Source organism: Amblyomma maculatum, chromosome 1, assembly GCF_055883805.1.
Source record: "Amblyomma maculatum isolate TAMU_Amacu chromosome 1, ASM5588380v1, whole genome shotgun sequence".
NCBI lineage: Eukaryota > Metazoa > Arthropoda > Arachnida > Ixodida > Ixodidae > Amblyomma > Amblyomma maculatum.
This window is the reverse complement of record NC_139344.1, coordinates 468,405,855-468,550,033: the sequence shown is the minus strand read 5'-3', so window position 1 is coordinate 468,550,033 and position 144,179 is coordinate 468,405,855. Positions and strand designations below refer to the sequence as shown.

Sequence of the window (144,179 nt, the reverse complement as noted above, 5' to 3'; positions counted from 1 at the left end):
AAAATAAGGGCAGTAATTTCCAGCGGCCGGGCCTACAAGTCAATTCGTATTGCTAGTCTGGCCCTACCCAGGGCCCCACTATATGAACTGTACATCAAAAACAAATACAGTAGCACTTTCTACGGTAAGGTATAGAACCCTCTCCTATCGGGAGGCTGTCTTCCCACTTGCCTCTTGCACCCTGTTGCCCCATAGACACACGTGTTGCTAGTCAAATTCAATTCCAATTTTATTTCCCAGAATGTTCTGGTCGGCTACCTGGGCTAAAAGCTGGGAGTAAACAGCTTGACGAGACTCACGCAGCCGTTATAAAGCAGGCCAGCATACAATAAAAGAATATACATACAAATACAAGAAGCAAATACATTTTTTTATGTTTTAAATGCAGCTAACCGGATCACTAATGTAAGTAATGCAATGGAAACATAGGTATATCACAACAGCATTTTAATATCAGTTCTGCAAGCAAAACAAACTAGCAGGATATACTCACAGAATCACTGAAAAAAAAAAATGACCGCAGATAGTGCATACTTTAACAACACTATAAGTGTGAAATTATAACAGATGCCATGAATGAAAATAACAGAGGTCTTTATAACTGTGGAAGATACCATTGGGTTACATAACTACAAACACTCATGCAGTGTAGCTTTAGTTGACTGATTTACGTCTTTTAATTTATTTAAAATTTACGGAAGAGTATATTCTAATGTCTGCAGCCTATAGTCCGTGCAAAAAAATGGTACCAGCCACTTGTCTGTGTTACGTGGTTCACTAGATGTCTATTTTCTTTCAACAGGGTGGTTAATCATAGTTCTGAAGCTGGAAGGAAAATAATATAACAACAGAACTCGAAATTCATACATATTTTGAATCCTTACTACATTATACTATGTCTGGAGAGCTTGTCGAGTATGGGCGAAGTAACCAAGATTTGCTATATGACGAATGGCTTTCTTTTGAAGGAGATAAATTTTCTCCATGTTTATTTTAGTAGTTGTGAGCCAAACTAAAGAACAATAATTCATACACGAGACGAATAATGCATTATATATCTGAAGTTTTATTTTAGAAGGAAGAAAAGTACGGCAACTAGAAATTGCACATGTCACTGATGATAGCCTTATTAACACCTGAACATACGAATCTCAGGTCTACTGATTCTTTCCACTGATGTGCTTCCACCTGCCATTTATGATCGTATTCTGCCAAGAACAACATAAAAAGGGCTGCAAAGCCGCTATGCCCAAGGCGATTGATGGCTCGGAGCAGGAGAGGATAGGAGATTCTAGTTCCCATGCTTTGTACTATGCCAGAGTGATGCTTCAGCTGCTTCCTCAGGCACTCTGTCGCCTCATCAAAGAAGGTAAGGAGAATGCGCATTTCTCATGCCACACGGTTGTATTGTTACAAAGTGCTGTTACATATCCCTGAATGGCACCCATGATAGTCCATGCAGCGGCATGGGTGGCTGAACGCCTTTCCAAAATTGAGGGGAGGGGGATTTGCCCATAGTAGAGGAAGTTGCCTAGGCGGGTAATGGAGGCGTGCATCTGTATGTGAGTGCAGACCTGCAGAATCACTACTGCACAACAATAACATAATAACTGGAAATATATTATTGCAGTCACCAAAGTATTGTTTTACAAATGAACACCAATCTCCATCAGCAGTAGCCATGCGATAAGTTTGTGGGGTTTAATGTCCCAAAGCGACTATAAGGCTATGAGAGATGCCGAAGCAGAGGACTCCGGAAATTTCGACCACCTGGGGTTCTTTAACATGCACTGACATCGCACAGCACAAGGACACCACTCTGTTTCGCATAGCCATGCGACACTTTTGAAAACACAAGCACAAAGAAATGTCAAGAGGACGAACTACAGTGTAAGAACTTCAATCAAGCGAACCTTTGCTGGGCTTATCAAAGCCAACAACAGAAGGTTTGAAGGAATTGAGCTAATTATCTGAACGATACATGAAATGCAGAAGAGGTTGGCCATAAACTGATGGGATTGTAAAAAGACGCATGAAGCCTGCTCGTCTTCATAATCATTTTTAAGTTAAGAAACCAAGCTTAAGACCATAAGCTTGAATGTGTGGGGTACGTGAGGTACCAGAAAATGTTTAATTGAAACATTTTCACTGGGAAATTAAGACCGGGGGAAGAAGAAGAAGTATCTTCCTGCTAAGGTGGCTTCATCGCTCCTCTGAAAATTCTTGCCGTTCCTGTAAGCACCTGTCCTGTCTCCAAAGAAGTAGATCTTCTATTTCCGAGGAAGCTCCAGACGTCCTCTCCGCGTCAGGTTGCGAGACCTCCGGCGCATGCTACTCATGCATGATTGCAGCTCAGGTCGGCACGGAGGCTAGGCCTAGTGCTGCCGCTGCCACGCTGGCAGAGGCAGCTTCGCCGGAGTTGCTCGCTGCAACTCCTGCCCTGCCGTCGACACCTCAACCTGACCATCGGCCTCAGGTCCAGCTTGGTGCTCCCGGTTCTTCAGCACCAGCGTCCATTCAGCCTTCCCAAAATGGACAACAGCCCGTAAGTGAACTGTTCTCTGGGCGGAGCACGGCTATGGCCACTCAGCTAACACGACGAGATGCACATCCAACAGTGCGTCCTGAGGAGACAAGCTCTTCAATGGACCTATCGGCTCCACCATCCCTATCAACGAGCACCCGTGCGCCTCACAAGCGTCCTTCGGAAGATAATCAACCGAATTCGTCCTCGGCAAGTGGTGGCTATCAAGGAAAGCGCTCCTGTTTAACTATCGAAAACCAGGTTGCACCTACACCGGGATCGTCATCTTATAAAGTGGCGATTAAATCTCTTGCCAACAAAAGCCTCACCGATATACCAAACAGGATCATCCAGGCCAACTTGGACGCGTGTCTCGGAACCAGAGGTTTTCGGGGCTTCACGGCAAGGAAGAAGTCAAACACTATAGCTGTGTGGCTCCCGACACTTACTGCGGTGGAACGTGTCCAAACGCTTAGTTACATTTCAGTCACAAGTGAGATCTCAGTGCCTGTGCAAGTGTATCTAGTTGAAGGCTCCGACTTGCAGCGTTGCGTTGTTTACAACGTCGACATAAACGAAGATCAAACCACCCTTCAACGTGAGCTGTACTGCCCAACGCACCGAGTCATACAGGCCCGACACATAGGAAAGGGGCGTTCCTGCATGATCACCTTGCAAGGCCCTCCGACACTCCCAGCTTGTCTGTACTACTACGGCTGCATATTAAGGCCACGGCCGTATAAACCGAGTGTGGTTTACTGTTATAACTGTTTTCGGGCAGGGCACATGCGCAAATCTTGCCCCTTTGCTACTGCCGATGAAGGTGCGTCTGAAGGAAAAGTTACGTACCGATGCGGCCTCTGCAAATCGGACGACCACGAGATAACATCTCCAAGTTGTCCGACAAAGCAAAAGGCAACGCAGAAGGCTCGTCTTCGGAACACTAAGCGTTGGCCAATAGAGGACATGACGCCGGTGCAGACATCCAATCGCTTTGCAGCTCTTCAGTGGAATGATGACGAGTGGCCAGAGCTTCCTGAGCCCGCTTCGAATGCACCTCCAGCTAAGACAAAGTCTAATGATACGGTGCTCAAGAAACGCCGTCGACAACAGCCAATACAGCAGTGTACTGATCTACCAGACGACGATATGGCTGTAGTGGATGAGCAAATCAATCGTCTCTTAGCAGAGGTCTCTAAGCTCCGACAACACCGCGAAATGCTTGCTCGACGTCGGCGAGTTGCAGAAGTAACCGCCAAATCTAGTAATTGCCCAACACAACCGCCTTCATTCCGCGCAACAGGGCCATTTGCTGCCTCTTCCCAGTGTAGCACAACGCCCAATGATAACTCTGCAACATCGCTGCTCCGCTATATGGTCAACCAGTTATCCAACCTGACATCTGTGATACTACAGCGCTTGGACTAGCACACAAAAATGGCGAAATCCGGTCGTCCTGGTGTACTACAGTGGAACTGTAGAGGCATTTCCACGAAGGTTGCCGAGCTCAGGACCCGACTGCGATTTAACAAGCTTCGGGTGTGGGCTATGTTACTTCAGGAAACGAACGCCTTGCCATCTATTCCTGGCTTCAGCGGCTACGTGTCCCCTTCAATGACCGACCGTCGCGTGCAGACTGCTTCTCCCCCGGGAAAGGCGGCGATATATGTCGAAACGAGTATTCCTCATGTACGCCTTTCTCTCGAAAACTGGTGCACATCATACCAAGAGGTAGTAGCAGTTGCTGCGAAATTTCTGAAAGGAACAGTTGTTCTTGTTTCTTACTACGTTCGACCAGCTGGAGGCGCCTCTTCCCGTATTAATCTTGGCTGGTTATTAAGTGTTCGTCAGCAATACCCCGGGTGTCCAATTTTAGTCGGAGGCGACTTTAACGACCCTCACCCAGATTGGGGGTATCCGACTGCAAGCCCTCGTGGTAGGCGTGTGCGGGACGCCTTCACTGATGCCCTGTTTGTTCTGCTTAATCACCCTGGGACAGCAACACGGCCTGTGCGTCACATACATAGTGCTGCTTATGCTCCAGACTTGACGTGGTGGTTGGGCGCAGGAACTCCCTCATGGCACATGGAGCCGGACTGCTGGGGAAGTGATCACCACCCTATCCTCATCGGTCTCCATCCCTCCCGCCTCCGCCCTTTACGCCGCAAATGTTCTGTGATAAACTGGGACAGCTTTCGCTCATGTCTCGACAGTATGTCTTCAGATTCGCCGTCACTCCTTGTTGACCGTATACAAAGAGCACTAAACAGCGCTACGACTACTACCTGGATTGATGTAGGTCGACCGGCACCAGATCTCGGCCTGCTTAACCTGTGGGCAGCCCGCCGTCAAGCTGAGCTGGCTGCTACACGAGACCCTACTTCGGGGCAGGCACGTACACGACTGAATTATCTCACCGCGAAGGCTCGGAGATATGAACGCGATCTATCGCGACGCCTGTGGCATGCATGGTGTGAACAATTTTCTGATAAATCATCGAATGCCTCACTATGGCGAACGTTTCGTGCAATGGAACATGGTCGTCGTTCTACTGACGCAGCAGCAACAGCATGCTTTGCGGCTAATCTGTCGCCGGGTGATTTCGCCAAAGAAGCTGCTCGAAAATTTTTCCCAAAATACGATATACTGCCTCCTTCAGCTGTAAACCTTAATTTGGCAGGTATCCCTGCAGACGCATGGAAATTATCATCTGCTGCCGACGCAGATGGAATTGCGAGCCCCTTTTCGATGTGCGAGCTGCTGGCTGCAATTGACGATGCGAAACGGAAAACAGCGCCCGGCCTGGACAAAATTCAGTATGAGGTTTACAAGAACCTCAGTACTGCTGCACTTCCTCAACTACTAGACACCATAAACAAAGTGTGGCTTGATGGTGTCGTACCCGAGAGCTGGAAAACCGCTGTCGTGATCCCTATTCCCAAACCTGGGAAGCCTCCAACGGACCTCGCCAACTTGCGACCAATCTCCTTAACATCAACGCTTTGCAAGCTTGCAGAGAAAATGCTAGCCACACGACTTTCTTGGTGGCTTGAACAGCACGGTTTTTATCACCCTGCTCAAATTGGATTTCGTCCATACATAGGTACAGAGGACGGGTTGGCTGTCTTGGCCTCAGCAGTTCTGTCATCTACCCGCAGCCGCGATGTACGTACCATATTAGCAATGGATGTTGAAAAGGCATATGACAACATCAGTCATGCTGCAATCCTGAATGCCATTGACATGCTCCATCTCCCTCCGAGAGTACGCACTTTTGTCGCATCATTTTTGGATGGACGAAAATTTGCAATACGTCTCAGCGGTGACACTGTTGGTTCATTCGTTTCACTAAGTGGCGTGCCCCAGGGATCAGTATTGTCTCCGACGTTATTCAATATTACTTTCATCCCATTGGCGTGGCGCTTACATGATATCCCTGAAATCAAGTTTTTGCAGTACGCAGATGATATCACGGTATGGAGCACTCACCATGATCTTCTCACTCAAGAGGCCGCCCTTCAGTCAGCATTAGACGTAACCTCTGATTACGCCTCCTCCATTGGCCTTCAACTTTCTGTGTGTAAAACGTCATACACGTCAGTCGCCAACCGCTGGGGACGCCGTAAACTTGCCTCAAATCCAATTCGTCTCTCTCTATCAGGCACCCCAATACAAGAAAGTTCGAGCCTGAAAATTCTGGGCTTAACAATTCACCAATCAGGATCAGCGACTGCTTGGCTCTCTCAGGCAAAAAAGCAAGCACTTCAAACTATAAGTTTAATAAGAAGAATTGCACCTAAAACGGGTGGCGCTGGCTCGTCTGTTGCACGCCAGTTAGTGAGGGCGGTTCTGCAGCCCCGTATTGTTTATCAGGCCCAGTTCCAGCATCTTACAAGGGCACAATGGGATCGCCTTGAAGCCTTAAATCGAGAAGCTATGAGGACCATAACATGCCTTCCACGAATCACACCGGTCGTAGCGTTACAGGAGAATGCGCAGCTCAACACCATCGATGAATTGGTGCAGCAGCGCCGAGATGCTCGCAGACTCAAGGCCACTTTGTCACATTCCACGCAAGCACTGAGGGCGTATGCAACGTCACACATTATTCTTCAGCCACCTACGCCAGTTCTCCCTCCCTGGAAATTTATACAGTTAGGAGACAACAAGCCAACTGACATCCGCAGACCGACGTCTGCCAACTCTGCATCGTTGCTACGCCAGAGATTTGAAGAGCAAGATGCTAACCTGCCTCAGGATTCCGTAGTAGTGTACGTAGATGGAAGCCTGCAAGGCTGTGAAGCCAAAACGGCAATCCACTGTCCACGGAGGCCTAGCCTGAATCAGACAACTACGTTTCAGCTTTCGGAACCACTTACATCTTTCTGCGTTGAGCTTGTGGCAGTTCAAGAGGCACTCTGCTCCGTGACTTCTATAACCATGCTCCCTACAGCCCACATTGTAATCCGCACTGACGCACTTCAAGCAGTACGTCTGCTCCGACGTGTCAGCCGCTGCCCTAAAATTTGCCAGGACATCCACCAGCTTGCGGCGCGCATCCCACAGTCAATACGCATTGAGTGGGTCCCACGGGATCTGCTGCCTTCCCAAAGTCAAGCTGATTTTGCAACCCGCCTCGTGAACCAAGACGCATCAATCCCACAGCTTCTCGAAGTCGACGACGCTACCCTCCTTTTGTCAAGAAAGGAGCACCTCCGGCGCCGCACACGTGCACTTATCCCTCCGTGTGCGATATCCCTTCCCCGCGGTCTCACCCGTGCAGAGGAGGTTGCGCTTAGGAGGATCCGGGTCGGTGTTGCCCTTACACCAGCTGTAACTAGGACGTGGTCATACTTCCAACACTTATATCCTCGCCCAGGATGCCCGATCTGTAACAACGAAGATGTCGAGGCCGACATCCACCACTTGCTGTGGGACTGCCCAGCACTCAAGCCAACACGATTCCGGCACCTGAGAATAGCTGGCCTTTCAGCAACCAATCCTGCCTCATACGTCACTTGGACGCAGGGACCTCATCATCGCTCACTTCTGGACTTCATAAAATCAGCCAACCTTTTTCCATTCATTTAATCATTTATTCATCCTTCATCTCATAACCTACTGATGCCCTGAGGCAATAAATATCGACTTAAAAAAAAAAGACATTTTCACTGTATATCCTAGTGATTTAAACTTTATGTGAAGTGGGGCTTTAATTTACAAAGTTGTGAAGTATTTGCAATTATGGATAAGCACACTACTGAGCTCCAGAGAGACAAGTTTGGCAGTCTAACAGTTGTGAACTACCTTACTGAAGATCCGGTGCCCAAATAAATATTTTCACCTCTTCCCAGCGTTGACTAGGGATGCTCGACAGCCTTTGTGAAAGAACTGTGATGAATTTGCTTAGTACTCTTTTACAAACAAGGCTTTAGGTGCCTAGAATGCAGCACCATCATAGCATAGACTCACAATATACAATAATCATCACTGGAAAAGACTAAGTCGACTATTTTAGAAGGCGTTCAGGCGAGTTGTGTCTCCCACCTACCATTCAAGTGCTCCATAATTGAATTTAATTTACCAGCTTCATGGGCACAACGCGCCCAGTAATAGGAAACTGGAGTGACGTGATGGCTATCTTGTGTATCACAACTCAGACAACTCAGTGCGTACTACAAAATTTTTATTTGGCATTCAAGCAATCGTGGCTAGAGTACAGACAGGTTTGCTTTTAAGATTCGAGTAAGCAATGGACAAATGTTTGAGGAGAATTTCACATGGAATGTGTTTGCACAGACTGCAGATGCATAGTTAGTAAAAATTGACGAAGCATCAAATTTTATTTCTTAGTCATGCAATACAGCACTATGGTACCTTCCATCTCTAAACTTCTACAAAGTAAAGAGCACCCTTTTCCTCAAATTATAAGGTGTTCTAGTCCTTGGGGGTGTTATTTGGCATACACTAAGTGGCTCAGAAGCAAGCCTTGTTGCCTGGTAAACATGGTATGTGCGATAATTGCAGTGATACAATTCTTTTAATATCTGAGTCAAGAGAATTTTCAGTGTCATTGACTCGACTTTTCTTGTCGCCCTCTGCGCCGCATGTTCCACACACAGGCATCCGCCGGTCCTCTTCAGCACAATAGGTTGATGTGGATGGCAGGCCTTTTCAGCTGCATTGTTAAAAACCACAATTAGAATAATGAAAAATACTAGCAGTAAATGAAACGAGCACTATTGTTCATAGAAATTGTATAAACATAAAAATATGGTAAAGAAAGCCTCTGCAAACTGAATACAAATAAAATAACTTCACAAAGGAGTCGGCAACTAAAATTGGAGAAAACAATGCTCAATTCCTTTGCCAAAGATATGTAACATCTTAAGAAACATGTTTAAAACAACAGATTAAAATAACAATCATATGCTGTTTCACAGTCTAGTAAAAAGGTCTACCTTATTAAAAGAAGGGCAAGTCGCTCTTCTTATACCATGCTCGAGTTATTAGCCCCGAAAATGCGTAGAAGCATATTCTTCCTCAAGCAGAACCTTTTTCTCTCCTGAAATATCTTCCTAGTAGTACTTGCAGCCTATAGAGAACCGGTTATATATCATGTAATCAGAAAAGTTCCAAGCTCAGGAGCTGGTGTTATATATAAAAAAAAAAAAAAACTCTTGCTATCCATCCTACACAAGCGGTGCCATGCTCCCTTAACCTTCAACCAGGCCAGTGGCAAAGTAATAGGTGAGATACCATGTAAAACATGTTTGGTCCGAATGATTTAGGCCCACCGCTTTAGGCATCCGAATGAGAAAGGCACACACATCCAGGGCGTGTGCCTTGCAACAACTGGTAACTACTGTGTAGAGTGCACAGTAGGGGAGCCAAAGTTGCCATAAGAATTTCACTTTCACTTCAATTGTCGAATCACTTTACTGGTTAAAGCATCAAAGGAGCAAGACGAAATTTAGGGTGACTTACCATGCAGGCCAACAGAAAGCACAGTTTTATGGTTTGCTTTCCTGTCTGCCCTTTTAACAACTTTCTTAGCAACTATTTTTTTAACCCTGTAACTGGGTTGGAAGTACATCATCGACAGGTAGACACAAGCCAGGCGGGCCGAGCAGTGTGTGAATACGACACAATACGGAATTTATACTAACAAGTTTCTTGATCACGTGCCTGAGGGAGCGAAAATTTCCGAGGGCCTCGCTAGAGAACGAGTTTATAATATCCGGTAGCCACGCGAAATACACAAGCGAAAGAGGCGATGCAGCACGCACTCTTTTCGAAGGCATCACTTATCACGCTCGCACTCTCGAGGAAAGCAAATGCACACGTGCACGCCACACAGACAATCGGCGTAGCGACATAACACGCAAACGCAAGACACCTGCGTCCTCAAATTGACACCTAGCAATGCAAGCGGCACCATCAATCACGAAAGAATTGTTGCACTAGTTCAGTGAAATGCGCTGTTAATTTAAACTGCACTATCGTGCACAAGCTAAATCTCATCAAAAACGAAATTCGTTTAAAATCATGATGAACCTTATTGTCACTAATAGCTTCATATATTATTCTTGGAAACGAAAACATACCGCTGACTGGGAAAAAAACCAGCGGCAACAAGCTTGACGGCCGTAGGCTCGTAAGATGAGCGTGGCGCCTTTCCATTAACGCTGAATAATTGCGAAATCGTAGAGGTAGTAATATGTAAACACAGTGCAGTGCCAACGTGCTTCCGTAGAAGCATCGGCGATGCAGTAACATGTCGCTTTTTTCCACGGCAGATTTCTTAAACACGTTCATCAGCTGATCACAATTTCCTGAGGATCTCTAGCGACGCCGGCGCCTGAACTTTGGGGGCAGTTGGGGCATGTCAGAATGAAGCGTGAACCGTCACAAACGACACCAATCTTCTCAAAACACCTCAAATTTCGCCAAAAGCGAGGAACAGCAATACATTTTAAAGGGACGAGTTGCGCGCAGACCTCAATACAGCCGCCATCTTGCCCAGTGGGGCCAGACTTCACAGCGCCCCCTGTCGTTCATTAGAGTTGCGAATAGTGAGGCAGTTTTTTAACTTGAAGGAAGTCATTCAAGCTATTTTCTTCAAGGAACCGGAGCTTAATATTGTTCATTAGCCACAAGTGTAAAGGTTCCTCCTTTGTAGCCGACAGTCCAACTTCTTGCAGTCATCTTATTCTTTACAGCTGCATTTCTGGGCAGGTCCATAAAAGGTGGCGAAGATCCACCTCGGAGCTGGCTTTGGACACCTAGGGCACGTGCTCTGCACTGTATCCTCTAAAGAGCCCCGTCGCTCGTCACCAACGGAGGGAGGGCACGCCCAAACACTCATCCTTGTAAGGGACACCTCCTCCATTCTCGTTAGGTTATGAGTGAGGGGGTAAGTGCACGGGGGCATAAGCACGTGCACATTTCCTTACAACAGATATCAAGATAGCGAAAGTGGAGCGGAGATCAAATGGGAGACTTGTGGGTGAGGCACTCAGGTTAGGGGCTTGGTGTGTAAGCTTATCTGTATTTTTTTAATGATATATGTCATTGCCGTCTTGTATCCAATCTACCTGAACGCGTTTTGTTGTTTTCTTATTAAAAGCATGTATCGCCTGAATAACGCTTAGTGATTTCGTAACTCCCTTGAGCTGTATAATAGCCGCTAGGGAGCCGATATAAATGTAAGTTACGAAGTGCTTGGGACTGGGCTAGTTGGAACATCTTCTCATAAATCGCTGCGCTGCTTAGTTGGACACGGACAAAGGAATTAGACAAACGAGATGGCGCTTCACCTCAGCGTTTGTCCAGTTCCTTTGTGAGTGTCCAAATAAGCAGCGCAGCCTTTATGAGTAAATGTAAGCTTCGATTATAGACATTTATAGCCTCAATCGATTCGCAGATAGCATACAGCGTCATTACAAGTGAGTCCGGGTGGTCCGTTACGTACTCCCTATGTGTGAATAACTCTGAATATGTGGGGCTGGTAGTTGCCGTTCTTCCACCACTTTGAATAACTGATGCGTCTGTATAAGCTATACATATTCCGGGACTTATGTCAACCAATGGGCGTGTTGTCGGCTGTGCTGTATACGATGGAACTTCGTAGTCTGGTTAGTCGTAATTGTTGTGTAGGCCCAGGGAGCGGGGGAGGGGGGGGGTCTATTATTTTTGGTGTCTGTGCTGTCATCTCATTGTATACAGCTGCAACAGGCTCAATATACTTTCTCTTTAAATTTCTTGTTTCTTCTCTCTGTTGAATAATTTTCGCCAGAGTGTTCAACTGTGCATATTACTGAAGTATAGGGATGGGTGTAAGTTAAAAAAAAAACTCGTAATGGTGCTCATTGTATTTATATCTATCGTTTCTAGCTCCGCCCACTATCGTTTCGTTAGTCTATAAAGCTGCGCTTGGAACACTAGACGTTTTGTATCGAACGTACAAGACGTCTAGCTATATCAGTTCGGGCCCCTCCTTCTCCAGACGCGATTTGATCAAATGTAGCTTAGTCGCTGCTGCCTTTTTGTATCATGGAGCCATTGAGTTCCTTTGCCCGACTTATATATGTCCAGCCAAAGGAACCTAATCTCGTCCACTTTCTGTAATTTGTGGTTACACATCTTCAATGTGAAGTTATCTTGCAATTTCTTCTGTTCTTGTGCCCCACATGAATGTAACTGGATTTCTGAGGCGAAATTTTCAGTCCTGCTTCCCGTACGTACCTGTCCAAAGTGTTTAACGCTTCTTGTAATTGAAGGTTCTGCGTCTGTAGATGTTTATGTGTTGACTATATTGTGACGTCATCAGCATAAATCAGGAACTCTATGTTTGGTATTTCGCCTAGTTTCCAAGCCAATGGTATGAAAGCTATATTAAACAGGCTATATTAAAGGGGCTAAGACTCAACCTTGTGGTACTGCTCTGATTTGTAATTTCCATCTTGTTCTCCACTCAGCCTAACAGAGAATGTCCTATCTTGAAGCAAGTTGTATATAATTTTTGTAACCTGCAAATGAATTCTCAAATCTTCTATGTTCTTAATTATCTTAGAATGCGACACGTTGTCATGTGTCTTTTCGCGTCTGTAGCCACCACCGTGCGCAGAATATGGCTAGGGGGAGACACCTGCTGAACATTTTAACCAATATTACCAATCCTGTTTCTGTGCCAAAGATTGATCTAAATCTAATTTGTCGTGAATATTAGTTTTTCCTCTTTCAAGCCACCACAATAAGCGTGTGGCGACCATCTTTTCATACAGTTTTCAAATTGTAGACGTTAATGATATAGGACGCAATGACTGCATGCTGGTTGGAGGTTTTCCGGTCATCTTAATAGGTACGACGACCGAATATTTCCATTCTTTTGGAATTGTTCCGCTTCCCTATACGTCGTTTATCACAACCAAAACGCCCCCCCCCGCCCCCCCCCCCCCCCGCCCCCCTAACAAGAGCTTCTCCTACTAAATTCTTGAACGCTTCGTATGGGATGCCGTCATGTGCCGACGTTTTTTTTTGTTCCTTGAATCGTCTATGGCAGACATCAGCTCCAATGTAGTAAACGGTGATGTCAATCCTGAAATATCTACGGAGTTCTTTGCCGACGTTAGGGCGGCCGGCTGTGCATCATATGGATAAAGAGGGCTGCCGCCTGATCGGCAAACTCCTTCGGAATTATCTGTAGGGCGAGTCGGATACTTTCGGCATAATATTTAATCTGTCTCCCTTCTTCCATTGCTCTGAAATTCCTTTAGAGCGTTTTGCTGTCCTTCTTTGCGGCCAAATTACTGCACCAGTCAGTCCATCTGTGGTGGGTGAGTTGCTTTTCATAGCGACGTGCCTGAGCTCTCAGTCGATTGACAGCCATTTTTCTTTGACCATCCTCAGGGTGCCAGTTAGCCTCTATCTCCGCTCGTTTTTTACGTGCCCATAACTGGAGAAGATGAGGATCGGGAGTTGGCTCATCCTCGTTTACAGTTGTAGTGATGGTGTGCTCCTTAAGAACAGCTTGCAGTACTGATACCAATGTATCTGGGGTGACAGCATTGATTCGATCATCCTGTAGTTAAGGATACATTTCTTTTGATTTTTTTTATTCTTGACCGAATAAAAGATATGTCTATTGGCGTGTGGTCGCTGCCTCATCCATCTAATTCGGCCTCCAATTGCAGTGTACCAGGGCCCTCCCTCCACGTCAAATCTGGAGAATATGTTCGGGTTGCTGGCAGCGTTACGACAGCGGTGTAATTAAGCAGGGTGAATTTTGAATCATGCTCGTATCCCACAACTCGTGTCGTGGCGCAGCACACGACACGGGCCCACATAGCGACAAACAAGCTTTTCTAAGAGTCCAATACGGGAGAATGCACCCACAATAAAACAAAGGACACAGGTAAGAAGGAGCTGTCGAGATGGGGGCTGTTGTAATGCTTTTGCTGAGAAGCTTGGGAGGCTTGTAAGCGGGAACAGTTAACTTGGCGAGCATGGTCGGCGCGGGCAATGGCTTTACGGGCGTATTCAGAATGGGGTACACAAGATGTTCGGAACAATGTGTCAAACGGCAATTGAGGCTTACGGCTGTTCGACGCCCCTGTGACGGTGATCAGATGAAACGTACATGGCGAGCATGCTAGTAAGAGTGCAATTGAGCTGCTCACTGAGGCCGTTTGTTTGTGGGTGTTAAACGGTGGTCAACTTGTGTTTAGCTGAGCATGCTCGAAGAATGTCGTCCACAACTGCTGAAAGGAAAGTGCAGCCACGATCAGTAAGTAGTTGGCTCCACGATGAAGGATGAGGTCGTGAAGAAAGTGGGCGACATCAGCGGCTTGTAGGGAGCGCGTGCGTTATCGTGTACCGGGTGGCATGATCTGTGGCTACTGCAATCCATCTATTGCCAGAAGTGGACTCGATAAAAGGGCCGAGAAGGTCCAAACCGACACGGTAGAACGGCTCCGCAGGGACGTCGATGAGCTGAAGAAAGCCAGCGGCAGCAAATGCAGGCCGCTTGCGACGCTGACACTCATTGCAAGCACCAACGTAACGGCGCACTGAGCGGTAGAGGCCAGGCCAGAAGAAGCGACGACGGACGCGGTCGTACGTGCGAGTAGCGCCTAGATGGCCAGCAGTTGGGATATCATGTAGTTTGTGAAGAACAACTGTTCGTAAGTGCTTGGTGACGACTAGGAGAAGGTCAAGGCCAGTGGGCTGAAGATTCCGGCGGCATAAAACGCCATCAACGAGAGCAAAGCGGTTCAGTGAAGGGTCGGTTTGGGCGGACGTTAGGTGATTAATGATGGAGAGAAGGTCCGCATACCGACGATGTTCTTAGCCAATAGTTGTAAAAGGTGACAGAGTGTGTCAGTCTCGGCAAAAGGGTAACGAGAGAGGCAGTCGGCATCTTTGTGCAACCGGCGGGACACAGTGTAGTCATATTTTTAGAGTCGTAGCGTCCAACGCACGAGGCGACATAGCCAGAAGCCATAGAAGAAAGCCAGCATAGTGCGTGATGATCTTTGACAAATGTGAATGGCCTGCCTTATGGTTCAATAATGGCTGCGTTTGGGCTAGCTAGTTGGTTAGCCATGTTGATTCAGGAAAGCGCATAAAAAGCACGCGGATAACACCAAAAGACGGACACACGAGCCGCGTACTTCCAACTGATTTTATTTCATGCGAGAAGCAGAGCATTTGTACTCTTAAAGTCACATGCGCATGCAAACACTCAGAGTGAAAGGAAAAACATTATCGAGCTGCACATGTAAAAGATGCAATATATGCCATCTCTTCCTCAGACATAATCGACGGACCACTTACGCAATCATCGCCAGTTCGTGCTATCTCTAAAGCCTTAACGGTTTCCCGCGTTATTTTACGTTTGCGCCTATAAAGAACTTCACATTGAGGAAAAAGCGGACGACAATCCTCTTGCTTTTGCACTCATGGGCCCCCATTTTTCGTTGTCCACAACCTAATTATGCCCACCTAATCTCTCATTTAGGCATTTTCCACATGTCAAAGGCGCCTTTTACACAACCCCTACTGTGCATTTTGCAAATGGCTTTTGATACTTGATCTTGCAACCAGACTTGATCCGGTTTTCTGCAGTGCTTTGCTTACACAGTAGGCTCAGCGTACCTAAATTGTTGAGGCTTTAGAGATAACACGAACCGACGATGATTGTCTAAGTGGTCCGTCGATCATGTTGCCTGAGAAAGAGGTGGCATATATTCCATCTTTTACGTGTGCACTTCGATAATGTTTTTCCTTTTCACTCAGAGTTTTTGCTTTGCATACGCATACTACTTTAAGAGAGTATAAATATTCTACTTCTCGCTTGAAATAAAATCAGTTGAAAGTAAGCTGCTCGTGTGTCCTTCTTTTGCTGTTGTCCCTGTGTTTTTATGCGCTTTTCAGGATAAACTGTCTTATAGGTAAGGTTGAAATTTCCAACACCCCAGACGAGAGCCAAGCAGTCCCGTTCGGTAATGGAGTAGTTCTTCTCAGAAGCCGACAGAAGGCGGTTGGCATAGGAAATTATACGATGACTCCAGGATTGGCGCAGGGAAAGGATGGTCTGATGCCATGCCCACTGGTATCAGACGGACTTCTGTAGGAGCTGACATATCAGAATGTACCGAAACCGGTGCTGTTGTAAGATTTCTTATAAACTGGACAAATTCTCGACCTTGGGAGGACCCCAAGAAAACACAGCCTTTTAAGAATATCTGGAAGTAGCTCAGCAATGTCGGCAAAATTTTGAATGAACCTACGAAAGTAAGAACAAAGACCCCCAACAAACCTTCGGACGTCATTGCTCGAACAGGGTACCGGGAAGTCCTTCGCTGCTCGGATCTTGTTTGGATCTGGACGCATCCCTGCAGCATCGGCGACATGGCCTAGTATATTCAGCTGACGACGGGCGAAATGGAATTTTAAAGGTTTGCCCTGTAGCCCGGCATGGCGGAAGAGTGACAGAACTTTGAGAAGTCTATCATATGAGATGAAAACGTGGGTCTGTCATGTGAGATGAAAACATGGGTGAAAACATAATGACATCGTCTGTGTAGCACAAGCAAGTGGCTCATTTAAATTCTTGCAGCAAGGAGTTTATTATGCGTTCGAAAATGGCTGGGGCGTTAAAAATGCCGAAAGGCAAGACCGTAAACTGATATAGTCCATCCGGAATGACAAGCCCAGTCTTCTCACGGTCCTAGTCATCCACTGCAATTTTTCAATAGCCAGATCGTAGGTCAATGAAGAGGAATTTGGCTCCGTAGAGGCATTTTAAGGCATCGTCGATTCGAGGGAGCGGATAGACTTCTTTTTTAGTGATCTTATTCAGGTGACGGTAGTTCACACAAGCGCCACGAGCCACCTTCCGTCTTGACCAGGACGACGGGCGATGCCCAAGTTCTTTGAGAGGGCTCAATAATGTTCTTCTCCAGCATTTTTGCCACTTCCATCTGGATTACCTGCCTTTCTGAATGGGAGACTAGGTATGGTTGGCAGCGGATACGAGGAGCGTTGCTGGTGTCGCTTTGGTACGTGACCCTAAGTTGACAGTTGACAGCCGTGTAGTGCGGACGCGTGTTCCATCGCTCCTCCGATTGCACGTGGCTACCGGAAACAGACAGACTGGCGACAGCGGGAGCTTCCGAAGCGTCAAATAGATGAGTTCTTTCTTTTATTAACTTTATTTCTTTTTCAGCTAGTTAGGTTAGGTGCAGCCTAAAGAATAGATTTTAGCTCTTGGTCCTAGCGGCCTGGTTTTTCGTGCTGGCAGCTAGGTTTTCTTGGCGTTCATTGTTTAGCTATCTTGTTTAGATAAATATTTTTCTTTCTAGACTATTGGCATTCGCAGATTTGGTTTTTAACGCGTGTTTGCTAGTCGTTTCTTGTGTCTTCTTTTGGCAATTTGTATATTCTAAGAATTCGTAACAGTTATAGTTCAGTCGATGAGCGCTTAAGATGTGCAATCAAAAGAAGGTAAAGTGTACTCAGTGTGAGGCGCAGGTTAATCTCAAAGAAACGCGCTTTGATTCTGTTGGTAAAGTGGAAGGCAGCGATTTTTTGTGTCGGTGTTGCGTACTGAATGCACGTCTAGATAGATTTAATCAAGGAAGGGGCAGTTTAGTGTCTCGTGTGGAGGATTTAGAAAATGAAGTACGTTTGCTAAGGACGGAAAATCAGAAACTGATTGGACAGCTTACTCAGATTGAAAAGAAAGGGGCCGACTTTGTCCTTGGAACCAACAAGGACGAACATTCCAATGCGGGCCACGTGGCTGGGGCCAGCACTGGCATGGAAGGCATAAGCAAAGTAGGTCAGGCGGATCCGAACCGTTAGAGTTATTTAGAAGCAGCTAAGACGCCAGAAAAAAAGGAAGAATTAAGGAAGAATGAAAATCCCAGAGATAAGGACACAGATAACCGAAAGCAGGAGCCAACAGTTGGGAGAGGGAGAGAGAAGGCCCAGGTGCTTATCGCCGGAGATTCTAACATAAACAGGTGCAAGCGAGATATCTTGGAACGTGTAAGGGGTGATAAGAGAGTGTTGGTTGGAGCCTTCCCAGGGAGAACAATGAGGGCTGTACTAAAAGAGAGTAAAAATAGGCTGTTGAAGGATTCCGCAGAGCGCAGTATGGTAATAGTAGCCGCGGGTCTAAACGATGTCCTAAATGGTGACGCTGCAGGAGTGGTGGAAAGTTTAGCTAATGGAGTTGACGAGATAAGGGAAATAGCACAGCAGACGCAGATTGTATGCACAGTACCAGAGGTGCTAGGATTGAACGGAAAGATGGAAAAGGACGTGGTGACAGTTAATCAGGACATAAGAAAGTTAAGCCTGGAGAAGCGTTTCGAAGTGGTTGAGGTAAACAGGGAGGTGCATAAAGCAGGTTTTGGTAGGGCCTTTCAGCGAGATGGCATTCATTTTAACAGAAGGGTCGGAGCAGAGATCGGCTGGCGCTTGGCAGGCAGGGCTGTAGCTTTTTTAGGGGGTCGTCGAGGACTCCGTGCACAGAGGTAGTTAGAAGTGAAGCAGAAGAAAGTGTAATAATGGAGGCTGAGCCCCCCAAAATAGCAAAGAGTAGGTCGAGAAAGAAAAGTACAAAAAAGAAATTTAACACTAGGATCAGCTACATAAACATGCAAGGAGGTAGAAAAAGAGCGAAATGGCTAGAGATAGAACAGCAGTTGAAGGATGACAAAATAGGTGTGCACGCTCTTTGCGAGATTCATCTCAGGGATCTAGAAGATCCGCCGTTTATAGAAGGCTACGTCTGGGAAGGGTGCAACAGAACGAGAACGGAAGGAAAGGGTGGAGGGGTAGGTATGTTGATACACGAGGGAACAAATTGGCAAAGAATTAAATCATCTTGTAAAGAACATATCTGGGTTTCAGGAACCATTGCCGGCATAAAGACATGGCTAGGGGTAGTTTATTTAGGAACAGGACATCAATGCAGGCAAGAAAACAGGGATCTTGTTGAATGTCTCAGTGACGATATAAGCCAGTTTGGAAACGGGGCCAATATTATTCTACTGGGGGACATGAACGGCCACATCGATGATCTGGATGGATACACGGATTGTAACGGAAAGCTAATGCTAGATTTCTGCGAGCGACACGATCTAGTTATAGTAAATAGAGAAACAAAATGTGAAGGCCAAATCACGTGGGAATTCCGCAACAGGCAGACGACCATTGACTATTGTCTAATGTCGCAGGAAATTTATAGCAAGGTCATAAAAATGGAAATAGACGAAGAAGGGGAGTGTAGTCTGGGAAGTGATCATAAACGTATTAGTCTGCAGATGGGGCCCTTGATGAAAAGAGAAATGGAACTTAGACAAAACGTAAACGCAAAATTAAACGACGATCAAATAGCGCAGATAGCAGCAGACATAGAGGAAGCAATAGAGAAAAGCCCCATGGAAGACTGGGATTATGAACAGGTAGAACTACTCATAAGGAGTAAAATTCAGGAGGTTAAAGTAGCAAACCGCTGGAATGGAAAGAGGAAGCCACGGAGGTGGTGGAATAATGAAATCAGGGAAGCTATTGAACAACGACGGGCTGCTTAAAGGGAACACCGAATTGCAAAGAAAGCACAGGCTTCTCAGGAGGAAATCAACCAAAAATGGGAATTATATCGACAAAAGAAACTTCAAGTGCAGGCCCTCGTCCAAAGTAAAATAAGACAGTCCACCGATCGCTGGATGGCTGATATACACGATGCATCTAGAGGCGGAGCAAGAAAATTCTGGAACCATATAAGCTGGCTAGGGAAGAAGAATCAAAGAAAGCAAGATCGGAATAAAGATAACGAAGGAAATTGTTTAAAGGGAGACAACGCAGTGAACTACATTACATCAGTTATAGCCGAGTCATTTATGAACGACGATAGGGTAATCTCCTCAAATCAGGAAGCAACGCAAGGTAGCAGAATACAAAGCACCTTAGAACTGACCAATCTAAACTGGAAAAAGGCAGAAAAAAATATTCCTAAAAACACATCTACAGGAATAGATGGAATTCCGATCAAGCTGATTAATGAACTCTGTCCAAAAAGTAAGGAAACGTTGTTAAAAGCTTTGGAAACAGTCATAGCGAATAAGCAAATTCCGGACAGCTGGCGGCAGAGTAAAATTAATTTGATTTATAAAGGGAAAGGAGAAAGGATGCACATAAAATCCTACAGGCCGATTACCATAACATCTGTAATGTACAGGTTAGCCATGCAGGCGGTGAAATTAAAGGTGCAAGCATGGGTTGAAAGTAACAAGATACTCGGAGAACTTCAGAATGGCCTTAGAAACGGTTGGCGCTTAGATGATAGCCTGTTCGTGCTTACCCAATGCATCGAAATATCTAGAGTGGAAAATAGACCTTTGTATTTGACCTTCCTGGACATAAACGGGGCGTACGACAACGTAAGCAGGGAACTCCTGTGGAACATATTAAAATAAGAAGGTATCGGTTATGAGATAATAGAGTTCCTACAGGAAATATACCGGGATAACAAAGTAGAAATTACGTGGGAAGGGATAAGAAGTACGGAGGATGTCAAAGTATGCAAAGGATTAAGACAAGGCTGTCCTCTGTCACCGGTGCTGTTCATGCTTTATATGATAAACCTGGAACGGAGGATACAAGACAGTAACCTAGGTTTTAACCTGTCATACAGATTAGGTGGAAAGGCGGTAGAGCAGCGCCTCCCCGGTTTGATGTATGCAGACGATATTGTGCTGCTAGCTGAGAGTCTCGAAGAATTGCAAACTCTAGTTAAGTATTGCGGAGACGAAGGGGACATCCTAGGCTTCAGTTTCAGCGCAGTTAAGTCGGGTCTGATGATTTTCAACGGTTCAACGGTTCAACTGATCAGGGTCTTAAAATTCAAGGCCTTGAAATACCTAGAGTAGCAGAATATAAATATTTGGGGGTATGGGTGAACGAAGGATTGGCATACGTTGGAAAGCATGAGCAATCACTTAAGGCCAAAGGGCGAAGGAATGCCGGGATAATGAAGCATAAGGCATTGTGGGGATACAATAGGTACGAGGTATTGAGGGGTATTTGGAAAGGAATTATGGTGCCCGGACTTACTTTCGGAAATGCGGTTTTGTGCCTAAAATCAGAGGTACAGTCGACATTAGAAACAAATCAGAGATCCGTTGGACGATTAGCACTAGGTGCCCACGGCAAAACTACAAATGAGGCCGTACAGGGAAATGTGGGCTGGGCATCTTTCGAAGTGCGGGAAGCTCAGAGTAAAATATTATATGAGGAACGCCTGAGGAAATTGGACAGTAACAGATGGGCAGCTAAGGTATTTAAATACCTGTACCTAAAAAGCGTTGACTCACAATGGAGGAAAAGAACTAGGAAACTAACTAGTAAGTATGTTAGTAACAATGACGGAGAAATAAAGAGCATTAAGCAACATGTGAAAAACACAGAAGGTAAAAATTGGATAAATTCGATGAAAAAAAAAAAAAACAGAGTGTGGAATTATACCGAAAGTGGAAAATGCAGATCAGGAAGGAAGATTTCTTTGATAACTCAAAAGGCAGTGCCCTACTTTTTGAAGATAGATCAGGGTGCCTTAGAACACGCAGCTACAAAAAGAAATTTAACAATGGAGATGACGCATGTGCTGTATGTGGAAACTCCAGTGAAACAATTGACCATATTATACTCGAATGCAATGGTATCCATCCGAAAGTTGATGCAGGCGCAATCACTGTTCCTGAAGCTCTGGGGTTTGGAGATAACAGTGGCCGGGTGAATAAACCGGCGGTGGAAACTAGCAAAAAACGTCTGGAAGATTGGTGGCTTAAAAGCAGAGAAGTGACATATTGTTAGTGATGTAGGAGCAAAATTTAATAAATAGAATGATGGTTTAGTTAACCATTCTAAATGAATAATTAAGATATATGGAGAAAAATGAGCATGATAGCTACTGCTACCACCCCGTTTCAACGGGGACGCTCCTATATTCCATCCATCCATCCTAAGAGCTTGACCGAGGGCGCCGTTATGGAGGTCGACGATGTTGGAATAGGGCTCGAGAAGCGCACGCAGCTGGCAAGATTGGGCAGAGAACAGATCGAAGGGCATCATTCTCACGATCGCGTCAGTCGGAGTAGGATCGTGGGCAGGGTCTGCAGAAGTTGGGGCATGGTCAGTGTCCAACAGGGCAACTTGACAGGAGCCAAAAGGTTAGAATGTTGCCAGGGCAACTTGACAGGAGCCAAAAGGTTAGAATGTTGCCAAGCATATGCCAGGTGGAAGCATTTAAGCCAAATAGCTGAAGGTAATGAGCGGCAGTGTCACAATGTTCCCTTTGACTATAGCGACCGTATGGGACAGTGCAGCGTTGCGGTGCAGCAAGAGATCATAATTAGGCTCAACTAAGTAGTCGCCATTGGGGATGGACGAGTTAGGATGCAAGGTAACGAATGGTATGTGGGTGATGAGGGCAGATAAACTTAATCGGGCGAATACAATCGAGGAATAGAGTGCAAGGTTTCAGGATTGATGATTGGGAGATCTAGGTGCAGGACGCCTTGCGAGCAGTTGATCTGGGCGGAGTGTTCTGAAAGGAAATTGCGGCCGAGGATGAGGTCATGGGTACAAGGGTTCAAAACAGTTAACTGCATCGGGAAGTGCTGGCCAGAAACACTAACGAAAGCGCTGCAGTCCGTCAACACCAACCGTTCTACCGTCCGCAACACGCACTCGAGGCCGAGACAGCGTGAGAACGTCATGCACACGACGATGAAGATTTGCACTCATGACGGAGATATGCGCTCCAGTGGCCAGAGGCGCACGCACGAAAACACCATGAACGCAAATGTCTAGCTGGTTCAAACGGGAGGTCTGTAGAGGACTTTGGGCTTGGTCGTGGATGCAGCGTCATCTCCGGGAGCTGCATCAACTAATTTTTCAAGTCAGATAGGCAGTATGAATGATCGATCCGTGTATCGAGGGGGCTGCGGGGATTCGAAAACGACGGGCTCGTGATGAAGGAGAGCGGGAAGAGCGACGTGGTCGAGAGCTGTCGAAATCGTTGGCCGAATCTGACTGGTCAGACTGTGGTCGCGGCGGAAAACGGCAGGGCATTTCTGGATGATAGGGATAGGAAACCTCGGTGCGAGGAGTCGGAGACCGTGTATTGCGGCAATGCTGGGATATGTGGCCGACACAGGAACAGTTGAAGTATGTCGGGCAATAATCAGGCGTCCGCCTACTCTGTTGGATTTCGGTAGGGACGAAATTACGAAGCCTGGAGACGGAAAACATTCGTGCGTTGTGGCCGGATGCTGAAAATGGAACAGACAGCAGTCGAAAGGTCCAAGTTCGCAAGTTCTTGAAGCACAACGGCCTGAATAAGAAATTGGGCATTCGGGCATGGGGGAGGGGGGAGGGGGGGGGGAGGCGGTGGGCTGAGGTGGCGCAAGTGCACCGGTCTTCATTTCGCGGCGAACGATCCGGGTGACAGCGTTAGTGATGTAAAGGGCGAAGTGGAAGGTGTGCTAGTTGGTGGCTGCTGCGCAACACACGAAGATGCGGAGGCCGCATGGGGAAGTCGTTGAAATTGATGAAATATGCTCCAGCTTTACTTACTCGAAGAGACGGCACTCTTTGATGAGATCATTCACGGTATCAGAGCCCTTGCAGAGGAACAAATGAAAAGCGTTGTCCACAATGTCTTTTAAGATTTGGCCCACCTCTTCAGATTCCGACATGGCGGCGTCGCCATAAGAATAGCACGTCTTTTGTTAGGGTGACGTAGCTTTCAGTGGAAGACTTCGTACGCGACTGAAGGCGTGTTCTGGCTACAAGCTTCAAAGCATCTGTTGGTCCGAAGAGAGCGTGAAGCTTTTCATGGATGATCTCCCAACTCGTTAATTCGTACTCGAGGGTGTCGTACCATTACTTCGCTGTGCCAAACAAATAGAAAATTGCGTTTGCCACCTTTACGGTGGGGTTTCACCAGTTATGGGTGCTGACACGTTCGTACTCTAGATCCATTTGTCGATGTTAGCATCTGAGACACCAAAAACGATGTCGGGGTCACGCGGATGAGCCATGACCATGAACGTAGGGGCAGTGGAGCTGCGGGAGCCCCGGGTTGAGGCATGGTGGCGATGCCGGTGTAGCGACCGCTGCGAAGCTCCGTGGTGCAATAAGCCAGGACGCGGAGGATGGGAAAGTCCGCACTTCAACCAAGATGTTGCGTGGCAGGGGGCGTTCACACCGCATAAAACACTGATATACTCACACCGGGAGAGACACAAGCACAGGGCGCACCAGACGTCAAAACATAGACCGCTGAGTAGGATTCGGGCCCCGAGTTGTTGTTGTTGTCCAAATAACTTATGGCACATACCCACAGAGGGGGATCGGCCAAGAATGGGGTAGCAAAGAAAATTTTTGAAGTGTACTTGCATGAAAAAAGAAAGTGATTTGAGGGGTAGAGGAAAGGAAACAAAACGGGAAATAAGTGAAATATAAAATGAAAAGTGGTAACACTCACGGAAGATTGACACTGCAATTGTAGAACAAGTGATGTTTAAATGTTTAGCATGGCAAACGATTTGATTCCAGGAAAAAAATTTACATAGCGGTGAAAAAAGACCTGTGACTGTGCCCGAAGACGGTGGCGCCAAATGACAACAATGTCGGGCTGCTTAAACTATGGCCAAGCTGTTGCAATGGCCTTTCCATCAACTGTCTTCTCAACGTAGTGAAGCGGCGGCAAAACCATAAAAAGTGATCTAATGATTCCTGTTCACCGCAAAATGCGCAGACTGGAGAAAGTGCTAAACCAGACCTGTAAAGATAGAAATTTCAAGGTGGGATACGGCATCGCATCCTTGTTAGAGAAATCTGAAGTTGCCGTGAATGACATAATTTTCTTTTCCAAGAATAATTTAGATGCAGGTAGTCAACTGATCTTAAAAGATGTCCATTTTTCATATTTAATAGAACGTTTCTCCGAAACCTTGCTACGGTGATGTACGCTGTCGCCGGAAGGATAGATAATACGGGGCCATTGAGGGACTCTTTTGCCAAACTATCAGCATATTCATTTAAAGTCACATTGCTGTGGCCTGGTACTCATACCGTATGTACAATTTTCAAATGTCTAGGGATCAGGGAGAGAAAGGGTTTCACTATTGCAGGCCCCGAGTACGCGCCATACGCACACGCACTTCGTCTCTCTCCTCAACGATAACTTGACCGTAGCAATAAACAAATATTTTTCAAGGGCAGCACATCAGGATATAAAAATACTCTTATGAAAAAAGAGAAAAAAATTACCTGGTCTAAAAGACATATAAAGCAAAAAACGTTATCAATAAAAAACACAACTTCACAATGCAGTACACATCGCGTAAATGACACAGTTCTACCACGGCCGCTAAATGGAGGCGCACTTGGTGCGGCCCGTCGCGTCGCGCCTCAGTGGCTGGGGAAGTGCGTATTGGGAGAAGTTACAGTTTCCGCCGTCATTCTCCGCGAGGGCGCCACCACTCCAGGACAAGACGCCGCCGGCACGGACAAGCAGACGACGCGGAAGGAGCGCGCTGGCTGGGTTGGCGCGTGTTATCGTTTTGACTGCTCAGCATAATGGCGTCCTAAGCGTATGCAGCACCACGCCAGGCCACTGCTGTGTGCCGCTGTGCTCCGCGAAAGCAAGAAAAGATCGGTTACCATGAGTTCCCGTGCGATTCACAACGTCGAGCAGCATGGCTGAAAAACATATCTCGGGAGGGCTAGGATGGAAAAGGAAGCCGGTGGGAGCCGAGTGACAAGTCACTGGTATACTCACTACACTTTACAGATGACGATTACAGGAAGAACATAAAACTGAAGATCCTGCTTCCTTCAGCTGTCCCCTCCGTGTTCTCGAACTGCCCACATTACAAGTTACTCACGCGGGCTCATGTTGAGCCAAACAACCTTGAAAAAATTAATGTGCGCAGGTCAATAGCTTTATTTTCCCCACTTGTTATAGCTAAACTTCATTTTCTTCTGGACAACCCCCCGTGCCATCCTGAAGCATGTGTGTTTCAAGATAGCTGCGCCACGATCACTTTTATGACAGTGATATTAAAATGGTATGCTTGCCCAACATCTCATAAGTGAAGCCATGGAGACACCATGAGGAGCCGCTCTATTTGTCAGATGACGAGCGACTATCTTGGTTAGAGTTGGACTTTGCCATATCGAATACATTCAGGTCCAAGGAGGCACGTGAAAGAAAAGGCTAACCAAGCAAACGTACGAAGCAACAATCATGACAATCAGATCCACAGTGGCGCAAATTAAGTACCTTCTTGATCACATCAAGTATCTTACAACAATGTCTTCTGTGTGCCTTACTAGTGCATTGCATTTAACCGAATCTTATTTTCAGCTTCCGATACGCCCTAAAGCAGGCTCTGAAAGCGGTTCTATAGAATCGCTTTTTAGCAGTCTAAGACAATTCAAAGGCGGGAACGACAAAGTTGACGCAAGGGCTGCAGTTTTCACCTCGGAGAAAATACTGAAGGTACCACTAGCGAAAAAAAAAAATATATCGACTGATGTTATACACATTTTGCCATGCTTTGTGCAGGTTGGCATCTTGCAAGCATCGGTCTGCAAATGCACCCATCAACAATAGGCAGCTATAAAACTTGGAATTCGTGATTATGAAAGTTGTACCTTGCCAACTGCCATGTCACGTCTGCTGCGAGAGAGTTTTCGAGTCAGCTTGGATTCATTCATGGGGGGTGTGAACCAGCAGCTGACATAGAGTTAGCACCGATTGCATTCTTGGCTGGTTACCTTGCACGTCCATTTGAAGAGAAAGTATGAATAGTTTTACAGAATCTTATGAAACATTTTTATTTATTCTGTTTTCAGTGCCTGCCCGTGTTTTCATTATTTATATATTACCAAAGTTGAAATAACTTCTAGTGTTTACTTTAGAGTGTCAGTAATTTTATTTTATTAGTCCCCATCCATTTATGAACTTTGTGCCTTGTGATTCCTGCAAAACCCTCGACTTATCAAAATTCTTGATGACGGACGCCTAAGGTATCTGAAAATCACCATGCACCTTTGTTAGCAAGGTGGTGAAGTGCCCGGAGGTCAGAAGAAGCAGCAAGCTATGCAACATGTTAGTTTCATCCCTTCTTCCCTATTTTGTGCAATTTCCGGAGTTGATTTGCGAGAGAGAAGACCGCAGTCACACTAAGGACCTAACCAAACTAATGCGACCACTACTGACCAACTGGACAGGCAACATCAATCTGACAATGGAAAATATCACGCTTGCACATAAACCTTTTTCGAGGAAAGTTCTTCGCTTGTAAAATAAGCTTGCGTGCTTTCTGTGCATCACGCGACTTCATAATCAAACGAAAAAAAAAATTGCCTGAGCTTGCGGGCGTGTTGATGAACTGGCTGTCTTGTGTTGTTTCTTTTGCAACAGTTTGTGTTAGCTAGTATGTTTAGGTGGTGGTACCCACTTGAATATCATTTCCAGTGAAAACGGAGGAACTGGCTGAACAATAATGTTGAACGCTACGTCCTCAATTGTAAGTTTCCAGAAAAGTGGGCGCTGAATAAATAACCCCAAACCTTGTCCCGATTTCAAGATTGTAATATCTAATACGTTATTACAGTGGTTGAAACGCAACTAAATGGGTGCCTACTCAGCGAAGCACACGACTGCCTCGATTCTCGTTGTAAACGGAAGACCACGAATGACTTGGAAAAGCCCAGTGATGATGACATTCCGCTATCACCTTATCAATAGCAAACTTGCACGTAGCATCACATAATGTGTGAAACGCCGCTCATAAATCCTAAATTGAGCAAGCGCCGACCACGCGGACGCCGAAACGAAAGCACAGCTACGGCCGCTGCGCGCAGCTCTCCGCCCGGACTCGTCCCGGAGTGGTGGCGCCGCAGCGGTGGCGATGAGAACTAGGCGCAATACGGCTCTTCTGGGCGACGCGACGGGCCGCACCCAAGTGCGCCTCCATTGAGCGGCCGTGGTTCTACACGTGACAGTTTTCCCATCAATAAGTAGCTGGTATGGCTCTTACACATGAATTTATTAAATGCTCTACTTCTGATAGAAATGACAATAGAGACTGTACGCTAGTAACGCGATGATCCAAGCAATTCCATTCACAGATGACAAGGTGAAAGAAAGAATGCTCGAATATGTCGTTGTGGCAGATGTACTCGGTTAGTGTGCACGAGTGTTGTGCCGAGATGGTCGAGATTGTGAGGAGGCTACGGAATTACTGTGAGTGGTTAGTTGTGAGTGGTTACGCAATAACTGACACAGAACCTTCAGGCGCGCTTGTTTTGTCCTCGATTATAAAGTAGGAAGGCCGCATCACAAAGCTGCAAAGTGGGAGAATCGGTACCTCCCTCTTTTATTTGTTATATTTTAGTCGTAATGGCAAGAGGCCACAGTCAGAACGGGGCATGGTCTTACTGATTGGTCTCCGATTGAGAAAGGAGTGAGACAAGGCTGCATACTGTCTCCCTGCCTATTTAACTTATATGCTGAGTGCATCATGAGGAAGGCCGGTCTGGACGAGTCTTCAGCTGGAGTGAAGATTGCTGGAAAACGTATCAACAACGTATGCGGATGATACCACTTTAATGGCAGAAAGTGAAGTGGAACTCAAGGAACTTCTGATGCGTGTCCAAGAAGAGAGTGAGAAGCTTAGGCTTAAATTGAACATTAAAAAGATAAAGATCATGGCGTCTTGCCCTATCAAGTCCTGGAGCATCAAGGGACAAGAAGTGGAAGCTATGACAGATTTTCTCTTTTTGGGCTCCAAGATTACCCCAGAAGGAGACTGCAGCCATGAAATTAGGAGACGCCTGCTTCTGGGAAAGAGAGCCATGGCTAGCCTTGACCGCCTAGTAAAGAGTAGATGCATTAGACTGTCTACCAAGGTCCGTATAACTCGTGCTATGGTCTTCCCAGTTGTGATGTATGGATGCGAGAGTTGGACTGTGAGGAAGGCTGACCGCCGAAGAATTGACGCGTTTGAATTGTGGTGCTGGCGGAGACTCTTGAGAGTTCCTTGGACTGCCAGAAGTTCCAATCAGCCGATATTGTCGACCATAAACCCTGACTGCTCATTGCAGGGTCAAATTCTAAAGTTAAAGCTTAGCTACTTTGGTCATTTGATGAGAAGAGAGGAGTCGTCGGAGAAATGATTATGATGATGATGATGAACTGATTTTTTTTGGCGCAAGGGCATCTTAGGCCAAAGAGCGACAAATACAAGGTGAGGTGTCGATAATAAAATAATAAGGGTAATAAAATGTCCTAGGTGTGGTGTTTCCCCGCCGGGGTGGCGCAGTGGTTACGGCGCTCGACTACTGTTCCCAAGAACGCGGGATCGAATCCGGGCCTCGGCGGCCACTTTTCGATGGAGGCGAAAAGCAAGGCGCCCGTGTGCTGTGCGATGTCAGTGCACGTTAAAGAACCCCAGGTGGTCGAAATTTCCGGAGTCCTCCACTACGGCGTCTCTCATAGCCTGAGTTGCTTTGGGACGTTAAACCCCACAAACCAACCAGGTGTGGTGTTTAATGATGTACTTAAAAACGGTGGTGTATAGAGCCTAAACGTTCTTTTGGAGTGTATAGTCTAAAAACAGTGGTATATAGGGCCTAAGACATTGAATTGCGGTGTATAGTGGTCTGAGTAAGAAGAAAAAAAAACCTATCTAAGTAAAAGAAAGGGGCTTACGCCTATGTTGATGAATAATTCAATAAAAAGTCTACTTTTAATAAATATTTAAAAACTCTATCTAAAGGAAGCATTGAATCATCACCAAGGAAGATGGACGGATGTGTGGGTATATGTTGCTTGTGTAATTCGGAAAAATGATGTCTCCTTTGCTGTTGAAGTCTCGGACATTCAATTAAAACATGGATCACTGTTAGTTGGTCACCGCATCCCAGAACAATGTGGTGCAGGAGAGTTTGTTAAGAGGTATGAATGTGTTGCATATGTGTGACCTGCACAAAGCTACTTCTTTGAATCTGTTTCGTTTTTCTGTAGTGTACTTGCCTATCCTTGGTTTTATTGTGTGTAGTTTATTCTCATTTGCTGTATCCCACTTCTCTTGCCATTGTTGTCGAATCATGTTTTTGATGTGCGGCTTGAGGTCCTGATATGATATGCTGTCAATCTCTGTAGTGTTTCGAAGGGCAGCTAATGCTGCAAGCCTATCAGCTGCTTCGTTCCCTGGTATACAGCGGTGGCCTGGCACTCAACACAGTGTAATTTTAAGTTCTAGTTTACGGGCAGACGTAAGGGTGTTATAAGGAGAACTCAGGACTGGGTTCTTATTATGCCGCTTCCAAAAGGATAGGGACGTTAAAACACTGAGGGAGTCTGTGTAGATGATCGATGTCTGTATTTTATTTTCTATAATGTGTCTACAGCTGAAAGGATACCATGGCATTCAGCGGTAAAAATACTTGTATGTCTGTTCAGTGTTTTTGACTGAAATTTGTGGTCCATGTGCTGCACAAGAGACTTAAGCAGACTTTGAAGCATCAGTGTAATACTCATTGCATATGTACTTTGCCTGAAGTGACATGAAGTGCTGCAGTATGGCAATAGGAGACGCATGTTTCCCGACTTCAAGGATTGATAGATCACAATTAACAGCGTGCATTTCCCAAGGAGGAAATAGATTTTTCATGGAAGTTGTATGAAGACTGGTAACCGGAATGTCCAGATGTTCAATATGCGTGGCAACTCTGATTGGGCATGGTGGCGTTAGTGACGGTTTTCTTGGGAAAAGTTCTGTACTAGTTGTGTCAAGCAGGAGCCGGCGACATGGAGGATCCAGTTGACATAATACCTTCGTGACATAAGTTACACAAGAAAATTCTCTTCTTCGTTGCAGTGACCATCGGTTTGCCTCAACATAAAGGCTAGCAATTGGGCTAGTTCGAAAAGTGCCCGTGGCGAGGCGAAGGCCGAGGTGGCGCACGGGATCGTGCAATTTTAGAGCAGAGGATGATGCTGACCCGTAGACCATCGAGCCATAGTCAATGCGTGATAGAACTACACTATTCAGAAGACTCAGAAGTCAGTCGCGGTCTGTGCCCCATGACCGGTGAGAGAGAATTTGTAGCAGATTCATTGCTTTGAGACACTTCAGTCGCAACTGTTTTATGCGGGCAATGAAGGAAAGTTTTTCGTCAACAACTACGCAGAGAAAATTTTGTTCCTTTTTAAAGGCAAGGTTCTAACCATTCAATGTAATGTTAGGGTCAGGTCTGATGCCACGCTGCTTAGAGAAAATTACACAAACACTCTTTTCAGAGTTAAATTTAAACCCGTTGTCATCAGGCCACCTGGACAGTTTGTTAACACCTAGCTGAATCTGTCGTTCACAGATGGCCAAGTTGCAAGATTTGAAGCTTATCTGGACGTCATCAACATAAACAGAACAAGAAACGGTTTTTGGCAACACGCTGTTTAGCGAGTTCATTTTGACTATGAAAAGTGTGCAGCTGAGAACACCACCTTGAGGGACACCATTTTCCTGTATATACTGCTTTGAGTATGCATTGCCAGCACGAACTATGGAGGTCCGTTTAGACAAGTAACTTCGTATTGTATTCAACATGTTCCCTGTGATGCCAAGAGAGAAGAGGTCGCGGCTAGATAATACCACAGCTCTAAGTGGTATCCTATGCTTTTTCAAGATCGAAAAAGACAGATAAACAATGTTGTTTGTGTACAAAAGCATCCCTTGCATACGACTAAAATGCAAGAGCTGATCAGCTGTTCACCGCCCAGCTCTAAAACCAGCTTGGTTTTGATAAAGAAGACCATTGTATTCAAGGAAATGTAGAAGGCGACGATTTACCATTTTTTCAAAAAGCTTGCATAAACAGCTGGTTAGAGCAATAGGCCGATAACTGTCAGCAAGAGTGGATTCTTTTCCGGGTTTTAATATTGGGATAATGATCGCTTCCTTCCATGCTTTAGGAAAGCGTCCTGTGGCCCATATTTTATAATAGAGGCAAAGTAGGGTTTCAAGCATGTCCATATGCAGGTGCCTGAGAATTCCATATGCGATCCTGTTAGGACCTGGTGCTGTGTTCTCACATGTGCCTAGTGCAATCTTCAGCTCCTGCATGGTGAAATGGCTATTGTACCCTCCTGTGCACGGTCTTTTATCACATGTAGGCTTCCTCTCCTCAGTTACCTTGTGCCGCAAAAAGGAATCTGTATAGTGCGCTGAGCTGAATGTGCATTCAAAGTGTTGCCCTAGTGTGTCTGCTTGATGTTCAAGAGAGTCACCACTAGTGCTGACAAGGGGTGTTGTGATTGTGCTATATCCTTTGAGTGCTCTTATCCTGTTGTATACTTTGTGTGCATCAGAATAAGAGTTCACGGAAGAAAGGAATGATGACCAGCTTTCTCGCTTGGAGATGTGTCGAACACGCCTGCCATTTGCCTTTGCGCGCTTAAATCCTAATACGTTTTCGGCCGTGGGGTATCGGCGTAACTTCGACCATGCCCTGTTTTGTGTTTCACGGGCAGTCTTACATTCTGCATTCCACCAGTGCCTTCGTTTGTTTCGTGGCTTACTTGATGTTTGTGGAATGTATTTTTCTGCAGCATCTATAATGTGCAGCGTGATCAAGAGTTGAGATTCGTCTACGCCTAAGGCAGTAACTGATAAACAGGGCAGAGCTGAGTGTTCCCTGAACATCTCCCAATTAGCTGCATATTCTTTAAATATCCTGGGACTAGACACATTTACATTTTTATTGCCTGTGTACTTCACAGAGATGGGAAAATGGCCGGTGCCATATAGATTGTCAATAACAACCCACTCTGTAGCTGCCAAGAGCATCGGAGAGCCAATGGTTGTGTACGTATTATGAGCTGAGCTGTAGTATGTTGGCTGTTTTGTGTTGAGCAAACATGATCCTGAGGACAACAATAACTTTTCAATTAGTGCACCTCGGAAGTCTGTTCTTGTACATCCCCATAATCGGTGGTGGGCATTAAAGTCTCCAACCAGCAGCCATGGTTCTGGAAGTTGGTCAATCAGCTTTTCAAAATTTCTGTTACATAGTCTATGATCTGGCGGAATACACAGCGAGCATACTGTTGTTATCTTACCGAATATTAAGGCTTGTATTGCCACTGCCTCTAAGTCTGTGTTAAGCGAGATGTTTCGACAAGCAATTGACTTTTGAGTTACAATGGCAACACCACCGGAGGGGTGAGTACTGCCTTGCCTATCTTTGCTGAATACATGATACTGCTTGAGAAAACTTGTGTCTGTTGGTTTAAAATTACGTTTCTTGCAGACAAGCTATGTTTGGTTGGTGTTCGGTGAGGGTTTCATATACGTCATCCAGATTTTTTAGGAGTCTTCGACAGTTCCAATAAATGATGCTCTCGGTAGCCATTTTTGTAAGTGGGGAAAGAATATAGAGTAGGATTAAGACTCGCCGCCCTTATCGGGTGGTTTAACTGGCGTATGTTTTTTTATTTGAAGCAGTCCCGCCTCTCGTTGGCGGACACCCTAGGCGCCACTGACGCTGCTGAGTCCATGCTCACCTCCATCGCCTCTGGTGAAGGCATGGAGGCAGGAGATTTTTCAAGATGTTTCTGGTGTCCCGGATGTCTGGGAGAAAGTGACCTCCGGGATGGCAAAGATTGGTGTAGCCGGTGGCTGCTTAGTGAGAAGCCGTGGTGGGAGCACGTCAGCAGCATTGCACTGCGTGCTCACCGTTACTAGACGCAGTCTGACCCCTCTGCGGGCTGAGTCAGCATAGGGAGCGGTGGAAAGCATTCTGTGATTTTTTTCGCGCCTCTCCGTATGTTATCTTCTTCGTTACCTTTATATTGATCACTTCCTTTTCCGCCGGAAAAGCCGCACAGGACCGTGAGTATGCAGGGTGGGTGCCCTCACAGTTCACACATTTGTAGTCAGTTGCACTGCAGTTATCTGTTGTGTGGTCGTGTGCGCTGCATTTTGCACAGGTAAGGCGTCCTCGGCATGTTCTGGCTACCATGCCCGTACCGCTGACACGGGCTAACTTTGCATCGGATGAATTCCACATTGATGAATTCAGGAAGTGTGCTCCGGTTGAAAGTGAGAACAATATGTTTCGTTTTTATTTCTTCATTCTTTCGCCTGATTGTTATTCTTCGTAGTGCTGTTACACCTTGGTTCTGCAGGCCCTCAAGGAGATCTGATTCTGTTTCGTTTAAGAGGTCTCGCTCAGAGACCACTCCCTGGTAGCTGTTAAGACTGCGATGGGGCGATACCTGAACGTCAGGGTGAGCAAATGTCTTTGTTATGAGGAGCTTGTATGACTGGCTTTTGTCTGATACCTCTATTAGTAGGTCACCAGATCCTAGTTTTTTGGCTTTATAGTTTGCCCCAATGATGGCCTTCAGCGAGTGGCAACCAGGAAAACTGATAGCTGGTTTATAGGCTTAGACTCTGTTTAGAGCGCAGAACAAGAAACTTCGGGAAGTTATCAGTTGGTGCCATGATTTGTTGCGTAACTTCGGTGCGACTCCTTTTCGGAGATCGATCGTGTTTTTTTAAGATAGTTTTTTCATACAGTATGGATAGTCTAAGGGGCCCTAATATATGTCGCCTAAGGTTCACCCTTATACGCAGAGGAAGGTCCCGGATCCCCTCACCTGGTCGACAGGCGAGGAGCCCATCGGCCGAGACTTGACCACGGCCTCGACTGCCACCGTTCATGGTTTCCTCCCTCCACCTATCAACCTTTCGGCACGGTACAGATGACAGCTTCGGTATGGGGGCTCAGGATCCGTGGTGGCGCCAAGCACCAACACCTCGTTACACAAGGTGCCCCTGCGGATGAGTCGCTGGAAAAAGATTTGATGTTGGGAAAGGTTGAGGGTCAGTGGAGAAGGGTTAGGCAGCGAACGCGAGGGTTAGATGGCATCCTCGAGGCGCTGCAGATGAAGTTATGTGATGTTAGGAAGATAGTGGGAGACCGGAAAGCGTGGCGTGATATGGTCCATAGGGTCACGAAGAGTCGGATATGACTGAACGACTGAACTGAGCTGAGTCGTAATGGCTCAGGCTGAACAGCTTCCAGTTTCTTTTTAATGCGAGTGCATTACTTCGCTATGTTCACAGATTACTGTCCACGGACCGCGTCCGCAGACCGCGTCCGCAGACCGCGTCCGCAGACCGCGTCCGCAGACCGCGTCCGCAGGCTGCGTCTGCAGGCCGCGTCTGCAGATTGCATCTGCAAAATCGTGTCCGCAACAGTTGTGAGTATTTGAAAAGCGGTAGAGGTTGATGTGTGGTTTCAACCGATAGAGGTGACGTGATGTTGTTACTGGAAAAATAATTAGACCAAAAAGTTAATTAGGTAATTCATTACAGGCAAAAATTGTTAGTTGTCCGCAGCAGTTGTAATTGAGAAGTGGTAGATATTAAGGAGTGGGTGACGATAGGGGGTGACAATGTTGTGGCCGAAAAAATAATTAGACCAGTAAGTTAATTAGGCAATTAAATAGAGGCACAAAATGTAAAAGTAAAAGCGAAAAGGTCTCATTAGCCAATGACTTGGCGCCACATTTGAATGCATCAAATACTAAAATAGTTAATTAAAACAGTTCATTATGGTGACGTCAGGATGTGACATCACGCAACCTGAAGTCGAGCCAAAAAGGGCATAGGAAAGGGATTGGCGTGCAATTTGCAAGTGCCAAAGAAAAAAGTAGGTAATTAAGGTAGTTAATTAAGGTGACGTCAAGGAAGCGACTTCATACAACCGGAAGTAGAGCCGAAAAAAGGCATAGGAAGGGATTGGCACGCACTTTTGGAAGTACCGAAGGCTAAAAGGGGTAAACAAGAAGCAACTTAATGGGACGTCAAGGATGTGATGTCACGCAACCGGAAGTAGAGCCGAAAAAGGGGATAGGAAGGGATTGGCGCGCAATTTGAAATTACGTACCGAAGACTAAAAGGGGTAAACTAGAAGTGAATTAATGGGACGTCAAGGATGTGACGCGACACAACCGGAAGTAGAGCCGAAAAAGGGCATAGGAAGGGATTGGCGCGCAATTTGAAAGTAGCAAAGACTAAAATAGGTAAACAAGAAGTAAATTAAGCAACTAGAAGCAACCAGAAGCAACCAAGAGCAAAATCCGCGCTTTCGCATTGCTCCAATGCAGATTCTGTAGTTGTCTTTAATTTTTGTGTTTGGTATTGATTGAGGAAACCAGACTGTATTCACGCATTCTAAAATTGGCCTCATAAAAATTGTGCATGCTAGGAGTTTACCGGCTACTGGTGTCAATCTTGGGCGTCTTCTATAGTACAAGGAGGCGATAAAAGGTTACTGATGGACCAAATCCATTTTCGCCGGCGTCCAAGTTTAAAGTTCGTTGGCTCGTTTGAGTGAACATTCAGCATAGAAAGCTGGTTCGCATGGATAGGAGACGCGACAAAAGTGGGCCAATTCCAGCGATGGAGTCTACGTGTTTTCGCACGCTGCGCTCACGTTGTGCGCGCGCGATGGAGAGCTTACGTCGTTGCTGGACGTCGCCCGTCACATGGGCCTGACCTAAGTGCGAGGAAGGCGGAATCGCCGCTATATTCGGTGCCCTGCCGGTCTTATCAACATGTTCTGCCAGCTGCAGGAGGGCAGTGGTTAGGGAGCTCGACTCCTGTACCCAAGGATGCGGGGTGAAATGCCGGCCGTGGCAGCCACTGTTCGATGGAGGCGAAAAACAAGGCGTCCATGTGCTGTACGATGTCAGTACGTGTTAGAACCCCACGAGTAGAAGTTTCTGAAGCACTACCGTCTTACATAGCCTGAGCCGTTTTCGGACGCTAAACTCTAAAGCGAACAAACAAACAATAAACGCGCTATGCTGTGAAATTGTGATGACGTTGTTGCACACAGTGGCAGCGTCGTATGCTCTAACGAAGCGAATCGGCTGAGCTTACTCGGAACGATCGCTATGGCCAATGGTCTAAATAATCGTTCAGGGCACTTAACCATCACGGACACTATTTTATACAAAAGAAAATTGGTACTAGTAAAGGCTAGCGTCGTCTCTCCACTTTTATCGACGACTGTACATTGATAATGACTTTCGCTAAGCGGGTTCTTCAGTCGAAGCGCATTTCACTGTGACAATATCGCGACGGGAGAGAGTGGTGACATGCCAAGTTTCAAACCACGCGACTTTAGTCTTTAAAAATGGAACCTAAAATGGACGTCTGTAGAAGGTATAATCGTGGCATTTGAGCAAAATACCTGGCGCTAATGTGGAGGCCTGGTCAAGACGACTGCCTTGGAACCGCTCAATCTTCGCGAAGCGCGTTTTTATTTTATCAACCGTCACACAAGTTAGGCGGAATACCGTTATTATACTGCTATGTTTCTGATTGCCGGGTTCCTGCTATAAAACGTTTAAGAGGCTGCTCCAGGTAGGATTTTCCAAAATCGTGATTTTAGTCATATTGCGCATGCAGACAACGACGTGCCCGTGTACGCACGCACGCGCTCACACACACACGCACACACACACACACACACACACACACACACACACACACACACACACACACACACACACACACACACACACACACACACACACACACACACACACACACACACACACACACACACACACACACACACACACACACACACACACACACACACACACACACACACACACACACACACACACACACACACACACACACACACACACACACACACACACACACACACACACACACACACACACACACACACACACACACACACGCGCGCGCGCGCGTGTGTGCGACGTACGATTTGCGAAAGGAAAAAAAGCGGAAACAACACGAACGTTGCTGCTCAAAAGTCTGAGAACAAACCTGGGCAGCCACAACTGCGCACCAAAACCTTGCACTTGATGGCACTGCACTGCCAGATATGCTGAAAGAATACACCAGCCCGCATGGAACGGCAATGCCAGCACTTGAACACCTCCCATAGGTCAGCTTCATCCTACCAGGCTTTTAAAATTACACCGACTTCGGAGACCACAAAGCTGCCGCACTAAATATGATACATGGATGTACGGCGCGTGTATGGACAGCATGGTTAATCGAAATCGCCGACAAGCTGGTTCCAACAACTAAAGTAAAACCCTCTGCATATACTTCGGTCCTCCATTTTCAGACCCCATTCACTAGTTGGCCGGCGATGTCTTTTTAAATTAACTTGGGCAGCCTGCAGCATTTATTCACCGATTTCGCAGATGTCCGTATGAATCCAAGAAGTTAGCAGCAGCTGCAAAATTGGGCACCAGGTTCGAGATTGCGATCGAACTCTTCGGGACAGCCTTTAATTTCGCCGATGTCTGTCCTCCAGCCAGGAAACTGGCAGGAGCAGCAAACTTGTGCAGCAAGTTTGATATCGAAATCGAATACAACGGGAAGGAGGAGGAGAAAAAAATATTTATTTATTAAAATTATGTAGACACTCCCAGGAGGACCCCTTAGTCCAGGAGCCCTCTGGCTGTTCCTTGTTGATTAGCCCGCTCGACCAGCTGTGACTGATCTGCGGGTTGCGTGGCTAGAAGGGCGGCCTCTCAGAAGGAGGGGGTAGGGTTTCTGATGAAAGGAACGCAGATGGGATGTGGGCATTCCCATAAGTAATGGTAGAGGCTGGGGGGGGGGGGGGCGTTGCATGTGGTGCAGCATGGTGGGAAATCCGTGGGTGAAAGATGTGGGCAAACTGAGAAGATGGGAATGAATGTGTCTGGAGTTGTCCTCAGTACGTGCTGTCGATGTGAGAGAGCGTATGATGTGATGGCGGGTACGTGACACGGCAACGACAATAGTGGAGAACATTTGTACTGTAGTCAAGAGGTTCGGTGATGGTGTATGATGAAGGTTTGGGCAGGCCATCCACCGGCACCCAGAAGCTTAGTTCTCGGACAAACGCATGAGCGCGCTCATTTCCGAGGATGTTCTCGTGCCAATGTACCCATGTGATGGTGATGGGATCGGGAGGGGTAGCTAGAGTCGAAAATATTCTTGTGGATGAGTGGGGGAGGGTTCCTCGCAGGCGATATCGGTATGCTGTTTGGGAGCCTGTGCATATCGTGGTGTGCGAGTCTGCAACTGACTGATGTGTGCAATAGCGAGTGTAATGGCAGGCATTCGGCTCCGGCGGTGCTAGTGCATTGAATAAAGGCGGCACAAAGGCGCGGGCTGCGCGACGGCCTTTGTGGTGTTCGAGATGCATATTTCGAGGGAGGGGTTTGAGCTCGAGGAGGCTCCGCATATTCGTGGGATGGCTATATGAGTATGAGGTAAGGGATCAGGGATACTGTAGCCCATTGAGCGCCGGAGATGAATGCCTGCAGGTGTTGTGTGGAGTCGACGTTATTGGCTGGAGAGGTGCGCCTCTATGATCTCCTCAACATTGTTCAGTTCAGCCGTGTCCGAATCTTCGTGACCCTATGGACCCTATCACGCCACGCTTTCCGGTCTCTCACTATCTTCCTAACATCACATAACTTCATCTGCATTGCCTCGAGGATACCATCTAATCATCGCGTTCGCTGTCTACTTCTTCTCCGGTGACCCTCAACCTTTCCCAACATCAAGGCTTTCTTCAGCGACTCCTCTCTTCTCATCAGATGACCAAAATAGCTAAGCTTTAACTTTAGAATTTGACCCTCCAATGAGCAGTCAGGGTTCATGGTCGAAAATATCGACTGACTTGATCTTCTGGCAGTCCAAGGTACTTTCAAGATTCTCAGCACCCCTATTCAAACGCGTCCATTCTTCGGCGGTCAGCCTTCTTCACAGTCCAACTCTCGCATCCATACATTACAACTGGAAAGACCATAGCACGTAGTTATACGGATCTTGGTGGGCAGACTAATGTCTCTGCTCTTTATTAGGTGGTCAAGGCTAACTATGGCTCTCATTCTCAGAAGCAGGCGTCTCCTAATTTCAAATCTGTCACAGCTTCCACCTCTTGTCCCTTGATGCTCCAGGACTTGATAGGGAAAGATGTCATGATCTTTGTCTTTTTAGTTAATGTTCAGTTTAAACCCGAACTTCTCACTCTCGTCTTGTACGCGCATCAGAAGTCTCTTGAGGTCCACTTCACTTTCTGCCATTAAAGTGGTATCATCCGCATATCTAAGGTTGTTGATACGTTTTCCAGCAGTATTTACTCCAGCTGAAGACTCGTCCAGACCGGCCTTCCTCATGATGCACTCTGCATATAGGTTAAATAGGCGGGGCGACCATATGCAGCCTTGTCTCACTCCTTTCTCAATCGGAAGCCAATCAGTAAGACCATGCCCAGTTCTGACTGTGGCCTCTTGCCCTTCCTACAGGTTCCTGAGGACACTGATGAGGTGAATTGGAACTCCCATCTTTGGAGAGCTTGCAACAATCTGCTGTGATCTACGCAGTCAAACGCTTTCGCATCATCAATAAAGCAGAAGTAGATGGGTTTCTGGAACTCTCTAGCTTTTTCCATGATCCAACGAAGGTTGGCAATCTGGTCTCTAGTTCCTCTGCCCTTGTGAAACCCAGCTTGCACATCCGGAAGCTCCCGATCCACATACTGCTGCAGCCTACCTTGGAGGATTTTCAACATCACCTTGCTAGCATACGAAATAAGCGCGATCGTGCGGTAGTTGGAACAATCTTTGGCACTGCCTTTCTTTGGAATGTGGATGTAAACTGACCTCCTCCAATCCTGTGGCCACTGTATTGTTGTCCAAATGTTCTGACATAATGTATGCAGAATGTTGACAGCGTCATGGTTGTGGTTTTGAAGCAACTCAGCTGGAATGCCATTGATTCCGCCAGCTTTCTTCTTAGCAATGCTAGCTAAAGCCCATTCAACTTCACTCTTCAGGATGGCTGGCTCGAGATCAGTAATCAACCGTCTTATGTTGGGTTTGCACATCCGGGTCCTTCTTGTACAGTTCTTCGGTGTATTCCTGCCACCTCTTTTTTATATCTTAGGCTTCAGTGAGGTTCCTGACTCGTTTGTCCTTTATCACGCCCAGCTTAGCACAGAAGCTTCCTTTGATATCTTTGATTGTCTTATACAGAGCTCTTGTGTTCCTCAATTGGCTGTTGTCCTCAACTGCTTGGCACTGTATGTTCAGTAAGGCATTCTGATCCCTGCTTGCTATTTTCTGAAAATCCACATCGAGAACCTTGTATCTTTCTCTTTCCCCATTGTTACGTATGCCTAATTGAAGAAGCCTAATCGTACTGGTATGACGACATAAATTGAGGGCAGCTTTAACGACTGAGCGATGTAGGACGTCAATGTTATTGAGTTGGGTTTTGGTGAGGTGGTACACCGGCACCATTGGGCGCCGCGTCGAGCACGCAGGCATGGCTTGGTCATACATATGGACATATAATATGTTGAGGCAACCAAAAAGAGAATAAAATAATATGCCTCTGCCCGTACCACACTAGGTATAACAGGCTCAATCCAATCGAATATAAAAGATTTGGTCCCGAAGGACAAGCTTGGTCTGTGTTTTTGCACCCGTAGGCGAAAGAACCCGAAGGTTCCAAAAAAATGCGGGAATCTCTACACAGCGGCCCACAGCCGGGAGCGGGCCCGGGGAGATCCCCCGTGATCTCCCCTGGGACATAGAGGGATGGGATGGGACAAGGGAAAGGGAAATGGGATATAGGGAAAGGGTTATGGGACTATAGGAGGGAACGGGGCAGCTTGGGGAATTTCTCTAATGATCCTGATTCGATTCGAGCTCCAATTTCTTGGCCTCAGTTGAGGGCGAGCACTCGCTTTAGCCAATGCACGGCCCTCGGCCTTCAAGCGCATTCACATCCACATCACGTTCGCCGGGTCTCCGCCACATGAGACAGGCTGCTGGGCCACTTTGGGGTTCCCCGTTCCCCAAGTCAGGTTGCCTCGCCCCGACTGTACTAGGGCTACTGGAGGGGCGCATTTCGCCGTACTAGGATTCCTTCAGCCCTACTCCAAGGTACTAAGAGAGGTGCCCAGAGTCACCTTATGTGGAAAACTCTCCATTCACCGTTTTCTCTCCAACATAGTATGTTGACGGCTAGTTTCTGGTTGGCAAATCCAGGTTCACCGTCTGATAGTGTCCGCAAAGATACTCGTGCACGCACCTACAGAGGTACGGCACTGAGGGGTCGCCACTCCCCTTTTGGCCCTGAGTCAGCGAGCCGCGGTTCCCTTAGTACTTCGCGAGCAGCGCCACCGGGGCCTTGGCAGCGGGCTGGGCTTTCCCTCGGCCAGCACTACCGCCCAGGACCAAGGGTCTCGAACCCCCCGCTTCTTCCGCGGTTAGCAAGCCGCGGTTCCTTGCATACTACGCGGGCAGAGCCACCTTTAGGTGGCCGGCTGGGCTTATCCTACTACTGGGCCTGCCTACTAACCTCGGTTCTGCGGGGCGTTGCCCCTGGAGGAGGTCCAAGTCAGCGAGCCGCGGTTCCTCTCGTACTACGCGAGCAGCGCCATTGTTCCCTTGATGGCCGGCTGAGCTTTCCCTCGGTCAGCCGTACCGACTCGGTTCCTCGCAAGGGGTCTATGCTTCCCCTTGAATGCAAGCATATGAACCAGCCAGCCGCGGTTCCTCTCGTACTACGCGGCTGAGCTGTTGTTCCCTGAACAGCCGGCTGGGCTTTCCCTCGGCCAGCCAACTGACTCATATCATTGCGGGGTCTGACTCCCCTGAGTAGTTCTGCGTGTTCGTTGAAGATACTGACAGTGAAGGACACATGTGCTTTAGCACAATGTGCGACCACCTTCTTTTCCCGAGTTTCTGGCTTACTCGAAACCATGTAGGCTACTTTGACACCGTCTTTTTCGCCTTTTCGAGCCTAAAGGCAAGTTCCCCAGAACCTGGACTTGGTTCGCCCCAGCCGCGGCCCCGCGAGGACCCGCTCCCCCTGGCAGCGGAAACCAACGGTCTGCGGCTGGGAGATGCGCTCTCTCGCACCGAGGGGTAATTTTGATCCAATATACGGAGTCAGCTAACTGCATTTCCATTAGTACTCTGCAGCTACGCCACCGTTCCCTAGGCGGCGGGTGGGGCTTTCCCTCGGCCTACCGACCGCCCCGTACATTGTAAATTTTGTTGCTTTTAAAACATACGGAGTCAGCTAACTGCATTTCCATTAGTACTCTGCAGCTACGCCACCGTTCCCTAGGCGGCGGGTGGGGCTTTCCCTCGGCCTACCGACCGCTCCGTACATTTGAAATTTTGTTCTGCTTTTAACCGGATTCCACGTGCCCAGTCCGAACCCCTTCAGACTTGCCCCCGTGTTAGGCATCGGGCTACGTGGGCGCGGCACGCTCACAATGCCGCAGGGAGTAAGCTGACAACCTCCCCGGGGATTCGCAACCCCTCAGTATGGGTTCCGGCTGCACCCATACTGACCGCTGGCCGTTGCAACTGGACAAAGCCTAGCAGCCTTAACCGCTCTGGCCCATCCAGCTGGCGGGGGGGACCACGTGCAGGTCGCCAGATCGCTGCATTTTCTGCTGTCGCGTGCTAGTGAAAAGGTCGTATTTGACTTACTTACGCCTGAAAAGAAATGAGCAATTTATCGGCGGCGATAACAGCAAGAGTGCTCGGTGGTCGTGGGACTACGAATCCTTGCTGCGCTGCTCAGCGTTCAATAGGTTCTTAGCTCTGGACTAGAGCTCGCAGACGATTATGTATGTATACGCCCTGCGTTCCAAGAAGAGCCTTCTGCCCTTTCAGTCGACCCACTCAAAATTAGTGAAGCGCGGAATAGCGAAAAGTTATATGAAAGTCGCTCTATACAGGCCTTGTGTACATAAAACCTAAGCCAGATTCGATGCTTAGTTCACTAGGCTTTCGTCAGCAGGATATGCGATGAATATTCTATCCAGCGTGACCGATTCAATGCTAGGCCAAAACAGAATTTGGAAGGTTGCTGGGGTACCAAAATGATAATAACTTTGCGTGTATACCCCTATGTTCACAATTTCGCACATCCCGAAAAAAGAATGTGAGAAAAGCCCGCGTGGAGCTAGTTTTTACTGCCAAGTTCGGATGTCTGTGTAGGAGTGTTAACCAGGAGTTAGAAACGCCTGCCAGAAGAAGCATCGTGAGCAACTTGTGAACAGTTGTTACGGTATTGTTTACACGATTTCTCTGTCATGCGGCCGGTACTACATCGGGGATACCGGACGCTGCGTTAATGAGCGACTGCGGGAACACGCGAAAGACGTAGATCATTCACGCCGGAACAGTATAGTGAATCATTCCGGCGTTTCTTAATAACACAACAATGACCGCCAAGTGTAGAGATCAGACCTCACGCTTGATATTCGAAGCCTTTCACATTCACCAATTTTGTGACACATGGATCAGTGAACAATCGGTGGCTTTATTCCCGCAGGAGCTGGCATTCCTAAGTCGATGGCTGATTTTTTTTTTTTTGCTAGCCTGAAATATATGTCGCGTACATAATCGTGTCGTCAATGTCGTTTTTCTGCGTCGTTTTTCAATTCACCATTTGGTTTCTGGTCGGCGCATGTGTTTGTTTGCTCTGTAGGGTTTAACGTCCCAAAACGACTCAGGCTATGAGAGACGCCGTAGTGGAGGGCTCCAGGAACTTCGACCACCTGGGGTTCTTTAACCTGCACTGGCATCGCACAGCACACGGGCGCCTAGCTTTTCACCTCCATCGAAAAGCCACCGCCGCGGTCGGGATTCAATCCCGCATCCGTCGGTACAGTAGTCGAGCGCCACTGCACCACCACGGCGGAGCCAGCGCATGTGTTTCGTTATGCTATGCTGCCGGTATGTAAGCGCTGCTTTCGTTGTTTCCGTCCAAACATACTAACTTTGACATCTCTGTTATGTGCTGTATTGTTTATGTGTTAGGAGAAAACAAGAGGGGCTTGAATAGATCTCTCGGCTGCTCTAGAGAAAACGTCGACACACTTCGAGGATTTAAATTTGGGGTGGGAAAATTGATGATCATGAAATATAACTGTATCCAGTAAATAGCGCTAGTTTCTTGATAGTTATTTAGTTTATAGAGTAGTTTCGCATGACATACGCAGTCACACGCTTAGATAGGTCGACAAATGTTGCCAGCTTGTGAGTGCTTGTCGGAAATTGTTATTACGCCATGGATGCTTTATAATAGTTGTATGGGGGCATACAACTATTATATACAGCGCATTTGGCAAGCACTCGCAGATTATGACTAGCAGCTTACAGGTATCGCTCAAGAGTTGAATCTTGCCTGTACTCACCTACATGGCTAAAACGTGGAGGCTAACCAAGAGAGTTCTACTTAAGTTGAAGACAACCCGAGGGCTATGGAACGAAAAATGGTAGGGGTAACATTAGATAGGAAGCGTGCAGAGTGGGTCAGAGAAATAACTCAAGTTACCCACATTCTAGTGGAAATTAAGAAGAAATGGGCATGGGAAGGACATGTAGTGCAAAGAGAGGATAACTGATGGTCGCTGAGGGTAACAAACTGGATTCCAAGGGAAGGAAAGCGTAGCAGGGGGCGGCAGAAAGTTAGGTGGGCGGATGAGGTTAAGAAGTTCGCAGGGGTCAAGTGGATGCAGCTAGCACACAACCGGGTTAAGTAGAGAAATATGGGGGAGGCCTTCGCCCTGCAGTGGGTATAATCAGTCTGATGATGGTGATGATGATGAGATAGACCCTTCTTGAAGCAGTGTGGGTTATGGCTGAGGTGCGGGTCAGACACTGAAAATGGTTTCCAATAACGGTCTTCCGAGTAGTCGTTATAAAAGCTGTCGCGACAAAAATTTGCAAAGCCTTCTAAATTAATGACTTTTCATCAGAGGTTACATTAGCCCGAAATTTTGTTTATTATTACTTTGTATGTATTGAATTTATCTTCTTTTCCTAATATATACTTTAAACAGTCTTGAAATTTGGTTTAAGCAGAAACACTTCTACTGCACAACCACGGCTTGAATATGCACATTAAGCAAAACCTGGATTTCTTGTTTTTGTTTTCTCTCTAGGCGTTCTAAAATGTCCGTTCACGAAGGTTTATTCTAGTAATAATTACAAAGTGACTGAAATCTGGCGAAAATTGTTTTGAAGGCGACAGATGTAGTTCGGCAAACAGCCATTTTTCCGCCAGTGGACCCCGCGTTAGGCGAACTGAGACGGAGAATCTCAGCGCGTGACGAAATCTGTGGAGTGCAAAGAACGCGCCATGCAACAGGAAAAAGCGAGCAACGAGGGACGAAGAAAAGCTCGTCCCCAGAGCGAGTTAGTCCAACAATTATGCAAGGCCTCGAACGCGTTTCACGCAGCGGTGCACGAAACTATCGCACCCGGAGCTCACGCGAGTCGCTGCCCGACAGCAGCAGCTCGTTCTTCTCCCCTTCTCTTTCTCTCCACCTTTCGTTCTCGCCCCGCCGTCTCGAAGCAGCAACGGAGAAGGGTTCCCGCGCTCGGGCCAAGTTCGGCGAACAAGACGCGCGCCTCCGATTTTCGGGGCTCCCTCGACGGTTCCTCGCCCTGTCATCGGCGAAGCCAGCGGCAGTCGAAGGCGCCCACAAAAACGCTTCGTCTCGTACATTGTGAGTGCATCACAAATCTTTGTTATACGGACGGTGGATTCGTACATGCTAGCTAGTCGTGCTTGCCGAGGGATGCTTAAACTCCCAATTAAGTTCTTGTCGATACCTTTTCAATAGGCGTTTTGCACTGAAGCTACTGTTGTAGGCGCATATTCTATTTAACTAAGCGTTTCGTGACTGCATATACGCAGTTCGTCGTTCATAAAAAACACACTCTGTCAGGATATAAGCTTGAAAAGGGCTCGGATGTTCCTGAACAGTGGTTGCGCGTATCTTTAAGGTATAGTGCTCGCTCGGCGTCTCAATCTTTCTTTTCATGTATCTGCTCCTTGCGTAAGCGGCGTTGTAGCTCTTGCGAATCGAAATGTGGTCGGCTCGGCTTCCGGTTTTAGCGCAGTGGGCTTATTTTCAATGTTTAGGCCTCAAATCTCAACTCCTCGCATTTCACAGATGCGAGAGGAGGCACGCACAACGGGATCCGCCGACCACGGCAGGGCGCGTGTCGACACGCTAAACACATGCTGACAGGCTGCGCGACGCTGCTTAGATGCAACCGGAAAACCAGTGATAACAGATCATTGCAATGCACAAGCTTCACGGTGGGCTTGAGGTTGTGACTGAAAGCGGCGAGCCAGTCAAAGATCCCGGGCTCCATAAAACGAATATCCCTGTATTTGGACCGAAACCGGTGCAGCTGCAAAGTGTATGTCACGTGATAAGCTCACGGTGGAGGCCGCCGATGCTGAGGCGAAGTGGCGACATGAGAGTCGGGACACTCCAGTTCACGCCAAAAAACTCAAAGCCAAAGGCCGTTGGAGGCAACGTGACAAGAAACAAAGGGTTTTCTTAAATCGTTCCAGAACAACTAGTTCGCTTAAAACCACTCTGTGCTTGGTCATCTGCAGTTCCGAGACCACTTCATGACATCATCATTGGCCTGTCACTGTACGCTGCAAAATGCGTTTCCAGCTTCATTGTCACATTGTGGTTGTGTGGCAGCTGCTACTGTATTTCACATTGATCTTATGGCATGTTTACTTTTACCATATCAGCTGAATACCGGTCACGCACCATACCGCTCGAGCTTTGTGCCAGACAGTGGGTATTATTGAACGCCAGCCTGAATGGAACGTTCTCAGTTCCTCAGGAATGGTCGCAACTATGCCCTTGGCGTCGACAATAGCTTCGTGCGTCGGAGATATCGAATGCGAATCGTGCTGGTTTTAACTGTTTTAAAACCGAACGGATAACACGTCTAAATATTGAACAGGCGAAAGACACAGAAACAGAAAAAAAATTAGAGGGCCTCTTAGATATTTCTTAACAGGAGAACGGCGAAAGCCTAAACGTCCTCTCTTATCATTTGCCCCTCATCGTTTGCCACCTATCGGCGTTCGTTTCAGTGCTACATATAATTATAATTGGTTTACAGGAAAGGAAAGGCGCAGTATCTGTCACATACCATTGCTCCTGTCGAGTGGCGTTGCTTGCCGTGCGTTCGTGTGGCATTGTATATAGCCGGAACCCTAGGAAAGAACTAATCTAGTGGCATCTTGCGGAAAATGACAGATCTCGCATACAGATCTCGCGCACGGGATTTCGTTATCCGTAAGCCTAGAAAGGCTTTCGCCTCAAAAGTACACTGGAGAGCGCTGGACTAACAACTGTGCTTTACTTGAAAAAACGGTCGGCCAAGAAACCAAATGAATATGCGAATCAAATTATTTCGAGAAAACCAGTAAGTGTTGAGCCAACACACTATTACAGGACGCCGACAATTATATAGGCACGCAAGACCACTTATGTCGCCCCCTATATCTATCTACATGCGCACACTGTTGCTTAATAATGTAATCTTTTTATTGGTGAGTAATAGTAACAGTGTAGTAATGCACATTTCACTCTCTTCATCCTAATGTGATAAGCCTCCACAAGCTTTCTTTCCTGCCTGCTCTTTCTTTTTCCGATATTGAAACACTGTCAAAGCCAGGAACACGGTTTTCACATTCTCTGCAGTGACAAGGGATCTCATTTTGATATGACACATTTTTCAGTGAGCTCACGTGTCCACGTGCACGGTCATTTACGCATCTGCCGGTTTGACCCATGTATGCACTAACACAAGAGCGGTGAATCATATATGACACGTGTGGCACAAGGGGCGAACTTGTGGGTATGCATGACAGAGCACGCATTGCATTCGTTTTCGCTCTTGGATATTCTTGAACACAGGTGAGAAAGCCTAGGGTGCCGTAAAGACCACTTTCACCCCATGCCGTTCTGCTACCTTTTTTAGGTTATGGGAAATGCCGTGAAGATAGGGCACTCCTTGGACTTTTTCTTTCTCCAGCTTAGTACCTTCTCGGTTTTCATTTTCTGCAGCAGCGACTCGACAAGTGCTTGCACCAAGTGATCCACATAGCCTGCCTCACCCAGAACAAAAAAGCCCCTTTGCCGTATGCCTCCTCACTCTAAACTGATCAAAAGAGGTATAGCCAGCCTTTGCATGAGCAATTCCATGCAGAAGAGCTGCCCACGTAGAGTGAAAGACTGCTTTCGCCAACAAGCCGTTCGTCTAAGTGAGGCAGGCTATCCGGAGCAAGAACTCTACAGAACAGGCACGGAGGGCCCACTTCATACGGGACCCTCCTTTGCCCAGTTCATACTGGGCCCTTCGTTACAGCCCCCTCGTGAGCTGGAAAGAAATGGCGGATCTCGAGACTGGTTCCGAAAATTGAACAGATCATCTCCTTCCTGATTTTCCTTAGAGCTATGTATAGGAATCTAGAATGCTTGAATGGTGTTCTTCGCATCGTATGCTTAATCCTAAAGCCAGCCTTACACTTCGCCACTCAAAGCACAAAACTTTGTACTCGCCCAAAGAGGTGAAAAAAAAAAAAATCTCTAAATGGTTTTAGGTAGTTCTGACCGATTTAGGTTGGTTTCAGCTGGTTCCAGCTTGTACTCAAGCGACATATAACTGGTTCCAGGTGCCTACCAGTTGGAATTCATTGCGTCCCAGTTGCAATGATGGTGAAGTGGAAACCAGTTGACATTTGTCAATTATGGTGTTGAGTTCAGTTGTGCCTTTAATGTGAGCCTAAGCAGTGAATACTATGACAAAAACAATAAATTGTTAGTTGGAGATTAGGACCGCGCATAGCGGACAGCCGTCTGAGCAATTTGTCGCTGCTGAGTGTGGAGACGCAGATTCTCAGGTGGGTACACGTTAGAAGTCTCATTTCTAAATTCTCCCAGCAAAGGCTAGAAAGCGCTTATAAAAATGCAAATACCTTTCTTCACTTGCTTAAAAGTGGAATGAAAAAAAAAGAAAAGCAGACATGTTATACGAATACGTGGCCCTTTTAAGGTGAATTGCTATGAAATATTTGAAGTGATATTTTCTTCTTTGTGTAAAAGAGTAATGTTTCTGTAAAATATTAGGATGACATTTAAGCTTCGCTTTAGGAACAGACGCGTGAGTGCGGCTTAAGCATATTCACCGTATTTCAACGCGATAGCATTAGAGAGCCCGTTCGCCGGCGCTGGCGTTGCGAGCGAACAGTAACGAGCATGGCGCTCACAGGCTGACATGTCCTAAAGTCCGGTTACTTTAACATGGCCGAACACTAACTGGACGCAGGGTTGCCGGACATTACGTTTGGCAGGAGCTGCCAACTCAGGCCTCTACTTTCATATGGGAGCGTGATGTCAGAATCAGCCTGCTAGGACCCTTGTATTCACATTACCTCTATGCAACGCGGGCACGTTTACACGATTTATATATGGGCTGGTAGCCTACACTATCGCGTTGTACCCTTTAAGGCGAAACTCAAGTACCTCCCATTCAAAGGAAAGCGCACGTGCACGAAGGAGCAGCCGCAAGGGGATTTAGCGCTGTCCCATATAATACCCTTAGAAGTGGAGCTTAAGCATCATATTCTTCTCGAATGCCGTCAACGACTGCTCCGGCTTCTCGGCGGAACGAGCTGCATACGCGACCTTGTAAAACGGAATATTATTCCGTAAATTGAAAGCAGGAATTTCGTGTGATACGTGGGAAAATTGTGTGCAAAATATGTCTTTCTAAATGCATACCATCTGTATATTATGTAAATGTGGATCACTGACTATTTGAGCATGTTAAAACTAGTTTCGTGCCAGTTCACTGATGATGTGATTTTCCACAGTCCTTAACATTTCGAAAAAGATTAAGTTCCACGCAGGATGACAAAGTCTCGAGTAATAAACATTATTTGCTGTACTTTAAGTCAGCATATTGAACATATATTATCGCATTTTCTGTACAACGCTGACGACCTTCAATTCATCTTACTGGGTGAATTCGCAAAGGTATTAGACGATTGGTAGCGTGTTTACGGTAAGAATTCTCGAACAGCTAACGAACAACAGCAACATCCCTACTGCATCTGTGCTCATATACACCCGATTGCCTTGAGCTACAGAATTACCCAAAACAGCTGTTCAATAAAATATTTTGCACGATTGCGCGTTTTGATTTTCGAGGCAGCAGGTCCTGTTTCTAGTCTCTTAGGTTTGTCCCCCACCCCAAAACTGCTTCTAAGAAATAAAGTTCAAAAGAGATCGTGTGTCACGTGGGAAGCTGGACGGGTCAAGCGTTTTCGTGGCCACTCCTTTCTCGAAACTACTGTATGATTGTTTTATAGACTTTTTCGCGTTAAACTTCTTACTCAGGCTAGGCTGCAGCCATGTCCTTGTTCCTTGCTCTACGCATTCTCGCTACCTGTGTGTCACTCTATACTCGATAGGCTGTCAAGCTGGTCTCCCGAGACGATGCTATCGGTGTTGCAGATGTCTGCTATCCACTGTTTTTGCACTCTTTCGTCTCACAAGCCCTCATATTGTTTGTTATTCGTGAGGAAATCACTGTGGACACAGGCGTTCGTTTTTTTTTGTTTGTTGGGTCGCTCATACGATTAGGGGCGTTGCATTCGCGCATCGAAGCGAGTCTGTGGCCGAATAGCAATGGCGTAATCAGATCGTCAGCTCCATGGTCAATGCCCTGTGGGGCGCCGTCATGCACTGCGCATCCTGGAAAGCTTAACTCGCCGAGCCATTCGTAGGTACTCAAAGGTTCCTAATAAAATAGCCAGAACGGAATTTCGGCATCACTTCTTCCTTTTTTCTACAGCTCATTAAGCTTAGCTTATTTGCGATTAAAATAATCAGATACAAAGGAAATGAAAGGCCGCTTCATCCATTAAATTGTATTACTTTACGAAGTAAATAAATTAAAAACGTTAGGTTTCGCGCGGCATTCGCACCCACGACCGTTGGGTTCCGAGAAAAACGGTCTACCCACTAGGCCACGCAACGCTTACTTGTAAGACTCAGAAATAGGCCGGGGTTTGCATGTATGCCGTGCAGTTATTGCAATTCACACAAAACTCACGATGAGACATTAGGTTGGGTGACTCATATAATTTAATGTCCGAAAGCGAGGAAGGGGGGGGGGGGGGGGTGCTGCTGAAATGTCGACTACCAGGGACTCTTTCTCTTTAATGTGAACAGACACCGCACAGTACACGGGCTGCTTACATCTCGTTTTCGCCTCCTTTTAAAAGCGGTGGGCGCTGCCAGGATTGAAACCAAGTAATTTATTCTCTGGCTTTCACAGCATGTCAGTAGTTATTCAATTGAATTCAGTTTATTTCCGTCAAAGCGGCAGAGGCTTGAACAAAAGTGAAAAACACTTCAGTTGACGAGGTTCAAGCCCCTGTGTACAAGGCATACAGCGGTCGTACAATATACAGCATGCAGCGGTCGTAAATGTTTACACAAGCAGTGCATATTCTGCAGGACAATTTTTATAGAAAAAATAAATGTGCAAGGACATTGCATGAACTGAAGCAAACATAATAAAATAAGAACGCTACATTTGCAGGTTAAAAAATTGCTTAATCAGTGTAATGAACACAACACATATATACAGGATGGACAAAAAGAAAGGAAAGAGAAATCATCATCATTATACAATTCTTAACGAAGGTACCATCTTTCTTATGATGCAAAAAAAGGCTTCAACTTTGGCATACTAACATTTTCTATATTTATATTGTGAGTGTGGAGATAATTAAGTAACGATGCAAGTGGAAATTCCATCATTTGACGGCTAAAGGTAGTGCGTAAAAAAGGAACTTTCCAAATTTCTGGTGACTGGGATGTATACCTACCCTCCCTTAAACTCAAATTCGCAATGGATGTGATAAAGGCCTCATTGTTATGTAGACCTTGCTTGTACCTTCTGGCCAAGGTGAAAGAGTAAAGATTATGTATGGGAAGTATTTTAAACTCCGTGAAAAGGCTTCTGGTGTGTGTATTTGGTTCTGCACCTGCAATGAGTCGAACGGCTTTCTTTTGTAGAATGAAAATTTGATTTAAATTTGTGAAAATAGTGTTACCCCAAAGAAGAAAACAGTAATTTACATTGGACATAAATAACGAATTAAACAAATGAAGTTTACCAGCAGGCGGTAAGAAATGTTTGAATTTAGCTAGTATACCCACGGTACCTTCTGTAATTTTGATGCACAAGACATCCATATATGTTATTGGGTCGTGTGTTGTGTAAGTGGTTTTCTCGCATTTCTTGCTTTTTTTATTCGTTATATTGAACGTCAATGCGGGTTTGGTAGCTAAGGCATCTGAAGATTCACGTGAGTGCCTGGCTATGTTTCGTCCTTTTATTTTTCTACGCACCTGATTGTAGGAGGCATTAACATCCTTTATTGAGCTGTATCTTTGGTGCCTCGTGATACAATGAGTGGGTAGAAACGTGCATCAGACACAGCTCTATTAGCACGTGAGACGTTCAGCCGTGGCCCTGTTACCTCCGTTATGCCATTGCGGTAATGCACTGTGAAGGGCTAGTTGGTTCATAATAATTGAACGAGTAAAACTGCGCGAAAAAGACGGGACGTAAGAAACACACAGGCACAAACAAGGCACAGACTTCCAACTAGTTTTATTCACGAAACAGCTGGCTTATATAGCCTCTCAACAAAACAAAAACATTATCGAGAAAAAAAAAAACGCTGGACGGTTACAACAGCACATGAATCAAAGCGACTGTGGAACCCGAACATGTCCTTCCAGATACTCTATCTTCTGTCTTGATAGTGATAGCGACGGTGAACTGATGCAGTCGTCACCATTTTTGGCGATTAGGAAGGCCTCGATGGCCTCCCTTTCAGATTTGTCCCTTGCCCTACCGAAGAAGGCGGTTCTATCCAGACAGGGGTCACATCCACAGCTCTTGCAATGCAGATGTAAATTGCTACCTGTGCCGGTGCGCATAGACCTATTGTGTTCAAGGGCCCCCGCTCATTGAAACACCGGCCTGTTTGGCCGATGTATAGCCGGCCGCAAGATAGAGGTATCTGGTAGATAACCCCGGAGGCATACCTGGTGAACTTGGTCTGATGGTTCATCCTGCACGTGCTGTGCTCTCGAGAGAAAAGGAACGAAGAGACACGGAGCACAGCACGTGCAGGATAAACTATCAGTCCAAGTTCACCAGGTGTGCCTCCGGGGTTATCTACAAGATACCTCTATCTTGCGGCCGGGTATACACCGGCCTAACAGGCCGGTGCTTCAATGAGCGGGGGCCCTTGAACACAATAGGTCTATGCGCACCGGCACAGGTAGCAATTTACCTCTGCATTGCGAGAGCTGTGGATGTGACCCCTGTCTGGATAGAACCGCCTTCTTCGGTAGGGCAAGGGACAAATCTGAAAGGGAGGCCATCGAGGCCTTCCTAATCGCCAAAAATTGTGACGACTGCATCAGTTCACCGTCACTTTCACTATCAAGACAGAAGATAGAGTATCTGGAAGGACATGTTCAGGTTCCACAGTCGCTTTGATTCTGCTATAATGTGCTGTTGTAACCGTCCAGCGTTTTTTTTTTTTCTCGATAATGTTTTTGTTTTGTTGAGAGGCTATATAAGCCAGCTGTTTCGTGAATAAAACTAGTTGGAAGTCTGTGCCTTGCTTGTGCCTGTGTGTTTCTTACGTCCCGTCTTTTTCGCGCAGTTTTACTCGTTCAGCCATTGCGGTGTTGAGCGAGACGGTGGTGTGTCCTGCGGTTGCCCGCGACCACCGAGTGGTGACGGATAGCACGGCTGGCTCCCAAGCGACTCGTTCGGTGAGCCTGCGTCAAGCGCTATTTTGCGCCGCGTGCCCTGCGCTCGCAGCATCCTCTTCTTGTAGTTCTGTTGGTACCATGCACAGTCGCAGCTAATCCGTCATCTCCGACTATTTGTGGCATTACTCAACTACAGTCGTATTTGCGGCAGCCGTTCCGTTGCGCACGAGACCGGACACTAAGCGCATGTTTTGCTTTGTTCGGAGCTCGCTTTTACGTCAGTGCAAGCCTTAGGTACATGGAAGCGACACCGCCACTTTCCATTCTTCGTAGAGGCAAAGGGTGCGTAGCTTGCCGGAAGTGCTATGGTGACGGGACGCCTTTGTCAACAGGCTTCCAAAAAGTCATTGTGAAAAGTGGTGGATTGGAGCCGCGCATAATTCAGTCCTCTTTTAGAAGTTCCCAACTTCCATGTATACAGACGAGCGTCAGCCCGTACGTCAGCGGAGATGCGGCAGCGCTGGCGACAGCAGTGAATTCCGTGGCGTAGGCAAAAGCCCGAGCCGTCCGCATGGATGCGCGGCGCTTGTTGTGTTTTCGGGCATAATTTCCGATATTTCTGCAAGCTATGGTGCGGTTGATTGCGCCACGAGGCACAAAAAACAAAATGGCTCTTGTTTTAACATGTTTCTTGCGGTCGGATAAAGATGAGAGCGAAGGGCGCTGAGCGAGACAAGTAAACAATTTTCGGTGACGGATTGCCTTCACGGCTAACGTGCGTTGCACCTCTGCACTGCAACTAGATGAATTTGTTTGTAACCCTTAATTGTCGTGATTGCTTTTCAGCCACACGACGAATAGCGCGAGAACAAACGCCTGCAGCTCGTGCCCGTTTTGATATACAAGTCATAAGAAGTTTAGTTGTGATACATTCCGTGTGCGTATGATCACGCAGGGAAGCTGCACTGTGAGTTCATTCATCTGCAGTATTGCCCATGCATATGTTCACTCAGAAAAGGATGAAAAACCTGTCGCGAAGGTAACTGCAATTACCTTCAGTGATCACTCCAGCGCGATATTGCCGAAATAACAGGCCACCGGACTTCAGTAGCTTTTCTCTGCTTTTATTTTCGCGAGTTTCAACGAGTGACTCAACATTGGTTCTGTATTAAAATCGCTATGATCCGCGCAGTCGCGCAGCGTTATTTTTCATATTCTTAAATTTGCTATTTGGAGGTCATTAAGATCCTGACGAACGATTTAAATATCCGCGTACAACCTAGCTCTGATCGAGAACGATATTTAAGTATATATGGTACATGAAGTTCAATGTCCCAAAGTGGAATCGGCTAGGAGGGGTGTAAAATAAGCATAATAAGATGACGAGCATTCGAAGAAAAAAATTTAAGTATATTCAAAAACAGCAGATCGAGCAAATTTCTCTGCAAGCGATCGTAGAGAACGTTAATTTCAATCTGCACTCATACGTTTCTCCTGGAGAGCAAAGAGAACAAAATGAGAGCATTGTTACGGGCCTTCATGTGCAAATTAACCTGTGAATCACCTTGGCCACGTCTGTGATATGAGACAGACGTCAAACATCTTTTTTATCGAGCAGGCGAAAACAAGTTGGCAGCGCACTAGGCGAACATGTTACACAGAACTGAACGATTGAGTTCTTAATAAATATGAAATTCTATTACATAAGTTGCCGGTAAAGATAGCTATAGAAATGTATTTTTTACTTCATTATATATAGTTGCTCATAATATTGTTCCTTAAAGTGGAAGTGCTTGAAGCAGTAGAAAGGCAGTCAAAAGAGTCGTCATATGAAAAACACACTTCCAGTCATTCATATCGACTTCCTCCTCGCATGAGCTAGGAATAGGCCCGGGAGGTGAGCAGTGTTGACTATAAGTCTTCCTTCTAGATTGTGCTTTCTCGTTTTTGTTTAACTTAATCACTCACTGCAGTCGCCTACGTACCGTAGCCGCGCGCTGTTGAGCTCATGGAGAAGGAAGCCAATTCAGCGCTCTTCGCCAGGTAATTCTAGCAGTAATCGGCTGATAACGAGTTAGGTGGGCGGATAAGATTAAGAAGTTCGCAGGGGTCAAGTGGATGCAGCTAGCACAGAACCGGGTTAAGTGGATAAATATGAGAGAGGCCTTCGCCCTGCAGTGTGTATAATCAGGCTGATGATGATGATGATGATGATGATGAACGAGCTGAAATACCCTTTAGGCATAAACCAAACTACTTCTACGCACACGCGAAGCTTACGCTTTACAATATTTGCACGCGCGAACTGATTTCGAAGGCAGCGTCGCTTGGCGCACTGTAGGCACACTGCACTTTTGCCTACACCCCAAGTTGGATGGATGGAACATAGGAGCGTTCCCTTTGAAACGAGGTGGTAGCAGTAGCTATCATGCTCATTTTTCTCCCTATATCTTAATTATTGATTTAGAATGGTTAACTAAACCATCATGCTATTTATTAAATTTTTGTTCATACATTACTAACATTATGTCACTTCTCTTCTTTTAAGCCACCAATCTTCCAGTCGTTTTTTGCTAGTTTCCACCGCCGGTTTATTCACCCGGCCACTGTTATCTTTAAACCCCAGAGCTTCAGGAACAGTGATTGCGCCTGCATCAACTTCCGGATGGATACCATTACATTCGAGTATAATATGGTCAATTGTTTCACTAGAGTTTCCACATACAGCACATGCGTCATCTCCATTGTTAAATTTCTTTTTGTAGCTGAGTGTTCTAAGGCACCCTGACCTAGCTTCAAAAAGTAGGGCACTGCCTCTTGAGTTATCAAAGAAATCTTCCTTCCTGATCTGCATTTTCCACTTTCGGTATAATTCCACACTCTGTTTCTTTTCCATCGAATTTATCCAATTTTTACCTTCTGTGTTTTTCACCTGTTGCTTAATGCTCTTTATTTCTCCGTCTTTGTGACTAGCATACTTACTAGTGAGTTTCCTAGTTCTTTTCTTCCATTGTGAGTCAACGCTTTTTAAGTACAGGTATTTAAATACTTTAGCTGCCCATCTGTTACTGTCCAATTTCCTCAAGCGTTCCTCATATAATATTTTACTCTGAGTTTCCCGTACTTCGAAAGATGCCCAGCCCATATCTCCCTGTACCGCCTCATTTGTAGTTTTGCCGTGGGCACCTAGTGCTAATCGTCCAACGGATCTCTGATTTGTTTCTAATGTCGACTGTACCCCTGATTTTAGGCACAAAACCGCATTTCCGAAAGTAAGTCCGGGCACCATAATTCCTTTCCAAGTACCCCTCAAAACCTCGTACCTATTGTATCCCCACAATGCCTTATGCTTCATTATCCCGGCATTCCTTCGCCCTTTGGCCTTAAGTGATTGCTCATGCTTTCCAATGTTTGCAAATCCTTCGTTTACCCATACCCCCAGATACTTATATTCTGCTACTCTAGGTATTTCATGGCCTTGTATTTTAAGACCCTGATCAGTTGAGCCGTTGAGATTCACCAAACCCGACTTAACTGCGTTGAAACTGAAGCCTAGAGCGTCCCCTTCGTCTCCGCAATACTTAACCAGAGTTTGCAATTCTGCCAGACTCTCAGCTAGCAGCACAATATTGTCTGCATACATCAAACCGCGGAGGCGCTGCTCTACCGCCTTTCCACCTAATCTATATGACAGGTTAAAACCTAGGTTACTGTCTTGTATCCTCTGTTCCGGGTTTATCATATAAAGCATGAACAGCACCGGTGATAGAGGACAGCTTTGTCTTAATCCTTTGCATACTTTGACATCCCCCGTACTTCTTATCCCTTCCCACGTAGTTTCTACTTTGTTATCCCGGTATATTTCCTGTAGGAACTCTATTATCTCATAACCGATACCTTCTTCTTTTAATATGTTCCACAGGAGTTCCCTGCTTACGTTGTCGTACGCCCCGTTTATGTCCAGGAAGCCAAATACAAAGGCCTGCCGCTGCCGATCGCAGCGCCAGCTTTGTTTACAAACATGACTCTTGTGTATAGGCACTGCGCTGACACCACAAAATATAGCCTGCTCTGCTTAAATGTCTCCTCATTGGAATTTGGGAAAATGTGTTTTCTCAAGACCTACACGAAATGTGACCTAACTACCAGTCTTCAAGAACAAAATGTATTTATTCCGCCGCTTTACCCTCCGCTATTGCCCGTGAAGTTGCCCTGTACTTGCATGGCCTTCGAGATCACCTCTGATCAGCTGCTGAGTGACCGAGGACGCGTCTCCCTTTCTAACGTCGTTGAAGCTCTACTGGCCGAATGTTGCATCATAGATCGGACCACCACAGCCAGTCTAGGCCTCCACAAGCGAGCTCGAGCAGCGCAGCGGCATTTCGCGTTCTTATCCTCGTCTTTGTGATATTCTCGCCTAGTTCACCCTCGTCTTCGTAATATCCTCGCATAATTCACTCCAATATATACAACATTAACAAGCTTAGCCCTTACTAAGTATCTACATCTGCCCTCAGTTTTGAAAAGAGCTCCTTTCTAAGTTAAGGACAGCTAGACAGACTGATTATCTGGAAGCGCGTGACGAAATATATTTTCTTTCGTTTCCACGGAGCGCACTCACCGGAAAAATGAGCACGCTGTCTTTAGCATTCATACTTGCAACTGTAGTCCAAAAGAATTTACTGCTGGGCTAGTTGGTTTTCATTCATTGTACTAACATCATTTAGCGCAAAACACACACCAGACAAAAGAAAGAAACACACAGAACAAAACACGGGCGCCCGTGTTTTGTCATGCGTGTTTCTCTTACGTCTGGACTCTGATGTGTATTTTGAGCAAAATAGTATTATTACAAAGTGTCGCTGCAACTTTCTGTCACAACAAAACCTTGCTGCAAGCACAATTTCCTGCATTGTTTCTTTCGTGGTCTTTCTTCTCGGAAAATGTTTTAACAAGACACTGCGGAATATTTTCTCTAGTGAAAAAATAAAAATCGCGCGATTTATGTCTGTGACGTTAACTATGTAGCAACGTTATGTTGTCACTGGTTTATCTATTTATTTGTTGCTATAGCAGGAGACATATTGAAGGAGTATTACATGAATGAGTGGGTTGCAGTGTGTGACATTGCTTCAATTGATGATGAATAGTTTACTATGAAGCGCTACGTAGCCGGGAAAGTCATTTCAGTCTTTTGGAATGTAAAAAAAGGTAAAGATTTCTGATGTTCAGAAGCGGGTGTGGGCGCAAGAGGCGTGGTCGTTTAATCGTTCCTGTGGTTGGAGGTGCGGTAGATCTTAGTGATAATAGTTTGGTGCGCGACATGATAACATAATTTGTGATATACAAATGGTCCTGCGATCTAACATCGGTCATTCCGTTTGCGAGATGAGCATTACATTTCAGTTTGATGACGTTTTTATTATTTTGATTAGGGTTTCATATAGCACACACATATTATATTTGGCGCTGTGCAACTGTTACATAAGCTAATGCTTTCAGTGATGATTATACTAGACACATAGTGCACCGAATATATTCGAGAACGCTATTTGCTTATTTCGTGGTAAGTGTTACGCGGTTTCGTTACTATTTAAGATCATGCATTATATGAAGGTCGAGATAGGTATACGCGTTACAGCGGCGCTTTTAAGTTAGCAATTCCGCACTTTAGAATGAAGCCTGTGAAAGTAACGCAGCGAGGTTTTCCCACGTCATTGCGCCATTTATTTCACCAGGATGCAATACGTCAGATTGAGGAAGCTGGTGACCACTGTCAACAATTACAAGGTGATAATCAGCACAACAGCAAATTGGCGCATAAAACGTCGGTTATATAACTAAAAAAAGGTGGGACCACAGGACTATGATCTGATGTACATAACAAATAACAGGCAAGTGGAAAACTGTGCATTTGTTAGAGAGAACACACTGCTGACCTTTAGGTAGAAAACTTCGGAGCCAGCCAGGAACCAAGCAACAGAGATGAAATCGCGATAGTTAAAAAAAAATGGCAGTGGCTTAGCTCGACTATGCCAGGATATACATAGCGTTAGGCTACTACGCCACGGAGGCGCACAGCTGGGCACGCGCCGGCGCCAGTGCGTCTGCCGCGGCTAAGACGTCACGCCTCTGGAATGCACAGACTGAGGGTATACTATCCTCTAGCTGCTTAGTTCTTCTACTCGCGTCTTTTGCCTTCACGTCGAAAGCAAAATAAAGTTCAGCATGTATGCTGACGATATTAACATCTGGATGAACAATGGAAGTGATGCAGAAATTGAGTGGAGCCTGCAGAGAGCTGCAGACGCCGTGGTGAAGTATGCAGCCGACAGAGGACTAGCATGCTCACCGCAGAAGTTGAAGGTCTTTAGGTACAACACCAACAGCAGAGACAAAAAGCCAATAAACATCAAAGTAATAGTAGAGGGCCTAGAGGCGCCGAAGGTCGAGGAGATGAGGGTCCTGGGTATGGTTATCAATCATAAAGGCAACAATACCAATACCATAAAGAAATTAGCAACATATGCGGATCAAGTGCAAGGCATATTCAGAAGGATAGCAGTAAAAGGGAGAGGCTTAAAAGAGAGAAGCCTCCTATGAATATCACAGGCGTACATAACAAGCAGAGTCTGATATGCAATGCCGTACTTAAATATGAACAAAGAGAACATAGATAAACTAGACAGGATATTGAGGAAATGTGCCAAGAGGGCCCTCTTCCCATATCCACATCAACGGAACGTCTTGAGAAAATGGGTATCCAGAACAGATGGGCCGAGCTAGCTGAGGGAGTTAGAATAGCTCAGCTGGAGCGACTTAGCCAATCTGAAACAGGAAGAAAAATACTAGAGTGGATAGACATAACACCGGCAAACACTGCTCATAAGACAGTGGATATCCCGGAATAGATAAGAGCCATGATACGCGTCCCGCCTATGCCAAAAAATATGCACCCCGAATATAACAAAGAGAGGCGCGGGCATAGAGCCAGAGCCTACGAGAAAAGAATGGGAGAACAACCAGCAGAACAAGTGGCCTACGTAGATGCTGCATGTGGACGGCAAGGAGCAGCCGTATTCGCAGTAGTCGACGGAACAGGAGCACCTGTATTATCGGCTTCAAGCCGCGCGAGAGACGCCAACGCAGCGGAGGAATTGGCAGTAGCGCTCGTTTGTGTCGGCACCAAGGCTAAATTCATACTATGCGATAGCAAAAATGCGGTCAGAAATTTTGGGAAGGGAAGAATATCAGAAGAAGCTAAACGAGTCCTCGAATCGAGACCGCTTGAGCGCAACGTGGAAATTATATGGATACCAGCACATGAATCCATCGCAGGGAATGAGGCTGCTCACGAGTTTGCCCGAGCTCTCTATCACCGGGCGGCTGCCGAGCAGCCCTCTTGCATGGATATAAAAGATAGCCTAATCTCGTATAAAGAGGTTACAGAGCACTATAAACTAAGCAGAAGGGTCTATCCGCCGCCAGACCGTTCCCTCGGAAACGGGGAGGCAATTGCATGGAGGAGGCTACAAGGGGGCAATCATATCAGTCCCTTTTGGGTATATGCAAGAATTTCAAAAGATGAAAAGGATCTACATTGCATAACATGTGGGAGATGGGGCACTCTAGATCATATTATTTGGGAATGTAACAACAGCCCAGGAGCTAAAGAAAATATAGATAGAGACGCCTGGGAGACCCTGCTGCGAAGCGAGGACCCCGCTCAGCAGCAGCAAGCCATCCGCCTGCCGACTGAGGCCGTGAAGCAACAATGTATATTCACCAGACCTTAGTTCGCGAGGCTCCTGAGTAAGGCTCCATCAGGCCTGCGTGCCGGGGAGTCCGAAACGGAGCTTCTTCTCGGTGGAAATAAAGGTTTTCAACAACAACAACACAGACTGAGGGGCTTTAGCACAGACCGGCGAGGCGCGCGCGCAGCGCCGGCGTGCCAGCTGCGTGCCGTGTGACGTCACTGCTCCTCGCGCTTGCGCAGCACGGCTCTCCAGGAGCCACGCGAAACTTCTCAACCTGGGCCAGTGTAGATAACGTTACAAAAAAGCCGTTTGTGTGAAACTGTCAAAGGCGTTTACGAAAGCTAAAGAGAGGGCATCCACAAAATGGTGGCATCAAGGTTGGAGCTTAGGCCAATAATAAAATAGAGTTGAATATCACAAGAAAAACTTTGTATAAAGCTGTGTTCAGGGGCGTGAAGGAATTTAACAAATACTTGATATTTCGTGATATGAGGGATTACATATTCCATTAGGTTTGATGGTACGCCAGGAATGGATATCGTACTTCAGACTAATTACAGGGTATTCAGCGCAATACACACAAGAAAGAGGACACCATGGGCGCTTTTTTAGCGAGTTTGGAAGATGTTGCAAAGTATAGGGGCTATGCGATAACCAATGCAGATGCCTTTCTTTTGCAAGTAAGGTTGTTCGTTAAAAGATATGAAAGTGCTGCAAAGATAAAATTCTAAAAGGGCTAAAAAAGTCATCTACCGAAATACCAGCGGCGTTTCGGAAAGGCACACCGTCACTTGCGTCAATGCATTTTTCAACAGACACAGATAGTTCTATTTGGGGCACTGAATAGAACAGGTCTTCCACGTCAACAGAGAAGGCATAATGTAATCAATGTGTTTAAAAAAAAAAAACTGTTCTGAATCACCCGAACGTTTGTTTATTTATACATGTATTTATTTATACAGGTACCTGCAGCACGTCAAGGGCATTAATACAGGGCGGGACAATTGGAAGAAAACATGTCTTAAATTAACATCTAAAAAAAGCTCAAAACAGCTAACCACAGTTGCTAAAAGCCAGAAAGTAATAGAACATGTAACATCGACAAGTAATCTCGATGGGCGACGCGGTGCAAAATTCACATCTCAGTAAATGGAAAGGGTACGCTATCACATGAAGCGCAATGCTAGCCAAAAGAAACGAAATGGTATGAATCTACGGCAGACTATGTGACAATAAAGACAAACTCTGAACACGGTTTACATTCATCTATGCTCTTCGGAAGCCTATTTCAATGTGCGGAAGCATGCGAAAAAAAAAAAAAAAGAATTGCGGTAGATATTAGTTCCACATCGCATCTCCAGAACTTTCAACTCGTGATAATATTGTCTAGAGATGAAGTGGGGAAGGAAAATGTTCAAATTGTTATTTATTCCTGTGAGACCAGAAATAATTCGGAAAAAAGTCCTAATTGTGCAGTTACTCGGCGGTGGGCTGGTGTTTTCCAACCAAGGTTCTCTTCAATTAATGTAATACTGCAACGGCAGCTATAATTACCAGAAAAAAATCTTGCAGCGCGGTTTTGGACGCGTTCAATCTCTTCTATAAGATTAGAGCTTTGAGGGTCCCATACCGCGCAAGCGTATTCGTGTACCGGACAAACATTGGTTACGTAAAGCAGTTCTTTGACATTCTGGGGGGGCTTTATGAACAATTACGTCTAACGAGGTTTAGCATACGAGACATTAGGTTAAGTATTCAATATTTCTGTTGCATGTTAATTAAGAAAGTGTTTCGAACGCGAAGTGTTTCGAACGCATTCGACTGAAATGTATGTATGCATGCATGTATGCATGCATGCATGCATACATACATACATTTCAGTCGAATGCGTTCGAAACACTTCGCGTAGCAGCGCAGGTTCGGCATTCGAGTCGAATGACATTTCAGTCGAATGCGTTCGAAACGCCGATGTAGCCGGGGTATAAATTGTATACTCTACTACAGGGTGGACGTGTATTGAGTTATCGAGATTTACCGGAGAAACGAGAACTAGGAGTAGGGCTTCTTGTGAGTAGCATATAGCTGATAATGTAGATGACTTCTACTGGCCTCGATGGATGAATGGATGGAATATAGGAGCGTCGTTTTTGAAACGGGGTGGTAGCAGTTGCTATATCATGCTCATTTTTCCCTCTATATCATGAATATTGATTTAGATTGGTCAACTGTACCATCATTTCATTTACTGAATTTTTATTTCTATCGGGTCTTGAATATTTGTAGGCTGGGATTTAAACAATTCCTATGCAAAATCTACTACCCCATTCGAGCTGAAATAACGTTCACAAAGTAGCAAAAGATAGTCTACGTTATCTGATAAGTGATTCAACATCGGTACTTGCCTAGAAAAAACTGCTCTCCGTGGCGTGCACAATTTTCGCAGAAGACAGTCGAAAAGCTATTTTAACATGATGCGCCATCTGTCGAGCAGTGAGACAAGCTCCATCCCGGCCGTTGGCGCGCTTGCCGCGCTGCCCGATAGATGACGCACCATTTTAAAATAGCTTTTCGACTCTCTTCTGCGAAAATTGTGCACGCCGCCGAGAGCAGTTTTTTCTCGATTTCGGAATATCTAGGCAAGTACCGATGTTGAATCACTTATCAGATAACGTAGACGATATTTTGATACTTTGTGAACGTTATTTCAGCTCGAATGGTGTAGTAGATTTTGCATAGGAATGTTTTAAATCGCAGCCCCCAAATATTCAAAACCCTGTACATTACTAACATAATGCCACTTTTCTGCTTTTAAGCCACCAATCTTCCAATCCTTTTTTGCTAGCTTCTACCACAGGTTCATTCACCCGGCCATTGGTATATATAAACCCTAGGGCCTCACGAAGAGTGACTGTACCAGCATCCACTTTCGGATGGATACCATCACATTCGAGTATTAGATGGTTAATTGTTTCGGTGGATTTACCACATACTGCGCATGTGTCATTTTTATTGTTAAATTTCTTTTTGTAGCAGCGTGTTCTAAGGCACCCTGATCTAGCTTCAAAAAGTAGGGAACTGCCTCTTGAGTTATCAAAGAAAGCTTCCTTCCTGACCTGCATTTTCCACTTTCTGTATAGCTCCACACTGTTTCTTTTCCATAGAATGTATCTAACTTTTACATTCTGTGTTTTTCACCTGTTGCTTAACGTTCTTCATTTCTTCATCCTTGTGACCAGCATACTTACTGTTAGTTTCCTAGTTCTTTTCCTCGTTTGGGAGGTAACGCTTTTTAGGTATAGGTATTTAAATACTTTAGCTGCCCCCCTGTTACTGTCCAATTTCCTCAGGCGTTTCTCATATAATATTTTAGTCTGAGTTTCCCGTACTTCGAAAGATGCCCAGCCCAGATCTCCCTGTACCGCACCCAATGTCAACCGTCTGACGGCTCTCTGATTTCTGTGTTGACTGTACCTCTGTATTTAGGCATACAACCGCATTTCTGAAAGTAAGCCCGGGCATACATAATTTCTTTCGAAATATATCTCAGCATCTGATATTTGTTGTATTCCCACAATTCTCCATGCTTCATTATCCCGGAAGTTTTTCGTCTTTTTGCCTTAAGTGATTGCTCATGCTTTTCAATTTATGCCAATCCTTCGTTTACGGTTACCCCGAGATATTTATATTCTGCCACTCTGGGTATTTGTTCTTGTGGCCTGCGTATATTATGGCCTTTTCTGGCCTGGGTATTTCGTGTACTGGGTATGGCCTGGGTATTTCATTGCCTCGAGATCGAGCAGAGTCGCCACCTTGCGGCGCAGCGGCGAACCCTACCCGGTGTGGATGCGTGTTCGCATCGTGTGCCAGCCAGCAGTGTTTTGCGTGCGTGCGTGCTGCGTGTACAAGCGTGTTTTTTGTTTCGCAGTTCTGGTGCGCTTTTACTTACCTATCTGCCTCCTGCAATAAAAAAAATGTGAGCAGGCTATTATCCCATGCTAAAAATAAAAATACCTACCATATCGAGTATGTCATGCTGGATAACATCATCAGTTCGCCTTCCGCCTTTGGCGCATGATATTCTTTGACGCGCGGCGTCTCAAACGAAGCGATGCTGTTGTTAGGTGCCACCACGTCTATCTTACGCCGTGGGTGCCACGTCAAAAGAAAACAGGTCGCTGCCCTGAATACAACTTAATGCAAACGCTTAGAAATCGGCTATTACATTACTTATTATTATTTTTTGTTTGGAATATCACAGCTACTGAACTATGCGACCGCTATTGTGCCCTGCCGAAGCCGCCCAATTCAGCCGGACGCCAAACTTCTCCGGCGAACGCCTCCTTCACAAAATTTGGATACTGCTCTGCAAGACGTCGGTGTATTGGAGGCGAGCCTGCCAAGGGGAGAGAAGCGATGTGTTTAAACATGAGCTGAGCATCCAGACAGCTCGGCGCCGTGGCCCTGGCGGTGGAACCCTTCTCGCTTCGCGGCATATTTGAAGCAAGAGCGCAGCAAGCTCTCCCATTGGCCCTGCGAAAGTTCTGCCGTCGGATTGGACCATTTGACCATTGGACAATCACTTTTGTTAAAGGGACACTGCAGCACGTATTGCAGAAATCGAGATTTTATTGCCTTATAACAGTTTCTCACGCCGCGAACTCGACTATCTAATTAAATTTAGGCAGGAACAAGCTCCAACTGTCTTTTTTTTTTTACTTAAAATATGCGACCGGCACTGCCGGCACCTCGAGACATGCCGCCGCCTACGATTGGTCGAGCTGTCGTGACGCTGTCGTGAGGACCCGAGACACTGCCGATAAGCATTCTGCGCTGCGCTGCACGTATATCGCTGCCGTCACAGCTTTCTGCGACATTATAAAAGTTGCAGCAGGCTAAAGTGACTATCTGGGTCTCGTCGTATGTATACGCACCAGATACGGCCGCAAACGACGCAGCATCGACGAAGCGAAGACCAGCCATCAGCGTCTACTGGCATCGAAATGTGGCTCTGGCATGTAGAACGGCATTTTGCAAAGCTGCATATGTTTTTATTGGCCGAAATTAGATGGTATGTGTGGGAGCGTTCAACGACAAAGCGCTTCTAACATTACTTTCCGACTCGGAGGCAGATTCAGGCGTCCCTAACGCTCTGCCTAGTAGAGAAGTGACGAAACCCAATGAGGTGTTTGCTTGTTGCCTGGCTAGCTGCGCACGAACTGAGTGCTCGGTGTAATCTTGATTGTGGTGTAGAGTGTTTTCGATTCTCTCGAGACATGGTGAGACCGATTATTCAAACCTTCATATCCCAGCCGCATATTTTGAACATCACATCGCTTCCCGAAATGTTTATATACAAATAAGATTCAGTTACCAGCAAAATAGTGTCGTCGCTGCTGCGCTTGCCGGTTTTGAAGCTTTGTCGCACTTTATTTCTTGAAGGTTGGTGCTACAGCTCCGTGGTCAGCGAAAATTACGCTCAAGGTAGCAGAGCACCACCGAATAGCCGGCGCTGGTAAATTTGTCAGCGATGCCAAACTCGACATGTTAAAATGACTCCAGTGCAAAAAATAGTGCGCGTAGTCATCCAGAACATTAGGTGCAAGTCGTGAGAGCAGGCAGCAAGCTCCAATGGTCAAGAATTTGTAATTGTTAGAAGGGCAGCAATGGCCTGTACACATCAAAACATCAAGTCCCAACCTTATGAACGCGATCATAACATAACAGGCAAAAATGTTTGAAACGCTCCCTGTTTTCACCATGGCCTAGTGATTAGCGTACAAAGCTTTGGAGAAGAGGTAACGAGTTCGAAGCGTACTAGTCCTGCAGTTTTTTTTCGCTATTTTTTAACTTTTTTTTTAATGTAGCTGAGCTGCTTCTTTACTTTTCACTTTTCATCCGAGGCGTTTTTTTCTCCGGCCGACCAGTGCCACCAGCGCGGCGCGTGCCATTATGCCGCCCCCAGTGCGCACAGTCTCCAGCGTCATACAGGGCCCATTAGCAGGTATGGCACTGGGGCGCTGGGACCAAGTGGCACTGGTTTTTGGAATAGTGATGCGGCAGTGGAATATGCTGTTTTAGCTTTCACATGTGCGTTGATCCAAGCAGTATATTCTGCGATATTGCTTTGTATGGTTATGCTCGAATGGTGAATATATGGAAAGCTTGACGCAACAGAAAGTCAAGGCTCGCAGCCGCTGGTTGAAACCCTCCTTCCGAAACGGAACTGCCCAAATTCGCTTATAGTCAATAAAAAAAAAAAAAAAAAATCGGGTACATGCCCGCTGCTCGTCTGGGATTTTTTTTCGCGCGAATAATCGTGTTTTCGCGTAGGACATTATATTATTTCACAATATGTGTTTATATATTGCTAGAAAATAGCTCTGCCAGGTGCATTGCAGCTGCTCTTAGAATACAACATACTGAATTCAGCACTTATTGCAGTTTCCATTGCCCAGTAATATGGTCGGCGTAAACTTGTCCCTTTTCACAGATGCGACCCACTGCGCTCTGAGCTTTTTGTTTTTCGGGAACTTGTGGAAACTGACATCGTCGCGGCCGAAGGTGCTCGTGCACCTGAAGGCACAACAATACCGCATGTTGGGACGGGTGTTAAACTGAAGCGAGACGTTGAACTTCTGCAATCTCGAAACACGAGAAACAACACAGGCTAAAAACGCACTCGGGCTGCTGGGAGCGCCTGGCATATCCTCATAGTGACGTCACGCACGCCGGCGCGGGTGAGGTTTCTCTCTTCACTCTCCTCCTCTCTTGCGCCGTAGCGGGCCGCGGGAACTTTGAACGATGCGCTTTCAATCGGCGATTGCTCTGGTGTTTTCGCAATAATCGTAAAAATAACTTCACAGACCTTACCAACAATGAGTCTACTTCAGTACAGTGGAAGGTGAGCAAGTTTGAAAACCAGTGCAAATTCCCTTTAAAGATTACGAGCGGGCTGATGACATTTCTGTTTTAGCTCATCTGGAATGTTGTTACCCAGCGTTTGAGGCACTGAACGACGTATGTGCAGAGTGGTTCAAATTAAGGAAAGTATTCACTTCTGCGAAAAACAGTACATTCCTGTGAGAAGAAAATGCGTCAACCGAGAATATCCGTGGAAAACGCGACACATTATCCATCTGAAAAGAAAATTAAGCGGCGTTGCAAGCGCTGTGTATCAGGCGATCTTGTACGCCTTGTCAGTACGCTCAAATATAAAATTCGCGCCGCGAAAACATGTTTCTTCTCGGAGACGTTACCGTCCTTTATGAAACATCACCCGCGAAAGTTTTGGCGCTATTTAGCAAGTGAGAAATCGACAGTTTGTGAAATAAAAACTTCGAGTGGAATCATAACTAACCCTGACGCTATTGCTAAAACATTTAACTCGTTCTTTCAGTCTGTTTTCTTGCGCTCGGTTTCAGGTGCTTGCCTTGACTCATACCCCATCACTCATCCCATGTTTGAAATGAACATTAGTGAAGATGGCATTTTGTGCCTGCTCCGCAAACCAGACGTAAAGAAATCTCCAGGGCCTGATGACATCTCAGATAATTTCCTGAATAGATACGCTTTCTGAGTTTCCAAATGCTTTGCTGACCAGGGTCGATGACACAAATATAGAGTCGGTGATTGCACTAAAGAATCTCTTTATTGGGCTCACTTGCGCCCGCAAAAGAACTAAGTAACTCAACGGCGGCGATAGCAACAAACTTGCTCGTCGATCATTGAACGAAGAATGCCCGTCACACTCGTCAACGCTAAATTTAAATGCTGCTCAGTACAATCTAGATAACGTCGCGAACTGCTACTAGCACAACCTGGAACATTGTAGAAACATACGCAAGTGATCGGAATCTTCGAGACAAATGACAAAGAAAATGATAACGCGTCGTATCGCGACAACGAGCATGAAAGAACACGGAATACAGAATTGATACGCGTGCCAGAATCACAGTGATAAGGCCGCATGCCAGCGGCCGTTAAAAAACAACAAATATAGTTTTGAAAGTTTCGCGGCAATATTCACCCTGTCATTGCGAACACTAACAATCCCGGGTCACTGGAATGGGGCTAAAATAATTCCAGTTTATAAGGGTGGTCCCAAACATGAAATAAACAACTACAGACTGGTTTCGCTAACTAGCTCTTCTTGTAAATTACTCGAACATATTATTTATAAAGCAGTTATTAATCACCTAGAAGTTAACCTTCTCTACAGTCGACAACATGGCTTTAGATCGCGATTGCCAACAACCACACAGCTAGCAAAAATAGCGCACGATATTGCAAATGCCCTTAATACACGGGCCTGTTAGACGCCATTTTTTTAGATCTCTCTAAGGCATTTGACTTAGTTCCTCACCAAGACTTCCTCACGAAACTGCGTGCTATAGGTAAAAAATATCATTACATGGATTGACTGCTTTTTGAAAAACCGTAAACAGTGTGTCAAACTGAAAAATGTCTACTCAGGAGTACCACAAGGTTCTGTCCTCGCCCCCTTATTGTTTTTAATTTATATTAATGATATCCATGCATGCATTCACTCTTGGGTACAAATTCGACTCGTCGCGGATGACCGTAGTATATAGGGTAATAATTTCTATAGAAGATCAAATTAAACTAACTGAATCTCTATCGGCTATTCATTCTTGGTGTACCAGATGGAGAACGAGACTCAATGCCACTAAAACAAAAAGCATAATTTTAGCAACAAGAAAAACCACTAGATTTATAATAAATTATAGCCACTGTCCCAATCAAGAAAACTAATTATATAAAATACCTAGGAGTGACACTATCAAGCAGTCTAAGCTGGGAACAGCACATTAAAAACATATGTCGTAAGGCCCAAGGAAAGGTGTATTTCCTCAGAAGAAGATTACGCAACGCTCCTTTTATTGTAAAACTTATTGCATAGAAAACGCTCGTCAGACCAATATTAGAATATGCTGACATTATTGGGAGTCCACACTAGCAATATTTGGTAGGCAAACTAGAACACATTCAAAACTTAGCTGTACGCTATGTATACTGAAGCTTTTCCAGGCATTCCGGCTCATCTAACCTACTTCACAAAGCAGATCTTCGCAGCTTGGCACAGCATAGAACAACATCAAGGCTAAAATTTCTGTACTTACTTTATCACGGTAATTGGAATATATCAAGAGAAACATACCTTCAGGGACCATTTCGCCACTCTTCAAGAGCTAACCGTGCGAAAGCACTTCATCGACCCATAAGCCAGATTATTGCTCATAAATATTCTTTGTTTCCACCGGCTATATCTAACTGCAACAAACTGCCCTCGGCTGCTGTAAACTGCAATTCAGTTGAATCATTCACAGATCATGACAATAGCATTGGCTCATCAGTAATGCCACCGCGATAAAACTATGATGCTGACTTACATTTTGTGTTTTTTGTAACTATACTTGTTTCCGTGCTGAACCCGCTATTTTCTTTTCCTTTAATTGGCATCATTAGCACCACGATGCCGCTATGATGATGAATTCTTATTTTGTATTATATATGTGCCCAACTTGTTTCCAGTCTCCTTTGTATCCACTCGTGCATGGGCTCGAGAAGGGCCTGCAGTGTTAGTAAATAAATAAATAAATAAATAAATAAATAAATAAATAAATAAAAAACAAATAAAAAATAAAAAATAAATAAAAAAATAAAAAAAAAATAAATAAAAAAATTAAAAAATAAATAAAAAATAAAAAAAAAATAAAATAAATAAATAAATAAATAAAAATTTGGCTGAAGGCTTAGCTTGGTTAAGCCTGGTGATTGCGAAAGCAATACCGTAGCTACGATTAGTTCAGCTGGTAGTGTTGCTGGTGGTGGTGCTTGTGATTGGACTTGTGGTTAGGCAGTGATATTACCTGTGTTACATTTGGGGTGTGCACCCCTCGGTGGCGTTGGCCTGGCGGCTCCGTGGACGGCGGACGGCATCAAAGGTGCCAGCAAAGACGAGGCGTCTTTTAACGAAACAACCTTTACTGCAACATCATGAAAAAACGGGCAGTGAAGCTGACCCGGAGAGATTACAGACACTCTCACACAGCTGGTGTCTAGCGTCGTGCCAACGGCGCGTCAAAGTAGTCTCTGTCTCAGCGGAGTCGGCCGCTGCTTTTTATAGTTTTTCCAGTTCACAGGGAAAGGGTAAACCCTCACAGGAAAGGGAGAGACAAACATGTTGGTTCACGACGAATGACTCAATCGCAGGTGTTCCGACCTCATCTCCTCCACCTCCTGCAGACAGGAGAGGGCGACGCACTTTCCCTCGAGCTCCAGGCTTGGCCACCTTTTGCACACACACGCACGCACACACATTTGGCGCGTGGCAGGAACACGCTGAGACTTGTCGGCGGGAGGAAGCGTTGCGCGGCCGATGAACGGCGTCGAAATGGCCGATCCGCTCGCGGTTCTGCCTGTTGCTATGCGGTGGCCGCGTCCGCTGTCCCACTTGTAGGTGGAGAAACGTAACAGACTGCCCCGCCGGGGGAGGGAGATCCCGAAGGGCAGGGGACTGCATCCGCTGTCCGGAGGGATCGGGATGTTGCTGCTAGTCGGGGTCGTCCGACTCAGCTTCTCTTGAGCCAGTCAGCCTGAAGAAGTCCTTGGCAAGTCCGGGTTTCCAAGGCACTCTGCAACTTGTCTTCAGGAGAGATTTCTGACAACCTACAGCATCACAACCACGCTAAAAACTCAACCGGTCAGCCAGCAAGCACGGCACAAACTTCACCAAGTTTAGCCAGACTATTTCCCTCCTATGCCCCCATCTACATTAAAGGGCAGCTTAGCAGCACTTGGAACGCGTCCACAAATTTGAAAATTGCGCTTTCAAAAACATCACTTCAAACAAAAATAATGCAATGCAATCTGTTCAAAATCCTATGTCAGGAAGAAAAACACCGACTAGTGAATACAGGCTTCTCACGTCATGGGCTCCGACTTAAGCCATCGGTGTTACCGTTGAGATCACCCTTTTCACTAAAGCTACGGCTGTCCGTTTCGCGGAACAACCTTACCTTCCTGTTTCTGTGCAAAGAAACACATGAGCATGAGTCGCTCACTTTTCTGAACAATCTATCCCTCTCCTTACGGGTTGCGCACCAGTCACGCATTTTCTGGGCACGGGCGAATTTGTGCCTTTGGGATAGTTTCTTTCTTTTTCGCGATAACTTCAACTTGTTCCATTCTTTCTCGCGCCTGCCTTTCCGTTTTTTTCTGCGGCAGCACTGGAACACATGCCTTCTGCTTTCTTTCTGCAATCGTTTGAGTTTGCTCTCCTTACGATGGCAGCATTCTTTATCGCGCCTGCCCTTTCGCGTTTTTCGTCGGCAGCACAGGAATACTAGCCTTCCGCTTTCTTTCTGCAATCGTTTGCTCTCCTTACGATAGCAGCATTCTTTCTCGCGCCTGCCTTTCCGCGTTTTTCGGTGGCAGCACTTGAATACTCTAGTCCTACTTTCTTTCGGCGCGAGCTCTGGCAAGCTAGCGGTAACCGGAGCTAGTAGGACACCAGTGCCGTCTGAGTGGTCAAAGTGCGGCGCCGCGTCTGCATCGCGGCCAGCAGCGCATGACTCACTTTCCGTCAAGTCCGAACGACAACTGCTCACGCCAGCCCTCAAGCTAGGCATCTCCTCTGGCGGCGCCGCGGCTGCATCGCATGACTCACTTTCAGTCAAATCCGAACAACCGCTTATGCCAGCCCTCAAGCTAGGCATTTCCTCTGGCTCGCCACTCACGTTACACGGGTCCTCCGATGAGCCGCATCTCTCAGCGTTAACCGGCGCACGATCAAGCTCCTTCGACAGCTGGGGCGCTTCGGATTGCGTGAGGGCCATAGGTGCTACGTCCGTGTTCGCACTGGGGTTGCTTTCGCGAATACAACCTAGCGTGCTATCGGAGCACGAACGACTCTGACTCTGCTCTGGTCGCTCGCTGTCGCCTTCGCAAGTCTCGCCGCTATCGGAGCACGAACGACTCTGACTCTGCTCTGGTCGCTCGCTGTCGCCTTCGCAAGTCTCGCTCTCTACAGCGTACGCGCACTCCTCGTCGGTCTGCCCTGGCTGATCACAACTCGCGGGTTGCGCAGCTTCCCTGATTGGCAATTCGCTTTTCTGCGCGCCCTGCTCTACAACACAGTCGATTTCGGAGACTGAAAGTTTCTCCTCTCCTAGCTCGTTTCCAGCTCCGTCGCGCTCTACACAAGCTTCTGCTTTCGACTCGAGAGGCGGTTCAGTTATTGCCAGTTCCCCACTCTCATTTGATGGAACTGTATCTCCTGCAGCTACTTGGGTCGGCATGCACTTCACCTCGCTTAACGGCGTCACTTCGGACTTCTCGCCGATTAAGCATGTGCTAACTGTCTCAGCTAGTGGCTCGACCAAGGTAACAGGATACTCTTCTGTTCGAGGCTCGGTCGGCTCGCTACTGCGGTCACCTTGCTCGGCCGCTTCCCCAAGCTGTTTCTCACACTCCGGTGCAAGTTCGATTTGCTCCGGAACTTCCGCACTGTCTAGCCATTCGCTTACAGCGGCTTTCAACTGATAGGCCAAATCAAAGTATGCCTCGTTACAATGTTTCTCGCTCTCATATCTCTTCCGAAGATCCTGAGGCGTTATCTGATATCGTATCAGCAATGACTCTTTTAGTTCATCGTAATTTTTCAAGCGGTCGCCAACCAATCGCTTGATTTCTTCCGACGCTTCAGCGGAGAGAAGAGCTACCAACTTCAGCGCCCAACTACCTCGCTCGAAGCGTTTACTTCTACAGACATTCTCGAAGTCTGCCAAATAATCTACCATATCCTCGGCGATGAGGAACGGTGGCGTACCGTCTCGCGGTATCGAACCGTTACGCTGAATGGCACTGAAAGCGTCAAGCTTTTCCACGCTCATTCGATGTGCTGAAATCTCCAGCTGCATCAGTTTCCTTACGCGGGCGTCCTCTTTCTCGAAACGTTCCCTACGTTCACGCATCTCTTTCTCGTGACGTTCTCCACGTTCACGCATCTCTTTCTCGTGACGTTCTCTACGTTCACGTTCCTCTTGACGTTCGTCAATGATCTCAAGGCATTCCAAAAGCTCGTCATCTTCAGCTTCCAACGCAAGAATAGCCTTTAACACTTCTGGTTTTCTGAGTTTGTCTGACAAATCCAGACCCAACTCCTCCGCAAGCTCCAGCAATTTCGGTTTGCGCAACGACTTCAAATCCAAACTCATGGCTGTTCCGAATGCTGCCTTCTCTACTGCCCACTATTGCCTTGCTGCAATTAACCCAGCAACAACGACAACACAATTACCAGCTCTGTTCTCTACTTAACAAAAGCCTGGCAAAACTCAGTAGAAGAAAGTCCCGCACTCACCAACCTCGCAGCCAAGAATCCAACGCAGTCGTTCCGCTGCAGGCAACCAGTCATCACACAGGGCTCGTTGCACTGCTCCCGCCTTTCCGCTGAGGTGCTTTGATTCACGAATCACGCCTCGGACATCTCCGCTCTTCCCACCAGATGTTGCACCTCGGTCAGGCCTGGCTCGTTTCACCGACCACGGTCACTGCTTGGTCGTCCTCGTCTCTCCGCTTTCCGCTGTTCACCAGTTGTTGGACGACGGTATCGCCTGGCTCGTCCCTCCAACCACGGTTACGGCTTGGTCGTCGTCATCCCACCGACCACGGTTACGGTTTGGTCATCCCACCGCTGCCACCAATTGTTACATTTGGGGTGTGCACCCCTCGGTGGCGTTGGCCTGGCGGCTCCGTGGACGGCGGACGGCATCAAAGGTGCCAGCAAAGACGAGGCGTCTTTTAACGAAACAACCTTTACTGCAACATCATGAAGAAACGGGCAGTGAAGCTGACCCGGAGAGATTACAGACACTCTCACACAGCTGGTGTCTAGCGTCGTGCCAACGGCGCGTCAAAGTAGTCTCTGTCTCAGCGGAGTCGGCCGCTGCTTTTTATAGTTTTTCCAGTTCACAGGGAAAGGGTAAACCCTCACAGGAAAGGGAGAGACAAACATGTTGGTTCACGACGAATGACTCAATCGCAGGTGTTCCGACCTCATCTCCTCCACCTCCTGCAGACAGGAGAGGGCGACGCACTTTCCCTCGAGCTCCAGGCTTGGCCACCTTTTGCACACACACGCACGCACACACATTTGGCGCGCGGCAGGAACACGCTGAGACTTGTCGGCGGGAGGAAGCGTTGCGCGGCCGATGAACGGCGTCGAAATGGCCGATCCGCTCGCGGTTCTGCCTGTTGCTATGCGGTGGCCGCGTCCGCTGTCCCACTTGTAGGTGGAGAAACGTAACACCTGGTTATTCTGTGTAAAACTAGTAGCAATGCGAGAATTGCTGTGGCTGCAATGATATACTTGGTTGTAGGCGAGGTTAATGCAGAATGCATAACTGCTGCTCCGGCACCGGCATTCTTTACACCAGCAGAGAGCACATTAGAAACACTGTTAGCAGCTGTACTGCCCCTGGTGGGCTCACCTCCCATAGACTGCAAGGCTACACCGCCTACAGAAGTAGCAACCAAGTGCCGACAATCTTGTTGAACCCACCTCTACTACGTGCATGAGGATGTGTCAAACGTCCAGTTCCAAGTGCGCTCGGCTGAACACTAAGCGAGGTGGGCCTTACTCTAGGTGTGTAAGGCTGTACTCTAACCGGTGCTTTAAATGTAGGTTTAAAGTGCAATTCTAAGAATCGGCCATTTTATTTTGCAAATGAAAGACACTTGTATTTACTTTGACTCAACTTTATTCAATCCGATAAAGACACTCTGGTGATCGGTAAAAAATGGCTTCTCGTTTGCACATCACTTATCACATATTGTTCCGTGTTTCTGTACATGACCAAGTCCAAACTGTTCCCCCTTTAATTTTTGACGCTGGTTGTCGTTGGCATAGTTGAAGGCAATACGTAGTGTCAAGGGCCTCTATAAACCGATGGTCTCTCCTGTGGTCTTTGTTGAAGTCTCCCGAACAGACAAGTATTCTTTTGTCGGTTAGCTTGGGCAAGCCGTTGGCGAGGATATTGAGAGCAGCGTCGTCTCCTGTTTGAGGTGAGATGTAAACACCAGCCAAAGTTAGGTCCAAAGCAGTAAGTTAAACACACACTGCTTCTCCATCTTCCGTAGGTACCGGCGGAGTTACTACGGTAGCTTGCAGGGGTTGTTTAATGTATATGGCAATCCCTGCATTTCTGGTCTGGTTAACCTGTCTAGCTCCACCGACAAAGTTGAACCCGTGTATACATACAGATGTGTCTTGAGAGCAACCCGTTTCGGTAAAAACTAGAACATGGGCTGACATCAGAAGTGTATTCATGGCGATGGCATGTTGATAGGCAACGAGTGATCTAACATTTAATGCGACCACCGTAACTTCACTGTTCGACAGCAGTTCACATCGATTGAACGCAGTAGCCAACCTGTGCAACGTCTGGCCGGCGGCGTGCCGCGCGCCCGGTTTTACAGCAGATGGCGTGACGTCACACCGCTAGGCGCGCCGCCTACGGCGGGCGCAGGAGTTAGGCAGCAGTCACCACGGCCGGTCTCGAGGGAGAGCGCGTTTCTCTCTTCTCTTACGGCCTCTCCAATGGGGTCTGTTTCCACCGCCCGCCGCGCCTCGGTGGGGTCGCCACCGCCCCACTGCTGCTCCTCCGCTACAGCCGTTCACGCGCACGGGAAACGCGCGCTCGCTCTACGCTCCGCCCGCATCGGTTGCAACCGGCAGGTCCTGATATTTCACCCCTTATGGCTTATAGGAAGAAGCCGTAATCAGCGTCTGATTTATCGTGTATGAGCAATAAAATAGTCAATAATGCGCGTGCGCCTTCGTCAGTGCTGTCGCGCACGGTCGAATGAAGTTTCGGGTGCACTTACATCAATACTTTTTACCCCTAAATTTTTCACAAAACTATATGTACCATTTTATGCAGTGTGCTTTTGAAAGCTGTAAGCACGTATAGCGCGACCTGACGCTAGTGCATGGCAAACTGTTCGGTGGATATTCTGTCAACCGCTGCCGTTTTCGTTTAGAGCAAAAGAGGCACTGACGAAAATTCATAGCACGTCTCAGATTCAGAGTAAGGAACAAAAATTTACGCATAGTTAAAATTTCAGTTGTCTAGTGAAGTGGGCTGTTCTAGCTTCGTTTAAAACAAATCAGTAGGTTGAAAACATTGACGCACACGTAGACAGTCGTAGTCAGCTTATTACAGTGATAAAAAAAATAACATTTAATCAAGGAAATGGGCATAAACAGATATGCATAATTGAAAAGAGCGGCAAGCAATAAAAAAAAAATGTCCTTCAAAGTTAACACATTGCACTCATTCATCAAAACGGTACATGCGGCTAGAAAATCTTTCTGGACGGTTTGTGCACATAAGCAGCTGGCCTTTCTTTCTTGTCTGTCACTTTCTTAGCATAATTGACAAAATTATTTTCATCTTCGGTACGTGTTACCTCGATGGTTTCTCATCTAGCGCTGAAAGACGGTTTTGCTATTGTTGCTGTTATGTTTGCCTTGAAGAAGCTTCGATGTGATCACTGCTCATTCATTTTTTTTTATTCATCTTCTTGTACAGGCTTGGGAAAAAAATCAGATTAAAATGAACAAAAGTAGATAATATGCCGCCAGATACATGTCATATGCTTCTCAAACGTTTGCTGAGCGCGTGTTTCTTTAATATTGTCACGTAGTGGTGACGAGGTCGACGACACAAATGAAGGGGTCGATGATTGCACTAAATAAACTCTTTATTTGGGCTGACTTGCGCCCGCAAAAGAACTAAGCACCTTGGCGGCGGCGATAGAAACAAACGTGCTCGTCGATCGTCGGACAAAGAATGCCCGTCACACTCGGCAACGCTCAATTTAAAGGCTGCACAGAACAATCTAGATAACGTCGCAAACAGCTACCAGCACGGGCTGGAACATTGTGGAAAGACAAGCGAGTGGCCGGAACCTTCGAGACAGATCTCGGTGCATCTTGTGCTACAACAAAACTGATAAAGGTGTGACTCGCAACATCGAGCATTAACAAACAAAGATTACGGAACCGATACGCGGTCCAGGGGCCGTATTACGGACCGCTCTATAATTGAGAGCGCTCTAAAACGCCCGCTCCTATTGGTCGCCGTCGCCATCTTGAAAAGTTGCGTCACGGGATGCTGCGATTGCGTCGCGGAGGCGAAAAAACAGATGACGTCGCGCACCTAATTATGCCCGTAGTTTTAGACTATTTTTGTAGAGCGCGATGAGACGATCTAAAACGTTTTAGAGCGAGTTATAGAGCGAAAATGGCGGCGGCGTCCGCGGTGGAGTGGTGTGAGTGGTGGCTCCGGCGCTGAAGCGGCAACGCCGGCGCGGGCAACGACGAAGGGCGGTGTGTGAGAATGCGTTCTACTTGTTCGGCGAGTTGTTCCGACGCCTATTTCGACTTGAAAATGCGAAAGCGGAATGGTGGTGCAATGAATGCGCCGATGAACTGTGATGAAGCTCGCAGTCGACCGCTCTTGACGGTGCGGCTGTCATGCGTGCTTCGATCTTTTTTTTTTTCTTTTTTGCCTCCGGAGGATTTCGTCTCCACAGGTAGTCGGCCTCTCATAACTGATGGTGAGCAAGTGCGTGCGTCAAATGGCTGAACTCAACTACTGCAAAGTGGCGCTGAAGGGTGGTTGGGCTCCGCAGTGCGCCCAATGCAAAAGGCGGAGGCGAAGGCGACATACAGTGCAAAACGAATGAAAACGAGCGAGGTTGGTAGTGTACGCTCAACCGCGTTGCTTTTCCCCGTGCTCGTTCTAACTAAAGCATTTGTGTGTGAGACGTTCGCGTGGACATAAAAGTTTATTTTGCCTGTGCTCCGCGATCGATCTTTCTTTTGTTTCTGTTTCCTAAAGAAAAATAAACAAAGCCCCGATTACACTGCTTTCGATATGATTTCTCCGCGCATTTAGGACAATCACATAGTACCTTGACATCAGACGATGCGCAAAAGCCGGCACTATAGCCGTGGAATCAGCTGTTTTACTGAAAATCGCCATTTTTACGGTTTGTTTACCTCTGCCAGCGCGCCCTCGCGGCAAAAGAAGCTACCCACAAGAGCGTTTAATTGCAAAACTGCAGCTACTTCTTGATTTTTTTTATGACATTGAACTTTAATTGTGGCTTCTTGAAAATATAACACTTTAGTTAATTTATTCACACGCTATATCTATAAAAAAGTTAGCAAACGGCTCCTTGACGTGCGAATAAACCTGTTGCCGTGAAAATAAGCGGCCCGGGGCGGCACCCTGGCGATCATTGGTTGATTCCGATTTTCGTCACGCGTTGACGTCTCGCCGAGACGTCACGGCGTCGTCATTTTGACGTCACGCTCTATAACTTTAGAGCGAGAACCGTAATTCGGCCCCAGAATCAGAGTGATAAGCCTGTATGCCGGCGGCCGCCAAAGAGCAACAAATACTGTTTTGAAGGTTTCGCGGCATTACTCCCCCCTTAAAAAAAAACATCGCCTCGATGTTCCAAAACAAAGAAACTTAAACATAAACACTACCACGGATTTTTTTTTAACGCGCGTAATATGGCTTCAGTCGTACAACATGTACGATTTCTGGGCGTACGCGCCGCCGTTGTGATGCTGATGTTCCGTCGGGAATGACTTCATAGTCCAGTGGTCCGACGCGGCGAATGATTTTGTATGGCCCAAAGTATCGACGCAACAACTTTTCACTTAATCCGCGACGGCGAATTGGTGTCCAAACCCACACTTGGTCTCCTGGAGTGTACTCTGCGTGGCGTCGTCGTAAATTGTATCGTCGTCTGTCGCTGCGCTGTTGGTCTTTAATACGCAGCCGTGCGAGTCGTCGGGCTTCCTCCGCACGCTGCAGGTAGGCGGCGACGTCAAGGTTGTCTTCGCTGGTTACGTGCGGCAGCATTGCGTCGAGCGTCGTCGTGGGCTCCCTGCCGTACACAAGCTTAAACGGGGTCGCTCTGGTCGTCTCCTGGACTGCCGTGTTATACGCGAAGATCACGTACGGCAAGATGGCGTCCCAGGTCTTGTGTTCAGCGTCGACGTACATAGCGATCATGTCCGCGATCGTTTTGTTCAGGCGCTCCGTAAGGCCATTGGTCTGGGGATGGTACGCAGTTGTTCGTCGATGGCTTGTGTGACTGTATTCCAGGATGGCTTGCGTCAACTCTGCCGTAAACGCCGTTCCCCTGTCCGTGATGAGCACTTCTGGGGCGGCGTGTCGCAAGAGAAATGGTTCGACAAAAAATTTGGCGACTTCTGCCGCGGTGCCATTTGGTAGTGCTCTTGCTTCGGCGTAACGGGTAAGGTAGTCAGTGGCCACGATGATCCACTTGTTACCATAGACGAAGATGGAAAGGGGCCAAGGAGATCCATCCCAATTTGTTGAAAGGGCATGATTGGGGGCGGAATCGGGTTTAGTAGTCCTGCTGGTCTGATCGGCGGCGTCTTGCGTCGTTGGCACTCACGGCACGTCTTCACGTAGTGGGCAACTTCGGCAGGCAGTCGTGGCCAGTAATACTTCTCTTGGATTCGACGCAACGTGCGCGCAAACCCGAGGTGGCCTGCTGTGGGCTCATCGGGCAACGCCTGCAGAATTTCTTGCCGAACGGTTTTAGGCACTACGAGAAGCGGCGCGGTCTTCTTGGGTGCGAAGTTCTTCTTCACGAGGAGGCCATTGCTTAACGTGAAGGATGATAATTGTCGCCTGAACACACCAGGAGGGGAAGCGGTCTTTCCTTCCAAGTAATCGGCTAGCGCTTTCAGCTCAGGGTCTGATCGCTGTTGTTCTGCGAAACTGCTGGCGCTTACCGGTCCCAAAAGGGCGTCGTCGTCATCGTCCTTCGGGGGAGCATCGACGGGAGCGCGGGATAAGCAGTCTGCGTCGGAATGCTTTCGGCCCGACTTATAGACTACAGTCATGTCAAATTCTTGAAGTCGTAGGCTCCATCTGGCAAGGCGGCCGGAAGGATCTTTCAAATTAGCCAGCCAGCAGAGCGCGTGATGGTCGCTTACCACCTTGAATGGTCGGCCGTATAGGTATGGACGAAACTTAGAAGTGGCCCAGATGATTGCAAGGCACTCCTTCTCGGTCGTCGAGTAATTGACTTCGGCTCTTGTGAGTGACCTGCTTGCGTAGGCGATTACTTTCTCCTGTCCGGCACTCTTCTGGACGAGAACGGCTCCTAGGCCCACACTGCTCGCGTCGGTGTGAATTTCGGTCTCGGCGTTTTCGTCAAAGTGACCAAGTACGGGAGGGCATTGCAGGCGGCGCTTGAGTTCGTCGAAGGCTTCTCCTTGCGGTGCTTCCCATTTAAAAGGTACGTCAGCCTTTGTAAGCTGCGTCAACGGTTCGGCGATCCGCGAAAAGTTTCTGACAAATCGTCGATAATAAGCGCACAGCCCAAGGAATCGGCGCACAGCTTTCTTGTCGGCAGGCGGTGGGAATTGTGCGATTGCAGCTGTTTTCTCCGGTTCTGGGCGAATACCGTCCTTGCTAACGATGTGACCTAGGAACCGGAGTTCTTCGTAGGCGAAGTGACACTTCTCTGCTTTTAGCGTTAGTCCCGAGGACTTGATAGCTTCCAACACTGTCTGTAGTCGTTTTAGGTGGTCTTCAAAGTTTGACGAGAAGACAACAACGTCGTCCAAATATACCAAACAAATTTGCCACTTCAAGCCTGCCAGGACTGTGTCCATTACTCGTTGAAACGTGGCTGGTGCGGAGCAGAGGCCAAATGGCATCACCTTGAACTCATAAAGGCCGTCCGGTGTGATGAATGCGGTCTTCTCGCGATCTCTTTCGTCGACCTCAATTTGCCAATATCCGCTCTTCAGGTCCATCGATGAGAAGTACCTTGCATTGCAGAGTCGGTCGAGAGTGTCGTCGATGCGGGGAAGCGGGTAGACATCCTTCTTCGTTATGCTATTCAGGCGGCGGTAATCAACGCAGAAGCGAAGTGTGCTGTCTTTCTTCTTGACCAAAACGACTGGTGCCGCCCAGGGGCTGTTCGATGGCTGGATTACGTCATCACGCAGCATTTCCTCAACTTGATCGCGAATGGCCTGGCGTTCTCGCGGCGACACACGATAAGGGCTTTGGCGCAGAGGTCGGGCGTGTTGGTCCGTTATAATGCGGTGCTTGGCCAGTGGTGTTTGTCGTACCTTCGATGATGACGAGAAGCACTCCCCGTAGCTTCAAAGAAGACTGAGAATCTGGTCTTTCCTGCCGTGGGTCAATGCCGGGTTGATGTCAAATTTGGGCTGACGGAATTGGTCCGGTGCGTCTTCCAGCGTTTGGTCGTGGAGGGCGAATACATCTTTGAGGTCGGCTAATTCGTCGAGAAAAGCGATCGTCGTGCCTTTGTTGAGATGCCGGTATTCTTCGGTGAAGTTTGTTACCAGCACCTGAGCTTGACCTCTCCGGAATTTCGCGATGCCTCTTGCGATGCCGACACCTTGTTCTAAGAGCAATTGGATATTTCCTTCGACGATGCCTTCAGCGGTTTCGATGTTTGCGCTACCTACGCAGACTGCGATGCTTGATCGGGGCGGGACGGTCAATTCTTCATCGAGGACGTTTAGAGCGATGTGTTGCATCAACGTCGTCGTAGCAGGAATGGCTTTGTCTGCAGAGAGCCTGATGAGCTTGGATCGCAAGTCGATGATAGCCCTATGTTCATTTAGGAAGTCCATGCCTAAAATCACGTCGCGGGAGCACTGCTGCAAGACCACAAAGCTGGTGGGGTAAGTACGCCCATTTACGGTTATTCTTGCAGTACACCGTCCCGATGGAGTTATCAAGTTTCCACTTGCGGTGCGAATCAGCGGGCCATCCCAAGCGGTGGTAACTTTTCTGAGCTGAGAGGCTAACGGTCCACTAATGACTGAATAGTCAGCTCCGGTGTCTACTAGGGCAGTGACTCTGCGACCGTCGACATCAACTTCAAGGTCACTTGTTCGCGTCCTCGCATTGCTCGTGGGCCTTAGTGTCCGATCTCGGCTCCGTCGTTTCTTCAGGTCATGGCCGGGGCATACCATTGTTACTTCGCTGGGCGGCGGTGTCTGCTTGCACTCTGGTCGTGTTGTCGTCGATGTCGTCGTGTGGAGCGGCGATGAAATGGTTGCGTCGGCGTTAGTGGTCGTCGGCGGCGGAGGATCTTCGTCTTTTCGCCGTTGAGCAACCTCACCTCCAAAGGTTGCTGCCTTTAGTTTCCCCTACGGGGGCTTGGGGACCTTCCGCGCACACTACCGTCATAGTTACGTCCTGGCGACGCAAAGCGGGCCCTGTACGGCGATGGAGACCTGAATCGACGGCTTGGTGGCGCAATCTCACCGCTACGCAGGTGGTTGTCAATTTCTTGTGGTCGTTCACCTGGGCGTGGTCGTGGAGCGTCGACTGCAAATCCGCGGAGACCGATTCGTCGGTACGGGCAGTGGCGCATGATGTGGCCGGCCTCACCGCAGTGGAAGCATAATGGCCGGTTGTTTGCAGTCCTCCAGGCGTCGCACTTCCTGGGGTTTGGGGGTCGTGGGTAGGCTTGGCGGGCGGGGGCCAAGGGGCGGTTTTCAGGAACAGGACGGTAGCGGCGAGGGCTGGGAAAGTCATCACGTCGGGGCGGAGGGCGACGTAATGCACCAGCGTAGTTCATTGCTGTTGCCTCTTGAGCTGGAACAGTAGCAGCCGTCGCTTGAGGAACGCCCAGCGCCTGCTGAACTTCTTCACGGACGACGTCCGCGAGCGTCGCTACCTGGGGTTGTTGCGATGATGGCAGCATTCGGCGGAGCTCCTCTCGCACGATCTCCCGGATGAGGTCCCGAAGGCTCTCTCCGCTTGCAGATGTGCTGGGGTAGTGGCATGAGTAGTTTGGTTGAAGTGGTCGCTCGTAGTGGCGCATCCGGGTATCTAACGTCTTCTCGATGGTCGATGCTTCACTCTCAAATTCTTCAACAGTTTTCGGCGGGTTCCGGACAAGCCCCGCAAAAAGCGACTCTTTAATGCCTCGCATTAAGAATTTCACTCTGTCATCTTCGGTCATGTTAGGGTCGGCGCGGCGAAACAGGCGTTTCACCTCCTCTACGTAGGCCAGGACGGGCTCGTTTGATAGTTGAATTCTTGATTGGAGGAGGGCCTGAGCTCTTTCTTTTCTGACAGAACTTGTAAAGGCCATCAAGAACTGTGCTTTGAATATCTCCCAATCCTTGAAAAAAATCTCGTGATTTTCAAACGAAACTCGGGCATGTCCTTGAAGAACAAAGTAGACCTGCCTGAGTTTCGCAGCGTCGTTCCAACCGTTGAATTCTGCCACACGGTCGAAAAGGTCCATCCAGTCACCCGCATCTTCATCCGATCGTCCATGGAAGCAGGGGGGCTCACGGGGTTGGACAAAAACAACCGGTGCTGTAGGCTGGGCCATTGTCAGCGGCGATGCCTTCCGAGATCGAATGTGGTCAGGCAGCAGACCGTGTTCGGGTTGTAGGCCTTGAAGTCGGCGGCTGGTTCGGTGACCTGTAGGCTGGTCTTCCAGGGCGACAGGAACACGGCTTGGGTCTTAGCTTGAAGGATCAAAGGCAGCACCTCCACCAGATGTCACGTAGTGGTGACGAGGTCGACGACACAAATTAAGGGGTCGATGATTGCACTATATAAACTCTTTATTTGGGCTGACTTGCGCCCGCAAAAGAACTAAGCACCTCGGCGGCGGCGATAGAAACAAACGTGCTCGTCGATCGTCGGACAAAGAATGCCCGTCACACTCGGCAACGCTCAATTTAAAGGCTGCACAGAACAATCTAGATAACGTCGCAAACAGCTACCAGCACGGGCTGCAACACTGTGGAAAGACACCCGAGTGGCCGGAACCTTCGAGACAGATCTCGGTGCATCTTGTGCTACAACAAAAAACTGATAAAGGTGCGACTCGCAACATCGAGCATTAACAAACAAAGATTACGGAACCGATACGCGGTCCAGAATCAGAGTGATAAGCCTGTATGCCGGCGGCCGCCAAAAAACAACAAATACTGTTTTGAAGGTTTCGCGGCAATATAAAGACTCCATTCACGTGTGTAGCACGTTGTCAGGATGCTGCTGCAGCATCTACCTTCTGTAATCTTTCATTTAGGGGCTGCACTCATCACGGAACCCGCGGGCGACAGCGCGAAACCAGGCAAAAGCCACCCGCCGCCACTGAAGCAGATGCGGAGCGAACAGTGAGCAGGTCGCGCCCCTTGCGGCGGCGGAGAGCGTGACTCAAGGAGAAAAATTCCCATTGTTCACGCGGCGATTGAGAAGGCCGTAAGAAGGAGCGCGCGCTCTCTCCCTCGAGACCGGCCGTGCAGTCACCACGCGCGGCCTCTCCTCGCGAAGGCACAAGTTGGAGCCCTGCTCTTGGAGCTGTGACGTCACACCGCTAGGCGCGCCGCGCGCGGCGGGCGCAGGAGTTAAGACGGAGTTATACTCCGACGTTTTCGGCGCGCAGGGAAGTGCCGGGCGAAGTCGGATACGTCAAACGGCGACGCCGCAGCAGGCATGAAACCGGCTCCCTACAGCATAGAGTTCCTTACACTAACTAGAGGGAAAGCTGAGGGCGCTGCACTTCAGCCACCATGGGCGCGCTAAGAATCATGGGCCGGTGTGCTACTTGTTGCGGGACAGTCGGTTTTTCTCAGGTATGTGAAGTGGCGTTACTGCGATGTTTTTTTTCGTCATTATCATCATTTGAAGGTGCGTACATAGACTGCGAAAGCCATAGTAGCGAAGGCTCAAAAGCAGACGTCGCCAATAAATGGTTTTTGTTTCCCAAAATGCCACTAAAAACTTTCTTGCACAACCTTTCTTTGCACCCTTGCAACCTTGCAACCTTTGCAACCTTGCACAAAACTTTCTTGCAAAATTGCACAACCATAAATATTTTTATAACGTTCTTTTATTTCAAAGTGCCTATTAAGTGCGAAATATTGGTATTTGTGCTGCTCAAAACTAAGCCAATAGGAGAAAGAGCCATCGCTTATATTGGATAAATATCACACTGACATGCTGTTTCTCTCTCTCTTTACAATTTATAGTCACAATATTCAATCTTAGGGCATTATTTATGGTAGAACAACGTTTATATTTGCATTAGTTTTGGCCAAAAGTTGTAGTTCTGCACTCGGTAGCTCACCGGCCCATGATGCTTTGAGCACCCATGGTGGCTGAACTGGCCGTCTGGAAACTCCATGTAAACGCCCATAGACGGCAGCACAGCTTTCCCTCTAGGAAGAAACTCTATGCCCTACAGTGAAACCAGTTCCACCGCGGAGAGACGCCTGCTGCTGGAAAGGCGCATGCGCAGAAGGCGAGAAGCAACGAGGGGAGAGGGTGCTCGTGCAGCCTTTCCCGAGCAACACTCTCTCAATACCCCGGCGCGGCCCGCGTGAAATGCATCCGGATACATTCGGCGCCGGGCGCCATCGGACCACGCCGGAAGCCGTCGAACGCGCCGACGTCGAGCGCCGCCGGAGTGTAGCAGGTCGCGTTTTGGCCGACGTGACGTCGCCGTGCCGCGCACTACGTTGGAGTATATCACCGCCTTTAGGCAACAGCCACCACGCGCGGCCTCTCCTCGCGACGGCACAAGTTGGAGCCCTGCTCTTGGAGCTGTGACGTCACACCGCTAGGCGCGCCGCGCGCGGCGGGCGCAGGAGTTAAGACGGAGTTATACTCCGACGTTTTCGGCGCGCAGGGAAGTGCCGGTCGAAGTCGGATACGTCAAATCGGCGACGCCGCAGCAGGCATGAAACCGGCTCCCTACAGCATAGAGTTCCTTACACTAACTAGAGGGAAAGCTGAGGGCGCTGCACTTCAGCCACCATGGGCGCGCTAAGAATCATGGGCCGGTGTGCTACTTGTTGCGGGACAGTCGGTTTTTCTCGGGTATGTGAAGTGGCGTTACTGCGATGTTTCTTTTTCGTCATCATCATAATTTGAAGGTGCGTACATAGACCGCGAAAGCCATAGTAGCGAAGGCTCAAAAGCAGACGTCACCAATAAATGGTTTTTGTTTCCCAAAATGCCACTAAAAACTTTCTTAAGTGATTGCACAACCATAAATATTTTTATAACGTTTTTTTATTTCAAAGTTTGCCTATTAAGTGCGAAATATTGGTATTTGTGCTGCTCAAAACTAAGCCAATAGGAGAAAGAGCCATCGCTTACATTGGATAAATATAACACTGACATGCTGTTTCTCTCTCTCTTTACAATTTATAGTCACAATATTCAATCTTAGGGCATTATTTATGATAGAACAACGTTTATCTTTGCATTAGTTTTGGCCAAAAGTTGTAGTTCTGCACTCGGTAGCTCACCGGCCCATGATGCTTTGAGCGCCCATGGTGGCTGAACTGGCCGTCTGAAAACTCCATGTAAACGCCCATAGATGGCAGCACAGCTTTCCCTCTAGGTAAGAGTAAGAAACTCTATGCCCTACAGTGAAACCGGTTCCACCGCGGAGAGACGCCTGCTGCTGGACAGGCGCATGCGCAGAAGGCGAGAAGCAACGAGGGGAGAGGGTGCTCGTGCGGCCTTCCCCGAGCAATACTCTCTCAATACCCCGGCGCGACCCGCGCGAAATGCATTCGGATACATTCGGCGCCGGGCGCCATCGGACCACGCCGGAAGCCGTCGAACGCGCCGACGTCGAGCGCCGCCGGAGTGTAGCAGGTCGCGTTTTGGCCGACGTGACGTCGCCGTGCCGCGCGCTACGTTGGAGTATATCACCGCCTTTAGGCAACAGCCACCACGCGCGGCCTCGCTTCGCGACGGCACAAGTTGGAGCCCTGTTCTTGCAGCTGTGACGTCACACCGTTAGGCGCGCTGTGCGCGGTGGGCGCAGGAATTAGGCAGCAGCCACCACGCGCGGCCTCGCCTCGCGACGGCACAAGTTGGGCCCCTGGTTTTTGCGGCAGATGGCATGACGCCATAGCAGAGGTCAAGTTAAAGGTCAAAGCGCCCGTCTCGGCTGCGGGAGGTGGTTAGTTCGAAACCCACCGGTAAAAATGGGTACAAGCGTCCCCCGGCCTGGCGCTCGGCTTTTCTAGGGGTGTGCGTTTGAAAGAAGCTCCGTAAACCCCGCTGCGCGCCCCTCCTCCGCAGTGGGCCCAAACTCAGTTTCGAACTTTAAGAGAGCACGTTGTTGGGCTAGTCGGTCATACATACTTCGGTATGTATGTCGGTCATACATACGGTCATACGCCTGAAGGGCTCCCTTTAGCCTCAGCTGCAGCAGTCCTAACTGTAGCAGTCCAATAGTAGCTACCGCGGCCGCGCTACGCGAGGAGCTGAAAGTGAAAGCAGCAATGTTTTCGCAATAATAAATAAATAAATGAATAAATAAATAAATAAATAAAAAATTTTGAGCGTCAACGGATTCTCGGTTTACGGAGACTAAAGTGCTTCCGTTCGAGACTCTGAGTCGTCACTAGCGTCCATCGGGAGCAGTTCGCCCCCTGACAGTGCGGACGCGGCGGAATCTCCCCGGCCGTAGCTGCGCGAGGACCGTCGCGTATGGCTATGTTAGCTGTCGGCCCCAGAGCCGGTCGCATTGTATAAATGTCTGTAAATAGTGCATAAAGCTTTTTTTTTCATCATCAGCGCCGACTCGAAACCATCGCTACTGCCCAGGGAGCTGACAGCCTTCGTTCACGAAACGGGTGACGAGAGCTACGCAACCAACTCCTTGGCACAACCCTGTTGACGGTGGGATACTGTGTGATAAAGGCTGACCGCCGAAGAATTGACGCGTTTGAATTGTGGCGCTGACGGAGACTCTTGAGAGTTCCTTGGACTGCCAGAAGATCAGATCAGTCGATATTGTCGACCATAAACCCTGACTGCTCATTGGAGGGTCAAATTCTAAAGTTAAAGCTCAGCTACTTTGGTCATCTGATGAGAAGAGAGGAGTCGCTGGAGAAAGATTTGATGTTGGGAAAGGTTGAGGGGTGCCGGAGAAGGGGGAGGCAGCGAACGCGACGGTTAGATGGCATCCTCGAGGCGCTGCATAGGGTCACGAAGAGTCGGACGCGACTGAACGACTGAACTGAACTGAACTGTGTTATAACCCCACCGGCACAACACCGCAGACTGCTGCATAGCAGAATGCAGTTTGAATAGGCCACTGTTGTGTATGAACGATCGAGGTGTCGGAGTACCTTCTTTTTTTTCTATTAAACCTCCGTCGCGGTGTCTTATTGGGGAGGGCGCTCGACTGCTCGACGACGGGGGGTTAAATCTCGGCCGTTTTGCAAGGCGATCCTTTGCATTGGGAATTGACTGAATGTTAAATAACCCCAAGTGGTCAACGACATCATTCTTCATAGCCGATATCACCTTGGTGCGTTAATCGTCTTTTCTTTTCTGGTTTTGTTGTTGAAGGCTTCTGCGCATCCGTAACAGGGGAGTGACTACGCTTTGCTTTACAGAAATGCCGAACGTTTCAGAAACATATAATCCTAGCACCTATTTGTTGCACTTTATATTACATAATACACCTAGCTCAATGTACTTCGCTGGCAGCCCATTGAAATCACTTTTCGTGTAAGTGCTACTGCTGTCTCCCGAACAAACTTCTTGTTTCTGAGGAGTAAAATAGTTTCATACTGTGGCAGCTACCGCGTTTAGTTCGCAAATAAATACATCTTTGTAATCAAATGACAAGATGAAATCCATTTCTTTCGAGGCTGTTTGATATCATCCGGTACCTGATTTGCAAGTATCCCTAATATTTTGCTTCGCATGCTATTGAGTCACTGCTCAGTAATTAGAGTGATAAAGAAATCGTCAGCCTCTCAAAATTCCTTGCCAGAACATGATAGCGCCCATGCGAAGCTCTTTAGGATGTCTTCGCTGCGAGTGACTCGTAGCTTGAGCACTTTAACATTATCGAAAAGTAATCGCTGATAGACCTAAATTCTGTAAAGGGCGTAAAACTCTTCTCACAAAGTGAAATTTATTGGCCGTGTAAAAAAAAAAAAATCATTACACCATTTATCAAAATCACACGCATCAGATATCTCTTACACTAAGAAAGTAACAAAATTTCTTTAAAGAAAGGTGTTAGGCAAGGAGACAAAATCTCCCCAGTACTATTCACAGCTTGCTTAGAGGAAGTATTGAGGGACTTGGAATGGGAGCAGTTAGGGAAAAGAAAGGTAAAAGTAGAAAAAGGAAAAGTAGAAGGGAAAAGTAGAAAGGTAGGCTTCAAAATCAATATGCAGAAGACTAAGGTAATGTTCAACAGCCTCGGGAAGGAACAGCAGTTTACATTAGGTAGCGAAGTACTGGAAGTAGTAGGCGAATATGTCTACTTAGGACAGGCAGTAACCGCAGATCCGGACCATGAAAAGGAAATAACAAGAAGAATAAGATTGGGATGGAGCGCATTTGGCAAGCACTCGCAGATTATGACTAGCAGCTTACCGCTATCGCTCAAGAGGAAAGGATACAATAGTTGCATCTTACCTGTACTCACCTATGGGGCTGAAACGTAGAGGCTAACCAAGAGGGTTCTACTTAAGTTAAGGACAACCCAGAGGGCTATGGAGCGAAAAATGGTAGGGGTAACACTAAGAGATAGGAAGCGTGCAGAGTGGTTCAGAGAAATAGCTCAAGTTACCGACATTCTAGCGGAAATTAAGAAGAAGAAATGGGCATGGGCAGGACATGTAGTGCGAAGACAGGATAACCGATGGTCGCTTAGGGTAACAAACTGGATTCCAAGGGAAGGAAAGCGTATCAGGGGCGGCAGAAAGTTAGGTGAGCGGATGAGGTTAAGAAGTTCGCAGGGGTAAAATGGATGCAGATAGCCCAGAACCGGGTTAATTGGAGAAATATGGGAGAGGCCTTCGCCCTGCAGTGGGTATAGACAGGCTGATGATGATGACACTAATTTCCTCGGTTTCAGGAAATCTTTTAGTCATTTTCTGACATTGGCCGCAAGAAGCATTCACTCGTTGTGAGTTCTGCAAACTAAGTCCAGTCACCACTCTACACGTGAACAGTCAGCCTTCCTGTGCGGCGAGATTTCCTGTATAGGGTCGGCGTAATCTCATTTTTGGGGAATACTTGTGCCTGGTTGTCTAGCCAGAGTTGATATGCACTCAGTCTACGGCAACCCGCCAGGCTGTATGCTCTCAATGCTACATTTACATCCTCGAGTCAGATACGATATAATGAGCTAGGCGGTGTGACGTTTCATTTTAAAGTACTGCAGGCGAGAGCACACGAACCTTGCATCTGTGTTGGCTTGAATTTGCCTGTCTGACACTGGTATATACGTGCACACTGTTGAAAATGCAATAAAAAAAAAACAAAGTTGTAATTAAAGTGGTACGCACCAGAAATATCAGGCCCATGAGCGTGGTACAACGCGAAAGAAGTTCAAAATGATGTGAGTAAATCGAAAAGACGTGGGGTTGCGTGCCTAGTTTTCCTAAAATCCGCGCTTCTTTTCCGCAGCCCAAATGTACGGATTTTTTTTTTCTGCAATATAAGAACACTAAACAGCAAATAGCCAACGCATTGCAGAAGCCACGTTTTCTTGGCCAACAAACCCGCCATAAACTTGGAAGCAGGCCTACGCCGCGTGCGTTTCTGCGAGGGCTGCCGATCCACACTATCGGAGCGGCGGTGGCGCCACTTCTAGGCCGATCTCGAGGTGAATAGCATTAACGAGAGGGTGGTATGCAGCGCAATTAAACTTTTAAACTTAATAATCGGTATAAACTGAAGGTTGTACACATATAGGCGCCCCATGTACTCATGATGACCAGGCAGTTGAAAGCTTCCATGCAGGAAGATGTAGAATCTGCGATGGGGAAAGTAAAAACAAAGTATATGATACTCGTGGGCGACTTCAAAGCCAAGGCAGGCAAAACGTAAGCTGGAGACCAGGCAGTGAGCAACATATATCATTGGGCCAAGGAATAGCTAGGGTGAGTTCGTTGAACGCAGTAACCTACGTATCATGAAAACCTTCTTCAGTAGACGGAAGAGCTGGAAGTGCGCATGGGAAAGCCCTAGCGAAGAGGCTAAAATGAAACCGAAAAATGAAACAGCACGTAAGGTCTCGCATTAATCTGGATTTGAAGATGTAACGAAACAGATTAGTGAGAAAGAAGTGAATCAACGAATTAGCGGTGAGTCAATAGTAAAAGGATTCAGGATTTCGCTGAAGAATCGATATTTAGCTCTAACTGAAGAAGCCGACCATAGCCAAGAAGCAATGAAGAATAATTTCAGAGATATCATTACTGAGTGCGCGGTATAGAAGGACGGATTAGGATAGTAAGAGAGGATTCTGGTAAACTGTCGACGGAGAGGAAAAATTTGATTAAGAAATGCCAAAGTATGAAAGCCTCCTACCTCACGGACGGGATAGAACTCGCAGAGGTATCAAAGCTAATCAATAAGAGTAAGGGGACCAACACATGGAAGTAAAATTGAGCATGCTCTAAAGAACGGTCGTAGCCCGAAAGCGGTGAAGAGCAAATTGGTCATAGGAAGAAATTGTTTGCATGCACCGAGGGACAAGGAGGGCAGTGTCATTACTAATATGAACAAGATAATCAAGGTAGCCTAGGAGTTCTATACTGACCTATACAGTAGTCGAAGTAATCAGAAAAATGATTTGCCGTAGTAAAGAGCAATCAGAAGTTCCGCTAGTAACGAAGGACGAGGTTAAGAAAGCTTTAGAAGCTATGGAAAAGGAGAAATCAGCTGTGGAGGACCAGGTAAATACAGATTTGTTGAAGGACAGAGGTAAGGATACTATGGTAAAAAAAACTGGCCACGTTGTATACACAATGCCTGATGACATCGAAGGCACTGGAATTATGAAGCAATTCTACCATTATCTTATGTCATAAGAAAAGAGCTAAGGACTTAAAATTACAGGCCAGATTATTATTCGTTGCGTACAAGGTATTTAGTAAGGCAATCACTAATAGGGTCAGTACAACTTTAGACTTCAATCAACCAAATGATTAGGCAGGTTTCCGGAAAGGGTAAAGTATAATCGATGATATTGACAATATCAGCCAGGTGACAGAAAAGTGCTCGGAATATAACCAGCGTATACAACAACCATTGGCTACGAGAAAGCATTTAACTCAGTCGGAACCTCAGCGGTCATGCAGGAATGGCAAATACTGTTTGTAGATTGAGCCATACGTGAGAGTATTGGAACATATATATAAATTAGTTTATCATGGGTGCTGCCGGTTTGTTTAGGTGGCGCCATATTGCGGCTAAGTTGAGAACAACCGCCATGTTGGTACGTGCGGTCGCATCCGCGGAACAGCAGACGAGTATCGCATATCAGAATCTCGGAGTTTTATCGTCAACATTTTTGCGTTCGGAAAGTTTGTGACTGAAAGAAAAAGGCTGCTCAGCAGCAATCAAGCCAGTCGGTCAGAAATGACTAGAAAGTGCGCGCCTGATAAAGTAGGCCGAAGACTACAAGTCTGATTGCAATTAGCGCGTAAGTTTTGTGTGCTTCAGAGAGGCGTTGGCGCACAACGGGCCTGAAGGGCGGTGAAGCAAGCATTGCATTACAGCTTTCGATCTACTTTTTTATCATTGGCCCCGCCGGGGTGGCGCAGTAGCTACGGCGCTCGACTACCGTTCCCAAGGATGCGGGATCGAATCCCGGCCTCGGCGGCCGCTTTTCCATGGAGGCGAAAAGCAAGGCGCCGCATGCTGCGCGATGTCAGTGCACGTTAAAGAACTCCAGGTGGCCGAAACTTCCGGAGTCCTCCACTACGGCGTCTCTCATAGCATGAGTCGTTTTGGGACGCTAAACTCCACAAAACCTACTTTTTATCGTTGGATGATTTCTAGAGATGGGCTACCGTAGCAGTGTGAGCAGTGAAGGCAAGCGAATGTAGTCGTTTCATGATTTTAGGAGCATAATGCTAACCGCGCTACATTTGGTGTGTCCGCAGATTATCCATATACTTTGTTTACTGCTTGAGCGGCTACTGAGTCGAATTCTCACACCTACACTGTAGTTCTATTGATCCATTATCCATTTCGGGCCCATTTTACCCTACTCTAATTCAGTTTGGGTGCCAAAGCCGTGGCTTTCAATCGTCAATGTAGCTTTGGCTATTTGGCGATCTGATTTCAGGATTGCCTGCATGACTCAAGCACCGGATTGCCAGTGCGTACGGCTAATGGCGATGACTATCGTCGAAGGCTGGAGCTGCTATCCTGGTATTTCCGTGACTGGCCGCGATAGCTGCGTGCGTATGATGCTATCGTCATGTGAATGGTCGCACGGATGCTTTTAGACAAAGTTCTTGCATCAATATTGCCATAATTCTTGTCGAACCCAACCGCTTGTGCCAAATGCACCGACGGAAAAAGCATGAAACGAGAGCGGAAGCGTGCATCTACAGCAGACGTATTACGTTAGTGCGCGATTGTGGAACAGAAGAGACCGTGCTTCACATTTAAGTGCCAGTGCTCTCCAACATCGCCACTGCAACTGCTTCCCCTTTGTGCGCATGCAGAGCAAGCAAGGTCCTAGAACCACAAGGGCAGCAGCAGACTGGCATGGCGCGCAGCCTAGTTCCGTCCGCATGGTTCCCGGGCCGTGACTGGTGGGACGCGTGGGAGGCGCCCTGCAGCAGGATCTTCGATCAGCACTTTGGAACGCCGCTGCTGGACGACGAGCTGAGGGTGTTGAGGCCCTCGCGTGTGGGACTCCGCTCTCCCTTCCGAAGGCAGCTGTCCCGGCCCGGAGGTGGAGGCGTGTCCGAGCTGCGCAACGAACCGGACTCCTTCCAGGTGAGCACAAGGCGGTCATATGTACGGCACGCGCGTATATGTATATAGGTGGCGGAGTCGGGACCGGCACAGTAAATGATCAGATATGAAATAAATCCACACGATGGAGATGATGATAATAATAATCAATCAATCAATCAATCAATCTTTATTTAATGTGCGCAGGAACAACCATGTGGTCTTTGTGCTGCAGCACAAAAAAAAAAATGAAAAAGCACAAACATGTTTACACACACAGAGAGAACACAAAAAAAAGAAATAAATAATACATGAAATGAAACTGAGACGAAAAGTATCAGGGAAATTAAGCAAACAATGAGTATCATCACTTATATACACAGTGAGAGAATTTTTTAGCACACCAGGAAATAAAGAAAAAAAAAAAGAACGGTAGGTGGAAGAGGAAAAAAAAAAAAAAACAGATGACTGACATTGATTATAGTAATATAGAAATATACATAAAATAAACAACCATTCCAGGCGCAACAAGTGCATGGTACTTAAAACACAGGCTAGAAATACAGAATAATACAATAAAGAAGTAAATTTGAACAAGGGACAGTAAGATTCGAATATAAAGTTTAAAGTTGAAATATAAGCAAGAAACGGATAAAAAGTAGTTCAAGATACAGACAGCATTGAACAGGAGAAAAAGCAAAAAGTGAAGTAAATACAATTTAAGGCTAGAAAGTGGGAGTTATATGTGATAAAATACTATTTAGAATACAACGCTACGAACATCCAATGTAAATGAACAGAGCGAGTTTTGGAAGATGTCAAGGTGAGGACAAAAAGAGTTAAATAACCACTGCATCCTGTCCAGAGGGGAGTGGGAATGAAGAGGAGAAACCTGAAATGGTCTGAATTCCCTCATGCTCTTTCGCGGAACGCGCAGTAGGATGTACTCTAAGAGCTGAGGGCACATAATGTGGCCATGAAGGAGTTTGTACAGAAATATGATATCAAGTCTGAAACGACGGCAGTGAAGGGAAGGAAGATTCAGTTGGGCGCTCCTGGTGGAGCGAGAGGGGGAAGTTGCAAAAGGAAAGCGATAATGAAATATCCGTAAAAATTTTTTTTGTACTCTGTCAACCTTGTCCAAGTTCGATTTGCAAGTGCCATTCCAAACAACCGACGCATACTCCAAGACCGGGAGGCATATGGACAGGTACAGTTTTAGGAACGGAAGTGGAGTATGGAACTCTCTCGAAAGTCTGCAAACGAATCCGAGTGTGCGCATAGCCCGCTGAGCAATGCGTTTAGTGTGAGAGGAGAAGCTGAGGGTGCGGTCAAAAAGTACACCAAGGTCATTAATTTCATCAACCCTATCCAACAGCACAGAATTGACAGAATAATGGTAGAGAAAGCTATGTGTTTTACGAGTAAAGGACACAACCCTAGTTTTGGAAGAATTGAGGGTAAGTCGATTCATCGCACACCAATCAGAAAAAGCAGATATGTCCGATTGCAACAACACGCAATCTTGAAAAGAATGTATTACCTTGAATATTTTTATATCATCAGCATAAAGAAGAAACGAGGAGTTCTTTATCGCCGAGGAAACATCATTAATAAAAACGGAGAAGAGAAGCGGGCCTAGTACTGAACCTTGAGGAACTCCACTCGTTGCAGGGTAAACGAAAGAAGTCTGTCCATTGACACTGACAAAGCAGAAGCGATCAAGGAGATAGTTGCGTAGGAGGGCTACGAGAGAGACTTCAACGCCAGAGAGTAGAAGTTTTTCAAGAAGTAGTGAGTGAGTAACAACGTCGAAAGCTTTGCTCATATCACAGTACACAGTGTCAACCTGACCCCTCTGAAGGACTGCTGCAGAGGCATACGTCATAAACGTGACTAGGTTGGTAGAAGTAGAGCGACCCGACATGAAGCCATGTTGATTCGGTACTATGATATGTTTGAGATGGAAGGAAAGTACGCTGTGCAAAGCTAATTCGAAAAGCTTAGAGGTTGCACATAGAAGAGAAATCGGACGATAATTGGAAACATCAGTTTTGTTTCCAGACTTGAAGACAGGAAACACGCGTGCCATTTTCCACACGCGAGGAAAGGCAGCATTTTTTAAACAGTTATTAAATATGGCAGTCAGTACTGGTACGAAGATATAACTGAAGGCTTTTATTATGGCAGCTGGAATGCCATCAGGTCCAGGAGACAAAGATGGTCTCAGACGCTTAAGACTCTCAGTTATCAACTCCTCGTCAAAGAGAATGGAATTAGATAGTGCACCAGATGGGAGGCAAACGGAATCACAATGTGGATGTTTGTAAACGGAGGAAAAATGTTGTGCAAAACTGTCGGCAACATCCCGAATTTCCGAACCCTGAGAGTCAACTAAGCTGATACTTAAATCTGATTTAATGGAACGCTTGCGAACGTAACGCCAGAACTGACTAGGACGATTTGAGGCATACCTCTCTAAAGACTCAAGATAGGAGTCGTAGTCCCGCTTGTATAAGCGTTTGCAAAGAGAACGCACACGGCGAAACTCATCTGCCCAATTGTGAAACCCAGGGCGTTTCGCTTTACGATGGGCCCGTTCCTTGAGCTTTAACGCCGTTATTAGTTCCCTTGAAAACCAGGAAGGGAACTTCCTACGCGTAGGAGTATGCAAAGGTATGTACCGACGCATACCATCAAGAACTATTTCTGTAAAGCGACTGACTTGTCCATCTGAATCATTAATGTCATTTAAAAGGGACCAGTCGACGGAAGAGAAGAAATTGAAAAGACCGACATAATCACCACGTGCATACGCGAAACGGGGCGAATTCCCCACCTGATCTGAGTTAGTAGAAGGTGAGGCAGAGACAGCAGTAGTAACTAGAAGCGGAGGGTGAAATTTGTCACAGCGAGTCAGCGGTATGTCCGAACTCGAGACTCGAACACTTTCAAAATTCGATAGACAGATGTCAAGAATATTACCGCAACAGTTTTCAATGAAATTGTGTTGCTGCAAAGAGTTAAAGGCTATGAAATCAAGTAGAGAGTTACACTTACTTAATATGTAATGATTGTTGTGAGAAGAAATAAGTGAGTTCCAGTTGATACCAGGAGTATTAAAATCACCTAAAATAAGAAGTTTGTGTTTGCTATGACGGGTTATAACATGTTCGATTGAGAGCAGAACATCATCATAGGCTGAAGGAGGTAGATTCGGAGGAATGTAGAAAGCTGCAAGTAAAAGTTTTTCATGTCGATTTAAAGTGAGCTCGAGCCACACACATTCTTCAACAGTTTCCAGATCGGAACGTCGAACACACTTCACAAAACTGTCAATAGCAATGAGCACTCCACCTCCTCTTGATTTGGGACCTGTTTCAGGGCGGTCGCTACGAAAAACAGAGTAATTATTTGGAAAGAAATCATTGGAAGGAATATCACTTGACAGCCAGGTTTCGGTAACCACAACAGCGGTATAACAAGAGGACAAGACGCTAGAAAAAAATTCTGATCCCTTAGTCCGAAGACCTCGGGCGTTTTGATAATAGATATCCAAATTAGGGGCCACTGCAATTTTGCGTCAGTTCAGAGGGATGAAGCATATCGTCGTAAAGCTTCCCACGAAAGTCCTTGTATATGCAACCCATCGGCCACATCGAAGGCTCAACAAGCTTACTGTAGGATTCTTCATCAACTTCAATATGGAAGGACGAGTAGGAGTCGTACCTTGTTTTCAGCTGCCGGCAGGAAATGGGAGTAATATTCACTGATTTTAGATGGTTGGTAAGGTCTACCGATGTAGTATCGGGACTGAGTTTAGAGACGAAAATAGTCTTCGGACGCTTCTTTTGGTAAATGGCAACGTTCAGGACAGATGAGCTCGATGCGCCAGTAATGGCTCGACTTCGGTGCTTCTTCATCTCACTGGGTAAGTCAACCGCACGGCGAGGAGCAGAGGCAGAAGATGAACAGGGAATATCTCCAGGAGTCATCCCTCGATGAAGAGCGGCGGAGTAGTCCACAGATGGCTGCTCCTCACGGGTAGGATTGCCCACGGAGACAACGAGAGGACGCTCGACGAGAGGACGCTCACACTGCGAAGCAGCGCACCGCACAAGCTCCTGGCGTAGGCCGCGAACATCGGCACGTAAAGAGGCGATAACCTCGGCTTGTTGTACGAAAGCCCGCGAGTTCTCTACACGAAGGCGCTCGTTCTCTTCCCGTAGCTGGGCAACCTCATCGCTCAGAAAAGAGATTCCCTCAAGCGCGTCGAGGAGGAGAGCCCGTAGCGAGGCAAACTCACCGCCATGTTCGCCGGTCGCGGCTGAAGGGGGAAAACCGGTCGGGTGGCTGGGCAGGAGCGGGGCACCAGGGACTCTAGCACCACCGTCGCTAAGACTAACACCGTCAGACGACGACGACGCACACAAATTACACAAGAATGGCCGAGAGCCGGACTTCAGAAGTTGCAGCTCGTCATCCGCCCAGGTGACGCACTTCGTGTGAACACGTTTCGCACATTCGGCACATCGTAAAAACTGCTGCTTGCCAAAAAACGGGCGGGAGCACAGCGCACATGCGTCCTTACTGGGCGCCATCTTAATAATCTTAATAATCTTAATAATAATAATAATCTTAATAATCTTAATAATAATAATAATAATAATAATAATAATAATAATAATAATAATAATAATAATAATAATAATAATAATAATAATAATAATAATAATAATAATAATATTATAATAATATAATAATATAATAATAATAATAATATAATAATAATAATAATAATAATAATAATAATAATAATAAATAACTGGTTCACCAGAAAGGAAAGGACCATATGTTCTGTGGACACCTCAACCGCTCCGTAAGGGAAGGGAGGATGGCGAGAGGGAAAGCGGAGAGAGAGAGAGAGGTGCCGCAGTGGATGGCTGGGGAGTAATTTCGACCACTTGGAAATCTTTCATAGTGCACGGAAGAAATTTGGGACGATCCTTTTTACGATCCTTTAATGTTTTGCAGACATCATGTAGACAGAGATTAGCTATTGATGCTGATTAGATTTTGCCAAAGAAATACACCGCTGAACTAGGTACAAACCAAGGCAAAGTATTTGTTCAGGCTTCGTATATTTGAAGCACTGCAGAATAAAAGAGTGCGTGATTAGGTGGCTGTTAGGAAGATGTAAGAGAAAATTTTACTAGAGTGTGTAGTACATTTAGGGAACACTGGAGCACATTCTAAGACGGCATATTCCTCTAAAACTTTGCCCCTATAATAGTCATGCTCGTTTATTTGATCACCATCTTCGCTCCGCGTCGTTTTCTTGTTTAGCCCCAACTGCAAATCACGGAAACGCATTGTCGATTGGGCACCACTGTGAGCGGGAAATAAGAGGTCTGTTCGATTCAGAGCTGTTTCTCGGCACCAACTCTGAAAAAGTTCCGCTGGTGGCAGTCAGGTGCCGGCGAAGTGCAGTTCCAGTTCTTTCGTTGAGGTGTAGCGCGTTAGGAGCATTTTCAGTCGAGCCTTGTCGTCTGCTCGCTTGTTCCTGTTGGCCACGAGCTGTAAGTTCTCGCGATCCGGCTATTCGTGCATCTCGAGGTCATTGACGACACATCGTCGAAGTCATTTCTATGATATTTTTGGAGTCATCCGACTCTGAGGACGAGGAACCCGACGCCGTGTTTTCCTTCGCGGCTACTGAGTTATTGCATATCGTGTTTCAGACCGAGTTCGATCGACTGGTTCGGACAGTCAGCAACCGAGTTCCCGTACAATTAGCGAAGCGCTGTTGCTAGATATTTCAGCTTTGAACCCAGGAAGATATTCAAGTTGTTACAAGAGATCTTAGAGGAACTCGCCATTTTCACTGAAAATGATGCCGGGTTGACGATGGGAAAAAAGGAGGAGGAGGAAGATGAGGAGGAAAGGACTGGTTTGCTACCCTGCACTGGGGGAGAGGGATAGATGGGTATAAAAGTGGTGGGTGAGAGAGGGATGGGTGATGACAGTACAGTTACATCACAGACATGTCACGTCACATATCACGTAACATAAAAAATCATAGTCTCTCGATCAGTCCTGTGCTTTTCATAAAGCGGAGCAGTGCCTGGGAGGCCTTCATCGCAGACGATCGCCGTGGCCAGGGACCTAGGATCTTAATTTCAGTTAGTGGTCGTCCATCTAGACGCTCCAGCGCACGGCATAGGCACTGTCTTTCCTCGCTGTATATGGGACACTCACAAAGAATGTGGCCTATAGTCTCTTCGCACACGCAGTTTGTGCATGCAGAGCTATTTGCCATACCTATCACAAAAGAATAAGAGTTTGTAAATGCTACACCAACCCACAGGCGGCACAGCAGTTTCTTCACATCGGGGTAGGCCAGGTGGAAGCCGGAGCTTCAGGTCAGGGTCCAGGGATTTTAAGAGGCAGTTTGCAAACTGGTCAGAATTCCACAAGGAGAGTGTGTGTTCCCGCGCACGTGCGCGAAGCCTGCCCGCTGCGTCTGCCCTGGAAAATGGAATCAACACACAATCGCCGCCTTGGTGGGCTGTTTGTGTGACCTCGTCCGCCCGGAGATTGCCCGTTATGCCGCTGTGTCCTGGAAGCCATTGGAAGGTGATGTCATGTCCTCCATTTATGGCAAAGTGATGAAGTTGTCGTATTTCCGCGACGAGTTGCTCATGGGCTCCACGGTGAAGAGCCACTTTTAAGGCTTGCAGAGCTGCTCTTGAATCTGTGAAAATAGACCATCGCTGAAGGCTTATAGCGACAGGTAGAGCGGTTAGTTCTACGGCTGTTGAAGAAGTACGGTGAATTGTCCTAACTTTTATTTCTGTAGTAGTTGCGGGTACGACCATGGAGCCTGAAGCGGGTATGACCATGGAGCCTGACCGTGGAGCCTACACTTGAGTGTAGAAGAAGAGGAGTGGTGAAGAGGAAGTGTTTTCAGATCCATATTGCAGTTGGTAGTGTGGGCGTGTGTTCTGTCTCTTCGCTTGTGTTTGTGTTTGTTGCGCCACATTTTTGGATATTATGCAGCACTAACTAGCTCCTCAAGCCGTTATTTTAGGAAGACCTAGACAGGGAGCGAAACAGGCAGAAGAGGTAGACTAGGCGAGCACACCTTTTGTTCTATCAACTCTCCTCCGCATATCGTCTCCTGTGCATTTTCGCTTTCAATCATTGTCAGAATATGCACTGCGGCATCCACAGTTTACCTCGAATTTTACTAAGAGAGCAGCGGAGAGCTTTAATCTCAGTATATTAAATTTATAGTCTCGCGTAACGCCGCGGTGGAGCCACTGGATAGAGTGTGAAGTACGTTTTTTTTATGTGTACTGCACAACTGTGTGAGTGCATGAGTGCCTTACAAATATACATCGCTGCCAGAGATGCCTTAAATAGCTATTTGGGTGGCTAATTGTCTGATACCTTTTTTTTTTTTTTGGGGGGGGGGGGGGGCAATTAGTACCTACCCATAAGGCCGCGGCGGCCACATTCCGATGGAAGAGCAGTGCGAGAGGTCTTATGATGCGTTGTATTTCGGCACCCACTGCAGTTACTTTCAGCCTGGCACTTGGACTCAGATATCTTGTAACAGCTGAGGAGACCTTGCCTCTAAGGAGATGCAAATTGCTTGGCTGTACAAAGATCCTCCGGAGAAGCTTGTGGCGAGCAGTGAGCTTTAAACTCTTCGAGTCTCTGTGTCTTCCTGGGGCTACTGTGACGCTGCTTAGTGCGCATAGAGTAAGATCGAAGTGCGTAAAAAAATCATGACACAGCAATTGAGCCATCTTGGCTCTTTGCCGTTCCTCGGGACCTTCGCCTGATATGTAACACACACTGAGTGCTGAACTTGGCGCAGGTGATGCTGGACGTGAGCCACTTCAGCCCGGAGGAGATCACGGTGAAGACGGTGGATCGCTGCATCAGCGTGTCTGCCCGCCATGAGGAGCGCATGGACGAGCACGGCTTCGTGTCCCGGGAGTTTACTCGCCGCTACATGTTGCCCGAGGACACGTTACCCGAGCAGGTCTCTTCGACGCTGTCACCGGACGGCGTGCTCACCATCACGGCGCCCAAGAAGCCGCCGCTGTCAGCGCCCAACGAGCGCATCGTGCCCATCGCTGTGCAAGGCTCGGCGATGCCGCTTCCCGTCCAACACGAGCCATGACGAAGAGCGGCGCTCAAGGAGAGCGACGGTCCTTATCGGCGGGGCTGAATAAAACCTCCGACTCCTTGTACTTCTCTTACGTGCTTCAGCGCTTTTTGGATCGCTCGAACATGCCTTGGCTTTTTTGTAGCTGCCGAGAGCAATACGAAACGCTGTCTAGTCAGGGGTGGGAATTTACAGCGTTAGCTTCGCTGCTTACGTTAGTCAAGGTCTCATTAGTCCATTAGTTAACACATGAGGTCATGTGTTAACAATGACCTCATGGCAACTACGCGAATACACTGTATAGCAACAACGTGCACTACAGCACCTCGAACCAGCGCCAGAACAAACAGATCAGCTTTCTTGGCCCAGACACGAGAGCACCACGATATCGCCGGTTTTTTATTGCTCTCAAATATAAAATATTTACACAAGAACCCTCAGCCATATTTGACTAAGGTAAGATGACTCAAATTTTTTGAATGACTTTAATGTTGCAATGTGCGGGAGCCAGTCAGGTGCTGGATCCATAAGCTTTATAACTTGGAATTACCTTAAAATTGTTTCCTTAAAATATTCTCTCGCTGGCCATGCGTCAAGATATGCACCACCATCCTACTTCTCCATATACTATGCAGGCCCAGCGCCATTATCAGATCATATGATGCTCCGTCCTCGCTGTCATTCGAGCGATATCTGATACTGTGAAATTTAAGCGGAAAATATTTCTTAAATATAACAGCGTTACTTATGAGTCCCTTGGAGGGCGTCCCAGAAGGAAACTGCGTCCCCGCAGTCCAAGAAAACATGCTCAGAGGTTTCATCCTTTCTTGCATTATATACAGTGGGCTCCTCGAGGTACCTGAATTGATTCCTCTCGAAACCACGCTTTAACTAGCAATGTAGTGTTAAGAAAAAGAATGTTTGGCTGTAAGAGTAATGTCACTTATTAAAAATTCGTTTCAGAACATTTTGACCTGGGCCTGAACCATGGTCCTAGTAGTGGAGGGAACAGTGACTGTCATGCGTAATTGCTAAGTTTTTTTCCTATAGAATGATTGAAATAATGGGATTGAAACCGTGCATAAAGAAAACGACCAGATTGTAAACCTCGTGCAAGTCCCCACGAATATCACCTTGAATACCGTGGGATGTAAAAACCAAATCGGGCTAAAACCTGCCCAGTTAAATCTGAACAACATCGCGTGAAAAAGACTCCTAAGGGTATTTGAAGAAAAATAGCGGTTAGATAACTTACGTTGAACTAAGCAGTATAAGCTAAACCTTCCAGTGCGTACACTTTGAAACAAGATGGTTGGACGTCCTCTTAACCGGGTGGCTGGCTGGCTGACTGGATTATAAGAGCGTCCCCTTTGAAACGGGGTGTGGAAATTTCCAGCGTGGTCGGTTTTTTTCCTATATCTTCACTTATTTAATCACTTTATTAATAATTCTTTTTATTTATACACTTACGCCTTCTTTCTGCTTTTCAGCAACCAATACTCTAATCGCTTTTTGCGAATTTGCTCCGTTGATTCCTTCACCTGACCACTGGTGTCTGTGAAGCCTCAGGAAACGTGACTGCGCCTGCATCGAAATTCGGAAAGATACAATCGCAATCGATTGATTTTCAAAACAACAGCTCGAACGAATGGGGATGGAGGGAAGAAAACAGGAACAAGCGCTGTAGAGGGTTAGGGTACGTAACAGAGCCCGTAGTACTAGAAATGAATGACAACAGGATAGCTAAGCGGGCGAGTAACAGCGCAAACGAACGGGGACGAAGCTCGCCCCCTTAGCTATTATGTAGAATCGCAATCGAGTACAAGATGTGTTTTCTACGGATTTACAAGCTACGTCTTCTAAGGCGTGTAGATGTAGCTGAAAAAGTAGGGCCCTGCCTACTTGTGAATAGTATTATTTAATTGGCGCTACGATAGAGCAATTGCCGGCTGAACCCGCAAGGCTACTCCCACTTGTACTAAGCAAAAATGTCAACCTCAACCTTTTATAAAAGAAAGATTTCTTCCTGATCGGCCTTTTCCATTTTCACTATATTGATACGTGGCAGAAGGCTAGTTCAGGAAAACCACGAAACCTGATGACAGACGTAAGTTGTTGTTCTCCTCTAATTTGGTGGCACATACCCACACAGGGGCATCGGCCAAGAATTGGGGTGCAGAGATATTAGATTTTGAGATGTATAACTACATCGCAGAAAAATAAGCAGAAATAATTGCCAGAGAACAGAGAAGGAAATGTAAATATGAAAAACCAAAATAAAAAAATTTGGAGAACGCTTGAGCTGCGCCTTCAAGAGTGGAAAGCGATAGCGTTATTACATCGCAGGGGACGCTTTCCCAGCAGAAGCGCTACGGCGCAGCGATCACGTCAGAGGCGTCCGGCATCAGACGCTGCACCCAGCAATCGCGCTGTGAGCGGAAAGAGGAGCCGCGTCGCCTAAACACCACTGTTCGAGGGACGCACGCTGGATGTTGGAAGGGAAAGAGCGATAAAACTTATTTAACGCAAGGGTATTGGGGCATCCTCGCACCGGTACCCGCGCAGCCCGAAGGGGAGAAGCGGGTGAGCGAAGATAGTGATCTAAAGAAAGGAAAGACGCTTGATTCTACAACCCGTGAGGGTGCACGGCGAAACGTCAGGGGCGAGTGGCGCGCCACGTGTCGGGGCAGCGCCGCACATTGCGAGGAGGGGTTCTTCTGTGTTTGCCGCAAGATGGCTCGTATGTGCGCAGAGCGCAGAAGAAATGTAGCGGAAACGTACTTCGCTACTCGTGTAACTGCGACTTCTGTAAGTAACATGCTCATAATTACCGATATACACCGCAGTATAACGTTCTACGGCAAGTTTCTAAGGCAACACCGCATTCACTAGAAGCGCTTTTGTACCGCTTTCAAGCATCGAACTCGTGGCTGAGTGGCATTCTACTTCCGGACACCGTAGTGAACGGTCGCATAATCATGTGCTCCAGCGGGGCGGCGATAGCGGCCCTTTCCAGCCGCGGAAACAGGCTCGAGGACATGGATGGTAGCGAATATCAGATTATTCTGCCAACTTTGCCCACCGGACGCGTTGTTTTTAACACGCATTTTTTGCACGGCGATGTGCGAGTCAGGCCATACAGGGTCGAGGATTTCCGCGACGCCCTTGTCAACGCTGGTGCGCTCCCCGACGTTGTGGCGTTGGGGGCGTATCAGATCAACCATGTGTGGCGGTCGCGTTAAGCAGCACAAAAGCATCGAAGAAATTGGCGGCTTTCAAGGAACTCGAAGTTAAGGGACGCCGTTGCCTCATTATCGATCCCGAGGACCAACAGGTGAAGCTGCGACTTCACTGGAAGTTGCACGGTGTGGCAGACGACGACATCCGGACGGCTTTTGCTGCTTTTGGGAATGTGACCGAGGTGACCCGGGAGAGGTGGAGAGTTCAAGGCGTCAGGGAGAAGGGGTCCACCACGAGGACTGTGCTCCTGAAATTGAAACCCGGCATTAAGGTCGATGACTTACCTCACCAGCTGCGAGTGGCCGGAGAGCTGGCCCCTGTCGTGGTGCCTGGGCGAGCGATGCAGTGCCTGCGCTGCCGCGGTACCGGTCACGTTCGACGAGAATGTAAGGTGCCGCATTGTCCAAAGTGTAGACGCTACGGTCATGACGATGCTGCCTGTGTGCTTTCGTACGCTTCGGCTGCGGGACATGGAACTGCGGAACGGTCGGCGGAGCTCACCATGGACGTGGTCGAGGCGGAGGAGGCGGCAAAGGGTGCCGGAGAGGTGCGAACGCAGACACGGGAGACGGATTCGTCGGTGGACTCGGCAGAAAGCGGCAATGCTGCGAGGGAGGTGGGGAGAGCGGACTCTGCACCTGAGCTCCCTAGCAATGAGGAAAGCACGTCACTTGAGCCGGCAAACGGTATGGAACAGGATAATGGGGAGGAGCACTCGGACACCAGCGGTGTTCGTAAGCCAGGCGTCCCAGCCCCAGCCAAGAGATCCCACACACAGTCCGAACCCGAAGGTAACCAGGCGTCAGCCCCCAGCGTCGACGAGCCACCAGCAAAAACGGGGAAATCCCGGCGGTCCACGCTACGTCCGCGGCCAAACATTTCATCAGAGAGACGGGCAGCGGATAAAGTGCCCCCGCTGCCGGGTCAGCCGCTTACACCGGACAGGGATGAATCCAACGACGGCGTCTAGCAACGCGCTAGACGGGAAAGGTAAGCACCATGCTTTCGGTCTCTTCACCTGTGATGAAAATGGCGCCCGAAACCACCTTAAGAGTAGCCACGTTAAATGTCAGGGGATAGGCAGGCAAAAAGAAGCAAAGCCAGGTGAACCGGCTCTTAACTGACCACGATATTGACGTGCGTGCCGTGCAAGAAACTAAGGTTGATGGGGAGGAAGAGACCGGGAGCATGGTGCGACGTTTCACGGCTAGATTTTACGCCATTGTTAGCCACGCAGTTGGGACATCGGCCGGGTGTGTATTGTTCGTCAGAAAGCTGCCTGGTCTGGTTGTAAAGGGCTACACCTTATGCTCTTCTGGACGGTGTGTAGTGGCTGATTGTGTATACAGCAGTGTTGAGTGGCGCATTATTTGTGTGTACGCTCCTGTGTGGAGGAAAGAACAGTGTTTTTCGAGAATGTTATGCAGCAGTTAAGTACGGAAAGGCAGGTAGTATTGCTGGGCGATTTTAACTGTGTACTGAATGCTCGAGACAAAACCAGCACACGCGGATTCAGAGACAAGAGCACTGAAATGTTATGCCAGTTAACAAGCGAATGGAATATGGAGGATGTGGCTGATTGCTTGGAAGGACCGCGTGCCGTTCAGTACACGCACTTCCAAGGTTCTAGCCACGCGCGTCTGGACAGAATTTACGCGTCGCTAAATTTGATTCCTTCATGCAATGAATTACGAGTTGTGCCTATGACATTCACGGATCACTGTTTGGTGCAGTGCTTATTCGGCACCAAAAAACGAAGCGATGCATTCAGCTGGGAGTTATGGAAATTGAACAATAAATTGCCTAATGATGATGCCTTTAGACGCGTGGTATTGAATGAATTGATTGAAGTGAGGCCAGGGACTTTGCTCGAAATCTGGAAACAGTGGGAGTTGTGCAAGGAACAGACTAAAATTAAAGCCATTGACAGATCCAGTTGCCTGGTGTACGAGAAGAAAATTCCAGAAACCCAGCTTAAGGCTTTGCTCGCAAAACTACACGAACAGGAATGTAAGGCACCCGGGAGATGGATAGAGGATATTCGAAAAATAAAAGAACAGATTAACTTGATAGAAGAAGACAGATACCAAGGAGCGTTATTGCGAGCAAGAGCGGAAAATTGGGCCATGGGCGAGACGCCATCGAAAAGGGCACTGGGAATTGAAAGGGCTCATGCCGAGAAAAACCGCATTGATAAGATCGAATGGGGCGGTGTGCTATCGTCGGAAGACGAACATATCAGGCATGGTTTCTTCCAATATTATCAGGAACTGTTCAGCAAAAATGTGGTCGACATGAAAGCTTTCAAACAAATGTTTCTTGCAGCTATGCCGCGACTAGACGAGGATAAGAAGGAAAGATTGGAGATGCCAATCACAGAAATCGAGGTAGAAAAAACGATCGATGGTTTAAATATGGGAAAGTCGCCTGGGCCAGACGGCCTAAGTGCGGCTTTTTATAAAGAATTTAAGAACGAAGTAGTTCCAATATTGACAGCGCTCTTCCATGAAGCCTATGCAGTGAATAGATTGCCGCAATCTTTCGGACTATCTCATACTATTATTATTCCCAAGACAAATGACGAGGAAAAGCTGAAGCAAGTCACAGCATATAGGCCAATTGCTTTGACAAACGTAGATTACAAAATATTGATGAGTGTTAGCTAGAAGATTGGAGTCAGTTATTACAAATATTGTTGGGCCTCACCAAACGTGTGGTATAAAGGGGAGGTCAATTATGACAAATATACACATGGCAAGATCGGTGCTCGAGTGTAGTGAACTAATGGATAAATGTGTAGCCATCCTCCAACTGGACCTCGAAAAGGCTTTCGACTGTGTAGCCCACAAAATATTGCTGTGTATTCTGGATCACGTGAACCTAGGTTCAGTAATCAGAGAGGGCGTGGCCATGGCGTACCGTGGATGCACTACTAGATTAATCATTAACAAGAGTCTGGGGGCCCCCATTCAGGTGCAACGCTCGGTACGCCAGGGCTGCCCCCTCAGCCCACTTTTGTTTGTCATCTACATAGAGACACTATGTGTGAACATTGTCCAAAACGAGGCAGTTAAAGGTTTTAAGTTGCAGGCAGCTGAAGTCAAGTTGCTCGCATACGCGGATGACCTAGCGGTCTGTGCTGTGGATCAGCATAGTATACGCGAGGCAGTGCTGTGTGTCGACAGTTTCAGGAAGGCAACCGGAAGCAAAGTGAACTGGTCAAAGTGTCAGGGATTTTGGCATGGCAATTGGCCATCGACCCCAGAGCTTTTTGCAAATGTGCCCTGGGTAACAACCCCCACAAAATACTTAGGAGTCCCATTAAACAGTTACAGGGACAGTGATGCATACTGGAAAGGACAACTGAACGAAATACAGGAAAAAGCAGATAGATGGAAGGGGGCATATTTATCAATTGTTGCAAGAGCGACGGTGTGCAATGTGTTCATTTTAAGCAAACTCTGGTATGTCATGCAAGTGTTGCACTGTTCGCGGGTAAATGTACAGAAGATACATCGTATTCTAGCTGTGTTTGTTTGGTCATCGAGCTGGGAACGGTGCAAGCGGACGAACTTGTTTCGAAGTGTGAAAGACGGTGGTTTCGGGCTGGGACATCTATTTCTCCGCCAGCTTGTCAACAGGTTTTTCTTCTTCCGAGATGTTAGTGACCCTTTCTTAAGAACTGTGTGCCAACTAAGATTGAACCGTGCTTTGCCTGATTTTGTTTTGGGTACAAAGTGTCTACTAGGGAGAATCCGGTTATTTTAGAGAAGTGGCTGACAGCGTGAAATTTCTTACAGCGCGTTTTTCGACAGAATTCCTAAGTGAAGTGAAGCGGAAAAAGCTATACGGTGATCTGTGTGATGTTGTTTTTCCAGTGCCAGTGTACAGAGCCATGTACAATGGAGGCAACGGTGAGGACGTTTTGAAAAGAGTTAAAAGAATGCAAGTGCAGCCAGGAATAAAAACTTTCCTCTTCAAATTACATACAGAGACACTACCAGTTAAAAAGTTCTTAGAGGGGAAAGGTTTATTTTTACCATGGGGTACGCATTGCCTAATATGCAAAGTGCCCGAAACAATTGATCATGTATTTCTTCACTGTTGGGAGGGGGTGTATCTTTGGGATGTTTTACAAAGAACCATTAAAAAAGAGTTTCCGCTTCATCCGTACGGCATCAGATTTTTGGCCATTCAAAATGAGGATTGTTTTCCGTTGGACCAAGTAATGCTCTGGGGCCTCCATAGTATATGGCGCTCCAGGATGGCGGGTTATTACTGCGACCCAGACGCGCGACCGGCCCGCATGTACTTTAAGGAGAATGTGCACAGATTCGTGCAAGTGGTGAGATCACAATCATGTAACCCCGATTGGCTACCCAGGATGGAAAAATTTGAGCCTGCTCAAAGAATTTTAAACAAGACAAGGCCTGTCAAGCAGCTCTGGCAGGTTGCTGGTGTCAAGATTGAATGAAGTTTTTTTTTGTGTATGTGCAGTGTTTGTCAAAGTATGGCAATAAAGAAAAAAAAAACTAGTGGCTGAGTGGTAGCGTCTCCATCTCACACTCCGGAGACCCAGGCTCGATTCCCACCCTGCCCATCTTGGAAGTTGCTTTTAACGTGGTAGCGCTCGTGTCGCAGAAAAGCCGGTGTCGTCGGCGGCGTTGGCCGTGAGCGATAAATTCCTGCATGCACTTCATAAATAAACATGCACTTCATAAATAAAAAGCAACTTCCAAGATGGGCTGTGTGGAAATCGAACCAGGGTCTCCGGAGTGTGAGACGGAGACGCTACCACTCAGCCACGAGTTCGATGCTTGAAAGCGGTACAAAAGCGCTTCTAGTGAATGCGGTGTTGCCTTAGAAACGTGCCGTAGAATGTGTATACTGCGGTGTATATCGGTAATTATGAGCATGTTACTTACAGAAGTCGCAGTTACACGAGTAGCGAAGTACGTTCCCGCTACATTTCTTCTGCGCTCTGCGCACATACGAGCCATCTTGCGGCTAATACAGAAGAACCCCTCCTCGCAATGTGCGGCGCTGCCCCGACACATGGCGCGCCACTCGCCCCTGACGTTTCGCCGTGCACCCTTTCGGGGTGTAGAATGAAGCGTCTTTCCTTTCTTTAGATCACTATCTTCGCTCACCCGCTTCTCCCCTTCGGGCCGCGTGGGTACCGGTGGGAGGATGCCCCAATACCCTTGCGTTTATTAAGTTTTCTCGTTCTCTCCCCTTCCAACATCCAGCGTGCGTCGCTCGAACAGTGGTGTTTAGGCGACGCGGCTCCTCTTTCCGCTCACAGCGCAATTGCTAGGTGCAGCGTCTGATGCCGGACGCCTCTGACGTGATCTCTGCGCCGTAGCGCTTCTGCTGGGAAAGCTTCCCCTGCGATGTGTGCCGAGCTGCTTCCGAGGAATCATGCTTCTGCGTGGTGCTCCCAAGCGAGATAGAGGACGATCCCATCAAGGCGTCAGCCCCATGATCGCGTCCGCCTTCATGGCGCGTCGCTGCCAGGCTTTCTCCCTCCCAGACACCGAGTTCTTTGGTTCGTTCCGCTTGCTCAGGCGCACGTTTCGTTGCCGCGCCGAACGCTGCGTTGCTCGGCGCTCACTGCGTGATTCGTGAGTGCAAAGTCCGACGCGGGGCGCCTCATCAGTGATTGCTGCGCCGTAGCGCATTGTCTTACACTCCTTGGCAGGTCGACGGGTGTTGTATTGGAGGTCCTTGCGCGCTCGCTCTTGAGACGCGTGTGATGGAAGCGGCGCCGTCTACCAGTGCCGGTAGCGCTGGGCCGTACGAACGAGGTGCAATAACGCTATCGCGTTCCACTCTTGAAGGCGAAGCTTAAGCGTCCTCCAAATTTTTTTATTTATGAAGTGCATGCCGGGATTTATCGCTCACGGCCAACGCCGCCGACGACACCGGCTTTTCTGCGACACGAGCTCCTTAACGCTACCGCGTTAAAAGGGTATTAACTAATGCACGCAGCAGGAGAATACTAAGATTTATAAGTACAGACTAAAAATTCAAAGCATATTAGCAAGGGAGGCGTTTTGTTTCTATCAAGAAGTTTTGAATGGCGTTAAAAACAGACCTGTGGCTGTACCCAAGCATGGTGGCACCGAACGATAATAAAATGTTGCTGCTCAAATTAAGACCCAGCTGTTGTAACCTTTTCTCCAAATACCGTTTGTTCTGGCAAGCACCAACCGTGGCTTCAGCTTCGTCGTCTCTCACTGCTTTCCATAGTCATCCTCTTCGGTGGCATATACGTAACATTAACCCGCCACGAAAAGCACCGTCTCGGTGCGTACTACGTCGGGGAACTACAGTTAGAGTGGTAGGGCTTCATGCGAGCGACATGAACGATTTCAGAACGTGGCGTATCGAACTGTCGGCGTGGATGCACAGGGATGACCTCGTATGTCACAGAGAAGTGACTGACCGTAAAACACGGTACGGGCCTGTGTACCGCGGCAAGATCTTCTCACAGAGCCCAACTCTACGAGCGGGAGTCCAGAGCAAGACGAGAGAGTCCTGAGAGTTGCGGGCATCGCGACGTTGAGAATCATGGCGCACTTTTTAGGAGTTCTGGGAAGAAGCCAGTCGGCGGCAACAACACGACCGGCGTCACCTCGGGATATGGCGTCACGAACATAGGAGCTTGCATCAGTGGTGTGAGACAGTACGGTGTCAAACCGGAGGAGGGGTCGCGGCCGAAAAGAAGATAGAAGGGCGAGTAGCCCATTTTATCGTGACGGGAGGAATTATACTCAAACGTAACAAACGGTAAAGTGATACTGCAGTCACGGTGATCAGCCAATACATATATTGGCAGCATGTCCGTGAGTGTGCGATTGAGGTGTTCGGTGAGGCCGTTCGTTCGTGGATGGTAAGAGGTGGTGAAAAAGTGCTTCATGAAGCAGTATCGGAAAATTTCTTCGACTACTCGAGCAAGAAAGCAACGGTCACGGTCAGTGAGCAGCTGGGGTGGAGCACCGTGGAGCAGGATAACGTCGTGGAGGAGAAACGCAGCCACGTCAGTTGCACAGCTGGTGGGTATAGCTCGCGTAACGGCATAGTGCGTAGTGTAGTTCGTAGCCACCGCAACCCATTTATTCCCCGAAGCAGACAGAAGGAAATACCCGAGGAGATCAAGGCCAACTCGGTAAAATGTGTCTATTGGGATATCGATCGGCTGTAGGGATCCAGCAGGCACAACCGAGGGCTTCTTCCGCCGCTGACACCTGTCACAAGAAGCCACGTAACGACAACGGGGCGTTACAGGCAGGGAGGAAGGAAACAACTTAGGAGAGGCCCTTGCCATTCCCAATGCATCGGAGAAAGTGTGGCGGAAGTGACGTCAAAATTTAGGGTTAGCCAAGTCGGGCCATTAGCAACGGCGACGCTGTTTCTATGAAAACTCGGGCCACTAGCAACTGCGTTGCTAAGGACCCTAGATACGTGAGCATCGCGGAGAAAGAGAATGCGGAGGGTAAAGGAGGAGGAGACATTGCAGTGTCCGGTTGTGGTACGGCCGCGGCGGCTTCAAAAAAATGACATCAGGGCCTCTCCTAAGTTCTTTCCTTCCTCCATGAGTACAGGCCTGGCCAAAATAAGCGCTGGCGGACGCTGGCGTACGTACGAGATACGCCAAGATGCCCCGCAGTGGGCACGTCATGCAGCTGCTGAAGAACGGTGGCACGCAGGTGTTTAGGGACTACGAGCAGAAGCTCAGCGACATCTGGTCGCATATTCCGCCGATATAAAGTGCCGTTGTGGAGCATAAACAGAGCAAGGGTAGCGTCAGAGTGATCAGTGCTGAGGCGGCTGATAATGCCGCGAAGCTTGGGATCTAAGCGCTGCTCATGACGAATGTTTGAAAGGTCAGAGACCGACAACATACAAGGGTCATCGTCCCACTCGCTTTGAGACGGCGGATCTACCGGGTTGCGGGACAGGCAATCGGCATCAGTGTGTAGCCGGCAGGACTTGTGAACAACAGAAAAAGTGTATTCTTGAAGACGCAGCGCCCAACGCCCAAGACCACCAGTAGTGTCCTTCAGCGTAGGAAGCCAACATAAGGTGTGGTGGTCTGTGATGACGGAGAACGGGCAGCCAAACAAGCGAGCGCGAAACTTTGTAATGGCCCACACGAGGGCTAAACACTCACGTTCTGTGATAAATAATTCCGCTCAGCCTCTGAAAGGAGGCGACTGGCATAAGCAATGACGCGAGTGCGGCCCGTCTGCTGTTGGGCGAGAATGGCACCAATACCTTGGCCACTGGGGTCGGTGCGTACCTCCGTTCGTGCTGAAGGGTTGAAGTGTGCTAGGACTGGCGGGTTGGTGAGGGCTGCAATGAGCGCAGAAAAGGCTGGAGATTGCTATTGACTCCAGCGAAATGGAATTCTTCTGAAGAAATGTGAGTGGACGAGCCGTGTCCGCAAAGTTGGGGACAAACCGCCGAAAGTACGAGCGAAGGCCAAGAAAACTACGAACGTCAATAGTACAGTGGAGTGTAGGAAACGCACTTACAGCACGAATTTTGTCGGGGTCGGGTTGAACACCGCGGATGTCGATCAAGTGTCCGAGATCTTTAGTTCACGTCGGCCGAAGCTACACTTTGAATTCAGCTGAAGGTCAGCTCTTCGAAAGACGCCAAGAATGGCATCAAGGCGGTGAAGACTGCTCTCGAACGTTGAAGGAAAGACAATGACGTCATCGAGATAACATAAGCACGTCGTTCATTTGAAACCACGTAAAAGAGAGTCCATCATACTCTCAAATGTAGCAGGCGCAGGTACAGGCCATCGGATGTGACGAAGACGGTCTTCTCTCGGTCCTGTTCATTGACCGCGATCTGCCAATAACCGGAACGAAGATCAATCGAAGAGAAATAACTGGCACCGCGCAAGCAGTTGAGGGCATCATCTATTTATTTATTTGCAATACTGCAAGCCTCAAAGTCGGAGCCGTGGCAGAGTGGGAACGACAGCAATGAACATCAAAATAGCAACAACAATCATAAAATAATGTCCAAGAGGATACAATACATCAAACCGTAGACACATGAATGTAATTACAAAACAAAATGTGACTGTAAATGACAATTTCTAAATTTCGCACACTACGTTCAATGAACGCCTGAAATTGCTGGATGGCTTCCATCTCAAACCACGCACCATCGAGGCCGTTCCACTCCACAACCGTACGAGGGAAGAATGAATACCTAAAGGCATTATTTTTCGTTTGAAAAGGAAGCAAAGTAAAATAATATCTGCGTCTCGTAGCATAACCAGAAGAAAGTGTGGCAAATTCATGACTGATGCTACTTAATTTCTCTTTTACAACTTCGAACAGGAAACGCAAGCGTGCTATGTTATTTCTGTTTGATAATGCAATCAAACCTGCTCTATCCTGAGTTCCGTAACCACATTTGCCATATTGATTGAAGATAAACCTGACTGCTTTTTTTGTACTATTTCCACTTATAATATTAACTAAAGTAAACGAATCCAAATTATATTACCGTATTCTAGACAAGGTACCAAGAGGGATATATACGCTAGCAGCTTAACATCCTTTGATGTTAAGCTTAACACCCTGGGGAGTGGGTAAACGTCCTTCTTTGTAACTTCGTTGAGATGCCGGTAATCAACGCAGAAACTCCAGGTATTGTTCTTCTTTTTAACAAGCACGACTGGTGACGCCCAGGGGCTGCTCGAAGGCTCTATAATGTTTCTTGCCAACATCTTGTCCATTTCATCTTGTATGTCGCGACGTTCAGAAATGGCGACTCAGTAAGGTCTTCTGTGATTAGGGCTGACGTCTCCGGTATCGATACGGTGAGTAACAAGGGATGTTTGTCTCAAGGGTCAGTTATAAAAATAAAAATATGGAGGCCACTTAAGCTTTGCCTTCAAGAGTGGAACGCGATAGCGTTATTGCACCTCGTTCGCACCGCCCAGCGCTACCGGCACTGGTAGACGGCGCCGCTTCCATCACACGCGTCTCAAGAGCGAGCGCGCAAGGCCCTGTAATACAACACCCGTCGACCTGCCAAGGAGTGTAAGACAATGCGCTACGGCGCAGCAATCACTGATGAGGAGCCCAGCGTCGGACTTTGCACTCACGAATGACGCGGTGAGCGCCGAGCAACGCAGCGTTCGGCGCGGCAACGAAACGTGCGCCTGAGCAAGCGGAACGAACCAAAGAACTCGGTGTCTCGGAGGGAGAAAGCCGGGCAGCGACGCGCCATGAAGGCGGACGCGATCATGGGGCTGACGCCTTGATGGGATCGTCCTCTATCTCGCTTGGGAGCACCACGCAGAAGCATGATTCCTCGGAAGCAGCTCGGCACACATCGCAGGGAACGCTTTCGCAGCAGAAGAGCTACGGCGCAGCGATCACGTCAGAGGCGTCCGGCATCAGACGCTGCACCTAGCAATCGCACTGTGAGCGGAAAGAGGAGCCGCGTCCCCTAAACACCACTGTTCGAGTGACGCACGCTGGAAGTTAGAAGGGGCGAGAGCGCGAAAACTTATTAAACGCAAGGGTGTTGGGGCATCCTCCCACCGGTACCCGCGCGGCCCGAAAGGGAGAAGCGGGTGAGCGAAGATAGTGATCTAAAGAAAGCAAAGACTCTTCATTCTACAACCCGTGAGGGCGCACGGCGAAACGTCAGGGCGAGTGGCGCGCCACGTGTCGGGGCAGCGCCGCACATTGCGAGGAGGGGTTCTTCTGTGTTAGCCGCAAGATGGCTCGTATGTGCGCAGAGCGCAGAAGAAATGTAGCGGAAACGTACTTCGCTACTCGTGTAACTGCGACTTCTGTAAGTAACATGCTCATAATTACCGATATACACCGCAGTATACACATTCTACGGCACGTTTCTAAGGCAACACCGCATTCACTAGAAGCGCTTTTGTACCGCTTTCAAGCATCGAGCTCGTGGCTGAGTGGTAGCGTCTCCGTCTCACACTCCGGAGACCCTGGTTCGATTTCCACACAGCCCATCTTGGAAGTTGCTTTTTATTTATGAAGTGCATGCCGGGATTTATCGCTCACGGCGAACGCCGCCGACGACACCGGCTTTTCTGCGACACGAGCTCCTTAACGCTACCGCGTTAAAAAATGTCACTGTACGAAGTCCGAAGGCGCATAAGTGCTTGGGAACGATCAGGACACAAGTCCGGAGCTACCATTCCTGATATGCGGGTCTCCGTAGGCGGGGACTGTGCAGGTCGTGTCGATACTCCATCAGTAGTGTCAGGTAAAAGTGCTGACACATCAAAAGTGCAGTAAGACAATGGGGTCAGTTTGGCGAGAGAAATGCCCTCAGGAGGAACTTGTACAGAAAACCTGAAGTTCAGGACGAGAATATGAGCGTAGTTATTCGCTACGTGCTCGATATTGTGAGGGAGAGCTATGCTACGCTGCAGAGTCACGTCGGTTAAGGGGAAACAACGTAGTCGCCATTAGGAATGGCGGGAAAAGGCGACATGAGCCCATACACAGCAGCTTCAGGTGGCAGACGAGTAAATGCAGGGGAGCGAAGACGGAGCGTTGAAGTTTCATGAGCATGTTCGTCAGGATAGAGCGGCAGGTCTAGATGAAGCAGTCCAGAAGAACAATCTATGAGAGCGGAGTGTGAAGCTAAAAAGTCGAGGCCTAATATAACGAATTGAGGAAAACTTGTGAGGACTGTAAATAACACAGGAGTGTTGCTGCCGGCAATACTAATTCGTTCAGTGCACATACCAATAACAGTAGCTGTGTTGCCATCCGCAGCACTAATGGTATATGAGGTAGCGGGTGTGAGGAGTTTCTTGTGGCGTCGGCGAAGCGAGGAACAGTGGACAGAAATATGGGCGCCAGTGTCAATAAGTGGATAAATTGGGACTCCATACACAAGAATACCAATTAGGTTACGTCTAGGTGCGGGGGTCAGTACCGAGTTGGCAGTCCGGGTCGGTAATGCAATGTCACTCCCGGGCGCTGCATTCGCTAGTTTCTCGATAGGTGCCGGTGTATGATGGGGAGGAAGTGCGACGAGGTACCGGTGAACGGGATCGACGAGCGCGGGGAGATGAAGGTCGACTGGAGCGACGAGCTGTTGGGACAGTTTCGGTGCGAGGTTCATTCGGTTGAGGAGGAAAGTGTCCAGGTCCATCATCATAGGCAGGGCGGGACTCGGCTGGTTGGGCAGCAAAGCATCGAATTCCATAATACCGACGGTCAGCATTGTAATAGGAGCGAGGGGTAGGGAAGGTAATAATAATACTACTACTAATAATAATTGGTTCACAGGAAGGGAAAGGCGCGGTCACACTTGCTATGTGGACACCTGAACCGTGCCATAAGGAAAGGGATGGGGTTGGAGTGAAGGAGGAAAGAGAGAAAGAGAAGCCGTAGTGGAGGGCTAAGGAGTAATTTCGACCACCTGGGGATCTTTAACGTGCGCTGACATCGCACAGCACAGGACGCCACTTCGTTTTGCCTCCATCGTAACGCTACGGCAATAACGCGAAGTGTGGCCGGCGCGACAGCAAATAAAACAGATTGGCCTATCGTCTGAGGTGGCCACTTTGCAGGATTGTGACCAACGTAGAGACGTCGGGATGATAGGCTGGTGGTTGCAGCAGCCACTAAAGGGTAGGGTGCGATGGTGGCGGGGCGGAACGGGTCGGGACGAGAGGTCGACGTTTGCAAGTTCATGGCGGACAAAGGCTTGTATTATGGCCACTGTGTCGGGCAGCAGCGACGGGAGTGGTGCAGGAGTTAGAAGCTCGAGTTCTCTCCGGATGATGCGAGTGGTGGTCGCGGGATGGGAGGGCTGGTGCAAAGGGGTCAGGTCATCGCAGGATGAAGAAGCCGCCGTGTTTGGAAGACATCTTTCTTGCCTGCTAGAATTTTCTGCAGACTGGAAGCACCGAATCGACAGTAGAGTAGTCTGTGCAGAACAGGATGTGGAACGCATCATCCGCGATACCCTTGAGCATATGCCCTACCTTATCAATTTCAGCTGTTGGCCTTGCGACACAACGCAAGCACGTCCTGAATGTAGGCAAGGTAGGACTCCGTGGGGGATTTCACACCAGAAGAAAGTTACATTTTTGCAGCAAGAGCCCGCCCAATTAGCTTCCTGAACAAGAGCTGAAGCTTTTGCTTGCAGATGTCCCAAGTAACAAGCCCTTGTTCATGATTTTGAAACCGTGTTCGAGCTGTTCCCGCCGAATAGAAGATGATGTTAGCCAGCATGATGGTTGCGTCCCAGTGGTTGTTTCTACTGCAGCGCTCATACTCATCTAGCCAATCATCCACGTCGGAGTGGTCGTCGCCAATAAAGATGGGAGGGTGGCGCAGTTTCGTGGGTACTACTGGCTGAGGCGATGTTTCCGCGGTTGTAGGGGCTGGCTCGGAGGTCATCGTGGCTGTTTTTGACATCGTTGTGATGCCAGGTAGGTGACGGCCGCTGCACGAATCCAGCTTTTGGCAGCGTAAATGGGTTGATCTGTGCGCACGGGGTTCTTGATTCACCTCCATCAAGATGATACGTGGCTGAAGGCTAGTTCAGGAAAAACAAAACAGCTGATTACAGACGTAAAGTTCCGGCAAGCACCAACCGTGGCTTCAGTTTCGTCGTCTCTCACTGTTGTCCATCGTCGTCCTCTTCTGTGGTATATACGTAACAATATTCTACCTCCTGCTTTATACATAGAAATTATCCAATTCATTTTGTGCTATTTACCTTCTTTTTAACGCCTTTAATTTCACCGCCCTTGTTCCCTACAAGCTTACTAATTAGTTTCCCAATTAGTTTCCTCCATTTTGAGTTAACGCTCTTTAGACAGATATTTAAGTACTCTAGCTGCCCACCTGCTACTGAACATTATCCTCAGGTGTTCCTTATATAGTATTTTACACTGTTCCTTCTTGCTTCGAAAGATACCCGACCTAAATCACTGTGTAACGCCTCGTTTGGGGTTTTGCCGTGGGTTCTAGTGCTAGATGTGCAACAGCTCTTTGATGTACTTCTAATTTCTACTGTACTTCTGTATTTAGGCCCGAAACCGCATTCCCGAAAGTACACCCTTGTGTCAAAGCTCCTTTCCTAATGCTCGTCAGCACCTCATGCCTGTTGTATCTCCACAATGTCATAAGCTTTATTATCTCGGTACCGCTAGACCCTTTTGTTTTAACTTACTGTTTGCTATCACCACAGCCGAGTACGCCTCATGTAAAGCGGGAGAACGGTCGCGCCGTGCAGCGAACTAACTTTAATAGAAAGAATTAAGGCCGGCAGCCAAACGTTTCGGGTTGTTGATGCTGCTGAAGCGGCGCGTCAATTTTTAAGCGATTTGGCGCCGGATACAGACTTCTGCTTGCCGCCGTCGAAGCAAGAGTAGACGACGTGGGCCAGGCCGCCTGCGTAGCACGTAGTGTTTCGGATTGTTAAATTAACTGGTGTCCCAAATGCCACACTTACCGTTATTTATCCTCAAGACACCAGTCAAGTCAGAACTCTTTGTGGCGAGCATGCAAATACAAATGATTCCTGCTCTCAGCCAGCGCTGCCGCTGGCTGGAAGCTTAACAAAGCAACAGAAGACCACGCACAAAACCTACGCGAGCAAAACTGGGGTGACAGATGCAGTCAGATGAAAAACTAAATGGGTATGGCTAGGACATGGAGCATAATGCCACACCTGCTAGACCCAGAGAAAACTAAAACACAAACTTCTATTAAGTTGATAAAGGCTAGCCATCATCATGGAGGCAGCGATGAGGAATTCCTTAAAGAACATAAAGACAAGTATATTGTAGACGTAAGGAAAGATAAATGAGAAAACTACAAAGGACACCCAAACTAGCGACTAGACACCTCCATAACAGTAGCTGCAGTGGTGGCAGAAATACGTAGACTAAAGGCGACATCGGCCCCAGGGCCGGATGGCGCAACGCAAAAGATGTTCAGGAACTTGGATAACGAGTCGATACTAGAGCTAACTAATTTTATGCAGAGATGCTTGGGAACATATGAAATCCGAGAGAAATAGAAATTTTCTGATATTTTGCTAATACCCAAAACTCGAAAACCTCCGATGGTCGATAATTTGAGACGGATATCACTCACATTGTGTGCAGGCAAACTATTAGAAGATGTGATTCAGAAAAGACTGTCCAGGTAAATGGAGGAAAATGAGCTATGGCCCGGGAGATCATAGGGCTTAGGCAACAGCTAAGTACGCAAGATATCAAGATCCAAAGATGGTTGAGTTATCTTAGGAGTGGGCTTGAAGAAGGCATTTGACAGTGCAAAACACGAGGCTATTCTATAAGGCCTCGCGGAGTTAAACATAGAGGGAAGAATGTATGAATATGTAGAAAAATTTCTAACGGACAGAAAAGCGAAAATAAGATATAAGTGGATAGAATCTGAAATTTTCGAACTTGGGAACAGGGGCGTACCACAAGGCGCGGTGTTATCACCTGCATTCTTCAACATGGCCATGCGTGGACCCCTAGAGAAGCTAAGTAGAAGACCGAAAATTCAGCCTATATTCGAATGGCATAACCATTTGGACAAAGGTAGCGATACTGAAATCCAGCAGAAACTGCAAGAGGCGGCAAACAACACTGTACAACATGCAAACGAGAGAGGCATGAAATGTTCTCCAGAATACTCGGAGTAGTTTATATACAATTTGAAACACTTAAGCCGAAAATAACAAACTAAATATAGTGAACTCGATGGGAGCCCCAATAGAATTTACGCTACGTAGGTGCGAGTAAACGATAGCATAACATCGCTGTAATTGGCCCCGACTGAACCAGCTGAAGTTGTCTCTTCCACAAATAACTTGAAGAATAGTAAATCGCAGGTTGCCATGCCCCTTGGCTGACAACCGTGTCTAATGGACATTCATTACCACAAGTTCGCCCATCAGACTCAAGACCTCCTCCGCAGCATCTTGCTGCTTCAAAATTTCTTTTAGTTTATACACTTGTTCAACAAAATAATCACATACAGATCGTGCATCGACATCACAGTGTCTATAAGCCATCCTACTCCTCCAAATACTGTGAAGGCCCAATAGCATGATGAGGTCATACTGAAAATCATCATTAACAGTTGTAGAGTACCGAATTCCACGTGGCGTCAATGGCAGGTCTTTTTTAAGTGTCCTTTGTAACACATCCCAGTAAAACACCGCATCCCAACAATCCAGGAACACGTGCTCAACTGTTTCAGGTTTCCTACATAGTAGACAGTTTGAGCCCCAAGGTACAAAAAGGCCCTTTTCTTCCATCCATTTTTGACTGGGAGGGTTCCTGTAGCAATTTAAAAAAGAATGTTTTTACGCCCGGTGCAACAGTCATGTTTTTAACTCGTTTGAGCACATCTTTCCCTGGGCCTTCACAGTATAAGGTTCTGTGCAATGGAGCTGGGAACAATTGTGAAATAAGATCCTTGTACAGTCGCTTAAGTGGTACCGTCGCTAAATACTCTACAGAGTACCTCACCCGCAAAAACTTGAACGACCACACCACTTCTCACAGGAAGCGTGACACAGTGTATCACCGAGCAGAGCATGAAGAGACTATAAACTCTGGAATTGCACTGGATAGCATGATTTGCGTAAAGGTTCTCAAGAATGCAACTTTTTGGTCACGTAGGAAACAACCTTAAAACCATCTGCCGCACATATAGATGCATTAGAGACAACCCTCCGTCTTTAACTCGCCGAAAGAGATTATCTGCTAATTCGTACCCAGTTGGACGACCAAATGAAGACCGCAAATACACGATGAAACCTTTGTATATTGCTTCGAGCACAATACAATACTTGAAGTAAATACATTATTCTTGCCACCAAAAAGGTATTGCATACAGTCGCACGGGCGAAAATAGAGAGGTTACGTCCCAACCATCCTTTCGTCCTTTCCCGTATTTCTTCCGCTTTTTCATTCCAGTAATACGTATTTTCCCCGTATTTGTCCAATGGAACTCCCAAATAAACTCCGGGCTTTGCAGCCCATCTTACTCCACAGGAAACTTCCGGTTCCTCTTTCCATTCCCCGTGCCAGACTCCGAGACTTTTCTTTAAATTAACAGCACTACCAGTCTGCCTGCAATACCTTTGTGTTACTTTCAAAGCTTCCGAAACGCTTTCGCGATCTTCACAAAAAAGCGCCACATCATCAGCGTATGCCAATATTTTCACTTCACATAGTCCCAGCTTAAAACCACGCATGTATTCGTTACCAATTACCATTTTACACAATGGTTCCAAAATATTTGGAGGACGCTTAAGCTTCGCCTTCAAGAGTGGAACGCGATAGCGTTATTGCACCTCGTTCGCACCGCCCAGCGCTACCGGCACTGGTAGACGGCGCCGCTTCCATCACACGCGTCTCAAGAGCGAGAGCGCAAGGCCCTGCAATACAACACCCGTCGACCTACCAAGGAGTGTAAGACAATGCGCTACGGCGCAGCAATCACTGATGAGGCTCCCCGCGTCGGACTTTGCACTCACGAATCACGCGGTGAGCGCCGAGCAACGCAGCGTTCGGCGCGGCAACGAAACTTGCGCCGGAGCAAGCGGAACGAACCAAAGAACTTGGTGTCTCGGAGGGAGAAAGCCGGGCAGCGACGCGCCATGAAGGCGGACGCGATCATGGGGCTGACGCCTTGATGGGATCGTCCTCTATCTCGCTTGGGAGCACCACGCAGAAGCATGATTCCTCGGAAGCAGCTCGGCACACTTCGCAGGGCACGCTTTCCCAGCAGAAGCGCTACGGCGCAGCGATCGCGTCAGAGGCGTCCGGCATCAGACGCTGCACCTAGCAATCGCACTGTGAGCGGAAAGAGGAGCCGCGTCGCCTAAACACCACTGTTCGAGTGACGCACGCTGGATGTTGGATGTTGGAAGGGGAGAGAGCGAGAAAACTTATTAAACGCAAGGGTATTGGGGCATCCTCCCACCGGTACCCGCGCGGCCCGAAAGGGAGAAGCGGGTGAGCGAAGATAGTGATCTAAAGAAAGGAAAGACGCTTCATTCTACAACCCGTGAGGGTGCACGGCGAAACGTCAGGGCGAGTGGCGCGCCACGTGTCGGGGCAGCGCCGCACATTGCGAGGAGGGGTTCTTCTGTGCTAGCCGCAAGATGGCTCGTATGTCCGCAGAGCGCAGAAGAAATGTAGCGGAAACGTACTTCGCTACTCGTGTAACTGCGACTTCTGTAAGTAACATGCTCATAATTACCGATATACACCGCAGTATACACATTCTACGGCACGTTTCTAAGGCAACACCGCATTCACTAGAAGCGCTTTTGTACCGCTTTCAAGCATCGAGCTCGTGGCTGAGTGGTAGCGTCTCCGTCTCACACTCCGGAGACCCTGGTTCGATTTCCACACAGCCCATCTTGGAAGTTGCTTTTTATTTATGAAGTGCATGCCGGGATTTATCGCTCACGGCCAACGCCGCCGCCGACACCGGCTTTTCTGCGACACGAGCTCCTTAACGCTGCCGCGTTAAAAAATGTCACTGTGCGAAGTCCGAAGGCGCATAAGTGCTTGAGAACGATCAGGACACAAGTCCGGAGCTTCCATTCCTGATATGCGGGCCTCCGTAGGCGGGGACTGTGCAGGTCGTGTCTATACTCCATCAGTAGTGTCAGGTAAAAGTGCAGACACATCAAAAGTGCAGTAAGACAATGGGGTCAGTTTGGCGAGAGAAATGCCCTCAGGAGGAACTTGTACAGAAAAGCTGAAGTTCAGGACGAGAATATGAGCGTAGTTATTCGCTACGTGCTCGATATTGTGAGGGAGAGCTATGCTACGCTGCAGAGTCACGTCGGTTAAGGGCAAACAACGTAGTCGCCATTAGGAATGGCGGGAAAAGGCGACATGAGCCCATACACAGCAGCTTCAGGTGGCAGACGAGTAAATGCAGGGGAGCGAAGACGGAGCGTTGAAGTTTCATGAGCATGTTCGTCAGGATAGAGCGGCAGGTCTAGATGAAGCAGTCCAGAAGAACAATCTATGAGAGCGGAGTGTGAAGCTAAAAAGTCGAGGCCTAATATAACGAATTGAGGGAAACTTGTGAGGACTGTAAATAACACAGGAGTGTTGCTGCCGGCAATACTAATTCGTTCAGTGCACATACCAATAACAGTAGCTGTGTTGCCATCCGCAGCACTAATGGTATATGAGGTAGCGGGTGTGAGGAGTTTCTTGTAGCGTCGGCGAAGCGAGGAACAGTGGACAGAAATATGGGCGCCAGTGTCAATAAGTGGATAAATTGGGACTCCATACACAAGAATACCAATTAGGTTACGTCTAGGTGCGGGGGTCAGTACCGAGTTGGCAGTCCGGGTCGGTAATGCAATGTCACTCCCGGGCGCTGCATTCGCTAGTTTCTCGATAGGTGCCGGTGTATGATGGGGAGGAAGTGCGACGAGGTACCGGTGAACGGGATCGACGAGCGCGGGGAGATGAAGGTCGACTGGAGCGACGAGCTGTTGGGACAGTTTCGGTGCGAGGTTCATTCGGTTGAGGAGGAAAGTGTCCAGGTCCATCATCATAGGCAGGGCGGGACTCGGCTGGTTGGGCAGCAAAGCATCGAATTCCATAATACCGACGGTCAGCATTGTAATAGGAGCGAGGGGTAGGGAAGGTAATAATAATACTACTACTAATAATAATTGGTTCACAGGAAGGGAAAGGCGCGGTCACACTTGCTATGTGGACACCTGAACCGTGCCATAAGGAAAGGGATGGGGTTGGAGTGAAGGAGGAAAGAGAGAAAGAGAAGCCGTAGTGGAGGGCTAAGGAGTAATTTCGACCACCTGGGGATCTTTAACGTGCGCTGACATCGCACAGCACAGGACGCCACTTCGTTTTGCCTCCATCGTAACGCTACGGCAATAACGCGAAGTGTGGCCGGCGCGACAGCAAATAAAACAGATTGGCCTATCGTCTGAGGTGGCCACTTTGCAGGATTGTGACCAACGTAGCGACGTCGGGATGATAGGCTGGTGGTTGCAGCAGCCACTAAAGGGTAGGGTGCGATGGTGGCGGGGGCGGAACGGGTCGGGACGAGAGGTCGACGTTTGCAAGTTCATGGCGGACAAAGGCTTGTATTATGGCCACTGTGTCGGGCAGCAGCGACGGGAGTGGTGCAGGAGTTAGAAGCTCGAGTTCTCTCCGGATGATGCGAGTGGTGGTCGTGGGATGGGAGGGCTGGTGCAAAGGGGTCAGGTCATCGCAGGATGAAGAAGCCGCCGTGTTTGGAAGACATCTTTGTTTTGCCTGCTAGAATTTTCTGCAGACTGGAAGCACCGAATCGACAGTAGAGCAGTCTGTGCAGAACAGGATGTGGAACGCATCATCCGCGATACCCTTGAGCATATGCCCCACCTTATCGATTTCAGCTGTTGGCCTTGCGACACAACGCAAGCACGTCCTGAATGTAGGCAAGGTAGGATTCCGTGGGGGATTTCACACCAGAAGAAAGTTCCATTTTTGCAGCCAGAGCCCGCCCAATTAGCTTCCTGAACAAGGGCTGAAGCTTTTGCTTGCAGATGTCCCAAGTAACAAGCCCTTGTTCATGATTTTGAAACCGTGTTCGAGCTGTTCCCGCCAAATAGAAGATGATGTTAGCCAGCATGATGGTTGCGTCCCAGTGGTTGTTTCTGCTGCAGCGCTCATACTCATCTAGCCAATCATCCACGTCGGAGTGGTCGTCGCCAATAAAGATGGGAGTGTGGCGCAGTTTCGTGGGTACTACTGGCTGAGGCGATGTTTCCGCGGTTGTAGGGGCTGGCTCGGAGGTCATCGTGGCTGTTTTTGACATCGTTGTGATGCCAGGTAGGTGACGGCCGCTGCACGAATCCAGCTTTTGGCAGCGTAAATGGGTTGATCTGTGCGCACGGGGTTCTTGATTCACCTTCATCAAGATGATACGTGGCAGAAGGCTAGTTCAGGAAAACCAAAACAGCTGATTACAGACGTAAAGTTCCGGCAAGCACCAACCGTGGCTTCAGTTTCGTCGTCTCTCACTGTTGTCCATCGTCGTTCTCTTCTGTGGTATATACGTAACAATATTCTACCTCCTGCTTTATTCATAGAAATTATCCAATTCCTTTTGTGTTATTTACCTTCTTTTTAACGCCTTTAATTTCACCGCCCTTGTTCCCTACAAGCTTACTAATTAGTTTCCCAATTAGTTTCCTCCATTTTGAGTTAACGCTCTTTAGATAGAAATTTAAGTACTCTAGCTGCCCACCTGCTACTGAACATTATCCTCAGGTGTTCCTTATATAGTATTTTACGCTGTTCCTTCTTGCTTCGAAAGATACCCGACCCATATCACTGTGTACCGCCTCGTTTGGGGTTTTGCCGTGGGTTCTAGTGCTAGATGTGCAACAGCTCTTTGATGTACTTCTAATTTCTACTGTACTTCTGTATTTAGGCCAAAACCGCATTCCCGAAAGTACGCCCTTGTGTCATAGCTCCTTTCCAAATGCTCGTCAGCACCTCATGCCTGTTCTATCTCCACAATGTCATAAGCTTTATTATCTCGGTATCGCTAGACCCTTTTGTTTTAACTTACTGTTTGCTATCACCACAGCCGAGTACGCCTCATGTAAAGCGGGAGAACGCTCGCTTTGTGCAGCGAACTAACTTTAATAGAAAGAATTAGGGCCGGCAGCCAAACGTTTCGGGTTGTTTATGCTGCTGAAGCGGCGCGTCAATTTTTAAGCGATTTGGCGCCGGATACAGACTTCTGCTCGCCGCCGTCGAAGCAAGAGTAGACGACGTGGGCCAGGCCGCCTGCGTAGCACGTAGTGTTTCGGATTGTTAAATTAACTGGTGTCCCAAATGCCACACTCACCGTTATTTATCCTCAAGACACCAGTCAAGTCAGAACTCTTTGTGGCGAGCATGCAAATACAAATGATTCCTGCTCTCAGCTAGCGCTGCCGCTGGCTGGAAGCTTAACAAAGCAAGAGAAGACCACGCACAAAACCTACGCGAGCAAAACTGGGGTGACAGATGCAGTCAGATGAAAAACTAAATGGGTATGGCTAGGACATGGAGCATAATGCCACACCTGCTAGACCCAGAGAAAACTAAAACACAAACTTCTATTAAGTTGATAAAGGCTAGCCATCATCATGGAGGCAGCGATGAGGAATTCCTTAAAGAACATAAAGACAAGTATATTGTAGACGTAAGGAAAGATAAATGAGAAAACTACAAAGGACACCCAAACTAGCGACTAGATACCTCCATAACAGTAGCTGCAGAGGTGGCAGAAATACGTAGACTAAAGGCGACATCGGCCCCAGGGCCGGATGGCGCTACGCAAAAGATGTTCAGGAACTTGGATAACGAGTCGATACTAGAGCTGACTAATTTTATGCAGAGATGCTTGGGAACATATGAAATCCGAGAGAAATAGAAATTTTCTGATATTTTGCTAATACCCAAAGCTCGAAAACCTCCGATGGTCGATAATTTGAGACGGATATCACTCACATTGTGTGCAGGCAAACTATTAGAAGATGTGATTCAGAAAAGACTGTCCAGGTAAATGGAGGAAAATGAGCTATGGCCCGGGAGATCATAGGGCTTAGGCAACAGCTAAGTACGCAAGATATCAAGATCCAAAGCTGGTTGAGTTATCTTAGGAGTGGGCTTGAAGAAGGCATTTGACAGTGCAAAACACGAGGCTATTCTATAAGGCCTCGCGGAATTAAACGTAGAGGAAAGAATGTATGAATATATAGAAAAATTTCTAATGGACAGAAAAGCGAAAATAAGATATAAGTGGATAGAATCGGAAATTTTTGAACTTGGGAACAGGGGCGTACCACAAGGCGCGGTGCTATCACCTGCATTTTTCAACATGGCCATGATTGGACCCCTAGAGAAGCTAAGTAGAAGACCGAAAATTCAGCCTATATTCGAATGGCATAACCATTTGGACAAAGGTAGCGATACTGAAATCCAGCAGAAACTGCAAGAGGCGGCAAACAACACTGTACAACATGCAAACGAGAGAGGCATGAAATGTTCTCCAGAATACTCGGAGTAGTTTATATACAATTTGAAACACTTAAGCCGAAAATAACAAACTAAATATAGTGAACTCGATGGGAGCCCCAATAGAATTTACGCTACGTAGGTGCGAGTAAACGATAGCATAACATCGCTGTAATTGGCCCCGACTGAACCAGCTGAAGTTGTCTCTTCCACAAATAACATGAAGAATAGTAAATCGCAGGTTGCCATGCCCCTTGGCTGACAACCGTGTCTAATGGACTTTTATTACCACAAGTTCGCCCATCAGACTCAAGACCTCCTCCGCAGCGTCATGCTGCTTCAAAATTTCTTTTAGTTTATACACTTGTTCAACAAAATAATCACATACAGATCGTGCATCGACATCACAGTGTCTATAAGCCATCCTACTCCTCCAAATACTGTGAAGGCCCAATAGCATGATGAGGTCATACTGAAAATCATCATCAACAGTTGTCAAGTACCGAATTCGACGTGGCGTCAATGGCAGGTATTTTTTAAGTGTCCTTTGTAACACATCCCAGTAAAACACCGCATCCCAACAATCCAGGAACACTTGCTCAACTGTTTCAGGTTTCCTACATAGTAGACAGTTTGAGCCCCAAGGTACAAAAAGGCCCTTTTCTTCCATCCATTTTTTGACTGGCAGGGTTCCTGTAGCAATTTAAAAAAGAATGTTTTTATGCCCGGTGCAACAGTCATGTTTTTAACTCGTTTGAGCACATCTTTCCCTGGGCCTTCACAGTATAAGGTTCTGTACAATTTAGCTGGGAACAATTGTGAAATAAGATCCTTGTACAGTCGCTTAGGTGGTACCGTCGCTAAATACTCTACAGAGTACCTCACCCGCAAAAACTTGAACGACCACACCACTTCTCACAGGAAGCGTGACACAGTGTATCACCGAGCAGAGCATGAAGAGACTATAAACTCTGGAATTGCACTGGATAGCATGATTTGCATAAAGGTTCTCAAGAATGCATCTTTTTGGTCACGTAGGAAACAAAACCTTAAAACCATCTGCCGCACATATAGATGCATTAGAGACAACCCTCCGTCTTTAACTCGCCGAAAGAGATTATCTGCTAATTCGTGCCCAGTTGGACGACCAAATGAAGACCGCAAATACACGATGAAACCTTTGTATATTGCTTCGAGCACAATACAATACTTGAAGTAAATACATTATTCCTGCCACCAAAAAGGTATTGCATACAGTCGCACGGGCGAAAATAGAGAGGTTACGTCCCATCCATCCTTTCGTCCTTTCCCGTATTTCTTCCGCTTTTTCATTCCAGTAATACGTATTTTCCCCGTATTTGTCCAATGGAACTCCCAAATAAACTCCGGGCTTTGCAGCCCATCTTACTCCACAGGAAACTTCCGGTTCCTCTTTCCATTCCCCGTGCCAGACTCCCGAGACTTTTCTTTAAATTAACAGCACTACCAGTCTGCCTGCAATACCTTTGTGTTACTTTCAAAGCTTCCGAAACGCTTTCGCGATCTTCACAAAAAAGCGCCACATCATCAGCGTATGCCAATATTTTCACTTCACATAGTCCCAGCTTAAAACCACGCATGTATTCGTTACCAATTACCATTTTACACAATGGTTCCAAAATATTTGGAGGACGCTTAAGCTTCGCCTTCAAGAGTGGAACGCGATAGCGGTATTGCACCTCGTTCGCACCGCCCAGCGCTACCGGCACTTGTAGACGGCGCCGCTTCCATCACACGCGTCTCAAGAGCGAGCGCGCAAGGCCCTGCAATACAACATCCGTCGACCTACCAAGGAGTGTAATACAATGCGCTACGGCGCAGCAATCACTAATGAGGCGCCCCGCGTCGGACTTCGCACTCACGAATCACGCGGTGAGCGCCGAGCAACGCAGCGTTCTGCGCGGCAACGAAACGTGCGCCAGAGCAAGCGGAACGAACCAAAGAACTCGGTGTCTCGGAGGGAGAAAGCCGGGCAGCGACGCGCCATGAAGGCGGACGCGATCATGGGGCTGACGCCTTGATGGGATCGTCCTTATCTCGCTTGGGAGCACCGCGCAGAAGCATGATTCCTCGGAAGCAGCTCGGCACAGATCGCAGGGGACGCTTTCCCAGCAGAAGCGCTACGGCGCAGCGATCGTGTCAGAGGCGTCCGGCATCAGAAGCTGCACCTAGCAATCGCGCTGTGAGCGGAAAGAGGAGCCGCGTCGCCTAAACACCACTGTTCGAGTGACGCACGCTGGATGTTGGGAGGGGAGAGCGAGAAAACTTATAAAACGCAAGGGTATTGGGGCATCCTCCCGCCGGTACGCGCGCGGCCCGAAGGGGAGAAGCGGTTGAGCGAAGATAGTGATCTAAAGAAAGGAAAGACGCTTCATTCTACAACCCGTGAGGGTGCACGGCGGAACCTCAGGGCGAGTGGCGCGCCACGTGTCGAGGCAGCGCCGCACATTGCGAGGAGGGGTTCTGTGTTAGCCGCAAGATGGCTCGTATGTGCGGAGAGCGCAGAAGAAGTGTAGTGCGCCACGTGTCGGTGCAGCGCCGCACATTGCGAGGAGGGGTTCTTCTGTGTTAGCCGCAAGATGGCTCGTATGTGCGCAGAGCGCAGAAGAAGTGTAGCGCGCCACGTGTCGGGGCAGCGCCGCACATTGCGAGGAGGGGTTCTTCTGTGTTAGCCGCAAGATGGCTCGTATGTGCACAGAGCGCAGAAGAAATGTAGCGGAAACGTACTTCGCTACTCGTGTAACTGCGACTTCTGTAAGTAACATGCTCATAATTACCGATATACACCGCAGTATACACATTCTACGGCAAGTTTCTAAGGCAACACCGCATCCACTTGAAGCGCTTTTGTACCGCTTTCAAGCACCGCACTCGTGGCTGAGTGGTAGCGCCACCGTCTCACACTCCGGAGACCCTGGTTCGATTTCCACACAGCCAATCTTGGAAGTTGCGTTTTATTTATGAAGTGCATGTTTATTTATGAATTGCATGCCGGGATTTATCGCTCACGGCCAACGCCGCCGCCGACACCGGCTTTTCTTCAACACGAGCTCCTTGACGCTACCGCGTTAAAAAAGGTATAGCAGAGCATGGTTTCGATCCACGGACCTCTGGGTTATGGGCCCAGCACGCTTCCACTCCGCCACTCTGCTTTTGTTTTTTTCTTTATTGCCTGTTTTGAGTTCACATCAATTCAAAAAAGATCCACAATAATGGTAAAACTCTCAACAACCAGACTTCGGCTGTCACAAAGGTTTAAAATTTCTTGAGGACAGCCACTTCATCGAGCACACTGATCCAGTCAGGTGGATCAGAAAGCACCCGGTACGTTTCTCTAAGGAGCAGCACACTCTCGATAAAGTTCCCGCGTACAGAACGCGTGTTGACATCTGCATGTTGGACTTGCATCCTTGTTTTCCACAGGCTGTGGAGGTCCAAGACCATGACTAAATCCAAAGGAATACCCTCACTCTCGACTGGAAGGAACCTTATGCCATACGGATCTAACGGAAGGTCTTTCTTTAGTGTTCTCTGGAGAACATCCCAGTGAAAGACTGGGTCCCAGCAATCCACTCTGCGAAAACTGGGTCCCACTGCGCCACTCTGCTTTTTTTTTCTTTATTGCATGAATTGGTACAAATACATCAGTAAAAGATCGTGGTTGCCATGCCCCTTGGCTGACAACAGTGTCTAATGGACTTTCATTGCCACAAGTTCGCCCATCTAACTCAAGACCTCCTTCGCAGCGTCTTGTTGCTTCAGAATTTCTTTTAGTCTATACACTTGTTCAACAAAATAATCACGTACAGATCGTGCATCGACATCACAGTGTCTATAAGCCATCCTACTCCTCCAAATACTGTGAAGGCCCAATAGCATGATGAGGTCATACTGAAAATCATCATTAACAGTTGTCAAGTACCGAATTCCACGTGGCGTCAATGGCAGGTATTTTTTAAGTGTCCCTTGTAACACATCCCAGTAAAACACCGCATCCCAAAAATCCAGGAACACGTGCTTAACTGTTTCAGATTTCCTACATAGTAGACAGTTTGTGCAAAAAGGTACAAAAAGGCCCTTTTCTTCCATTCATGTTTTGACTGGGAGGGTTCCTGTATGCAATTAAAGAAAGAATGTTTTTATGCCCGGTGCAACAGTCATGTTTTTAACTCCTTTGAGCACATCTTTCCCTGGGCCTTCACAGTATAAGTTTCAGTACAATGGAGCTGGGAACAATTGCGAAATAAGATCCTTGTACAGTCGCTTAGGTGGTACCGTCGCTAAATACTCTACAGTGTACCTCACGCGCAAAAACTTGAACGGCCACACCACTTCTCGCAGGAAGCGTGACACAGTGCATCCCCGAGCAGAGCATGAAGAAACTATAAACTCTGGATTTTCACTGGATAGCATGATTGGCATAAAGGTTCCCAGGAATGCATCTTTTTGGTCACGTAGGAAAAAAAACCTTAAAACCATCTGCCGCACATATAGATGCATTAGAGACAACCCTCCGTCTTTAACTCGCCAAAAAAGATTATCTCTGCTAATTCGTTCCCAGTTTGACGACCAAATGAAGACCGCAAATACACGATGGAACCTTTGTATATTGCTTCGAGCACAATAGAATACTTGAAGTAAATACATTATTCTTGCCACCAAAAAGGTATTGCATACAGTCGCACGGGCGAAAATAGAGAGGTTACGTCCCATCCATCCTTTCGTCCTTTCCCGTATTTCTTCCGCTTTTTCATTCCAGTAATTCGTATTTTCCCCGTATTTGTCCAATGGGGCTCCCAAATTAACTCCGGGCTTTGTAGCCCATCTTACTACACAGAAAATTTCCTGTTCGTCTTCCCATTCCCCGTGCCAGACTCCGAGACTTTTCTTTAAATTAACAGCACTACCAGTCTGCCTGCAATACCTTTGTGTTACTTTCAAAGCTTCCGAAACGCCTTCGCGATCTTCACAAAAAAGCGCCACATCATAAGCGTATGCCAATATTTTCACTTCACATACTCCCAGCTTAAAACCACGGATGTATTCGTTAGCAATTACCGTTCTACACAATGGTTCCAAATATATAGCAAAGAGGAGAGGAGACAGTGGACAACCCTGCTGCACAGATGCTCTTAAATCAATTCTTTCAGATACCACTTTGTTAATCATAAGGCGTGTAGAACAACATGCATAAGCCATTTTGACTCCTTTCAATACACCGGCACCAACACCAACATGATCTAACAAACAGTACAATATTTCATGAGAGACGCGATCAAAAGCTTTTTCGAAATCAACTTGAACCATGGCCACTCTCCTGTTTAGAGCATCGCAGCACTCGAACATACTACGCGCTACATGAATATTATTAAATATGCTTCTGGGCTTTATTCCACATGTTTGATGAGGTCCAACAATATCTTTTATAATGCATTGCAATCTCTTAGCTAACACCTTCATCAGAATTTTATAATCAACATTTGTTAACGTGATCGGTCTATAGCTTGTAACTTTTAAAAGCATGGCTGGCTCATCAGTCTTGGGAACCAAGACCGTATGCGCGATGCTAAACGACGGTGGCACATAACCCACATCAAATCACTTCTTGAAAAGCCTATAGAGCATGATAGATAACTCACTTCTAAGGCTCTTAAAAGGCCGCACTCAAACCATCTGGACCCGGGGACTTTCCGACATTCAATTCATCAATGAAATTTTCTATTTCCTCCACACTTATTTCGTTCTCTAACTCTTCAGTAACTTCTTTGCCTAATATTGGCATCAGAGCCAAAAAGTTATCTCTAAACCCTTCTTCACTTTGTGCTTTGCTCGAAAACAGCTCACTTTATTGCTCCACGAAGGCGCTCGTAATTCCGTCTTGATCATCATGCCTCTGCCCCTTGTATTCAGTAACCGTCATCTCGTTCGCGCGCGCATATCGCTTTTCATCAGCGAGGGCGCGTTTTGTTTGCGTCTCGCCACCGAGCCATTTTTCCGTGCGCGCTCTTATCGCAGCGCCTCTGTACTTCTGGGCATCCAAAGCTTCTAGTCTAACTTTTATGCCTTCTATATCATGCATGAACATACTCGGCATTCGTTCTTCACGCCCTAAATATTTTAGGAGCTCTTGCAGTTGCTTTTCTTCTTTCTTTTCCTCATACTTAATAATGGAAGAGCGCTCAATTGCATTCATTTTAACCTCCTGTTTAAATCGTTCCCAGAATTCAATACAGCCTGTTTCGCTCTCATAAAATTATCTTATGACCATCTTTAAAGCCAGATTTTATACACACAGAAAATTACGCAACAAAGAGACATTGGTAAAAACGACGCCAGCTCGGGCTGATGGAAAAGCATGCAGTTAAAGTGAAATGCATTTCAGTGCAGACAACAAAGCGATTACAGTTGCCTGAGGATCAATTGACTGATTTCCTCAAAAGAAAAAAAAATGATATAGCAGAGCGTGGTTTCGATCCACGGACCTCTGGGTTATGGGCCCAGCACGCTTCCACTGCGCCACTTTGCATTTTTTTTCTTTATTACCAATTTTTTTAAGCACGCATCCACTGCGCCACTTTTTTTTGTTTTTTTTAATACCTGTTTATTGAGACAAGCATGATACATTGTTCAAAGCACCCCAGCTGTTTCAGCCGTCACAAGTTAAAATGACTTGATTTGAACTAAATCATTAAGCGCACTCATCCACGCGGGTGGGTCTTTCTGCGCTCGGTACACATCACGTATATAACATACACTTTCCACAAAGTTTTCCTTTGTAGTTCGGACGTTTACATCTGCATTGCGTACCGCTATTCGAGTTTTCCATAAACTATGGAGGCCGAGGAGCATAATCATGTCGTAAGGGACACCTGTGTCATCTGTGTCTGTTGGTAAATAGCGGGTTCCAATCGGTGTTAAAGGTAGTTCCTTTTTTAGTGTACGTTGCAGGACATCCCAATAGAAGATCGCGTCCCAACATTTAATGAACACATGTTCAACGGTTTCTGGCTTTTTGCACAGCAAGCAGTCCGCTGTCCATGGTACAAAAATGTCTTTGTCAGATAGCCATGTCTTAACCGGCAAGGTACCTGAGTACAGTTTGAAAAAGAATGTTTTTGTACTTGGTTTAACTGGCATCCTTTTAATTCTTTTAAGAACATCTTGTCCTAGGCCTCCAGAGATTATTATACGATACACAGGCACTGGCATGATTACATCTATAAGATCTTTGTAAAGTTGTTTCCTCTTTACAGTGCTGAGATACTCTTGTGAAAACCGAACCTTGAGAAATTGCACCAACTTCTTTCAAATAACTTCTAGCGCCACAAGTTGACAATCTCACAGTGGACACTATAAAATCAGGAAGAGCCCTGCTCAGACTCACCTGCATCATTGAGCGTAGGAAGGGGTCTTTCTGATCCCTCATAAACATAAAACGGGACACAACCTGGCGAAAAAACAAATGCGCGAGACCCAGACCACCGTCTTGAACTGTTCGAAACAAATTGGTGCTTCTGACCCTCTCCCAACTTGAATTCCAGATAAACACAGCAAATACCCTATGCATTTTATGAACATATACATGCGACATAGACAGAAACTGCAAAACATACCACACTTTGCCAATTAAAAAAATGTTGCAGACTGTTGCTCTCGCAAACATCGACAAGTCTCGTCCTTGCCATGCCCTTGCTTTCTCGCTCACTTTTGACGTCGCCTCGTTCTAGTAATCTGCGCTCTTGTTATAGTGCTGGAGAGGCACACCCAAGTCGTTCAACTGCATGTTTGTCCACTGCAGATTCGCGAACAACGGTGGTGTAATTCCCCAGCTTCCGTGCAAAATGTCCACACCCTTTCCCAATTGATCTTAGCCCGAGTTTGCTGGCAAAACCGCTTGGCGACGTCAACACTTTCTTGTATACTCTCGTGGTCACTGCAGAACACAGCAATGTCGTCCGCATACGCAAGAATTTTAACATTAGATGACTGAAACCTGAAGCCATTTATTAGGTCATTGTTAATAAGACTTAAACAGAAGGGCTCAAGGTAAAGTGCAAAAAGCAATGGTGAAAGGGGGCATCCCTGCCGTACGGAGGACCCCAGAGGGATGGGTTCACACAAGTTCTTATTGACAATTATTTGAACTGTACAGCTGCTGTAAACCATTTTACAGCAGCTGTACAGTTCAAATATTTGTCAATAAGAACCTGCGTGAACCCATCCCCCTGCGGTCCTCCGTACGGCAGGGATGAGTACAGGACATCGTGCGCCTCGCGATCAAACGCCTTCCACAGGTCTAGCTGTACCATTGCAACTCGGCCACCGAAGACATCACAGCACTCAAGAATACTTCGAGCTACGTGCACATTTGTGCAGATGGTACGCCCTTTCACTCCGCACGTTTGGTGCGGTCCAACTAGGCCCGTGATGACGCTCTGTAAACGTTTGCCAAGAATCTTCATAGAGATCCTATAGTCGACATTTTTGAGGGTTATCGGACGATAAGCCCCACAGACAGCATTTTTTCTCGGTCACATGTTTTGGGGATAAGCACAATGTGGGCAGTAGAGAAGGAAGGTGGCATTTGTTTTACATTGTATGCTTCTGCAATCATATCGTATAGCAGCGGGCTGACTTCTTCTCTGAATGTTTTATAGAAAGCAGCGGCTAATCCATCAGGTCCTGATGTTTTCCCAAGTGACAGGCCCCCAATAGCCTTCTGAACTTCCTCTAAGCTAATAGGCTGTTCTAAGCGCGCACGTTTCTCTTCGTCTAATCGAGGCATGAGGTGTAAAAATTCGTCCCACAGACTGCCCTTTGCGCTTCTGTCATTCCCTATCGGTCCTTTGTAATGCTCAACAAACGCCCGCTCAATTTCTTCGCGGTCGCTAGTTATTCTGTTGCGGTAGTGGATCTGTTGAATTTCATTTTGTGCTGCATGTCTTCTTTCATCACACAATGCACGCTTATTCGGCACTTCACCAGCCCACAACTTTTCGGCGCGCGCCCTTTTCACAGCCGCTCGGTACTTATCTGCCTCCAGTGCTTCTAGCTGGCTTTTGACTTCTCGGATTTCTTTTATGTACAAACCGGGCACTACTGCTTCCATACTTGTCACAAAGTCTAATTTGCACTCCAATTCTTTGATTCGTTTCTTTTCACTTTGATGAAGGATAGTTCCTCGTTCTATCGCTTTCATCTTGACTGTGTTTTTTAAATTTTCCCACTTATCTGCGCAGCTTGCTGATTTGACGCAAGTCATTTTGGTTAAGTCTATAATTTGTTTAACGAAGGATTCATCCTCCAGCATTTTAACATTAAATTTCCAAAGTTTCCAGTTGAAACGAGTCCTACTATGTTTATCCCGAAAGCTTACAATAACAAGGCTGTGATCGCTGAAAGAAACATTTCACTTCATGGTTGGCACACATTGTAACAAATCCTATGCTTGCGTATACTCTATCTAGTCTTGCATTGCTACCGCATTGGAAGTGCGCAAAACATGGCTGCGAGCCTTGAAACAACACCCAGCCCAGATCTTTCATGTCGTGTTCTTGAATTATTGCATCGAGATACTGAGCACTCTGATCACGCACAGGGATGATCGGCACTCGATCCTCTGGCATGCAAACACAGTTAAAATCACCCATCAAAACGACGCTTCTCTCGCAGTTCAAAAACACTTTGACCTTTTCAAAAAAATCTAACACGTTCCTTGTAATTGTTAGGGGCATACACACAAATCACTCTCCAAGAGCATGCAGAAAGGGTGAAATCGACAATCAGTAACCGACCCTCTTCGGATGTGACAATGGATTCATTCCCAATTCAAAGATTATTTCTCAAAAATAACGCGCAACCTCCGGACTTTCCAACCCCGTGACATACGCAGACATTGTATCGGGACCGAATAATTTCAACCATGCGATCTGTGTGTTCCTCGTTCTCAATCTTAGCTTCTTGTAATGCGATTATATCCAATTCATTTTCTAAAAAGAGGCGGTTGACCTGACACTGGCGCTTCCTCGCCGCCAGTCCAAGCACGTTCAGCGTGGCTACGCGTAGTGGCAGTTGAATCTTTTGTTCATCTTTAAAGGCACCCGCTGCTCGCGCAGTGCTCACCTCAGGGTACCGTGGCGCTGAAGGGGGTTCCGCCTGTTGGAGCTCCACAAAGCGCACCGCCTCGCAACGATCACACGCACTTTCACAGTCCATGGCCAAAGTTTGACGGTCAAGCTCACAGTTCCCTTCCATGGTATATCGTCTCCACCATGGCACGCTGATCCGGAAACCGACGGCAGCGCATTACAGCTGTAGAAGCGCTATTCAGGCGCCTCTACCGCAGGCCGTATGTCTGGTGGAATATTTGGTCTTGGCCTGTAGGGCGACCGTCGCGTCATTACCGCCTTGGTGGGCGGCTCCTCCGCAGCTGCTCCATCAGTTTGTCGGTCATCTTTCACAGTTTCGAGGTAAGCGCGTTTTGTGGCTGAGAAAGCAGCTTCTTCCAATGAGACATCATTATGGTGGTGTTCGACGTGAGGTTCGTCAAGTGTTCTAGCAGGGGCTCTGAGAGTAGGCGGCTGCTTTTCTTGGCTCGTCTTTTCCTCGGAGACGTGTTGCGGTACTGAAGGTGCCTCGGCCGGACTTGTGCCGTTAGGCCCAACACTTCAAGGCTGCGTGCTCTTCTCGATGGTTGCTGCTTTGCCTCCAGCTGCCCTTGATGCTTCCTCAGCCTCCACCTCGTCCATAACGTGTTCAGTTACATCGACGTTCCTTCCTGGCCCGGTCTTACTTGCGTACGTAGGTACACACTCGCTTTCTTCGTGACCAAACCGGCGACAGCGCGAGCACCGAGGTACCCGACAGTCGCGGAGAATGTGGCCTTTCCCTTGGCAACGGAGGCAGAGCGGGGGCCTCCCAGCTACAACCAAAAGTGCAGGTTCACCGGCTATTCGCAGTTGGTGAGGTATGTCTTCCACTGTCACGTTGGATTTCAGCTTCAGGCTGAGTACACGGGTCGTTGACCCTTTTTCTGTGACGGCATGCACACGCCAGCGCTCCTTCGACAACTCGGTCACCTCGCCGTACAGAAAGAAGGCCGCACGCACTTCATCAGTTACGTTGTGTAGGACCCAGTGCACTTTAATGCGAACCTCTTGCTTGTTGGGGTCAATCACGAGACACCGGTGTTCCTTCACAGTCATGCTCCCGGCAGCAAGCACTTTCTTAACGGCTTCCGTGTTCTTAAACGTGACTGTCCACACATGATTCATTTGAAATTATCCCAAGGCCACAACCTCGGGAAGCAATTCCAAACGGGCCAGGGCATCCCTGTAGTCCTCGACCCTACACGGCCGCGCTCGAACGTCGCCGTGCATAAATACGGTATTAAAGACAATACGACCTTTTGGGAGGTGGGGCAGCATAACTTCGTAGCCTGTGTGGTTATCTTCAGCAGCAAACCTGTTTCCGCGGCTCGGCTGAGCCGCTAACACCACTCCGAAGGAGCACATGACAACACGTCCGTTCACAGTGGTGGCCGGAAGTGGAATCCACGCTTCCACTGCGCCGCTCTGCTTTTTTTTTTCTTTATTGCCTGACCTCGGCAGGAACCACAATACACAAAACCACTTACAGGGCACAATGAACAATCATTAATACAACAATCAGCCAGGTGGGTTGTGGAGTCGTCATTCTAAAAATTCTCTTAGTGTCACTAATGGCTCCAATCTGCCGCGCCACTCGGGAGCTTAAGGAGCAAGCTTCTGAATTTCAATATATCTATTCATGCCTTCCCGAAAATAGATCCGTGCTGGCCGTGCATCAGGATCGCAATGGTATCCTGCCATTCTCGAGCGCCAAATACAGTGGAGGGCCCTTAGCATAATAAGTTCAAATGGCACCCCATCCCCATTCTCTACTGGCAGGTACCTAATACCATGCGAGTCTAATGGAAATTCCTTTTTTAAAGTCCTTTGTAAAATATCCCAAAAGTATATCCCTTCACAACAATGTAAGAAAACGTGGTCTATAGTTTCTGGCTGTTTACAAATTAAGCAATGCGAACCCCAAGGTAAAAATAACTTCTTCCCTTCCAAGAACTTCTTTACTGGCAGTGTTTCCGTGTTTAACTTAAAGAAAAAAGTTTTTGCATTTGACGGCACCTGCATCGCCTTCACCCGCTTAATTAAGTACGTCGCGTCCATGGTCCTCCACTGTATAAGGCCCTGTATATTGGTACGGGAAGAACTACGTCACACAAATCCATGTACAGCTTCTTCCTGCTAACACAAGATAAATATTAATAAGAAAATCGAACAGACAGGAATCGCACACTCGCTACAACTTCTCTAAAATAACCAAAAATGCGTCCCGATACACTTTCGGTCGAGACAACAAAGTCCGGCAGTACATTTCCGAGCCTTAATTGGCACACAGTACGCAAAAATGGATCTCTTAGATCGCGAACAAAAAGAAATCTGCTGACAATCTGTGGTAGAAATAAATGCCCCGAACCCAGTCCACCGTCCTTCACCCGCCTAAACAAACTAGTCCGACTACATCGTTCCCATTCTGCTGCCCACACAAAAATGGCAAATATCCGTTGCAGTCTCTGTACGTTCATCCTTGCACAATTCAACACTTGCATCACGTACCACAGCTTCGACATAAAAAACATATTGCACGCTGTGGCCCTGGCGAAAACTGACAATTGTTGCCCTTTCCGCCACTCCACCTTTTGCCGCGTGGCTTGAGTCTGTGCCCTCCAGTACGATTCGCTATCGCGATAACTATCTAGAGGGACGCCCAAGTACTTTACTGGTGTTGTCACGCAGGACATGTTTGCGAAATTCTCGGGCGTCGTTGGCCATTCTCCGCGCCAAAGCCCCAGAGACTTTGACCAATTAACTTTACTGCCGGAAACCTTTGTGAATTCTTTTACAGACGACACGGCCTCGATTACCCCTTCGCGATTCACTGCGAATACAGCCACATCGTCCGCATATGCCAGCAGCTTAACTTCTGCAGCTTGCAATTGGAAGCCACGAATTTTGTCGTTTTCCATGATATTTAAACACAGTGTCTCGATGTACATGCAGAATAGCAGAGGGCTGAGGGGACAACCCTGGCGCACCGATCGCTCCACGTTAATGGGGGCCCCCAAACTCTTATTTACAATCAATCTTGTTGTGCAGTT

General features: G+C 47.4%; 1 protein-coding gene across 2 annotated transcripts; it reads left to right on the top strand.

Moving 5' to 3' along the window:
* Nucleotides 1–46,574: 46,574 nt before the first annotated feature.
* LOC146209918 (heat shock protein beta-1-like) lies at nt 46,575–104,732 on the top strand. 2 transcript variants are annotated; one of them, XM_084587469.1, is made up of 3 exons: nt 46,575–46,729; nt 96,227–96,503; nt 104,347–104,732. In XM_084587469.1, exons 2-3 carry the CDS (start codon nt 96,270–96,272, stop codon nt 104,653–104,655), a joined length of 543 nt encoding a protein of 180 aa, XP_084443595.1. In that variant the 5' UTR covers nt 46,575–46,729; nt 96,227–96,269; the 3' UTR covers nt 104,656–104,732. The 2 variants fall into 2 exon arrangements, with proteins under 2 accessions (XP_084443595.1, XP_084443596.1); XM_084587470.1 differs by lacking the exon at nt 46,575–46,729 and adding an exon at nt 56,614–56,753.
* Nucleotides 104,733–144,179: the final 39,447 nt, after the last annotated feature.

Excerpts from the sequence above, each read along its gene's own strand:
- LOC146209918 (XM_084587469.1), top strand. The coding sequence starts at position 96,270 with ATGGCGCGCAGCCTAGTTCCGTCCGCATGGTTCCCGGGCCGTGACTGG. Across the intron at positions 96,504-104,346 it reads ACGAACCGGACTCCTTCCAG|GTGATGCTGGACGTGAGCCA; the intron begins GTGAGCACAAGG and ends AACTTGGCGCAG.